We start from the raw sequence: 144,179 nt of genomic DNA, 5'->3' as shown, positions 1-144,179 counted from the left end.
CGAAGAACTTGCTAATTGGCACATATAACTGTAGCTTCTTTTCTAGTCTGTTCAATAGCCCATTAGCAACTATTGTATTCCATTAATGTCTATTTTTGTGAAGAACTAAGAAATGTTGTCCTGTAGATAGCCTACACTTCCTGAGAGCATTATTATACTTGCTCTGGAAAATTTGTGGCTGGCAGTATCTTTGAGTAGTAAATATATAGCTACCTGAATCTGGGGGAAGATTATTTTAGCACCTGCATTTTTCCTTTCTTTATTGTCACTGTGGGAAAACATATTCTTGCAATTGTACTTATTAAGTGCAATTCCATTCAGATTAAGGAATATGTGTTTAGGTTCTTTCTGTTGGATACACAATTCTGTGATAGGTAGGTATACAGTTGAGTTTTTCAAAATATTAAGCTTTGGATAAAGACAATAACAAAGACCAGACACATCCTTAAAGCTAAAGGAAAAAACTGCCAGACAATACAAGTGTATTTTTATAAAATTAATGTTGGAAAGAAAGTATTTATACCATAAATTGGTCTTTAGTTTCACCTGCACATAACATTTTTCCTGTTAAAATCTGTTAGCCACTCCATATCTACAGTATTTACCTTAACACACAGGTTATATACTCTATTCAACTGATTAGAGATTCATCATATCTCCTGAGTTTAAAGTAAGTTTTTCCTAAGTGTTATTCCTTCTTATTCATTATTTTTTTACTATGAACTTCATTTGTTTAATTGTAGTCATTTATTTTTATAAGGAAAAAGAGGGAGAATGAGAGGGAGAGAAATATCAATGTGTGGTTGCCTCTCCTGTGCCCTGCACTAGGGACCTGACCTGAAATCCAGACGTGAGACCTGACTGGGAATTGAACCAGCAAGCCCTTGCTTCGCAGACCAGCACGTAGTCTACTAAGCCACACCAGCCAGGACTGAATTTTATTTTAATAATTGTAACTGTCATGCCAAATATTTGAGTTCCAAGACCTTGAATGTTGACAATTGTCTGTTGCAAATGCTGAATACACAAAAGCTCTTCTCCTTATTAGCACTGCCAACATTTCTTTCTACCCTTACAGTCTTAAGTCTCAGTACTTCTAATGCACTCTTGAGGATTACAGATGTTCATAAAAGTGCACAATGATCATGAGCATGCTGCTGTTAATGTATTTTCTATTATAAGTTCTTTTGGAAAAAGGCGCATAGGTGCTCACTCTTTTGTGCTCCACTTAGATATTCAGAGTAGAGTCAGCTTACAAATTGGATTAATTCTCCTGTCCCTGTCATCACCATGGAAGATTTGTCTTGCCTAGAAGGATACTTTACACATTTGTGTGCCAGTTGGCCCTTTATTTTTACCTGATACAATTCCCTTTAAAGAAACAGATTTATTCCATTGACATATTTTATTTATTCACTCATCCTTTCACTTATTCAAAGAACTTTCTTTATAAAGCACCTACCACATTTCAAGGACAGACAGATGAATCGAGACAATCTATTTTCCATATAGTAATAAGAGTAATTTTTATTTCATGTAAATCAAGTCCTGCTATTACCTTGCTGAAACTTGTTATAATTGCCTTTCATCTTACTTTGATATAAAAAAAATCAAAACTTTAATCATTGTCTCCTGGGTTACAGAGCCCTACAGTTGCTGATGCCTGCTACTTCTTCAACATTATGTCCTTCACTCTTACTTCACACTCACCAAGATCCAGACCTATATCCCCTGTAGTGCTCCACTTTTTATTTGTCCTACCAGGGAGAGGGAAGCTTTGTATTTCTCTGTCTACACATTTTTGCTAGGCTGGCTTCTAAATACCAATGAGGTATCTGCTAATACGACTTTTTAAAAGAGATTTCTTCTTCACCAACAAATTTAAATTAGTTACCTCTCCCAATAAAATTTTATCACTTCATGCTTTTGCATTTTCTTCAGCACATAAATACTATTCAATGTTTTCTTCTCATTTATGTGTTCATTTTTTCATCTTGACCACTAGACAAAGAAGACATGAAAGTTTGAAATTATTTAATATCTACACAGTTGGACCTTCACCCATGAGGTCTAAATCTGAACCTTGAAGGAAGGCCTTCTCACATTTACACAATGGAATTCTATGCAGCAGAAAGAAAGAAGGAGCTCCTACCCTTTGCAACAGCTTGGATGGAGCTGGAAAGCATTATGCTAAGCAAAATAAGCCAGGCAGTGAAAGACAAATACCATATGATCTCACCTTTAACAGGGACCTAAACAACAAAACAAAGAAACAAGCAAAATATAACCAAAGACACTGAAATAGAGAATAGGCTGACCATGTTCAGAGGGGAGAGGGGAGAGAATTTCAGGGGACAATGGGAAGGGTTTGTGGGAACAAATTTAAAGGACACATGGACAAAAAGTAGGGGGAGGGTGGTAATGGGAGGGAAGTGGGGAGGGTTGGGTGGGTTGGCTGGATTGGGAGTAAAAGGGAGAAAACTGTACTTGAACAATGATTAAAATTAAAAAATAAAACAATGATTAAAATAAAAAGATGATTTAGTAAAAAAAAAAAAAAAGGCCTTCTCAAAGTATGTTCCTTCCTTGAGTACTCTGTCTTAGTTAGAGAATTAGTAGCTGCTCCCAAATTATGCTATTTTTGGATGCTTCAGAATTCTTGAGGCAGGAGAAAAATATCCCCTCAAAGATGTCTATCCCTAGTCCCTGCAACTAGTGAATTTGCCACATTTAACAGGAAAAGGAAATTTACAGATGTGATTAGGGTTATCATCTTTGAGATTGGGAGATTATCTGGATTATCTGGGTGTGCCCAATCTAATTACATGAGTCCTCAAACCAGAGAAACTTTCCCAACTGTACTCAGAGAAAGATATGATGATGAAAAAAGGGCCAGAAAAAAAATGCAACATGAGAAGGATTAAACCATGACTAGCTTTTGCAGGTAAGGAAAGGAGTCAATGAAGCAGAGCATGTGTTTCTAGAAGCTGGAGAAGTAAAGGGAATAAATTTTCAGCTAGGGAAGAAGGCCCTACTGATATCTTTATTTTAGCTCAATGAAACGTATGTCATACTTCTGACAAACAGAACTGTAACAATAAATTTTTATTGTTTTAAGTCTTTAAGTTTGTGGTGATTTGTTAGAGCAACCATAGAAAACTAATAGTTTTCTGTAATGCTAAACTGTAATTCCCCTTTTGAAGTTAATAAGTCTTTATATTAAATTGTTTTTATATTCTTTATATTAAATTGTTTCTATTCTGAATAGTGGTATTTCTGTCTTCTGAATGAACAGAATTTGTGTTGGGAGTGGTTCCAGGAGATACTCTCAAAAATGGAATTTTAGTCTTGGCTTGGTGGTAGTCTTCTTTTTAAGCTCATGATCCAGATTCTTTCCAATGAAAAATGGGATTCCCAAAATCCATGACATGCAGTGGGATCCTAATTAATGACTCTGCCCACTCTCAGTGATTGTAATGATGTTCAAACTGAAGCAAGTGTCTTGGGATACAACTGGCTGCTGCACTTGACTCTTCTGGCCATGGTAGTGATGACAAATACTCCAGTAACTTCTCTGAAACACTGACAGGAAGAAAACACCAAGGTCATATCCTATCACATTCATCTAAAGTCCTTGTCTGGGAACTGGAGAGCTTTTCAGATATCTCTTTGATATCTCATATGTTCCTCAGATAGGTATCATTATTAATATTTTATTGATACTGATGTACTTACTAGACATTCTAGATTAAAAATATTAGGTTGTGGACTTGAAGGTGGCACTACTAGCTTACTTGGTTGTTTGACTGGAATTTGAATTCATTTATGGCCTACAATAAGTGAGATTAGTATTACCAAACTCTCAGGAATAACATGATAAGAAAATTAAAAAGTCCTAAGGACAAGAGAAATAAATTTTGTAAGAGTTAAAGTCTAATTCTCCAAAGAGGACATACAGATGGCCAATAGAAATAAAAATTAAAGATGCTCAACATCACTAGTCATCAGAGAAGTGCAAATAATACAAATTAAAACCACCTGTCAGAAAGGCTACTATCAAAAAAATCAACAAACAACAAATGTTGGAGAGGATGTGGTAACAAGAGAACCCTCATGCTCTTTTGGTGCAACCATGTGGAAATCAGTAGGGAACTACCTCAAAGAATTAAGAATGGAACTACCTTATGACTCAGTAATTCCACTCTGGGCACATATCTGAAGAAACCTAAAACACTAATAAGAAAAGACATATGCATCCCTATGTTCATTGTAGCATTTTTTTTACAATAGCCAAAACATGGAAGCAACCCAAATGCCTATCAATAGAGTGGTCTATAAAAATGTGGTGGTACATATATGAGTATATACAAGGGAATATTACTCACCTATAAAAAAGAATATTATCCTACAATTGTGATAGTATGGATGGGCCTAAAGGGTATTATGCTAAGAGAAATAAGTCAGACAGAAAAAGACAAATACCATATAATTTAACTTATATGTGGATCTAAAAAACAAAATAAACAAACAAACAAAACAGAAAGAGACTCATGGAAATAGAGAACAGACTGATGATAGTTGGGGAGCCTGGTGAAAGGCAAAGGGATTAAGAAGTACTACTTGTGCCCTGACCAGTGTGGCTCATTTAATTGGGGCATCATTGTCCCATAGACCAAAACTTCCCAATTTGATTCTTGATCATAGCACATGCCCAGACTCCCACATTGTGGGTTTGATCCCTGTCAGTACATATGAGAAGACAGACAGTTGATGTTTCTCTTTCACATCAATATTTCTCTCTCTTTCTCCTCTATCTCTCTCTGTCTCTCTTTCTCTCTCTATCTCCCTCTCAAAAGCAATTAAAGCTTCAGGTGAGGAAATTAAATAAATAAATAAATAAATGAATAGTACTAATTGGTAGTCACAAAATAGTCACAGGAATGGGGAGTATGAAGAATAATATTATAATAACTATGTATTGTGCCAGGTGGTACTTGAAATATCAGAGAGAATCACTGTGTAAAGTATATGATCAGCCACTATGCTATACATCTGAAACTAATACAAAATAGTGTTGAATGCAAACTGTGATTGAAAAATAAAATTAAAGTGATTAAGATGGTAAATTTTGTATGTATTTTACCACAATTGAAATTATGTAAACACAGAAAATTATTAAAAAGGTAAAGAAAAACAATCAAAGTCTTCAGGATATAAGAATGTTGGCACAGATTTATCACAAGTGACTTGCACACTCACCCTGAATACATCTTCCAGAGAACATAGGACATACTAATTTTAAACTAAGACATGAAGAAATACATCAGTGAGTTGAGCATTTCTATTGTTGATCTCTAATTTATAAAATAAATTAGAGATGGGTATTGGAATACTGTCAGGAACTACCCTGCCTGCTTTCTGAAGCTGTAACCCCCATGGCTAAGGCTGAGTAAAGTGACCTTGGGACCATAAGCCACTAAAGACGCAAATCTTATCTCCCTGGCAGAGGCACAGCCTCTGTCCCCTTTTACTTCACTCTGCTTGACCCTGGGCAGATGACTGGTTAGCCAATGATGGGTAAGATTCCTCAAAAGGAGAACAACCTAAAACAGGCATGGTCATGAAGGGGCCCTCAGGGAAGCACTTGGGGTCTATAGAAAAAGTAGGTGATGGACCCTCACCCCTCAGCTTTGACATAGCCTGAGTCCTCATTCTGTCTGCAAGAAGTTTCCTAGTCTCCTGGCTGTCTTACTTCCCCTGCCCTACTTAAGCCTGAAACAATGCCAGAGGTGGGTACAGCATTGTGCTGGAAAGGTCGGGTTCCCCAAGTGATCAGGTCGAAGAAAGAATGCATAAAATCTTGTGAAACTTGCTTTGCTGATACTCTCAATTTAAATGATAAGGGTCCAAGCATAGAATGAGTTTGTTTCCCCAAAGTTTAATGGCCCTTTAGTTATCTGACCCTGACTCAGAATAATCCCTCATAGTTCTTTGAATGTTATCTATTGTTTGATCATTACTGCCTGACAATGATTGATGAGCTTTACCTGTATTCCTATGCAAGTTGAACCCAATAAAAGCCCATTGAGGAGCAAGTTCCTGGCCCTTCTCCTTTGAGGGATTGGCCACTTTTCCTCCCCAAGCAGATCATGTCTTGGTAGACTTATTCTCATCTGTGGCAGCTGAGGTGGCCCTGGAAGTAGAACCCCCCCCCCCCAGAATACCATCATTGAGATAATCCCTCTTATTTCAATGGATATTATAGGTTCTGGACAGCACAGGTCAAGTAGCAACATGTATCTCTCAAAATAACAAGGTTACAAATAACATGACCCATTAAGGGCAGCAATGATGTACCAATCATCAGAATAAAAGAGATGAGCATCAGCCCAAGGAAGCAGAGGTCTGCAGACTATGGTGCAGGCCAAAATCACATTCTCCTCTAACTCAACTGTTTGGTATCTGAGAAGAAAGATAGCATCTTGGAGAAAGTCTGTGGAGTATAATAAAGTTAATTAGGAGATGACTCCAGTTGAAGCCACTATTCCAAATGCACTATCTGTACGGGAGCAAATCAGCATAGACACAGGCAGATGCTATGCAGCTAGTGATTGGCTAATATATTTTCACTATACTAATCTATAAGAACTTCCAGAGGCATATGGCTTTTACTTGGTAGGTCCAATGGAATACCTTCATAGTGTAAGCTCAGAGTCACATAAATTCTGGATTCTACCACAATCTCATCCACAAAGATCTTCCTCACTTTAACATTCTGAAAATGTCATATTGCTCCACTACATTAATAATATGATGACTGGAGCTGATAAACAGGAAACTAGAAAATAGTTTGTTTGCTTTAGAAATTCTAGTGAGAGGGAGAACCTCAGGTTTGGAGCCTTCCACTTCAGTAATATTTCTGAGGGTCAGTGATCTACATTTCATGTAATTTAAAAATTAAATACTTATAATAATATGCACATGCATGTCATAAAGTAGAAATATTGGAAGAAAAACAAAAAGTTCAATTCATTACAAATAAAAAATTCATATTGAATAAAAAATAAATTAGATCTAATTCTTAGATTCTAGATTTATAGAGATTGTTTTTAAAAATGATAATTTTTGTTTCAATCAAAATGGCAACATAAGCAGGAATGGCTACTACTTCACACAACCACATTAAAATTACAACAAAAATATAGAACAACCATAATTCAGAACCATCAGAAATCGAGTTGAATGGAAGTTTGACAACTACACAATTTAAAAGATCATATCCATCCAGACTGAGACACAGAGCCAATAAACTGGTGCCATATCTGAGACTCCATCAACCTAGCTAACACCATTTGATCTGCTTGTAGATCCCCTAGAGACTCTGTCCTACCTTACTTACAGGCCCAAGTTGTCTTTCCATATGAATGGCTGGTCTTGGCTCATGCTATACAACTTCCTAAATCCTCTCAGACAAGCAACAACTGGCTTCACTGAGCCATAGCCCAGCACTAGCAGCAGCCAGTCTAGATTCATAGCTTGGGTTTGCCTGAGAACTCCCAAGCCCAGCACAAGTAGCAGGCATCCCAGATTGCTTTGTAGCTCATGCAGGGTGGCCCAGGGCAAATACAGGTGGGTGCTAACTTTGGCCTGCACAACCCAGGAAAACCCAGGGCCAGCACACCCAGTAGACAGCTACAAAACACAATGGAGCACCACCAGCCTCCCTCTGCACAGCTGATTCTCCACAGAGGAAAGAGGTTGGTGGTAAGTAGCCAAAGCCAATCCTTGAAGCAGACTAACCTAGGTAGATCCTTCCCATTGACCTGTCAACAGCAATCAAGGCTCAACTACAAGAGGAGAGGAGGGTGTACTCAGCCTAAATAAAGGGCACAATTCAAGAACCCAGCTTGGATGATAGGCAGTTTGTGCCAGTGGACCATACAGGACACCCACTACATTAGAATACACTGTAAGTGGAACCTAATCAGCAAAACAAACAAGAAAGCAAAATATAACCAGAAACAGTGAAATTAAGAACAAACTGACAATATCCAAATGGGAGGTGGGAGGGAATAATAGGGGAAAAGAGGGAAGGGTTTTTAAGAATATGTATAAAGGACACATGGACTAAACCAAAGGAGGGTAGGGTTGAGGGTAGGAGGTGGGGATGGCTGGGGTTGTGGGGGAGTAGTAGGGGGAAAATAGAGACAACTGTACTTGAACAATAAAAAAGTAAAAAAATAAAAACACACTACTAAGACACTGAGTCAAAGCAGCTCTACATAATACATAGAAACAAACACAGGGAGGATGCCAAAATGAGGAGACAAAGAAACATGATCCAAATGAAAGAATAGATCAAAACTCCTGAAAGAGAGCTAAATGAAATGGAAATAAGCAATCTGTCACATGAAGAGTTCAAAACACTGGTTATAAGGATGTTCAAGAAACTTAGTGAGGACTTCAGCAGCATGAAAAAGATCTAGTAAGAAACAAAGGATACACTAATTGAAATAAATAACAACTTACAGGGAAACAACAGAAGAGTGGATGAAACCAAGAATCAAATCAATGATTTGGAATATAAGGAAGCAAAAAAAAAAGTCAGAACAACAATAAAAAAAAATCCAAAAAAGTGATCATAGTGTAAGCAGCCTCTGGGGCAACTTCAAGAGGTTCAACATTTGCATCATAGGGACACCAGAATGGAAGAGTAAGAGCAAGAAATTGGAAATCTATTTGAAAAAAATAATAAAAGAAAACTTCCCTAATTTGGTGAAGGAAATAAACAAGCAAGTCCTAGAAACACAGAGAGTCCCAAAAAAGATGGATGCAAAGAAGCTCACTCTGAGACACATCATAATTAAAATGCCAAAGTTTAAAGAGAGAATCTTAAAAGCAGTAAGAGAAAAAAACTTAGTTATCTACAGGGGAACTCCCATAAAACTGTCAGCTGATTTCTCAAAAGAAACTTTGCAGGCCAAAAGGGATTGGAAAGACATATTCAAAGTAATGAAAAGCAAGGACCAACAGACTAGATTGCTCTACCCAGCAAAGATAGCATTTAGAATCAAAAGGCAGATAAGGAGTTTCCCAGACTAGAAAAACCTAAAGAAGTTTATCATCACCAAATCATTATTATATGAAATATTACAGGTACTTATTTAATAAAAAGAAGATCAAAGCTATGAACAATAAAATGGCAATAAATATCTATCAACAAGTGAATCTAAAAAAATAACAAACTAAACAAGAGTAGAGAAAGAATCAACAATACAGAGAGCATTTAATGGTTACCAGATGGGAGGGGGTGTGACAAAATGGGTGAAGAGGTGAAGGGATTAAAAAGAACAAATTGGTAGTTGCAGAATGGCCATGGGGTTATAAAGTATAATATAGGAAATGGAGTATCCAAAGAACTTCTGTGCATGACCCATGGATGTGGACAATGGTTAGGGGATTGCCTGAGGGAGTGTGGAGTGCTTGGTGGAGGGGGGACAAAAAGGGAAAAATCAGGTCAACTGCGATAGCATAATCAATAAAATATAATTAAAAATAAAAATGATAATTCTTATGCTTATGGAGATATGAAATGGTTATACTTTTATACAGCTTACAGAAGTATAAATTTGACTAATAGTTAAAAATATGAATCAAGAGTACTTTAAAAAGTATTATAAGTCAATATTGGCTAATTTTTATATTTTAATATTTATTCCTAGTACTATATTGACAGTAAACTCATATCCTTAAGGCATGTTGGAGCATGAGTTACATAAAACAGCCCAGAAATTCTGGTTTTAGCTTCAATATTTATCCTCTTTTTAGTATTATTTAATAAAAACAAATTGCTGACTCAACCCCATCCAGTCTGAGTAACTGAGAAATGAGCCACGATATATTAATTCCAACTTCAGACCATGCTATGCCATCATTCTTGCTGAACTTGGTCCCATTTCTTACCCTAAACCTCTTAGCAATTTTGTTTTCTAAACCTCCATGTAGCTTCTACTCATCACTTTTTACTAACAGATTGATCTTAACTCTATCCAGGAATATCCACCTGCTAACTAAAACAACTTTTTGCAATCTATGCAAAGCTTCAAGAATCAATTTGCTCCAAGTATTCACTGGCTCCAAGTATTTTTGACTTACAAATTGCCCTATTACTGTTTCTGTCTGGACCAAACTGAAAATGGAGATGGAAAATTATTGAAAGCTACACCTGGGGCCACTGATCTTAAAAAGATCATCGTTGAGAGGATCTGATAAAGACAACTCCTGTAGTATACCTATAAGAAAAAGGCATGTCTTTGTGCCAAAGGGACCCATGTCTCTGTGTGCAGACTTATAAGCAGAGCATAAATGGGTTTTCACCCCACCATCAACCCCTCCAGTCATGTGCAGAGCACAGCTTGCATGCCTATGGACTGTGCCTAGGCTGGCCATTCCCTCCCATCTATGCTTAGCCATCACTCCCTCAGCTTCAGGTACCCTTGTCTTGCTAGAGCATACTTCTACCCTCTCCCCTTTTGGCTCACCTGGCCAAAACTATGGGGTTTTGATGAGCAAAGTTCCTAAATGATTTTACCATAAGAATCCATCAAGTATGATTCATGTCTCTGTTTTCTCCTACCTACATCAAGACCACAAGGTATTAAACTTTCTGCAATTCATGCATGCCTTTGGGGGTCAATTAGAAATGACTAATTTCCAAGTTAAGGCCATGAAAAAGTGGCAGGGAAAAATATGAGCATCATTAATTTAGTGAATGAATAAAGGTGACCGTTTTGGTCACAAGTGCAAATAATCTGAATAAGCCATCCTGAAATGGAAAGATTACCTCAGTTTAATTTTAACTATGTTCATTTGAAGTAATAAAATTAGTCACCTAATGAATATCTTATATGAACACTCAGTCAATTAAAATCCTTGATGGTACATGAAAACTTTTGCTGCCTAATCAGTATTTTGATCTTTATCAATTTCTGAATGGACCTTTAATATCTTTGTACTTTCTGAGGAAGCTATCTGAATTGTTTTTACCTCTAAACCTTAAAAATTATATGCAACATTTAGCTGTAAGAATTTTATTGGCTGTGGATTGGTATTTTTTAAACAAAAAAAAAAATGAAGACTATTTTGATAATTTTATCCCATTGCCAAAATTTTACTGTTTTCTACTATGGGTTCCTAATGATAAATTATTAATTTCATTAATTGGTAATTAGACTCAAATATAACAGTTCTTTGTCTCATGCTTTATTTCCATAAAGTAGTCAAACTAAGAGAGACCTTTAGAAAGTCTTAATGTGGTCTATACTTAAAGGTAAGCAGTTGGACAAAACAAATTATACCATGAGTTATAATTATCCCATAAAGTTAGTATGTCATTTGAAAGAAACAAAATGTTATGACATAGAGATAGTGTTCTTTAGACAGTCAGTTCCAATCAATATAAATAACACACATAGCAATAAGATTTTTTTGTTATTGTTTTTAATGCTGAGTACTTTTTTCTAATTTTGCTTTTGAATGTTTCTTCTGTTGGTTTCTACCCTTAGTCTGACTGGCCATTCTTGTCTATTCCAAAACAAATATTCTTAGTTTCAGAATTTGCACAAATATTTTTTTTCCAATAAAGGCAATACATTACACTAAAGGAATCAAAGCAAATTCATGATTAGCATTTCTTGTGATTGCTTATTTCTGTGTAACAAACTGCTCCAAAACATTTTAGTGATGAAAACAACAACTTTCAAATCTCACAATGTTTTAGACCAGATAACTAAGCAAGTAAGGCTTATGAGTGGTTCTTCTTTTCCATGTGGTATTGATTCTGGTCATTAAGTGGTATTCAAATATAAGTTCCACTGGTCTGGACTGTCCAAGAGAGTTACCTTCATGTCCCTGGTGCCTTGGCAAGAGGTGGCTAGAAACATAGGCATGGAGCCCTCTTCCTCCCCATCAAGTCTCAAGGCTTCTTCATTTATTCTCTAATTTCTTTTTTTTAAGATTTTATTTAACTTCTTACATGGTAGCCCAGGACCCCAATGATTCCAGTCTCCTTAATAACCTGGACTGGACCTAGCATAACTCCACTTCCAACATACTACATTGGTCAAAACATCACATGGAAGCCCACACTTAAGGAAATGAAAAACAGAATCCATCTCTTGATAGAAGAAATGTCATCTTTAATCTGACATAGTATTTCAATATTCAATATTCTCTGACATAGTATTTCAATATTCTGCACATTGCCCACTATGTGGTGATACTTTCGCCCAAGCTTCCTTTTCCTGTAGGCTGTGCATCTAAATATATTTGAGTTACAGGAATGGCTCCTGATGGAGTACATGAATGCCAAGTCACTTTTCAGGATACATAATATGAAAAATGTTTACATTAATCTCTAGAAAATTCTTTACCTAGAAGTAAATTCAACATACTATGTTTGTACTATGATGCCCGAGGGCCATTGCTGATGTGCTTAGTGGCAGGTTGGCTCTCTGTCTTTATTCTTCTGGCTTTGCACACATCAAGGAAAAGGATCACCCTATCACTGCCTGGTCTATGGGCTCAGTCAGTCACTTTTTTCAATGTTTTTTCTTTCATTTTTGTGTGCCTATTTGCCTTCCTCAAAGAATTATAAAAGGCCACATATAAAAAGATGTCAAGGTTAAAGGTTCATCACCCTTGTAAAATTTGGATAATATGTGCTGAGAGATAAAGGCAGGATCATGCGTATAGTAAACTTTCATATTTATACCTGACTGTGGATAACAAGTTCTGAAAATAGATTTTTCTTGATTTTTACTGTGATGTGTTTTAAAAACCTTATCTATAGCCATGACCTTTTGCCCTTCATTGAGCAGATGTGTTTTCTAGAATGATTGCTAATGTTCTCTTATTCATTGTAATTGAAATGAATGCTGATAAATGATGAATGTGGGTGAACATTAAGTTTTAATGAATTTAATAGGGTAATAAGATATAATATTAATATACTATGCAAGTAGAATTGCATGATTTAAGGCAGACACAGTTAATACTTGTGACATATCAGAACTACAAGTAATGTTTCCTGAAAACTTTTCATTTTGGAGTGGTATCATTATTTAATGAATTTTAAATAAGTACACTACCACAGATTTAATTCACTTTCTAATTTTTCTTTTGTAATTACAAAATCTTTTATTAGAAAATAATAAGCATGTAATTCTGTAACATAACAATATCACACTCAAGCCATGTGACATTTTGGGCAAAATGTTCAAATTAAAACTATAAATTATACACTCATATTATTTTGCTACCAAGCACACTTAATCAGGCCCTACTACCACCAGACCTGGTATTCCTTGGTACCTTCAAATCATATGTCATGGTTATTTTCAAGAAGATTGCCTGAGTTCACATTCCTGTTCCATGACTTAACTAGCAGTATCTTCTTTAAATCAATTTTTACTGTTATATGAATACAATTATTTTCATGTTCCTACAACCACTTTCCCTTGCCCCATGCACCCCACAACCAACCCTCAATGCTACCCCTTTGGGCTTTGTCCATGGGTCATTATACAACTTCCTTGATGACTCTGTCCCTTCTTTACCCTACTATCTCCCTCCACCCTCCCTTCTGGTTACTATGAGTTCTTTTCTTTATTTCAATGCCTTTGCTTATATTTCACTTGCATGTTTGTTTTGTTGATTAGGTTCCACTAATAAGTGAGATCACATGGTATTTGTCTTTTACCACCTGACTTACTTCATTTAGCATAATGCTCTAAAGTTCCATCCTCACTGTTGTGAAGGTTTGGAGCTTCTTCTTTCTTTCTGCTGCATTATATTCCATTGTGAAAATATACTACATTTTTTTTGATCCACTCATTTATGGATGGTCAGCTAAGTTGCTTAGAACACTTGAGTATCGTAAATTGTGCTGCTATGAACATTGGGGTTCAAGATTCTTTCCAATTGGTGTTTCAGGATTTGCAGGGTATAATTCCAGCAGTGGAATTGCTGAGTCAAAAGGCAGTTCCATTTTTAGTTTTCTTAAGAAATTCCATACTGTTTTCAACACTGGCTGCACAAGTCTGCATTCCCACCATTTTCTCTACATTTTCTCTACATTTCTCTGTACATTTTCTCTACAACCTCACTAGCAGTTATTATTTGTTGATTTTTTTTATGATCTCCCTTGTGACCAGTGTGAAGTGGTATCTCACTGTGGTTTTAATTTGTATCTCTCTGATGGCTAGTGATGCTGAGCATCCTTTCATATGTCTCTGGGTCTTCTGTATGTCGTCCTTGGGGAAGTGTTTGTTCAAATATTTTGCCATTTTTTTTAAATTAAATTGTTTGTCTTCCAGGAGTGGAGTTGTGTAAGTGCTTTATATATTTTGGAGATCAAACCCTTGTCCAAGACATCACTGGTAACTATACTTCCCATATAGTTGTTTCCCTTGTTAAGTTTGCTGATACTTTCTTTAGCTGTGCAGAAGCTTTTTATTTTGATGAAGTCCCATTTGTTTATTCTTTCCTTTATGTTCTTTACCCTAGGGAACATATCTGTGAAAATATCCTTGTGTGGAATATCTGAGATTTTCCTGCCTATGTTCTAGTGTAGGACTTCTACAGTATCATGACTTATATTTAAGTCTTTTATCCATCTGGAGTTTATTTTTTTTTTGTATGGTATAAGTTGGTGGTCAAGTTTCATTCTTTTTCATATAGCTGTCCAGATCTCCCAACACCATTTGCTAAAGAGGTGATTTTAACTCTATTTTATGCTTCTGCCCCCTTTTTCAAATATTAATTGACCACAGAGATGGGTGTTTACTTTTGGGCTCCCTATTTTGTTCCATTGATCTGTTAGTTCTTCTGTAAGTACCAGACTGTTTTGATTACTGTGGCCTTGTAATATAATTTGATGTCAGGTATGGTGGTCCCTTCTATTTTGTTCTTGTTTTGTGTGTGTGTGTGTGTGTGTGTGTGTGTGTGTGTGTGTGTGAAATACAGAATAATTACTTTAATTAACCTTTTTTGAAGTAACAAATATTTGGAATTCTTTGACAAATCACTTTCTCTAGAAACCAGGGATATATCTACCTGCCACCCCCACCCCGCCTCAATGTCACTACTCTTCAGATATTTCATATGTTGATCTTCAATATTTCTTTTTTTTAATCATTGTTCAAGTACAGTTTTCTCCCTTTTACTCCCAATCCAGCCAACCCACCCATCCCTCCCCACTTCCCTCCAATTACCACCCTCCCCCTACTTTTTGTCCATGTGTCCTTTAAATTTGTTCCCACAAACCCTTCCCATTGTCCCCTGAAATTCCCTCTCCTCTCCCCTCTGAACATGGTCAGCCTGTTCTCTATTTCAGTGTCTTTGGTTATATTTTGCTTGTTTCTTTGTTTTGTTGTTTAGGTCCCTGTTAAAGGTGAGATCATATGGTATTTGTCTTTCACTGCCTGGCTTATTTTGCTTAGCATAATGCTTTCCAGCTCCATCCAAGCTGTTGCAAAGGGTAGGAGCTCCTTCTTTCTTTCTGCTGCATAGAATTCCATTGTGTAAATGTACCATAGTTTTTTGATCCATTCATTTACTGATGGGCATCTAGGTTGCTTCCAGCATCTAGCTATTGTAAATTGTGCTGCTATGAACATTGGGATGCATAGGTTCTTTTGGATTGGTGTTTCATTGTTCCTAGGTTAAAGTCCCAGCAGTGCAATTGCTGGGTCAAAAGGAAGATCCATTTTTAGTTTTCTGAGGAAGTTCCATACTGCTTTCCATAGTGGTTGTACCAGTCTGCAGTCCCACCAACAGTGCAGTAGGGACCCCTTTTCTCCACAACCTCTCCAACACTTGTTGTTTGTTGCTTTGTTTATGATGGCTATTCTGACTGGTGTGAAGTGGTATCTCATTGTGGTTTTATTTTGCATCTCTCTGATAGATAGAGATATTGAACATCGTTTCATGTGTCTTTGGATTTTCTGTATGTCCTCCTGGAGAAGAGTCTGTTGAAGTCCTTTGCCCATTTTTTAATTGGATTCCTTGTCTTCTTAGAGTGTAGTCATTTAAGTTCTTTATATATTTTGGAAATTAAACCCTTGTCTGAGGTATCATTGGCAAATATGTTTTCCCATACAGTTGGTTCTCTTTTAATTTTGATACTGTTTTCTTTAGCTGTGCAGAAGCTTTTAATTTTGATGAGGTCCCATTTGTTTATTCTCTCCTTTATGTCCCTTGCTCTAGGGGACATGTCAGTAAAAAAGTTTCTGCGTGAAATATCTGAGATTTTCCTACCTACGTTCTCCTCTAGGACTTTAATGGTGTCACATTTTATATTTAAGTCTTTTATCCACCTTGAGTTTATTTTTGTATAAGGTGTAAGTGGGTGCTCGAGTTTGATTTTTTTGCACGTGGCTGTCCAGTTTTCCCAACACCATTTGTTGAAGAGGCTATTTTTACTCCATTTTATGTTGCTGCCTCCTTTGCCAAATATTAATTTACCATAGAGACTTGGGTTTATTTCTGGGCTCTCTGTTCTGTTCTATTGGTCCATGTGCCTATTTTTATGCCATCACCAGGCTGTTTTGATTACAGTGACCTTGTAATATAGTTTAGTGTCAGGTATTGTGATCCCTCCTACTTTACTCTTCTTTCTCAAAATTGCAGCAGCTACTTGGGGTCACTTATGGTGCCACATAAATTTTTGAAGTGTTTGTTGTATGTCTGTGAAATAAGCCATTGGTACTTTAATAGGTATTGCATTGAATGTGTAAATTGCTTTGGGTAGTATGGACATTTTGATGATATTAATTCTTCCAATCCATGAACACGGTATATGTTTCCATTTGTTTGTGTCTTCCTTGATTTCTTTCCTGATTGCTATGTAGTTTTTAAAATACAGGTATTTTACCTCCTTGGTTAGATTTATTCCTAGGTATTTTATTTTTCTTTTTGCTATTTCAAATGGGATTTTTTTTCTTGATTTCTGCTTCTGTTGTTTCATTGTTGGTGTACAGAAATTCCTTTGATTTCTGTATATTGACTTTGTATCCCGCTGTTATAAATGAATAAATTCATTTATTAGGTCAAGCAGTTTTTTGTGGAGTCTATAGGATTTTGTATGTACACAATCATGTCATCTGCAAACAGTGACAGTTTTGTTTCCTCCTTTCCAATGTTGATGCCTTTTATTTCTTTTTCTTGTCTGATCATAGTGGCTAAAACTTCCAGTACTATATTGAATAGAAGTGAAAGTGGACAGTCTTGTCTTGTTCCTGATCTTAGTGGACAAGATTTTAATTTTTGCCCATTGAGAATGATGTTGGCTGTAGGTCTCTCATATATGGCCTTTATTATGTTGAGGAATGCTCCCTTTATTTCCACTTTGCTGGGTGTTTTTATCATAAATGGGTGCTGTACCTTATCAAATGCTTTTTGTGCATCTATTGATATGATCATGTGGTTTTTGTCTTTGCTTTTGTTTATGTGATGTGTTACATTTACTGATTTGTGAATATTGTACCATCCTTGCATCCCTGGAATGAATCCCACTTGGTCAAGTGTGTTATCTTTTTAATGTATTGTTGGATGCGGTCTGTCAGTATTTTGTTGAGGATTTTAGCATCAATGTTCATCAGTGATATTGGCCTGAAGTTTTCTTTCTTTGTTGTGTCTTTATCTGGTTTTGGAATTAGGATGATGTTGGCCTCATAAAAAGAGTTTGGCAGTCTTCCATCTTTTTGGATTTTTTGGAATAGTCTGTGAAGAATAAGGGTTAGCTCTTTCTAAAATGCTTTGTAGAATTCTCCTGTGAAACTATCTGGTCCAGGGCTTTTTGTGTTGGGAGTTTTTTTATTACTGCTTCAATTTCTTTTGCTGTTATTGGTTTGTTCAGGCTTTCTGCTTCTTTTCTATTGTGTTTTGGAAGATTATCTTTTTCTAGAAATTTGTCCATTTCACCTAGGTTTTCAAATTTCTTGGCATACAGTTCTTCATAGTAATTTCTTACAATCCTTTGTATTTCTATGGTATCTGTTGTAATCTCTCTTCTTGCATTTCTGATTGTATTTATTTGGGTCTTCTCTCTTTTTTCCTTGATGAGTGTGCTTAAAGGCTTGTCATTTTTTTTTTTATCTTTTCAAAGAACCAGCTCTTGGATTCATTGATTCTTAGAATTGTGCTGTTAGTCTCTATGTCATTTAACTCTGCTCTGATCTTGGTTATTTCCTTCCTTCTGCTTTCTCTGGGCTGTCTTTGTTGTTTTTCCTCGAGTTGTTGTAGATGTAGGGTTAGGTTGTTTTTTTGGAATGTTTCTAACTTTTTTAGGTGGGCCTATATCACTATGAACTTCCCTCTCAGGACTGACTTGGCTGTGTCCCATAAATTTTGGGTTGTAGTGAGTTCTTTTTCATTTTTTTCCAGAAACCTTTTGATTTTTTCCCTAATATCATTCTTGACCCATTCATTGTTTAATAGCATGCTATTTAATCTCCATGATTTTGAGTGTTTTGGGTATTTTCCTTGGGGTTGGTTTCTACCTTCAGTCCCTTGTGATCTGAGAAAATGCTTGGTATAATTTCAATTTCCTTGAAATTGTTGAGGCTTGTTTTGTGTCCTATCATGTGGTCAATCTTTGAAAATGTTCTGTGTACATTTGCAAAGAATGTATATTTAGTTTCTTTTGGATGGAGGGCTCTGTATATATCGGTAAAGTCCATTTCAAGCGTATTGTTCAATGCCACAATATCTTTGTTAATATTTTGTTTGGAAGATCTGTCCATTTTTGATAGTGGGGTGTTAAAATTCCCCACCATAATTGTATTGCTGTCCATATCTTTCTTGAAGTCCTCTAAGATGTTATTTATGTATTTGGGTGCTCCTATGTTGGGTGCATGTATATTTACAATATTTATGTCTTCTTGGTGGATTCTTCCCTTGAGTATTATGAAGTGACCTTCTGGATCTCTCTTTATGGAGCTTTTTTGGAAATCTATTTTGTCTGATATGAGTATTGCTACCCCGGCATTTTTTTCCTGTCCATTTGCTTCGGAGATTCGTTTCCAGCCCTTCACTTTCAGCCTGTGCAGGTCTTTTATCCTGAGGTGGGTCTCTTGTAGGCAGCATATGTATGGGTCATGTTTCTTTATCCATTCAGCTATTCTATGTCTTTTGATTGGAGCATTTAATCCATTTAAATTTAAGGTTATTATTGATAGGTACTTATTCATTGCCTTTTATGTACATGTGTTCCTCTCTCTCTCTGTCTTTTCCTTTCCTTCCTTAAAGCAGTCCCTTTAGAATCTCTTGTAAAGCTTGTTTGGTGGAGGTGTATTCTTTTAGACTTCTTTCATCTGGGAAGTTTCTTATTTGGCCTTCTATCTCGATTGAGAGCCTTGCTGGGTAAAGTAGCCTTGGTTGCAGACCTCTGGTTCTCATTACTTGGAATATTTCTTGCCCTTCTCTTCTGGCTTGGAGTTTTTCCATTGAGAAGTCAGCTGTTAGCCTTATTGGGTCTCCTTTGTATGTTACTTCCTGTTTCTCCCTTGCTGTTTTTAAGATTCTCTCTTTGTCTTGAAATTTGGCATTTTAATTATGATGTGTCTTGAGGTGGGCCTCTTTAGGTTCCTCTTGATTGTAACTCTCTGTGTTTCCTGGATTTGTGTGACTTTTTCTCTCATCAAATTATGGAAGTTTTCCTTCATTACTGTTTCAAACAGGTTTTTTATCCCTTGCTCTTTTTCTTCTCCTTCTGGTATCGCTATTATAAGGATATTATTACGTTTCATATTGTCTGGCATTTCTCTTAATCCCTCTTCATTCTTTCTGAGCCTCTTTTCCTTTTCTTGCTCTTTCTGGGTGTTGTTTTCTACTTTGTCCCCTAGCTCACTAATCTGATCTTCTGCTTCATCAATCCTGCTTTTCATTCCTTCTACTGTGTTCTTCAGTTCAGAAATGGCATTCTTTATTTCCTTTTGGCCCTTGTTGAGAGTTTCTATTTCCTTTTTCATGTTGATATAGTTTGCAGTGAGATCGTTGTAGCTTCCCTCTAGTTTCTGGTAGCTCATTGTGAGTTCATTGAACTTCCTGATAATCATTGTTTTGAACTCAATATCTGATAGTTGAGTTGCCTTTGTTTCATTTAGCATTTTTTTCCGAGGCTTCCTCGTTTCCCTTCAATTGGGTATTGTTTCTTTGTTTTCTCATTGTTCGTGGGATACTTCTTGTTAGCCTCTGTTTCTTAAATTGTTCTGTTCTGGTTCCCAGAAAGAAAAAGGATACCAAAATACTATTAAAATAAAAAATGTCGAAATGGTGAGAAAAAGATAATACAAATTTGCTGTAACTTGCAGGCTCAAAAAAAAGGGGGGGGGAGCAGAAGATGGAGTGCAGGAGAGATAAATTTGGAGTGGAAAGAATAATACTAGGATGAATAGAAGAGAAACATAAGGGATTGAGAGATATAAAAATAATAAGAATTGAAAAATAAAAAGTCACTTAAAACACAAGATAAAATTAATCAACCAACAACAGCCAAAAAAACAAAACAAAGCAAAACAAAACAAAACAAAACAAAACAAAACAAAACAACCTCTTGTTGGTTTCTAACTGGGCAGACCAGTTTTTCTGGTCTTGCTGGCTTCAGCAGGCTGAGGGACCTTTGAAATTCTTATCACTCTTCCCAGTCAAATCTCAGTATGTCTCTCAGGTACTATCCCCAGGGCCAGCAGGGCGCCCTTCCCAGGACCAACCTGACTTCCCCTACAGGACCCTGGGCACTCCCGAGCAAGCTCTCCAGAGTTCACTGCCAGTCTCCCAGACTCCGGCGGCCCTGGGGCCCCGCAGGGCTCCTGCATCTTTTCAGTTTCATGATGCAAGCTCCGGTGATTGCAAGGAGACATGCCCTTCCCCCAAATTCCACCTCGGCGGGCGCTATGTTCTCAGGAAGCACCCACAACTTTTTGGGATTCACAGCACAATCTCTGGGGATCATAAAAGGGCGCACCCATCCACCAAATTTTTAAGTTTCGGGCTCTAGGGACACACTAAGCACCGCATCCCTTCGGGGTTCACAGTGCAAGAGTCAGGATTCCCGAGGGAGTGCGAGCTTCCCCAGTTCAGCACCAAAGGCTCCAGAAACCTGAGAACGCCCATGCCCTTTCCTGGATCGGGGTTGCATGGTCTCCGTTTATCTCCAATCCACACTCCCACTGGGCTGGGCGTGCAGGCGCACTTCCAGGCTGGCCCTGGTCTGCCAGCTGGAGGCACTCACTTCTCCCAGGGCTATGGGTGGGTGCTCGCAGCCCCTGGGTGATTGTCTCCCAGTCTAACTGCCTTCTCTGTGCCTTCAAGCCACAAGGTCTCCCCAAGTGTTGCTCAACCCCAGTAGTCTGGGGAGGGAGCAGCAACTCCGCTCTCCCGCGTGTTTCCCTCCTCTTCACAGAAGCAGAGAATCATGCTGTCTGGATCAAAGCCGCCATCTTGATTCCTCTATTTTGTTCTTCTTTCTCAAATTTGTTGTGGCTATTTCAGTCATTTATGGGTCCATATAATTTTTTGATGTTTATTCTATATCTGTCAAATATATCATTGGTATTTTAACAGGGATTTTGTTGAATCTATAAATTGCTTTGGGTAGTATGGACATTTTGATGATGTTCATTCTCCCAATCCATGAATGTAGTATATGCTCCCATTTTTTGAGTCTTCCTTAATTTCTCTCTTCAGTGTTGTGTAGTATTCTGAATACAGGTCTTTAACCTCCTTGGTTATATTTACTCCTAGGTACTTCATTTTTCATGGTGCTATAGCAAATGGGATATTTTCCTGATTTCTGTTTCTGATATTTCATTGTTGTTTTAAAAAATGCCTTTGGTTTCTGGGTATTGACTTTGTATCCTGCTGAGCTGCCATATTCATTTATTAGGTTGAATAGTTTTTGGTTGAGTTTACAGGTTTTCTATATATGCTGTCATGTCATCTGCAAACAGTGACAATTTTACTTCCTCCTTTCCTATTTGGATGTCTCCATTTCTCTTTCTTGCCTGATCATTGTGGTTAGGACTTCCAATAGTATATTGAATAGAAGTGGTGAAAGTGAGCATCTTTGTCTTATTCCTCATCTTAGTGGGAAAGTTTTTAGCTTTTACCCATTGAGTATGATGTTGGCTGTAGGTTTCTTGTATATGGCCTTTATTATGTTGAGGAATGCTCCCTCTATTTCTTTGCATACCATCCTTGCATTCACGGGATTAATATCACTTGATCATGGTGTATAATCTTTTTAATATATTGCTGGATATGGTTTGCCAATATTTTGTTGAGCAGTTTAGTATCTATGCTCATCAGCAATATTAGTCTGTAGTTTTCTTTCTTCATTGTATCTTTCTTTGAATTAGAGATTAGGATGATTCTGGCCTCATAAAAAGAGTTTGGTAGTCTTCCTTCTTCTTGGATTTATTGGAATAGTCTGAGAAGTATATTCTCCTGTGAAACCATCCAGTCCAGGGCTTTTGTGTGTGTGTGTGATGGGAGGTTTTTTATTTCTGCTTCTATTTCACCAGCTGTTATCAGTCTATTTAGTCTCTCTGCAGCTTCTTGATTCAGTTTTGGAAGACCATATTTTTCTAGAAACTTATCCATCTCACCCTGGTTTTTAATTTTTTTGTCATATGATTTTTCATAGTAATCTCTTACAATCCTTTGTATTTCTGTGGTGTCAGTCATAATTTTTCTTCTTTCATTTTTGATTTTATTTATTTGGATCCCCCCCTCTCTCTTTTTCTGAATCTGGTTAAAGGCTTGTTGATTTTCACTATCTTTTCCAAGAACCATCTCCTGGATTTATTCATCCTTAGAATTGTTCTTTTAGTCTTTATGTCATTTAATTCTGCTCTGATCTTGATTATTTCTTTCCTTCTACTCACTCTGGGCTGTGTTTGTTGTTGTTCCTCCAGTGATTGTATATATAGGATTAGGTTGTTTATTTGAAATGTTTCTATCTTTTTTAGGTAGGTCTGTGTTGCTATGAAATGCCCTCTCAAGACTTCAAATCCCATAGATTTTGAACTGTTGTGTCTTAATTTTTATTTGTTTTTAGAAACTTTTTGGTTTCTTCCTTGATCTCATTCTTAACCCATTCGTTGTTTAATATATATAATCAGTTAAGTCCTATTTATCTAATGCATCATTAAGTTCCACAATATTTTTGTTGATATTTTTTGTGGAAGATTACCTATTACATTTTCTTAATTGATCTATATAAGTTTTTCCAGTGTTTGGAATATGTATGTTATTCATGAAAAATACAAAGCATCAGTGGTTTAAATTTTTTACATTCTCTTGGCATTTCCAATATTTATTTAAATATGTCAATATTGAAATCATAATTTCAAGTATATAAGGTGTTACTATGAATATTAATGCAATATCTGACTAGTACCATTTAACAGTCCTTAAAAACATCAGTCTCTACCCTGGCCAGTGTGGCTCAACTTGTTGGAGTGTAGTCCTATAAACCAAAAGTTGTGGGTTGATTCCAGTGAGAGCACATACCTGGATTGCAGGTTCATGGCTTGTCTGTCAGGTGGGGGGAGCAGGGGATGCATATAAGAAGCAGTCAATTCATATTCTCTTCTCACATTGATGTTTCTCTTCCTTCCTTCCCCCCTCTAAAATCAATAAGCATGTCCTCCAGTAAGGATAAAAAATGTTACTCACTGATTTAGTAGAAATAACATTGTTTACAAAATTTAAAATGCAATTTCAAAAATACCATCGAGTCCTCGTTTTATAACATTCATTAACATAATTTTGATTTTTTATGAATGCTGGATAAGACTTACAAAGAAGTAATTCATACTAATAAGCCTGCTAAAAGAGACATAAAAAACATTCATTATTAAAAGGTAAATGGCAAGGAGAAATATCAAGCCTTCTACACACCCGGCTTTTTATCTTGGCCCTGCCACCACATTTCTGGGTGATGTGGGACAAAATTCATCATTGCAATTACCTCATGCTTAAGATTCAGAACAAAGGCCTCCTCCAGTGGCAGTTTTCTGATTCTAGAAGTTTGTTATTCTAATTTTACTTTAATCTAACTTTACTTAGAGGTGATTTTACTTAGAGGCTCAAAGGTGATTATGATTAAAGTAAGCAGGAACAAATTATGAAGTGAGAAAAATGTGTCTTTCATATCTCCCACTGGTCTGTCCTGAACATTTTGGTATGCAGGGTGAGAGAGAAGCTCACACATCATATATCTAAATATCAAAGTTATAAATGAAACTATCAAAGTATCAAATAGAATATGTTCTTTAGTACCATCTTGTTAAAATAACTTCAAAATTACCTCAAGGGTCAAATCCATGCATGATGGTGGAGGCACAGCTTCCCATTCTTTTCTCACTCCAGGTCCATTCTATCCATAAGTGACCATAAAGACCGTGTATATGAAGGTCTCTGTGTGTCTTTCCAAGCTCCATTCATATCTTCCTCAAAGAATAACTCCTTGGCCACAGATTCTGTGCCTAAAGGCCACCTCTCAGGAGGACAAACACAGAAGAAAACTACTCAGCCTTAGAAAGAAGTGTTGGTGCCATGAGGCAGGTGTTTAAAAATCTCAGAACTTGAAACATGTCCTACAAAGGAAACATGAGCCCTCAGTAAAAACATTCTCTTAGCTTTGTGGACATCTTAGCCCAAGTGATAGTGCATGTGTATAGTGGCAACAAAGCAAGATCCTGGAATGCAAGTACCTAGGGCAGGGACATTTCTCTTCTGGATATAATAATGGTACTTTTCCCCCACACTTTCACTTTCTTCTACTTAAGGGTTTTTAAAGCAACCAGTATTTACATAGGTCTCATCTCTGCCACATTAACACTTTACCTGAAGCTTTCCTTTCCTATAACAGTCTTCATTTTCATAGACATGGCTGATCCTGTCTTTAGATATTTACAAGGAAGAAAATAATTTCTGAAAAATGATTTTAGATCCATGCTTCAAAATTTTCATATATAAATGTACCTTTTAAGGGGAATTAGCTCTAGTGAAAGCACTCTTAGGGATACAATATCTTGACTCAATTAAGGAATCTCTATTTTGAGATTTCATTGTAGAATATCAGACAGAAAAGTAAAGTTCCCCAAACATTGACAGATTTATATAGACTTATGGGAAATATACTATTTAATATTGAAATAATACTTTCCATAGAATGTGAAGGCTTCCTTTCATGGAAGAGTGGCCCTGCCAAAAATTGGTTATATTTAATATTTTTACAAAATGCTAAGGATAATGAAAATAATTAGAAAACTAAAAATTTAGTACAATATCTCTATGTGTCTCTTTTCCTAGTTTCAAGAACTTTACAAAACAAATATTTTCAAAGTTTTGAGAATTTCAGACTTCTTTAAATAACAGGGATTACTGTAAGTTGCATTTGACACCAATTCATCATTGTTCAAGCCATCTTTTATATGCTTTTATAATGCAAATATGACTATACATGTCCCTGCTTGAGTCACAATAATTGCTCTTAATTGCCTATGAGGTATACACATTCAGCATCTTAAGAGTTAAACACAGTCCCTTTAGATTTCTCCCTTACCTAACATCTCCTTTCATATCTTCACATCCTTTTTCACTGCTTATAACATCAGGAAGGTATTATGGTGACTTGTTCAAGACCCAGCTAAAACATTTCTGTGGGGATATTTTCATCTCTTCAGTGGCAGCTATGGAATTCCTCCTCTGTTTTCACAACACTTTATAAATATTTATGTTTTATTCCCTAACTACTGCTCTAAGTATTAATTTACAGCTCAGTCTGAGTTTGGTTAGGGTTTCATTTTATATTTGACATTTACTTGTCACCATTTATATTTGATATTTGCTAAGCACAGTGTAATTTTCAGTTTGGGTCCTATATGCATTTGCTACCTGCAAAGCTAGGAATCAATGGTTTCAAGACTACTGCATTTTGAATGAAAAGATAGGGATTTAAAAAAAAAACACCTCATTTTCTCCCCATGCAGCTCATCTTCAGTATGCCTAGTTGTGTTCTCCTTTTTTTCTCATTTCAGTTCTTTGTGCACTCAAATGTTTGTGTTATTTTTTTATTTTTATTGTATTTTTCCATTGCCATTTAGTCCCTTTATACACCTTTTCACAATCACCACACTGTTGTCCAAGTTCATGAGTCATTTTTCCTTTTTGCTCAATCCCTCCCCACTGTCATCTCCCAACCATAGCTGTCATCCTGCTCTCTGTCTATGAGTCTCTCTATTTTCTTTGTTAGTTCAGTTTGTTCATTATATTCCACATGTAAGTGAAATCATATGGCATTTGTCTTTCTCTGAAAAGCTCATTTCACTTAGCATAATGTTTCCCAGGTCCATCCATACTGTCACATTTATCCCAGAGGAATTCTGTGGTAACTAATTTACTATTTTTATGTTGTTTATAATTTCAACAATGGTGATAAATATGTGAACTGTAGTGAGTAGCAAATAAATAGTATTTTATATACTATATACATATAGTAGCAAATAAAATATTATTTTATGTACTATACATATACTGTCATAATAGTATGTGATAGAGATTTGTAAATTCTAAATATTACATTCTAGTTAATAGGGACCAGTAAGCACTATGCATCAGTCATTGTCTTAGGACAAATAAACACTTAGATTAATTCTATCCATTGTTAACAATAAAAGCTAATTTTAATTTGAGCCCTTATTTTTCCCAAGCAATACAAATCTTTACCTATAATATTAAAATACTCTAAAGAGAACCAATATGCAAATAACTAAATTTTTCAAATGAATAACCTGGCTTAGAGGAATAGCTACTTCAGGGATGGTTTGCTATGAATGTATTCTGGAATTAATACATTGAACTCAATAAGATTGCAATGTTTTGAAAGAAACTGCTTCTGGATGTCAGCCAGATGCTTTCAGCTCTTTAGAACAAATTAATTCAGAACATTTTGAAAAAGAACAAATGTTACAGATTAAGCATTTTATTTCTTTTTCTTACTGTATTAATCTTAGAATGAAAGGTGACTAGTATGTGTTGGAGAGTTATCACAGTATTCTTAGCTTATTCATTTTCTCTGTAAACAATGGAGTATCTAGAGTCCTTAAAGACTGTTTTAGGAGCCAGGGGTCTTAGATTTAGTGTGATATATAAAATCTCTGCTCTTAAGAATAGTTGTTTTATACCCAGAAGCAGAAAATAAGCAAGTATAAACAAATAAGTTTAAGGGTTTGCAAGAAAGACACCAAACTTGTAATCTACGTATACAGCTAAAAGCTTATTGTAATATTTTCACAAATCTTTTGGTATTTGACAAGACTTATTTCTTATTTTATCAATTCACATTATGACAGATTGATGTAAAGAAATAATATTTTTTAACCTTTTATTTTTTAACTTTTAATTAGTTTTCCTTCCTCTGCCCCATGTATAACATATGTAGATGTCAGGTAAAATGTCACTTCAGGAAGAAGTATGAAAAACAAACAGTAAAAGATGGGGATTACTGCTACCCAAGGGAAACCTCCAGATTGCATGGTCCTGGAGTCCAGTAGGGCCTCTGCTTGCAATACCACAGGACTATATTTTCACTTTAAAATCTCCTGCCTGAGTGTCTGGCTTCCAATCAACATGAAAATGTGCTGACTGAGATCCTCTCTTTGGGACACTGACAGGTCTCAACATACTCTCAACTACTTGGAGTCATTAGAAATAAAATAGACAGCTCACCCAACTGCAAAGATTTGAGAGATATCAAGAGTTAGAGCAGGGATGAGTAATAAGGTTTACCTCCTACATAAAGCCACTCCTTCAGGACTGGGAGAGCTGGTTGTTTCATCCAATGATAGATGCCAACAAAGAGTAAAGAAAAATAAAGAAACAAAGGAATATGTTCCAAATCAAATAGCCAGGTAAATCCTCAGGGGGTGAGGAGGAACCTTGGTAAAACTGAAGCAAGTAATTTACATGATAAATAGTTCAAAGTTATAGTCATAAAGATGCCCACCAAATATGGGAGAAGAATAAAAAAACATAATGTGAAATTCAACAAAGAGATAAAAAATACTTAAAAGTGTCAAATAGAAGTCACAGAGATGAAGAATACAATAATTGAACTGAAAACTATACTAGTGGGGTTCAATAGTAGACTAGAAGAAGCAGAAGAAAAGATCAGTAAATTCAAAGACAAGGCAGTAGAACTCACCAAATCAGAGAAGCAAAAAGAACACAACATGAGAAAAGGTGAATATAGGTTAAGAGACTTAGGAGACAACATCAAGCAGACTAACACTGGCATTATAGAGGTACTAGATGGAAAAGGAGGAAAGAAAAGGACATAAAAGTTATTTAAAGAAACCATGGCTAAAAACTTCCTTAATCTGGGAAAGGAAATAAAAATACACATCCAGGAAGCCCAGAGAGCTCCAAATAAAATGAACATAAAGGAACACATCCACATTATAACTAAAATGTTGAAAGTTAAGACAAGGAGAGAATTCTCAAAAGTGCAAGAGAATAACAACTTGTCACGTACAAAGGAACCTCTGTAAGACTATCAGCAGATTTTTCAACTAAAATTTTGCAGACCAGAATGAAGTGACATGATATATTCAAATTGCCAAAACAAAATGTCTTCCAATCATTCTGAAGTTTCCTCAAAAAAACTGAAATAGAAGTACAATATGATCTAGCAATTCCACTTCTGATTATATATCCAGAGGAAATAAAACCAGAATATTAAAGATATATCTGTATTCTCATGTTTATTGCAGTAGTATGTACAATAGCTATTATTTGGAAACAACCTTGTCTGTCTACAGTAAAATGGAAAAATAAAAATGTGATTATATATGTATATACACATACATACACACATCTATATATACAATACACATAGTTCAATATTATATAGTTATGAGGAAAAAATATTCTGCCATTTGAAATTACATGTATGGATATTGAGGGCATTATTCTAAGTGAAATAAATCAGACAGAGACAAATACTAGATTATTTCACTTGTATGTGACATCTCTCTGCTTCTCCTTTTCATCAGTTTTGTAGATGCTATCTCCTAACTCTAGTATTTATTGAAGTTATAATAATTGATACAGAGTCCCTAATACTTAGTTATTTTCATCAGTATTAGTCCTGTCAACTCATCTGGATATTTTGGTTAGCCTTGGAATAATACATAAACATCATCAGATAATACTTGTTCATTGATTGATTTCAGGTAAACTTTGATGTGATTTATCTTCAGGCATATGTGCTTCTAGTACACACTAAAGTAAAATCAAAGGGAAAGATCTATATAAAGTCAGAGCCAACTAGAAAGAGTAGGCTAATCCAGCAAGTACTGAGGTTCCCATCCCTAGAAAGGCTAAAGTGATTTTGATTGATTTCTTATAGCATACATTATTGTGTATCTTTAATTATTAACAAGGATTGGAATGGTTCGAAGTGCCATTTAATTCTTGAGATTCTTGGGGAAAGGCGAAATCACCCTTATTCTAAAAATCAAACACATTTGATTGGCTGGTAAAATAATTTAAAGAAATAAAGCCCCAACCTCCGGGCCAGGTGTGAACACTCTAGCTCATTACAGGCCCCATCATTCCCTGACATTTTATTTCCATCTTATTTACCTATTTATGTTCCTTGCCAAGGCACTCAAAATATTTACATCTTTGTTCCTTCTACAGGCTTTCATAGGCCCATAAATAATTTGCAGTAAAATTGAGAGCAGGATATTTTGTCCATTTGGTTTACTGCTGTATCACCAGCAAGTAAAAAATAATTGGGGTACAGTCAGTCTTTAAATTATTTTTTGAAAGAATCAATATAAAACTTCTTTTCTGTTATAAATCTTTGGAAGAATACTACTCCAATTTCTATTTTTAGCAAAAATCATAATGTGTTTTCTTACCGAAATGAATCCAATTAGCAATAAGAGACCATCAAAAAAATAAAAGTTGCATCTTCCTTAGTTCAGGTATTCTTTTTTAATTGTTTATTTTTATTTTTATTTTTAGAGAGAGGGGAAGGTAAGGAGAAAGAGGGGGAGGTAAATATTAATGTGAGAGAGGAACATCGATTGGTTGCCTCTAATATGCTCCCTGACTGGATACCAAACCCACAACTTGGGCTTGTGCCCACACTAGGAATTGCAGTGGCAACCTTTTGTTTTGTGGAATGATGCCCTACCAGCTGAACCACACCAGTCAGGGCTAGTTCAGATATTCTAATAGAACTTCCTCCTACCTACTTTAAATAGTTTGAACTCAAAAATTTCATTTCAATCTTGAAGCATATTAAGTCCTGAATAGTGAGAGTGAAGCTTAAATAAAGTGGTAATGCCAAAGGGGGTTAAGATAGAGGATTGGAGGTGGGGATGGCTGGGGTGGGGGGTGTGGTGGTGGAGAAAGGAGACAACTGTACTTGAACAACAATAAAAAAGGAAAAATATAAATAAAAATGGTAATGATATAATCAATTTTAAAAGACATTGCATTTAATTGAGTGGCTAAAATTACTGCACTATGACAACTTTCTGTTAACTAAGAATGTGCTCTTAGAAAGTTGTTGAAAATAGATAATGTCAGCAAAAACCCCAATCTAGCACCTTTGGGAATGTTTTCCTGAATGTTTCAATGTAAGTACTATGCAAAGGTCTAATGGTAATACAGATGGATAATATCTGTAAATATGTAAATAATTAATTAATTTTTTTTGCTAATCTGAGCTCTGGAACGTTTTAACCTCAGCTTCACTATTTAATTACATGTGTGACTTTGGCAATTACTTAACAGTTTTGTATTTGTTTTATTTTTTACAAAATAAGGTTAATGTTTGAGAATTGAATGAGTTAATTCATTGAAAGAACAAAGAATAGTGCCTAATACATAATAAATATTCAGAGAATGTTTCTATTTTTATATAATAAACTTGAGAAATGGGAACATATGGTCTCCTGACAATATCAGTTTACAGAAGTGCTTTATACATTTTAGCATGCATCAACACATCTTGTTACCAATATGAATTATTCCTACAATATGCTCCTGGGAACCTCAATCCAATAAACACTGGTGGGACACAGGAGACAGACACTTAAGACCAATTCAAATTTGCTCTTACAAATAATCAAAAGCTGTTTTATCACTCAAGTCAGAGTAGCAATCTGTCATTCAAGTTCAAATCCCAATTTTGCTTAAAAATTATTGCACAACTTGATTAATTTAAAAAATTAAAATATACTTATGCTCATTTATCATATAATTTAATTGTAATTGTTTCTTTTTTGAATTTTATTTTATTGTACTTTATTCTTTTTAAATTTTTGTATTATTATTCAAGTACAATTTTCTCCAATTTCCCCAACCATTCTGCCCCACCCCAGCCATCTCCACCTCCCACTCTCAAACCTACCCCTTTTGGCTTTGTCCATGTGTCCTTTATACATATCCCTTGATGGCCTTTCTTCTGTTTTCCTCCATTATCCCTCTCTGTTATCCCTTCTGGTTATTGTCAGTTTGTTCTTTATTTCAATGTTTCTGGTTATATTTTGCTTCCTTGTTGTTTTGTTGATTAGGTTCCACTAATAGGTGAGACTATGTAGTATTTGTCTTTCACCACCTGGCTTATTTCACTTAGTATAATGCTCTCCAGTTCCATCCATGCTGTCACAAAGTGTAGGAGCTCCTTCTTTCTCTCTGCTTCATAGTATTTCATTGTAAATATACAATTTTATTTATTTTTATTTTTAAAATGATATTACTGTTTATACCATAGTCACATTGAAAACTGGCACGTGGCAAAACTGCTCCATGACAGGCAGAACAGAGACCTGTCATGAAAAGCAACATAAGTGTGGGCTTCCAGAAAGCTTAAAGAGAGCCAGTGCCACAGTCACACAAGGAGCACTGCAACGATCACAGACTACAGTGCTGGTAAGTGGGTGGGTGGGAAGGGTTCTCCTGCAGCAGCTGGCCTGAGACCACTGATAACCACTGATAACTAAGGGGAACTTCCTAATGTGCTGGGTAAGCCGATCACATGTAATACAGATGAAGGTGGAGTGGGGTGGTCTTCTGCAGCTTAAACTCGTTTATCAAAATCTCATCTCTGATAAAGGTTGCTAAATTAGGATTCTGCAAAGGTACTCCCATAAATAGACGTTCAGGGAAATTTTACCACCAGTGAAATTCTTAGGCTGAAAAATAAACAGCTGCACAAACCAAACCTATACACCGTGAACTAAAATGGTGCCATGTTAGGATTTCTGAAAGATCCAGAGCAGGAAAGACGACTATTTGAACAGAAGGTCCTCATTCTTCTCTTTAGCCAGGAGATTGGCAGGTTCCCTCACCTCTCCAGCTGCCCTCGGTTGTTCCAAGTCCTTCTCAGATTTTTCCTTGAGAATTTTTTTCTTCTCCTGTATTTTCTTTAACCGATAGAACTCTTCTCGTTCTCTTTCACCCAGTTCTGTTATGATATAGGCGAGGGTGCATTCGATCCGGGGGGATGAAGACGTGTTCAATGGCATTTACACGCCTGTTGGTTATCTTAATGGCTTCGTCCAAAGTAACAAAGGAAGTCTGCAACGAGGCCAGTTCCACCAGTAGTTCCACTGCTTTGGCGTAATTCCTCTTTAATTTAGCCAGTTGTTCCCCACCTCGGGCTAAACCGGTCAGCTCATAACTGTCAGATCCTTCGTGGTAGTGTTCAAACACTGGCAAAGTGACACCTGCTACATTATCTTTCTCTGCTGGAATCTTCACTTGGGCTTTATTTACATTCTGGATGACCGTAGTGCTGAAGTCCCCTGCTGTGAACTTGGCCTCAGCAAGTGAAAAGGCAGCTTCTCTCATCACTTCCCCCATCAACATTTTAGTCTCTGTGAACTTCTTTAGGATCTGTCGAAATCGAAGAGTTAAGGCATCAGACTTTTTCTTCAGGAGGTTTCCACCTGTCTGTGCTCCTTTTAATTGAGCCTTCACGATGGTCTGTGCCATTCGTGAGGGAAAGATTTCAGTTCGGTCTTTGCTCAACATTCTGACAACCACTGTTCACCTCGAGTTACCAGCCGGGCAATCTGGGCTGCCACAGCCCTGGCCAGTGTCTTCCTGTACCAGAATCAGCTGGTTGTGTCACCTGACCCCCATCTCGCGTTGCTAAGAGGTTGCAGGGATACGCATCCTCCAGTTCTGCTTCCTGTTGGTACGGGGAATACACGAGTGAGGGTGGAGGAAGGGGAGGATGTAAATATACAGTTTTAAATAAATTCCAGGGGACTTTTTGGGTCTCATCTCATATAATACTGTGTAAGTTTAAGGTGTACAATGTGTTGATTTGATTACTACTATAGGATTAGCTAATACCTTTAACATGTCACATAATTACCATTATATTTTTCTAGAGAAGACATTGAAAGTCTTCTTTCTTCACAACTTTCAAGTATGTAGTTGAAAGTACATTATTATTAACTTTAGTCAAATGCTGTTCACTAGATTCCCAGAACTTATCTTCTATATATAATTGTAATCCACACAATGTGTGATTTTTTTTTGTGACTGGCTTCTTTCATTTAGCATAGTGTTTTCAAGTTTCCATCCATGTTATAGAATATCAGTATTTCATTCCTTTTTTTTATGGCTGGAAAAATATACCATTGTGTGAATATTCTATTTTTTTATCCACACATGAATTGATAAACATTTGAGCTTTTCCATTTTTTGTAGTATAAATAATGCTGCTTAAAATCTTATTTACAAGGTTTTGTGTTGATATATATTTTGAGATAACTCGGGTTTTTGTCTCAGAGGGAGTGTTGCTGTTGTATCACTTGGTAACTCTATGTCATATTTTAAGGAAATACCAAACTGTTCTTTTAAATGTCTGCACCACTTCACATTCTGGACAATAATATATAAGTGTTCCAGTCCTTCCACAGCCTCATTAGACATACAGCCAGTTTAGTGAATGTGACATGGTATCTCATTTTATTTCTGATTGCATTTTCAAATGACTAGTGACACTGAGCATCTTTCCATGTCCTCACTGGCCATTTTAATATCATGAAGGAAGGGTCCATATTCAGAAACTATGCATATTTTTCAGTTTGTGGTACAACACCCATCCCACTGAGCCATACCAGGCAGGGCTACTATGCCCATTTTTCATTAGATTATTTGCCAACTCCTTGCCATAAATATTGATAAGCCATATCTGATACAAGATTCCTCATGTCATTCTTCCTCTTTAATCTAATTTAGTCATAACTACCTTTCCAAATGTTTCTAGCCTGGTGAGGAGATTTCATATTTCTTATACCTGACATGAATTGTCATATGCTTATTTAGCTGAATAACTTATAGGAAGAATGCCAGGCATATTTGGTATATAGAGATCTGATAATTTTCCATGTATGTTTATTGGCATTCTGCCTTGCCATAAACATTTTTCTTTTAGATAGAAAAATGATCACAGCACAAAGGTGGGTAGTTTCACCTTTTTTCCATCTCAATTTATAAACAATGAGTTCAACTGTTCATATGAGAAAACACAAAAACAGTTATTCTCCCACCAAGTTATTGTCGAATTGACTTTGAAGGTCTAAATTGAATTTCTCATTTTCTTTTTATTTGGTATTGTTTTATGCCACATTCAAAAGAGTTCAAAACAGGATTATTGAGTTCCAGTTTGGTACAGAGTTTCTACAGAGCACTCTAATATACTGTGCCCACTCTGAGACACAAAAGGGGTCTAGAATTCCAGCTATATCTTTGGTCTTCTTCATCCTATATCTCAGAGATCCAAAGCAATTTAAGACCTACATTCACAGTAAAATTTTTTGTGGCTTCCAGAAATGTGAAGTATAAGAATTAATTTAATTCTGCTACATACTTGCAGTATGCTTTTGGGAAAAACAGTGTCTAAAATTCTGAGTTGTTATATAGATTGTTCTGAAAAAGAACTGAGATAATTCTAACTACTTCCCTTTTTTATTTTTAGAGAAAGGAAAGGAGGGAGAGAGGGAGAAAAACATCAATGTGTGGTTGCCTCTCAAGTACCCTCCACTGAGGACCTGGTCTGCAACCCAGGCAAGTGCTCTGACTGGGCATCAAACCAGCAACCCTTTGGTTCACAGCCCAGCACTCAATCCACTGAGCCACACCAACTAGGGAGATTCTAAGTACTTAAAATTTTGCTTACTGTTGTCTTCATTGACTTTATGCTTACTCCTTGTCAATTTAAAATCAATCTATATTATTATACTTTTATATTAATTAATTCTAAATCCTTCTTGTACAGGTGCAATGCCTATCCCTCACTTTCCCCCACACAAACACACACACATCCAGAAGCCTATTATCTGCCAAGTGTTTCAGAACCTGATTTATGCATAGTATGAGTTGAGCCTGTAAAGGATTAAACAATTTAACGACACTCAGTTTTAGTGAACATATGTCACTTCAGTATACCCTTTTCTTTTCTTTTCTTTTCTTTTCTTTTTTTCTTTTCTTTTTCTTCCTTCCTCCCTCCCTCCCTTCCTCCCTTCCTTCTAGATAACAGCCTAGAACTGCCTTTTGCCCTGAGCAAACTATAGCAAAGACCTATTTGTACTGTCTCTTGGTTCACCAAATTATATCTAGATTAGAACCTATAGTATTCAGTTATTCTTAACTCTCCAAAGAGAAGTTCCATAAACACTGATCTGTATCAGTGACTTTGCCAAATTAGGATCATAGAATATTCTGCAAATTATTTAATGATTTTCTGTTCCTATGGCATTTACAACTTCAAATCATTCTTATAATTTAATTATTTGATTCAGTCTTATAGTAATTGATATGACTACCTTATGGCTCTCTTAGTAGATCAGATGAATGACCTCAAGAGTAGGGCCCTTTGTGTGTTCCCTCAGTCATGGCAAGGCTCATTCCCTCAGAACCCACAGTAGGACATCTTCCATTTACTAGGAACAGTGATTTAAAAATGTGCAGGTGGCTGGCTGCACAATAGTTAGGCTGAGAGCTGATGAGCACAGGCTTTCTAAAAATCTTTTCAAATTACCTCCTACATACATTGGTGTTAATGGTTGTGCAAGTGTGTCTTTTACAACCACTCTGCTTAGACTAAGGGAATTTTCAATACTTTGGGGAAAACACTTTTATCTATATTAAGAATAATTACTTTCATACCTATGTTCTAGCTCTGCCTCTCAGCAAACCCTCAAAAAATGAGCTACTCTGCATTTGTTTCTTAGTGCAAAGAAACACAAATTCTCAGCAACACATGGTAACTTTGGGCAATATGTAGAATCTAAAGTGGAAAATACATAAAACTGCAAGATGAGTGCACTCTCTCATTCACATACTATAAGCCATCCCTAATGACTCATTTTTCTCCATATAAATTGAGGAATGCAACAGGGCATGGAAAACTTTTCCCTCACAAGGAAAAAAAAATACCTGCCAAAATATGCTAATCATATTAGGCTAATGCATCCATTCATAGCACATCATTTTTTTTGTCTATATTAGAAATCTGCCTCTTTATTGCTACCATGCAACTAAAATAAAAATGAAGAATTTTTAATAAAAATGTTTTATCCTTACTTTACTGGAAAAGGACTTTGCAACTATGAATTCAGAACCAAAGTATATAAATAAGAATTTAGAATTTGCTGTGTATATTAACTTTGTAATGCTTTTATTAGTCCACTAGATTATTGCTAGCCAGGATTATACTAGGAATGAAAATATTTGTTTTTTCTGGCCATAAATATTGCAGTTCCCTTATTTTGCATGAGTCAGGCTTTCATATTTTATCTGTTTTCTTAAAACACTTGCCCTGAGAACCAAGGATTAAATAGAAAATATTTTTGTCTATGTCTCTTCATTCTCTTCTACACAAAGAATCTTCTTTGATTTCAACTCTAAAGCTGATTCCTTTTATTATTTTCTTAAACTCCTAGTCTATACTCTAATCAGGTTTTATAAAACTGTACTCCTTCATTAACATTATGTATGTGTGCACCAATGCAGAGCTAATGGACTAGGCTGAGTCAGATCCCCATATATTTTTATGTTTTTTCCCTTCCATCTGTCTTCATTTCAGATTGAAACTCCCTTTACTTAGCCAATTTTTTAAGTGCACTTCATAAATTTCCTCATGTAAAGCACAAGCAGCAAAATTTATTTAAAGTGGAAAAGTTTTTCTCCCAATGCACTTCTGTAGATTTTGCTGTAAAGGGAAATGAGTTTTGAAGAGCCAGGCTGCTTTGCTCAGAAAGAAAATTAAATTCTTGAGTCACCATATGTACTGCACACTTGCCTTCCATGTGGTTTCTACCTATGTTATCATCACTCAGCCCTGGAAAAGCTTGGGGGCAAAGCAAGGTCAGGAAGGTATGAGGAGGACAACAAAAGTTGAGATGAACTGAAAATGACTTAACTTCCATACATATTTCATCCCAAGAGCAAGCACAAGGAGAAAAGAGCTCACGTATCTTCCTTTTTACCAAAGCTTTCCCTACAGTCACACTTCAGTTAGGTGAGAATAAAATAGGCTTCTGCATTGAGTTCAGTTAACTTTTTCAGATCTGTTATCACAAAGAATTTTTTAATGTCATTGGTTCATTTGTCAATTTGAGATACCAAACAATAATATCAGGGAATGAAGAACATTTTACAATTAGTTATCAGAGCTTGTGACATTTGTGTCATTTATTCCTTTGGGGAAAAACACCAAAAAAGATTCATTTCATTACAATTAATGAGTAAAAAGTTGGCTTAGAGGTTAACAATCTAGATTTGATCTGAACAAATCTAGAAACAATCAATGAGTAGTTAACATAGGTTTTCAGGTTGCAAACCCATGTTATTCCCAATAGATCAAACTGTTTTGAAAGATGCCCTTGTATTTCTTTGTATGGACAAGTATTTGTCTATGTACTAGACCATGGAAGGTCTTTCCTGAAGCCCCTCAGGGCATAAGGAGTACTCATTAGTGAGTTAACTCCTTAGGGCTCCTCTTTACTTGAGAACTTGTGGCAGAATATTGTGCATCTAGGGTTGAGACATACTTTGTTTTCAATTCTAACATTTTTAATTAAAAGTTAATATGTATATAACCATTATAAACACTACAAATAAACAAAAATAAGAAAATTAAAAATATCCATAACTCTGAATGGGTACTCTTTCAGTTAACTTTTTCAAAAAATGATTTGAGTTTTTTGAAGAGTAGCACAAATAGTAATGAGAGTTCCCATACATTCTCAGCTAATTTTCCTGAATGTTACCATCTTCTATAATCATAGTATTACTATCAAAACCAGAAAACTAACACTAGCCAATACTATTGACTAAAAATCAGATTTTTTTCAATTTTATTTTTCATTTACAGTTTGCGTGCCTCTACACTGAGTTTTCTGCTAATGACTTTTTGTTACCCCAGATTCTGATCAGGGATCTTGCATTTCATTATTTTCATGTCTCCCTAGTCTCCTCAAATCTGTGACAGTTCCTCTGTCATGAACTAGACCCTTGTAAGAACACCAATCAAGAGCCTCAGTTTTGGTTTAACAGATACTTTCTCATGACGAGGATGAGGTAATAAGATTTGGGCAATAACATGACAGAAATGAATGCCCTCCCTAGTTCATCACTGTTCATATCTTACTACTGGAAAGTTAATCTTGATTTATTGGCTAAAGTGCTATCTGTTAGGCTTCTTTAGATAGAAAGTTACTATCTTCCATTTGCAATTGATATGTATATTGGGGAACATTACTTTGAGACTACGCAAATACTAGTTTCTGTCAAAAATAGGCTCACTAACTATAGTCATCATTTGTGGATTTTTTATTGCATTTCCTTCCATTGCCATTAGGTCCTCTTATAACGCCTTCATCTCTCTCAATCAACACACTCTTGTCCATGTCCATGAGTCCTTTTTACTTTTTTTTCTTTTGTTTTCTTTAATCTTTACTTTTTGTTCAGGTATATCCGTCTCCATTTTCCTGCCAAAACTTTCCACCAACACACACCCCCGCACCACCTACCCTTAATCCTACCTCCTTTTGACTTTGTCCATAGAACATTTATACTTGTTCATTGATCACCTTCCCTTTCTATCCCCCCTTATGCCCTTCTCCCCTCATCTCTGGTAACTGTTGGTTTGTTCTTTATTTCCATGTCTCTGGTTATATTGTGCTTGCTTATTTGTTTTGATTAGTTCCACTTACAGGTGAAATCATATGGTATTTGATTTTCACTGCCCAGCTTATTGCACTTAGCATAATGCTCTCCAGATCCTTCCAGGATGTTGTGAATGGTAGGAGATCGTTCTTTGTTTCTGCTGCATAGTATTCTATTGTATAACTGTACCATGGTTTTTTGATCCGCTCATTTACTGATGGGCATTTAGGATGCTTCCAACACTTTGTTATTGTGAGTTGTGCTGCTACAGACATTGGGGTTCATAAGTTCTTTTGAATTCCTTTTTCAGGATTCTTAGTGTATAATCCCAGCAGTGGAATTGCTGGGTCAAAAGGCAATTCTATTTTTAGTTTCTTGAGAAAATTCCATATTGTTTTCACAGTGCCTGCGCCAGTTTGCATTCCTACCAACAGTGCACTATAGTTCCCTGTTCTCCACAATCTCACCAGCACTTGTTTTTTGCTAATTTGTTTATGATGGCCATTCTGACCAGTGTGAAGTAGTATCTTACTGTGGTTTTAATTTTCATCTCTCTAAGCTGGTGATGCTGAGCATCCTTTCATAGATCTCTAGTCTGTCTGTATGTCTTCCTTGAAAAAGTGTCTGTTTAGGTCCTTTCCCCATTTTTTAAATCGCTTTGTTTATCTTCCTGGAATGGAGTGGTGTAAGTTCTTTATATATTTGGAGATCAAACCCTTGTCCAAGGTATTATTCACAAACATGTATTTTCCATATAGTTGATTCCCTTTTCATTTTGCTGATGTTTTCTTCAGCCATGCAGAAGATGTTATGTTGATGAAGTCCCATTTATTTACACTTTCCTTTATGCCCCTTGTTCTAGGGGATATATTGGTGAAAATATTGCTGCATGGAATATCTGAAACTTTCCTGCTTATGTTCTCCTCTAGAACTTTTATGATGTCATGACTTATATTTAAGTCTTTTATCCATCTTGAGGTTATTTTTGGGTATGGTGTAAGTTGGTAATTGAGTTTCTTTTTTTTTTCTTTTTTTGCATGTAGTTCTCCAGATCTCCCAACACCATTTGCTGAAGAGGCTATTTTTATTCCACTATATGCTTCTACTTCCTTTGTCAAATATTAATTGACCATAGAGACATCAGTTTATTTCTATTCTGTTTATCAATTTAGCTCTCTATTCTGTTATATTCATCTATGTCTCTGTTCTTATGCCAGTGGAGATTATTTTGATTACCATGGCCTTGTAATATAGTTTGATGTCAGATATTGTGATCCATCCTACTTTGTTTTTCTTTTGCAAAAATTGCTGTGGCTATTCAGAGTTGTTTATGGTTCCATATAAATTTTTCAAATGTTTGTTCTATATCTGTGAAATATGTTATTGGCATTTTAATAGGGATAGCATTGGATCCATAAATTGCTTTGGGTAGTATGGGCATTTTGATGATGTTAATTCTTTCAATCCATTAACACAATGCATGCTTCCATTTGTTTGTGTCTTCCTTAATTTCTTTCTTCAGTGTTGTATACTTTTCTGAATAGAGGTCTTTTACCTCCTTGGTTAGATTTTTGCCTATATACTTTATTTTTCTTGTACTGATAAAAATAATATTATTTTCCTGGTTTCTGTTTCTGATATTTCATTGTTGGCATACAAAAATATCTTTGATTTCTGAAAATTTACTTTGTATCCTGCTGTTTTGCCAAATTCCCATATTAGGTTGAGTAGATTTTGGTGGAGTTTACAGGGTTTTCTATGTACACTATCATGTCATCTGCAAACAATGACAGTTTTACCCCTCTTTTCCAATTTGGATGCCTTTTATTTTTTTCTTGTTGATTGCTGTGGCTAAAACTTCCAGTACTATATTGAATAGAAGTGGTGAAAGTGGACAGACTTGTCTTGTTCTTGATCTTAGTAAGAAAGCTTTTAGTTTTTGCCCATTCAATATGATCTTGGTTGTACATTTCTTGTATATGACCTTTATTTTGTCAAAGTATGACCCCTGTAATCCCACTTTGCTGAGTGTTCTTATCATAATGGGTGCTGTACCTTATGAAATGCTTTTTCCATATCTATTGATATGATCATGTGATTTTTGTCATTGCTCTTAGTTATGTGAAGTATTATGTTTATTGATTTGCAAATATTGTACCATCCTTGCATCCCTGGGATGAATTCCACTTGATCATGGTGCATGCCTTTTTTTAATGTATTGCTGGATGTTGTTTGCCAATATTTTGTTGAGGAGTTTTGTATCTACATTCATCAGCAATATTGGCCTGTAGTTTTGTTTTGTTTTTTTTGCTTTATTGTGTCTTTATCTGGTTTTGGTACCAGGATAATGCTGGATTCTCTAGATGAGTTTGGGGTGTTCCTTTTTCTTGGATTTTTGGGAACAGTCTGTGAAGGGTAGGGGTTAGCTCTTCCTTAAATGTTTTGTGAAATTCTCCTGTGGAAACATACAATCCAGGGCTTTTGTGTGCTTGGAGTTTTTTGTTGTTATCAGTCTGTTCAAGCTTTCTACTTCTCAATTCAGTTTTGGGATATTATCTTTTTCTAAGAATTTGTCCATTTCACCCTTGTTTTCAAATTTCTTGGCAGATATTTGTTCACAGTAATCTCTTACAATCCTTTGTATTTCTGTGATATTGGTTGTAATTTCTCTTCTTTTGTTTCTCATCTTATGTTTGGGTCCTCTCTCTTTTTTTCTAAATGAATCTGCTTAAATGCTTATAAATTTTGTTTACCTTTTCAAAGAAACATCTCCTGGATTATTGTTCTTTTGAATCGTTATTTTAGTCTCTATGTCATTTAATTCTGCTCTCATCTTGATTATTTCTTTCCTTCTACTTTCTCTCAGCTGTTTGTTGTTTTTCCTCTAGATCTTGTAATGTACAGTTTAGTTGTTTGAGATTTTTCTGTCTTTTTTAGGTAGGCTTGTATTGATATGAATTTCACCCTTAGAACAGACTACTTTGTTCATAGGTCTTGGACTATTTTGTGTTCATTTTTCTTTGTTTGTAGAAACATTTTGATATCTTCCCTAATCTCATTTTTAACTCATTCATTGTTTAATAGCATGCTGTTCAATCTCCAGGAATTTGAGTGTTTTGGAATTTTTTTCCTTGGGATTAGTTTCTAGTTTCAAGCCCTTGTAGTACAAGAAAGTGCTTGATATGATTTCAAATTTCTTGAATTTGTTGAGGCTTGTTTTGGGTCCAATATGTGGTCTATCTTTGAAAATGTTTCATGTGCACTTGAGAAAAATGTCTGTTTTGCTTCTTTGGGATGAAAGATTCTATATATCAGTTTAGTCCATTTGATGTAGGGCATTGTTCAATGCCCCAATGTCCTTGATATTTTGTTTGGAAAATATATCCATTTTTGACAGTAGGGTGTTAAAATCCCCTAGTATAAGTCTGTTGTTGTCTATATCTTTCTTGAAATCTTCCAAAATTGTCTTTATATATTTAAGTGCTCCTATGTTGGGTGCATATATATTTATAATGCTTATGTCTTTTTGATATATACTCCCTTATGTATTATAAAATGTCCTTTCTTTGTCTCTTTCTATGGACTTTCTTTTGATGTCTGTTTTTTCTGGTATAAGTATTATTACCCCAGTTTTTATTTCTTGTCCACTTCCTTGGAAAATTTTTTCCTATCTCTTACTTTCCGTATGTGTACTTATTTATTTCTTAGGTGGGTCTCCTGTAGGCAGCATATGTTCTGGTTATGTTTTCTTATTCATTCATCTACCCCATGTCAGAGCATGTAACACATTAACATTTGGGGTTATTATTGATAGGTACTTGTCCATTTTTCTCCCTTTATGCCTTTGTTCCCACGCTTTTCCTTCACCTTTCTAATGCAGTCCCTTTAGCATTTCTTGCAGTGCTGGTTTGGTGGAGGCATATTCTTTCAGCTGACTTTTTTCTTGGTAACTCTTTATTTCATCTTTCATTTTAATTGAGAGCTTTGCTGGGTAGAGTATTCTTGATTGCTGGCTTTTGCTTTCCATTAGTTGAAATATTTCTTGCCATTCCCTTCAGGCTTGTAGTGTTTCTGTTGAGAAATAAGTTGCTAGCTTTATCAGGACTCCCTTATATATTACCTCCTGTTTTCTCTTGCTGTTTTTAAGATTATCTCTTTGTCTTTAAAGCTTGGCATTTTAATTATGATGTGTCTTGGGGTAGGCCTCTTTGGGTTAATCCTGATTGAGACCCTCTGTGCTTCCTGAACTTGTGAGATTTCCTCCTCTCCAGGTTGGGGAAGTTTCCTGTCATTATTTTTTCAAACATGGCTTCTATACCTTGCTCTTTTTTCTTCTCCTGGCATTCTTGATTCAAATGTTGTTGTGTTCATGTTGTCTTGCAGTTCCCTTAAGCTATCTCCATATTTTTCATATACTTCTCCTCCTGGGTACTTCTTTCTACCTTGTCTTTCAGCTCACTAATTTGGTCCTTTGTTTTATCCATCCAGCTTGTAATTCCTTCTAGTGTATTTTTTATTCCAGAAATTGTATTCTTAAAATCTTCCTGGTTCTTGCTTATAGTTTCTATTTCCTTTTATGTATTGTTGTAGTTCCCACTCTGTTCCCCCGGTTGTCTGTGAGTTCCTTTAAGCATCCTTACCACCATTCTTTTGAATTCTATACCTGATAGTTTGCTTGCCTCCATTTTATTTAGCTCTTTTACTAGGGAGTCTTCTATTCCTTTCAATTGCAGGTTCTTTCATTGTCTCCCCATTTTAGGTGTCTCTTTTTGTTTGTTTCTGTGATTCCAGATGCTCTGCTTTGTCAGCTGTCTTTGTAGAGGGAACTGCTATGGAAAGAGTTCTGTGGGACTCAGTGGTGTGATCTCTTCCATCTCCTTGTCTCGATGCTCTAGGGTTGCCATTTCTTCTGGTTGTGTGGGCTTTTCTGTTGTAGTTGGGCTTTACCTGTTGGTAGCTCTTTTGTTGGTGGGCCCTCCCTTCTATCAGGTTTACTGGTATTCCAATTCCTACCTTATCTTGTATGCTGTTGTAAAGGTGTTGATTAAAAAAGCAGTATTACCAGACCACCATACCTACACCAGACAAAAGGACCCCTCTACCACATCAGCACTCTCAACTGCAGTAGCACTGAAATTAATAAATATGAAGAGGGATTGTGGATATCATATGATATGACAAAGGGAACATCAGGTGACTAGAAGAGAGGAAAATATTGTGTGGTTATGTGGAGAAGGATTGATAAGAGCTATGATGGAACCAAGGGGAAAAAAGGAGAAAGCAAAATTTACAACATGAGTAAAACACAAAAAGGTGATGGGAACAATGGGGTTAGAAGAGGGAAAAATATACCATGAAGTAAAATTGAAAAGGTCCTGGACCAATGGGAGCAAAATTGAAGGAAACCTACAGCAGGATTAATGGCAATGCCAGGTGAATGAAATTTAGTAAAAGTGAAATGGGAATAGGAATATTGAAGAAAAGAGAAAAGTAAATATGAAATGTCCACAGTAAAGAAAAATGATTTTGAAAGGATGAGGGAAGCAAACTAATTAGAGGAAGGAGTAAAGCTGAGGTTGATAGAGGGGAACAAAGAAAGGGAGAGAAAATTAAAAAAAGAAGAAGAAAAAAAGGGGGGAGAGAAAATGATGAGATAAAATTCCTTACTCACCTGATCAGATGCAGGGCAAAGGTGAAATGGAGTAAGAGAGCAGGAGATTATTCTATGGGGTTTAAAGTACTAACAAGTAGTGAACAAATAGGAAATCCTTGGGAGAAGTACAGCAATAACCATGCTATTTCACCCAACCAGTCACTTTTTATAAGAGGTGTAAAGGAGATAAGATTCTTGTTAAAAGGAAAAAGAATGTGACCTGACTTTAGAAAGCGGAGCATTTATGAGAAGTTAGATGGTGAAATATAGTGAGAGTAAAGGATAATAACTTGGAGTAGTGTGTGAAAGAATACAGTTAGCCACAACAGTAATAAAGCTCAGGAAGATATGAAGTGGGTTAATATCAGGGAAGGGTGCTGTGTGGAATTTAGAATAATAGTAGTATGATAATATATATATATATATATATATATATATATATATATATATATATATAATCTGAATAAAAAGAATAAAAAGCAAAAGACCAAGATTACTGTTTTATTGGAATATGAGTAAAATGAAAGAAGAAAAATTAAAATGTAATATGAAAGACATAATAAAGAAAATGAACCAAACAATGAAATCAAACAAACAAAACCACAAAATTAATTAAACAGAAAAAAGAGAAATTTAAAAAAATCAAGTTCTGAAGGACAGCGAAGTGATATTTGTCTCAGCTGTTGGTGCTCACCTTCTGACTTCTTTCCAGATCTGTCTTTGATCTTTCCACAGTGCCAGGTCTTATTATCTTACTCTTGAAAAAGAAAAAAAAAACCCTGCTGACTTTAAACCTGCCAAGTGGGTTTTGTTAGTCTTCCCCAGTGCTCCAGGTAAAGTGGGGCTGGGCTTCATTTTTTTTTTCTTTCCTATGGTCGCACAAGGATGGGAGTTCAGCCTGGACTACAATATTCATGGGTGTCCAGTTCTCAGTCCTTGCCCTCAGAACACTTTGGAGCCCACACTGTCCATTCTGCATATATGTGCCAGGCCAGCAGTTATAATCCACCTCATGGAACACTTTCATTAGTCCATAGGTGCCATGAGTGGGAGCAAATCACATCTCCACCCCCCACTCTTTGCTGGCCTGGCTGCTGTGTATGAGAGGTTGTTGAACAGTGGCTGACATCCTCTTTGGAGCTAAATATCCTTGGGTGTGGCCAGCCATTCCTAACAAGTGTCTGGTTCTCCACAGAGACCAACTCTCTGGCCAGTCCAGAGACTATCTGAGTCATGGCCAGTTACTGCCCATCTCCTCTCCTATCCAGGTTTCTCCAGGCTCCCCATTTTCTCTGGTACTGTTCCAGCTGGTAACCGTCACCCCAGCCCCATCTAGGGTACTCTGCTGGCTGTGTGTCTCTTATTCTGTCTTTATTTCCCCAGTGACTTTAAGAGTCCAGATATCCACTGGTATGAGTCTGTGACTTCCCCACTCTGGGAGGAGAGGGAGCCAGTAAGCTGCAATCACTGATGCAGTTGTCCTCCATGCTCCTGGCATCCATGGTCTCCAGTGCAGGGCCCGTGGACCATCCAATTGGCTGACAAAATCTCCTTACCATCCATTTTTAAGCATCCTCTGAAATCTTAGGCTTCCAAATTTCATATTAGCTGGGATAGGGTTGGCTGTTCACTCTGTTCTTTGGAAGATCAGCTAGGTGTCCCAGTTGGGTGCACGAGCAAGTGTGTTCAGCTCCAACCTAGCTCACAATCATCTTCCCATGCCAAAATCTATTTTTAATTTTTTGAGGTATCTCCATACTGTTTTCCACAATGGCTATACCAATCTGCATTCTCACCAACAGTGCAGAAAAGTTTCTTTTTTCCATATCCTTGTCAGCACTTGTTGTTTATTGATTTATTGATAATAGCCATTGTGACAGATGTGAAATGGCATCTCGTTGTGGTTTTAATTTGCTTTTCTCTGATGATTAGTGATGTTGTGAATCTTTTCATGTCAATTGGCCATCTGTATGTCCTCTTGGGAGAAGTCTCTATACAGTTCCTTTGACTATTTTTTAATTGAGTTGTTCACTTTTTGGTGTTGAATTTTGTAAGTTCTTTACAAACTTAGGTATTATTTATTAGATGTATTAGCAAATGTGTTCTCCCTTAAGATTAGAAACAAACAGGGATGTCTAATTTCACCTTTCTTATTCAACACAGTACTGGAACTCCTAATCACAGCAATCAGACAAAAAGAAATAAAAGCTATCTAAATTGCAAAAGAAGTAAAACTTTTTATTTGCAGATGACATGATACTGTACATAGAGAACCCCAAAGATTCCACCAAGAAACTACTAGAATTGAAAAGTGAATTAAACAAACTAGCAGGATAATAAATTATGTCCAGAAATCAATTGCATTTTCATGTGCCAGTAATGAACTAACAGAAAGGGAAATTAAGAAAATAATCCCATTTACAACTGCTTCAAAAGTAATGAAATACCTAGGAATAAACCTAACCAAGGATGTAAAAAACCTGTACTCACCTGTACTCAAAAAATTATGACACTGTACAACGAAATTGAAGATGGTACAAATAAGTGGAAGCACTTACTGTGTTAATGGGTAGGAAGAATTAACATCATTAAAATGTCCATACTACCCAAAGCAATCTATACATTCAACACAATTCCTATCAAGAGTTCAATGACATATTTCTCATGAACTAGAACAAATATTTCAAAAATTTATATGGAACCATAAAAAGTCCTGCATAGCAGCAGCAATCTTGAGAAAGAAGAACATTGGAGAAATTATTCTACCTATATGAACCTACACTATAAGGCCATAGTAATCAAAAGATCATGGTACTGCCCCAGCTGGTATAGTTCAGTTGATTGAGTGCAGGCCTGTGAACCAAAAGGTCACAGGTTCGATTCCAGGTCAGGGCACATGCCTGGGTTGCAGGCCACCTCCCTGGTAGGGAGTGCATGACAGGCAACCACATACTGATGTTTCTCTCCTTCTCTTTCTCCCTCCCTACCCCTCTCTCTAAAAATAAATAAATAAAATGTTTTAATTAAAAAAAATCATGATACTGGTATAAAAACAGACACATAGATCAATGGAACAGAAAAGACAGCCCAGAAATAAACCCACTCCTTTGTAGTCAATTAATATTCTATAGAGGAAACAAGCACATACAATGGGCTAATATAGTTTATTCAATAAATGGTGTTGGGGAAATTGGACAGATAAATGCAGAAAAATGAAACTAGCCCTCCTTCTTATGCCACACACAAAAATAAATTCAAACTTTATTAATTCAAAATGTTAGACCTGAAATGATAAAAATCCTAAAAGGAAACATAGCAAAATGTGGGACTTAACTCATAGAAATATTTTATCGAGTATATCTCTACAGGCAAGGTAAACAAAAGAAAAAAATAACAAATGAGACTACATCAAACTAAAAAGTTTTTACACAATAAGGGAAAACATCAACAAAATGAAAAGACAATCCATTGCTTGATCTTACTTGCAACAATTATTACTATGGTGTTTGTGTTTCCCCCATCACTTCTATATTTATCAATTCAAATTCTTCTGCAAGGAACATTTACAGAGTTACCCCTTTCCCTCACTTATGGACCTATTAAAGTATTTACATACAAATATATCAGTCTGGATTAATGGATAATTACTTTATTCAATAATATTATAATAGAATAATACACCCCTGAGATATTTCCAGAAGCTATGAACATGTTCCCTTACATGGAAAAATAACTTTGCAGATGAAATTCAGGTAAGGTCAGACCTTGAGTTGTTGAGGCTTTCCTCCATTATCCACTAGATACAACCTAATAACATGAGACTTCATACATAAAAAACAGGAAGAATGGGTCAGAGGGATGGAAATAGACAAGGAATTGACCTGTTCTTGCTGGTGTTGAAGATTGAGGAAGCCACAAGCCAAAGTATGAAGTGTCCTGCAGAAGCTATTGTTGGGGACTACCCTGCCTGGTCTCAGGAAGCTGTAACCCCCCATGACTTAAGCTGAGTGAAAGACCTCCAGACCAGGAGCCACTAAGGAGACAAAACTTATTTCCCTGGCATGAATGGCAGTCAATGATGGGTAACAATTCTCTTGGATAGAGAATGAATCTAAGACAGACACATTTATGAAGGAATGACAGGAACAAGACTTAAGGGGCTGTGGAAATGAAGGGGTGATCAACATCAACCCCTGCCCCCTTTGGCTTTGTCAAAGCCTGAGTCCTTGTTCTTGGATGTGAGAACTCCAAGTCTCCTGGCTGCCTTTGTCTTCTGAGACCTGCAGGGGCAAAACAGCCCAGACCAGAAATGGTGGACCGCTGGGGTAATCAGGCCTGGGACATAGAATATGCAAGATCCTGTGAGATCTGTTTGCTGAGGATATTACTGTCTTGGAATTTAAAAACACAGACAGGAAACTTTTGGAACCTGTACCTCTTTCATATGTTAAAGACCCCAAACCTTTCCCAGATTCTCAGCAGAAGTGCTGCCCCTACCTTTGTAAATTGTTTACATCCTTTGATCTTTTCTGCCAGACTGGGAATCCACAAACTAAGTCTGTTTTCTCAATAAAAATCTGCTTGGGTATGGACACGGCGCGCTCCCCACGTGAGGAGTGGCCATGGCGCCCTCCAGGAGAGAGGGTGGCCAAGCAGCACCCTCCAGGAGGGAAGGTGGGCATAGGCACTCCCCACGTGAGGAGTGGCCATTCTGTCCTGATTCTCCCACAGGACTTGTCTCTATGTATGTTTTTAGCATGTTTTGACGAACATCCGCAGCCGAGATGGATACTGCTGGCCAGTATCCTCCACAAGCTATAATAGCCTCAGACTGGCCATCAAGAACATGAGCATCCTAGCTCTGTAACAGCAAGGGACTAAATTCTACTAGCAATACAAAAGAGCATGGAAATGGATTCTCCCCTAAAGCCATCAAAAAGGCATGTAGTGATATGGACACCTTGATTACCAGAGAGAAGTCTGTCAGACATCTGATCTACAATGTTATAAGATTTAAAAAAGTGCTAAAACACTAGGTATGTGGTAATTTGTAGCAGCAGAAATAAAAAAAATCAATAAAACCATCTTTTCTTCTCTTCATCAAATTGTCCCACCTTTGGTACCGGGAGAGGCTTTTATGTGAGCAAGGATTTTTGATCATTTTAATGATTGATAGCATTTTCCTCAGTTAAATATGCTATGCAGTCAACCTCATTAGCAGGAAGGTGACATAAAAAGTCTGATAATTCCATACAAATACAATCCATCTTAGATTACTTCAACATGTTCAGATGAAAGCCATAAAAGGCTGTAATTTAGACAGCCATTATAATTCTTTTTTTTCAGAAGTTGAAATTTTATTTATTTTGGGGTAGATACTTTTTATTGTTGCTCTATTACAATTACCTCCATTTTCCCCACACCATGCCTGCCTACTTCACCCAAACCTTACCTCCTGCCCTCGATCCTATCTTCCTTTGGCTTTCTTCATGTGTCCTTTATACATGTTCCTTGACAACTCTTCCCCATCTTTCTCAGTTATCCTCTCCTCCCTCCCCTCTGGTTACTGTCACTTTGTTATTTATTTCAATGTATCTGGTTATATTTTGCTTCCTTGTTTGTTTTGAAGATTAGGTTACAACTATAGGTGAGATCATATGGTATTTGTCCTTACAATTGTTTTTTGTTAAATTGATATTTGAATACAGTTGCCTCCATTTTCCCACCATCATTTTCCCCTGCCCTGACCACCCACACTTCCCACATTCAATCCTACCTACCTTTGGTGGTGTCCAACGGTCCCTTATACATGTTCATTTATGACCTTTTCCCTTCTTTCCCATATTATTTCCCTATCTCATCTCTTCTGGTTACTGTCAGTTTGTACTTAATTTCAATGTGTCTGATTATATTTCTTGTTTGTTTTGTTAATTAGATTCTTCTTAAAGGTGATATCATATGCTATTTGTCTTTCACCACCTGGCTTATTTCACTTAGTATAATGCTCTCCAGTTCCATCCATGCTGTCTTGAAGGGCACAAATTCCTTTTTCTCTCTGCTGCATGGTATTCCATTGTATAAATGTACTATAGTTTTTTGATCCATTCATTTACTGATGGACACCTAGGTTGTTTCCAGCACTTGGCTATTGTAAATTGTGCTGCTATGAACATTGGGGTGCATAGGTTCTTTTGGACTGGTGTTTCAGGGTTCTTAGGGTATAATCCCAGCAGTGAAATTGCTGGGTCAAATGGCAATTCTATTTTTAGTTTCTTCAGGAAATTCCATACTATTTCCTACAGTGGATGCACCAGTTTGCATTACCACAAATAGTGTACTTGGGCTCCTGTTTCTCCACCACCTCCCCAGCACTTGTTGTTTCTTAACTTGCTTATGATGGCTATTCTGATGAGTGTGAAGTAGTATCTCATGGTGGTTTTAATTTGCATCTGTCTGATGGTTAGATCCTTTCATATGTCTCTCGGCTCTCTGTATGGCCTCCTTGAAGAAGTGTCTGTTCAGGTCCTTTGCCCATTTTGTAATAGGATTGTTTGTCTTCCTGCTGTGAAGTTGTTTGAGTTCTTTATATATTTTGGAGATCAAACCCTTGTCCAAGATATTATTGGCAAATATATTTTCCCACACAGTCAGTTACCTTTTCATTTTGCTAATGTTTTCTTTAGCAATGAAGAAGTTTGGGGTTTTTTTTTATTCTGATGAAGTCCCATTTGTTTATCCTTTTCTCTATGTCCCTTGCTCTAGGGGACATGTCTGTGAAAATATTGCTGCATGGAATATCTGAGATTTTCCTGCCTATCTTCTCCTCTAGGGCTTTTATGGTACCACAACTTATATTTAAGACTTTTATCCATCTTGAGTTTATTTTTGTGCATGGTGTAATTTGGTGATTGAGTTTCATTTTTTTTATATGTAGCTGTCCAGATCTCCCAACACAATTTGTTGAAGAGGATACTTTTATTCCATTTTATGCCCCTGTCCCCTTTGTCAAATATTAATTGACCATAGAGAGTTGGGTTTATTTCTGGGTTCTCTATTCTGTTCCATTGATCTATGTGTCTGTTCTTATGCCAGTACTAGACTGTATTGATTGCCATGGCCTTGTGATATGGTTTGATGGCAGGTATGGTGATCCCACCTATTTTGTTCTTCTTTCTCAAAAATGCTGCAGATATTCTGGGTCATTAATGGTTCATGTAAATTTTTAAAATGTTTGTTCTATATCTATGAAATATGTCATTGGCACTATGTCATCTATTTAATATGGATTGTGTTGAATCTGTAAATTGCTTTAGGTAGTATGGACATTTTGATGATGTTTATTCTTCCAATCCATGAACATGTTATATGCTTCCATTTATCTGTGTCTCCCTTACTTTCTTCAGTGTTGCATAGTTTCCTGAATACAGGTCTTTTACCTCCTCGATTAGGTTTACTCCTAGGTACTTTTTTCCTGTTGTTATAGGAAATGGAATTATTTCTTTGATTTCTGCTAATGATATTTCATTGTTGATGTACAAAAATGCCTTTGATTTCTGAAAATTGATTTTGTATCCTGCTGTTTTTTCAAATTCACTTATTTGGTTGAGTAGATTTTTGGTGGAGACTGTAGGGTTTTCTGAGCACACTATCATGTTATCTGTAAACAATGACAGTTTTACTTGCTCCTTTCCAATTTGGATACATTTTATTTCTTCTTCTTCTTGTCTGATTACTATGGCTAGGACTTCCAATACTATGTTGAATAGAAGTGCTGAAACCAGATATCCCTGACTTGTTCTTCATCTTAGAGGGAAAGCTTAGTTTTTGCCCACTGAGAATGACGTTGGCTGTAGGTCTCTCATGTATGATCTTTGTTGTGTTAAGGAATGCTCCCTCTATTACCACTTTGCTGAGTGTTTTTATCATAAATGGGTACTGTATCTTATCAAATGCTTTTTCCACATCTATTGATATAATTATGTGATTTTTGCCTTTCCTTTTGTACATGTCATGCCTTATGTTTATTAATTTGTGAAGTTTTTACCATCCTTGAATCCCTGGGATTAATCCCACTTGACCATGTTGTATGATCTGTTTCATGTCTTGCTAGATGCAGTTTGCCGATATTTTCTTGAGGATTTTAGCAACTATGTTCATCAGTGATATTGGCCTGTTGTTTTCTTTCTTTGTTGTGTCTTTATCTGGTTTGGAGATTAGGATGACACCAGCTTCATAAAAAGCGTTTGAAAGACTCCCATCTTCTTGAGATTTGTTGGAACAGTCTGTGAAAGTTAGGGGTTAGATCTTCCTTAAATGTTTTATAAAATTCTGTGAAACCATCAGGTCCAGGGCTTTTGTGTGCTGAAAGTTTTTAGATTAGTGATTCAATTTCATCAGCTGTTATTGGTATGTTCAGTCTTTCTGCTTCTTCTCATTCTGTTTTGGAAGACTATACTTTTGTAGAAATTTGTCCATTTCACCCAGGTTTTCAAACTTCTTGTCATATACTTCTTCATAGCAATGTCTTACAATCCTTTGTATTTCTGTGATGTCAGTTGTAATCTCCCCTCTTTCATTTCTGATTGTGTTTATTTGGGACCTCTCTCTTCTTTCTTGATGAGTCTGCTTAAAGGCTTATCAATTTTGTTTATGTTTTCAAAGAACCAGCTCCTGGATTTATTGATCCTTTGAATTGTTTCTTTAGATTCTGTGTTGTTCAATGGTGCTCTCATCTTGGTTATTTCCATCCTTCTACTTTCTTTGGGCTTTCCTTGTTTTTTTCCTCCTGTATTTGTAGGTATAGGTTTAGGTTGTTTATTTGAAATATTTCTGTCTTTTTTAGGTAGTCTTCTATCACTATGAACTTCCCTCTCAGGCCTGCCTTTGCAGTGCCCCATAGCTTTTAGACTGTTGAAAGTTCATTTTCATTTTTTTCCAGGAACTTTTTGATTTATTCCTTGATCTCATTCTTAACCCATTCATTATTTAATTGAATGCTATTCAATCACCATGATTTTGAGTATTTTTGAGTTTTTTTCCCTTAGGTTGGTTTCTATTTTCAGGCCCTTGTGATATGAGAAGATGTTTGATATGATTTCAATGTTCTTGAATTTTTAAGGCTTGTTTTGTGTCCTATCATGTGGTCTTTCTTTCAAAATATTCAATGTGAATTTGTAAAGAATGTGTATTTTGTTTCTTTGGCATTAAAGGTTCTCTACATATCAGTTAAGTGCATTTGATCTAAGGCATTGTTCAATGCTGCAATATTCTTGTTGATATTTTTGGGGGGGGGGAAGATCCGTCTATTTTTGACAGTGCAGTGTCAAAATGCCCTAGTATAAGTGTGTTGCCATCTATATCTTTCTTGAAGTCCTCCAAAATTTCTATATATTTGGGTAATCCTATGTTGTGTGTATATATGTTTATAATGTTTATGACTTCTTGATGGATTCTTCCCTTGAGTGTGATGAAGTATCCTTATGGGTCTCATTTTATGGCCTTTGTTTGAAGTCTATTTTGTCAAATATAAGTATTGCTACTCAGCAATTTTTTCCTGTGAGTTTGCAGGGAATGTTTTTTGCATCCCTTCACTTTCAGTCTGTATAGGTATTTCATTCTGTGGTGGTCTGTTGTATACACCATATGTATGGGTCATGTTTCCTTATCCATTCAGCTACCCTATATTTTCTTGATTGGAACATTTAATGAATTTATATTTAAGCTTATTATTCATTGACATTTTATACCCTTTGTACCTTTCTTCCTTTATCTCTTAATGTTTTTCTTCTTCTTCTTAAAGCAGTCCCTTTAGCATATCTTGCAGCACTGGTTTGGTGAAGGTGTATGCTCTTCACCTTCTTTTGGCTGGGAAACTCCTTATTTTGCCTTCCATATTAATTCAGAGCTTTGCTCAATAGAGTAGTCTCAGTTGCAGGCTTTGTTTTTCATTACCTGGAATATTTCTAAATGTTCCCTTCTGGCTTGTCATATTTCTGTTGAGAAGTCAGGTGCTAACCTTATCTAGAATCCCTTGTATGTTATTTCCTGTTCCTCCCTTGCTACCTTTAAGATTGTCTCTTTGTCTTTAAATTTTGCCATTTTAATTAAGATGTGTCTTGCTGGGGGCCTCTTTGGGTTCCTCTTGATTGGGGCAGTCTCTGCTTCCTGGGCTTGTGTGGCTTTTTCTTTCATCAAATTAGGGAAGTTTTCCATCATAACTTTTTTTGCAGTATTTTTATTGATTATGCTATTACAGTTATCCCAGTTTTCCCCCTTTATCTCCTCACCAACCTGCCCCTCCAACCCTCCAGCATCCCCCTCCTTAGTTTATGTCCATGGGTTATACATATAAGTTCTCTGAGTTCTATGTTTCCTATACAATTTTTTATTTTCCCTGTCTACTTTATGACTACTAATTATGCTCCTTCTTCCCTGTACCTTTCCTCCCATCTCTTCCTTCCCCCTCCCCACTGACATCCCTCTGTGTGGTGTCCATTTCTCTGATTCTATTCCTCCTCTGGTTGTTTGCTTAGTTTTTGTTTTCATTGTTTTTCTTTTCTTTTAGATTCATTTGTGGGTAGTCGTAGGTTTGTTGTCATTTTATTGTTCATATTTTTTATTCTCTTTTTCATAGGTAAGTCCCTTTAACTTTTCATATAATAAGGGCTTGGTGATGATGAACTCCTTTAACTTGATTTTATCTGGGAAGCACTTTATCCACCCTTTCATTATAAATGAAAGCTTTGCTGAACAGAGTAATCTTGGATGTAGTTCTTTGCCTTCCATGACTTCAAATACGTCTTTCCAACCCCTTCTTGCCTATAAGGTTTCTTTTGAGAAATCAGCTGATAGACTTATGGGAACTCCTTTGTAGGTAACTGTCTCCTTTTCTCTTGCTGCTTTTAGAATTCTCTCTTTATATTTAATCTTTGGTAACTTAATGATAATGTGCCTTGCTGTGTTCCTCCTTGGGCCCAAATTCTTTGGGACTATCTGAACTCCCTGAACTTCCTGGAAGTCAATTTACTTCACCAGATTAGGGAAGTGTTTGTTCATTATTTGTTCAAATAAGTTTTCAATTTCTTGCTCTTGTTCTTCTCCTTCTAGTACCCCTATAATTTGGATATTGGAACAGTTCAGGTTGTCCCAGAGATCCTCAGCCTGTCTTCATTTGTTTGGATTCTTGTTTCTTCATTCTGATCCAGTTGGATGCTTATTTCTTCCTTTTGTTCCAAATTGTTGCTTTGAATTCTGGTTTCCTTCTTGTCACTGTTGGCACCATGAATATTTTGCTTTATTTCATTTTGCGTATCTTTCCTTTGTTCTTTTGTTTTTTGACCAAGCTCAATCAGTTCTGTAAGTATTTTGATCACCAGGACTTTAAATTCTCCATCAGATAGGTTGGCAATCTCCTCGTGGCTTAATTCTGAGATTTTGCTGTGTTCTTTCATTTGGGCCACACTTCTTTGCCTTGGTATGCATGCCAAGTTGTAAGGGGCAGGGCCTTAAGTATTCACCACAGTGAGGCAACCCTCTTTGCTGCAATACCTGTGGAGGAGAGTCCAGAGAGGGAACAATGCAGCTTGCCTGCTCCTCTCCAGTGCACTTTCCAACAGACTTTTGTGTCAGACTGGAAGTGTCTCCCACTGCGGAAACCCCAGCCTTAGCACACAGTCAACTCTGAGTCTCAGTTTTTCCCTTAAGTCAGCCCCTCCTGTCCAGCTCTGGCAAGCTTGGCAGTCAGCCCCACCCCTCAGCCACCTCTCCTTGGCTTTTCTGAATCATCTAATGCAGTACACCTTACCAGTCTGGTTGTTCTGCTTGATTTTTTCTTAATTCCTAGTTTGTCAGAGTTCTATGCAGTTTGATTTTCTGGCAGTTTTGGTTGTTTATTGATTTTAGTCTGGTTGTTATCTTCCTTTTGGTTGTACTAGGAAGCAAAGGGTTTCTACCTACGCCTCCATCTTGGCCAGAACTTCCTATATAATCCCATCATTACTTTCTCAAACATGTTTTCTACTTCCAACCAAAATGGAAGCATAGGTCAACACATTGTGCCTCCTCACACAACCAAAAGAAAGACAACAACAAATTAAAAACAAAAATCTACCAGAACTGACAGAAAATTGAACTGTATGGAAGTTTGAAAACCAAGGAGTTAAAGAAGAAGTATTCATCCAGACCAGTAGGAGGGACAGAATTGGGCAGCTGGAGGGAGAGGACTCATGGTAAGGCAGCTGCTGGCACACCCAGTGAGGCAGTGGATTGTGGAGTGGGGTGCACAAGGCTGCAGCTGGCTGGCAAGACAGCAGTGGTCAGACCCAGCAAGGTGGCAGGTTGAAGATTGGGCAGTCCCACATTCATGCACAGATAAACTGGGAGAAAAAGCAGGGGAGTGGGAAGGACTGAGCAACCCAATGTTCCAATGCAGGGAAATAAATCCTCAAACCACTGATTGAAAACACCTGTGGAGGTTGAGGCAGCGGAATAAACTCCCAGCCTGACAGGAGAGTTCATTGGAGAGACCCACAGGGTCCTAGAATGTACACAAACACACACACCTGGGAATCAGCATCAGAAGGGTCCAGTTTGCTTGTGGGTAACAGGAGCAGTGACTGAAAGCCAGATGAGAGCCCAGCAAGGGCCATTTTCCCCTCTCTGACCATTCTCCCACATACAGCACCACAGCACAGTGACCTGATTTGCTCTGTCCTGGAGAATACCTAAGGCTCTGCCCCTTCCTGTGTAAGAGGCTCACAAAGACAGAAAACTATGGGCCAAGTGAAAGAACAGATCAAAGCTCTAGAAAAAATACAACTAAGTGACAAAGAGATAGCCAATCTATTAGACAGAGTTCAAAACACAGGTAATCAGGATGCTCACAGAATTTGTTAAATGTGGTCACAAATTAAGCAAACAATGACCGCTATGAAAAGTGAAATAAAGGAAAATGTACAGGAACCAACAGTGATGGGAAGGAAATCAGGACTCAACGGTCTGGAGCAGAAGAAAGAAACATTTGACAGAACAGAATGAAGAAACAAGAATTCAAAAAACTGAGGAGAGGCTTAGGAACCTCCAGGACATCTTTAAATGTTCCAACATCTGAATCACAGGGGTGCCAGAAGGAGAAGAGGAAGAGCAAAAAATTGAGAACTTATTTGAACAAATAATGAAAGAGAACTTCCCCAATCTGGCAAAGTAAATAGACTTTCAAGAAGTCCAGGAAGTTCTGAGAGTCTGAAAGAAGTTGGACCCAAGGAAGCACACAACAAGGCACATCATAATTACACTCCCCAAGATTAAACTGAAGGAGAGAATCCTAGAAGCAGCAAGAGAAATGGAGATACTTAACCTACAAAGGAGTTCCCATAAGACTGTCAGGGAATTTCTCAAAAGAGACCTTACAGGCAAGAAGGGGCTGGAAGTAAATATTCCAAGTCATGAAAGGCAAGGACCTAAATCCAAGATTGCTCTATCCAGCAAAGCTTTCATCTAGAATGAAAGGGCAGATAAAGTGCTTCTCAGATAAGGTCAAGTTAAAGGAGTTCATCAACACCAAGCCCTTGTTATATGAAGTGTTAAAGGGATTTGTCTAAGAAAAAGAAGATAAAAAGTATGAACAGTAAAATTACAGGAAACTCACAATTATTAACAACCACACCTAAAAGAAAAACAAAAGCAAACTAAGAAAAAAACTAGAACAGGAACAGAACCCCAGAAATGGAGATCACATGGGGGGTTATCAACAGGGGATTGGGAGAGGGATAGAAGGGGGAAAGGTACAGGGAATAAGTGGAATAGATGGTAGGTAGAAAATAGAAAGGTGGATGGTAAGAATAGTATAGGAAATGTAGAAGCCAAAGAACTTATATGTACAACCCATGGACATGAACTAAAGGGCGGGTGGGGGGATGTGGGTGGGAGGGGGTGTGCAGGCCAGAGGGGAGTGAAAGGGGGAAAATGGGACAACCGTAATAACATCATCAATAAGATATATTAAAAATAAAAATTAATAAAAAGAGGTAAAAAAAAACATGTTTTCTATCCCTTGCTCCTCTTTTTCTCCTTCTGGTATCCCTATTATGCAGATGTTATTTCTGTTCATGTTGTCCTGCTTTTCCCTCAACCTCTCTTCATTCTTTTTCATTGTTTTTTTTTTCTTTTCTTTCTCTTCCTAGGAGTTTTTTTCTACTTTGTCCTTTCACTCACTGATTTAATCCTCTGCTTCTTTGAGCCTCTTTTTGAATCCTTCTACCATGTTCTGTAATTCAGAAATTATATTCTTCATTTCTTCTTAGCCCTTGTTGACTGTTTCTATGTTGTTTTTAATGCTGATATAGTTTTCAGTAAGTTCCTCATAGTTTCTCTGTAGTTTTGGTAATTCATGGTGAGTTCATTGAGCTTTCTTATAACCATTGATTTAAACTCAATATCTGATAGTTGACTTACCTCAATTTCTTTTAGCATTTTTTCTTAGGATTCCTCCTTTCCTTTTGATTGGGGATGTTTTCTTTATCTTTCCATTGTTTGTGGGACTCTTCTCATTTGCTTTTGCTTCTTAAAGTGACCTGCTTTGACTTTCTGACTTTGTGGTGTGATCTATGGTTGAAGGCCTATGGGATTCAGCAGTGTAGTCTTTTTGATCACCTGAACTTGATGTTTTTGGGATGTCCTTTATGCCTTTTATGACATTTTCTGGATGTAATTGGGTTTTGATTGTTGTTGGGTTGCTTTCTTTTGGTCCTTCCATACTCCTGGTTGACTGAGGGTCACTTTGCCCACCACCTCTTATGCTATTGTGCAGGTGCTGCCTGAACAAAAACACAGAGCCCAAGAAACAGACCCACACCCACAAATATAGCTCCCCCCGACAATCCCACTATCAATAGCAAATTAGTCAGTATTAATAATGGTGTAATGAGATTAAGACTATTATAAGAAAGGAGAGTGGATATGAGATGACCTACTGAAAAAGAAATGATTTTAAAGGGGTAGAGGGCAGAGCACTAATAAGAGTTGGGAGTTGGAGCAATGAAAAGAGATAAGGTAAAGTTTACCTCATGAATAAAAAAGGGAATGAAGAGTGTGGAATGGAGTATGACAAGAGAAGCATATAACATGGGGTTTAAATAGGAATTAAAATAATATAAAATAAAATAAAATGAGAGAAGGAAAGAAAAAGGAAGGGAAATATTAAATAATTAATAAAAATATAGGAGCTAAAGATACACCAGAGTACTATAAACAACAAATGAGCTAACATTAGTATAGGCAGTAAGGAAATGAGAGAGAAAAAAGAAACGAAGAAAAGTCTAAGAGGGAGAGAGAGCTATGAGGGTGTCGGAGTAGGAAGAGGCAGATTCAGCTTCCCACTGCACACAGGAGAAAATCCTAGTCGATATACAGAGTAGAGGAGAAAGCAACCAACATACCTCAGCATATGTGAAAATAGGGGACCAAGGATTGTGGCGGAACCAAAAAACCAGTCGGTAAGAAGAGTGCTGCAATATAGTATGGTCCCAGTGACAAGCACAGGTCGGGGAGCTGCAGCCCCAGGCCCAGCACCCACTGCTGGGTTTGCCACAGACTCCTTGGAAGACAGCCAAGACAACTGTTCCCTCTCTAGTCAAACAAGGTCTGAGCAGCACTGGGAGGAACCCAGTTGCTAGTAAACACATAAGGGCTGTGAGCACCCTCGGAGGCTGTGGACACTGGCAGGGCTGGGTCGTGCAATGGGCCCTGACCCCCATGGTCACCAGTCTGGCTGGAGAGTTGGGCTTCGGGAGAAGCCAGACCACGGTATGGAGCAACAGGCTTGAATAGGAGGAATTTCTCAAGAGGAAGGAGTGAAAAGACAGACACTGTTTGGGGAATTCTCCTAAAGTAATCAATCACTCCAGCCTCCCTGCCACCCAGTGCCCCACTTCCCCACCCTCCCGTCACACTGAAAGTGTGCTTCTGTGGAGGACCCTGCGCATCACCATAGGACTCAGAAGGGTGAGGCAGTCTGGCCGAGGTGGCACAGGACCACACTCGGGAGAGCATCCAGGCACCCCAGTCCACAGCAGTAACACTGGGGAAAAGCCTGATTCCCACACCCAGGGTGCAGGGCCCAGGAGCCACCATAGCTTCCCAGACAGTGCACACCACTGAAGGAGGAAGAAAAGCCATACTAAGCACCCCTCAGACTGCCACAGCCAGCAAGACCAGAAAAACCGATTTGGTCACTTTGAAACCAAGAGACTTTTAAATTTTATTCCATCTTTTTTTAACAATTCTTAATTTTTAAATTTTTATTATTTTATTCTCTTTTAATTTCTTTTTCCTCTCTTTCCTGTTTTCTTGTTTTATTCCATCATCCTTTCTTTCCTCGAATTTTATCTCCTCTTCCTTCCTTGGCTTGCCTTTTTTATTCTTTTTTAAATACCTACAAGTGAGACAAAATCCTGGACCTGTGCAAACCCCAGAGTTGAACCCAAAGAAGGGGCATCACAACAGCTATGACAATGAGACGAATTTCACTCTGCTATCACAGAGAACCTGCAAGTTATTACATATTTGTATTATTATTATTTTTCCAGTATTCTTATATTTTTTAATAGTATTTTTGTAACCCTCTTCTTTTTGTATAGTCTGCTTTGCAAGGCTGGTTATATTGCATGACCTGACAGCTTTCCCCTGATATCTCTTTCATAGTGTATTGCTAATCTACTGTCCTTTAACTCACCTGTGTCCCATTAGCACATTACTCAAGATTCTGTACTCCCTATTCTTGTTACCTAGATCTCATAGATTCTGTCATATGATTGTTGCCCTAATATTATTGTAAATAATTGCTGTTCCATGCAATTGTAAATACTTCACAACACTGCCCCCCACCTGGAGATCTTAGCCCACTTCAAAGTTTCCTGAACTCTATTACTGTAGTGGTTAACTCTATTTTCTCACACACTAAACCTATTTACTATCCCTTACTCTCACCTTACCTCAGAGTCTTACCTCCCACAACCTTACTGCTTTCTAGATCCAACTCACAATCCTTACTTCCCCAACAGGAGTCTTATCTTCTTTCCATCCTTTCTAAAAATCAGCTAGCTGGGTGGAAGATCACAGTTAACTCTACACATAGTCAAAGGATCTCCTATCTCTTCTCTGCTGGATGCTACAGTAAATATCATAGAATACTCTCTTGCTGTCTTAAAACACTTTGCCTTCTCCCTCAAACTGATCACAAGAAAGAGTAGGTGGAAGTGGTGAACACCAGGATACCCACTGGAAGAGGAAACCCAACAACAAAGGAACCACTAACAGATAACAACAGAAGAAGGTGAAGGAGGCAGTGGAAACCACACAAACCTCAATCCAGGACCTATCTATAAATACAACTAAACAGTAGAGACAGTACCCAATACAAACAACTGAGCAAGAGCAAGAGAGAATCCTTAAAAACTTATACACATGGAAGAACCAGCTTCAACACAACCTGCCCTCCCCAGCACAACAAAATACAAAAAGCAGTGGACAGAGTGACTGTCATTTAACCACTGGGTGGGAAAAAACAGCCAAAGAAAGACCCAACAACAATCAAAACCCAAGGACAAACACAAAGTCAACTTAAATGACAGCCTAAGACCAATAAGCTCGGGAGATCAAGGAACCTGCACCACTGAAACTTACTGATATTCTACCACAGAAGTTCACACCACAAACCTAGGGAGCCAGAACAGATCAAATTAAGAAGCTGAGACTAACAAGAAGAGTCTCACAAACAATGGGAAGACAAAGAAACAATCCCCAAATGAAAGGAAAGAAGGAAGCCTCAGAGAGAATGCTAAATTAAATAGAGTCAATTAAACTATCAGATATTGAGCTCAAAGCCTTGATTGTCAGGAAGCTCAGTGAGCTCACAATGAGCTACCAGAAACTATAGGGAAACTACAATGAACTCATTACAAACTATATCAACATGAAAAAGAAAATATAAACTATCCACAAGGGCCAAGAGGAAATGAAGACTACAATTTCTGAACTGAAAAACACAGTAGAAGGAATGAAAAGCAGGATCAATAAAGCAGAAGATCAGATCAATGAGCTAAAGGACAAAGTAGAAGAAAACACCCAGAAAGGGCAAGAATAGGAAAAGAGGATCAGAAAGAATGAAGAGGGATTAAGAGAAATGCAAGACAATATGAAACATAATAATATCCATATAATAGGGATACCAGAAGGAGAAGAAGAAGAGCAAGGGATAGAAAACCTATTTGACAAACTAATGATGGAAAACTTTCCTAATTTCATGAAAGAAAAAGTCACACAAATCCCAGAAACATGGAGAGTTCCAATCAAGGGGAATCCAAAGAGGCCCACCTCAAGACACATCATAATGAAAATGGCAAAATTTCAAGACAAAGAGAGAATGTTAAAGGCAGCAAGGGAAAAACAGGAAGTAACATACAAAGGAGCCTCAATAAGGTTAGCAGCTGACTTCTCAATGGAAACACTTGAAGCCAGAAGAGAATGGCAAGAAATATTCCAAGTAATGAGAACCAGAGGTCTGCAACCAAGGCTACTTTACCCAATAAGGCATTCAATCAAGATAGAAGGCCAAATAAGAAGGTTCCCAGACAAAAGAAGTCTAAGAGAATACACCTCCACCAAACCAGCTCTGCAAGAGATGCTAAAGGGATGGTTTTAAGGAAAAGATAGAAAAGAGAGGGAGAGAAAGAGGATCACAGGTGCAAAAATGGCAATGAATAAGTACCTATCAGTAATAACCTTAAATGTAAATGGATTAAATGCTCCAATCAAAAGACATGGAATAGCTGAATGGATAAGAAAGCGTGACCCACACATATACGGCCTACAAGAGACCCACCTGAGTACAAAAGATCTACACAGACTGAAAATGAAGGGCTGGAAACGAATTTTCAAGCAAACGGGCAGGAAAAAAAATTTCAGGTAGCAATACTCGTAACAGACAAAAAAGGGCCATAAGGAGAGACCCAGAAGGTGACTTCATAATACTCAAGGGAGGAATCCACCAAGAAGACATAAAGATTGTAAATATACATGGACCCAACATAGGAGCACTCAATTACATAAAGAAAATCTTAGAGGAATTTTAGAAAAATATTGACAGCCACACAATTATACTGGGGGATTTCAAAACCCCATGTCAAAAATGGACAGATCTTCCAAACAAAATATCAACAAACAGATTGTGGCATTGAACAATGCCCTAGATCAAATGGACTTAACTGATATATATAGAGCCCTTCATCAGAAAGAAGCAAACTGCACATTCTTTTCAATCGCACATGGAACATTTTCAAAGATACACCACATGATATGACACGAAGCAAGCCTCAACAAATTTTTAAAAAATTGAAATTATATCAAGCATTTTTTCTGACCATAAGAGACAGAAACTAGAAAGCAACCCCAAAGGAAGAAACCCAAAACACTCAAAATCTTGGAGATTGAATAGCATGCTATTAAACCATGAATGGGTCAAGAAAGAAATAAGGGAAGAAATCACAAAGTTTCTGGAAACAAACAAAAATTAACTCACAAAAACCCAAAATTTATGGGACACAGCCAAGACAGTCCTGAGAGGGAAGTTCATAGCAATACTGGCCTACCTAAAAAAGATAGAAACATTTCAAAGAAACCACCTAACGCTACGTCTACAAGAACTCGAGGAAAAACAACAAAGACAGCCCAGAGCAAGCAGAAGGAAGGACATAACCAAGATCAGAGAAGAATTAAATGACATAGGGACTAAAAGCACAATTCTAAGGATCAGTGAATCCAGGAGCTCGTTCTTTGAAAGAATAAACAAAAGCGACAAGCCTTTAAGCAGATTCGTCAAGAAAAAGTGAGAAAGGATCCAAAAAAACACAATCAGAAATGAAAGAGGAGAGATTACATCTGACACCACAGAAAGACAAAGGATTGTAAGAAATTACTATGAAAAATTGCATGCCAAAAAATTTGAAAACCTAGGCGAAATGGACAAATTTCTAGAAAAATATAATCTTCCAAAACTTAATAAAAAGAAGCAGAAAGCCTGAACAGACCAATAACTGCAGATGAAATTGAAGCAGTAATCAAATAATTCCCGACACACAAAAGCCCTGGACCAGATGGTTTCACAGGAGAATTCTACAAAGCATTTAAGGGAAAGCTAATTCCTGTCTTTCACAGAATATTCCCAAAAATCCAGAATGATGGAAGACTCCCAAACTCTTTTTATGAAACCAGCATCATCCTAATCCCAAAACCAGATAAAGACACAACAAAGAAAGAAAACTTCAGGCCAATATCACTGATGAACATAAACGCTAAAATCCTCCACAAAATATTGGCAAACTGCATCCAACAATACATTAGAAAGATCATACACCATGAGCAAGTGGAATTCATCCCAGAGATGCAAGGATGGTACAATATTTGCAAATCAGTAAATGTAATACATCACATAAATAAAAGCAAAGACAAAAATCACATGATCATATCAATAGATGCACAAAAAGCATTTGATAAGGTACAGCACCTATTTATGATAAAAACACTCAGCAAAGTGGGAATAGAGGGAGCATTCCTCAACATAATGAAGGCCATATATGAGAGACCTAGAGCCCACATCATACTCAATGGGAAAAAACTATAATCTTTTCCACTAAGATCAGGAAGAAGACAAGGCTGTCCTCTTTTACCACTTCTATTCAATATAGTATTGGAAGTTTTAGCCACAGTGATCAGAAAAGAAAAAGAAATAAAAGGAATCCAAATCAGAAAGGAGGAAACAAAATTGTCATTGTTTGCAGTACACAAGATAGTGTACATAGAAAATCCTATAGACTCTGCTAAAAAACTGCTTGACCTAATAAGCAAATTTGGCAAAACTGTGGGATACAAAGTCAATATCCAGAAATCAAAGGCATTTTTGTATACAAACAAAGAAAAAGCAGAAACAGAAATCAGCAAAAAAATCCCATTTAACATAGCAAAAAGAAAAATAAAATACTTAGGAATAAATCTAAACAAGGAAGGAAAAGACCTGTATAAAGAAAACTACACAACAATGAGGAAAGAAATTAGGTAAGAGACAAACAAATGGAAACATATACCATGTTCATAGATTGAAAGAATTAACATCATCAAAATGTCCATACTACCCAAAGCAATTTACAGATTCATTGCAGTAACTATTAAAGTAGCAATGGCATATTTCACAGACATGGAACAAAAGCTTCAAAAATTTATATGGAACCATAAACAGCCCCGAATAGCTGCTCCAATCTCCAATTCTGAGAAAGAAAAGCAAAGTAAGAGGGATCACAATACCTCATACCAAACGGTAGTACAAGGCCACTTTAATCAAAACAGCCTGGTCCTAGCATAAAAACAGGCACATGAACCAATGGAACAGAACAGAGAGCCCAGAAATAACTCCAAATTTCTACAGTCAATTAATAGTTGACAAAGGAGGCAACAACATAAAATGGAGTAAAAAAAAGTCTCTTCAACAAATGGTGTTGGGAAAACTGGAGAGCTACATGCAAAAAAATGAAACTCAAGCACCACCTTTCACCATACACAAAAATAAATTCAAGGTGGATAAAACACTTAAATATAAGCCATGTCACCATTAAAGTCCTAGAGGAGAACATAGGCAGGAAAATCTCACATATTTCACGCAATAGCATTTTTACTGATATATCCCCCACAGCAAGGGACATAAATGAAAGAATAAACAAATGGGATCTCATCAAAATAAAAAGCTTCTACACAGCTAAAGAAAACAGTATTAAAATAAAAGGAGAACCAACTGTATGGGAAAACATATTTGCCAATGTTACCTCAGACAAGCGTTTAATCTCCATAATATATAAAGAACTTTCACGACTCCACTCTAAGAAGACAAGCAACCTAATTAAAAAATGGGCAAAGGACTTGAACAGATACTTCTCCAAGGAGGACACACAGAGGATCCAGAGACACATGAAAAGATGCTCAATATCAGTAGCTATCAGAGAGATGCAAATTAAAACCACAATGAGATACCACTTTACACCAGTCAGAATGGTCATCATAAACAAAGCAACAAACAACAAGTGTTGGAGTTTGTGGAGAAAAGGGGACCCTAGTGCACTCTTGGTAGGATTGCACAGTGGTGCAACCACTATGGAAAACAGTATGGAATTTTCTCAGAACACTGAAAACGGATCTGCCTTTTGACCCAGCAATTCCACTGCTAGGATTATATCCTAAGAACCCTGAAACACAAATCCAAAAGAACCTATGCATCCCAATGTTCATAGCAGCACAATTTACAATAGCCAAGTGTTGGAAGCAACCTAGGTGCCCATCAGTAAATGAATGGATCAAAAAACTATGGTGCATTTACACAATGGAATTCTATGCAACAGAAAGAAAGAAGGAGCTCCTACCCTTTGCAACAGCATGGATGCAGCTGGAAAGCAGAATGCTAAGTGAAATGAGCCAGGTGGAGAAAGATAAATACCATATGATCTCACCTTTAACAGGAACCTAAACAACAAAAAAAACACACACAAGCAAAATATAACCAAAAACACTGAAATAGAGAAGAGACTGACAGTATTCAGAGGGGAGAGGAGAGGGAATTTCAGGGGAATTTCAGGGGAAAAGGGGAGGGGTTTACAGGAACAAGTATAAAGGACACATGGATAAAAACTAGGGGCAGGTAGAAATGGGAGGGAGGAGGGGAAAGCTGGTGGGTGGGTTGGAATGGGAGTAAAAGATAAAAAATTGTACTGCAACAATTAAATTAAACAATTAATTTTTAATTAAAATAAATTAAAAAATAGACAACAATAAAAAATTTAAAAAAGAAAAGTCTAAGAGATGTTTAGAGGAATGGGAAGTGATTTTGAAATGATAAAGGGAGAGGGAATATTAAGAGTGAGGAACAAAAACCAGACTAAGTGAGGGAAAAATTAAAATTTAGGATGTAAAGGAAAAGAAAAAATAGGGAATAAAGAACAATAAAAGGGCAGGATGAAAGAGAAATAGAAGAAAGACAAAAGAGAAAAAGATAAAAAACAGGCTAAGATGGCAAAGTTAAAATCTGAGATGAAAAAAGAGTAGGGAAGGGGTTCAGTACAATTTGATACTTGAAATACAGAATTAGTGAAGCTCTAGAGATAAACTTGAGGAAAAGATGCAACAACTGCCCTATCTACAACCAACTAGCAAAGTTTGTTAGAGGTGTAGAGAGAATACAGGTATTTTAAGAGCTGGGCAAAAGGTTGTGAAATGACCCTTGACAAGAAAATTCTTTTTGGGTGTCTGGACAGGGGAGAAATGGCGAGTGTGGAATGGAAACAAGTTGTAGCTAGAGAGAAAACCAAATTTGAAATGAAAATATTGTGAGGAAAGAGGAAGGTAAAATGAGCTAAGAGAAGGGAGAGGCAAAATACGTGAACTGAAATACACTGTAGTATAAAATCTAGTGACTTAATATATACAAACTCATTGGGCAAGAAATGAATGTTATAAAGCTATGCAGGAAAGAAAATATCTCAAATCAGGAAGGAGACCGCAGTGGCTTTCATCTCAGTAGCCTCTTGTATTTTCCACTGTTTTTTTTCTTTCTGGATCTGCCTCTGGAGATGTCAGATGTTGACCCCATCTGACCTTAGGCAGCCTGCTTGATACTTCCAGTAATCTGCTGTCACTGGTTGTCTCCTTCAATTGTTAATCTGGTCACTCTGCACTCAGCAGTCAAGTTTAAGCACTGTGAGGCAGGGACAAATCCCTCCTTGGGTGGGGGCTATTGTTTTCCCTTAGGCTGTTGCTGGTGGGAGGAGAGTGGTCTTCCTGAGCAGGATGGTTGCCACATGTTGGGGGTTGGCTCAGCACTGGATCCTGGTGGCTATTCTCTGTTTTCTTCCCCAAGCCTCCATCCCCAGTCTCTCCTCAAGTCTCTCTAGTCCACTCTTTCCTCCCTTTTCCAGTGATGTACTGCCTCTGGCTCTCTCCTTCAGTTGTTCACCTGGTCACTAGGACTCATCAATCAGGCTTAGGCATCAAAGGGCCAAGACAGAGAGCCTCCTGGGGTCAAGGCTATTGTTTCCCTTCAGGCTACTGCTGCTTGGAAGGGAATAGTCTGCCTGAGTACAAGGTCCATTGCCATCTGGGGCATGACTCAGCACTAGCATCCATGCGGCTACTCTCTCAGTCCTTTTCCCAAGGATTCTGTCCCCCATCTCTCCTCAGGTATCTCCAGCTCATTCTTCCCTCACCTTTGCCAAAGACCAAGGTAAGAGACTGCAAATGAAAATTTGTGTGTTGGCCCTTTAAACAGTCCTTGCATCCTCAGCCATCCATCTCTGGCAGAAAGTGACCCTTTGGTATTTTGCCACTGGTTGTTGTCTGTGTACTTTTGGTCTCTGGTGCTCTAGGTTGGGGATCCTAGCTTAGGGTTTCTCTGGGGAATCCAACTGGCTGCTTAATTATCCCACCAGCACTGTCACCTGTGGGTGCCCAGCCAGCCCTCTCTAGTCTCAACTGTAGTTCTCACCAGACAGGTTGTTCCAAATCTGGTTCTTCTGTCTGCCCAAAGTTAAATGCTTCTTTCTGGCTATTGTTCAGTTGTTTGTTCTGGGTTATTTCTCCACAATTATGTTGTAATTCCATATTGGTCTTGGGAGTTAGTCAATGTGACTTCCATTCACTCCTCTGCCATCTTCCCTTGCCTTGTCTTTATAATTCTTAAAAAATTAGTCTGAATTCCTGAAGTATGGAGTCACTGGGCTTAGGACCCATTTTACTATTTTATTAAAACCACATTTTGTGTGTGTTTCTTCTTTTACTAGGTCAGAAACTAATTGGAAACCTAGCAATAAGCCAGAATTTGAGATAGAAAATGGTTTAAGAACTAGGTAAGAAATAGGGGATAAGACACTTGACAGCCCCTATCTGGCTCAGTTGACAGAAGCTACACTACAGCTGCCTCAACCTTCCCTATCTGTTCTGAATGACAAGCATATGTCCAATGGTGATGAATTATTAAATTTCTACAATTAGAGATTTGGCTTGAAAAGTAGTATTCTCAAAGAAAGAAACATTGATATCAATTGTATTAAGTAATTTATGAACAATATCTAGTCCTTATCAAAAAATGAAGTTTTACCTAGGAGAGTGAAGATAGTGCACTGGACATTTAAATAAGGAGGGAAAAGATTACCTGCAAAAGTATTATACTAGACATATCAACCAGAGGTGGTATACACCACAATTTGTCTGACCCTGGCATCATAAGGATCTCCTATGGCTCCAGACTTCTCTTGCAAAACTTCACTATTCTGACAAACTGCATTCCTTAACTTTTCTGAGGACAGGGAACTCTGTATTATTTAATTTTGATTTCTCAGCTCAGTTCCTCACACATAGCACATTCTCTGTATATGTTTGTGGAATAAATAAATGGATATAGGGATAAATAATGATTTTAAACTGTGGATGCATGCAGCAAATCTACCATAGGAAATATTCTCCACAACAACTACAGTATCTGAGGAAAAAGGACTCAAATTTTACAAATGCCAATTACCAGTATAGGGCAACACATCATATGCAAAACTGTTGGGAACCGCCCTGACTGGTATCAGAGGCTGAAACCCCCGCCTAGCTAAGGCTAAGGGAACGCCCTTGGAACCGTAAGCCGGCAAGGAGACAAAAGCTTATCTTCCTGGCAGGAATGCTGCTTCTGCTGCTTTATTCATAACTGAACTCCCCAAAGCTTGGTCGGTTAGCCAAAGACGGGTAAGATTCCCCACAGGGGGAATGACCTAAGCCAGGCACGATCACTTTGGGAGGCCCCCCAAAAGAAGGACTTGGGGGCTGCAGCAAAAGGGGGTGATGGACCCTCGCTCCTCGGCTCTGACATAGCCTGAGTTCTCAGCGTCTGGAAGAAAATCTCCTTATCTCTCGGTTGCCTTAGTTCCCTTGCTCCACCTAAGCCTGAAACAATGACAGGGTGGTGCAGCTCGGTACTGAGAAGTGCGGATTCCCCAGGGTGATCAGGCCTAAGAAAGAACATGTAAATTACTGTGAAACCTTCTTTGTTTAGAATGCTCTCAGTTGAATGAGAAGGGTCTTAGGAGGAAGTTAGTTTGTTCCTCAGTCTTACAGCTCTTTGACCCCCAACTCAATAGACCGGCAGAGTTCTTTGTTTTCTATAGTTCCTTACTTCCCCTAATGAGTACTGTACTTTACCTGAATTATTATGCAAAATGAGCCCAATAAAAGCAGGTATGGACGGTAAATCAGCGCGCTCCCCACTAGGGGGGTGGCCATTCCGTCCCTACTTCCCCACAGAAACTAGTCTGTCTCTGTGCATGTGTTGTTTTTTCTCGCGTATTGTCGAGCCATCCACAGCGTTCCGTGGTCACTGCTGGCCGGTGACCCACACGCAACACAAAACTTTGTATTTTATTTTGTGTTTCCTGTCATAATGTGCTAGTACAATAATTTAAATATTTTAAATGTACATATAACAGAGTAAACCATCTCCACTGATATTAAAATATAAGAAAGTACAAGGAATAAAAATAAAATTAAACAATGAAAGATACAACTTTTGAAGACCTTTCCATGCTGAGAAAATAAAATTAGATGTAAGATGATTAATAAAATCTGATACCATAAGCACCACATAAAAAAAGAGTTTATGCCAATTATATGTTAAAGCAATATGCTATTGAATAGATGGTCACTTCTGTTTGGCAATGGCTTAAAGTCTAATTTGAAAGGTGCAATTAAATCTGTGGACTCAATACTTTATTAATCTTTTAGAGTTTCTTTTTACATCATATCTTTCTTCCTTAATCTTTTTCTTCTTTTCTTCTTTTCATTAAGCTATTTTTCTTGACAATAAATTCCACAAAGGGTGCTTGAAAGAGCCATCCATAAATACATTTGCTGCTTTCAGTCCTCCATATTGTTAGGGATTTGAGTGAGGACAAATAAGCAATGTAAGGAAAATGGTCAGACTGGACATTACTTTATCACCATCAATGTTGTTTTCAGGATTATTGGGCCTGGTAAATTGCCCAAACAGTTTTCTCATTCCGATAGTTTGTTCCAAAAACAAGTACCAATATTTAATGTTTAGTCAGCTATCTGTGTTTGGCTCAGAAACAAGTGTGTGCATTTAATATTAGCATTAAGGAGTTCATAAGAGGTGCTAATATCCATCCCCTGAAAAAGTATTTTCCCTTTCTCAGTATCTGTCTCCTTGTTTCTTCATTTCTATCTTGTGGGTTCCACTCTTTTTTATTTACATAATAGCAGCTAACATGCAGATATACCAACTCATTTTTCTGTAAGCATATTATATAGTGATTTCTAAATCTTTCCCCCCATATTAATATTTAGGTCTGTTGCTAACCTGAGCAACTACATTAACTTAAAATTTCTCATCTCCATTTCCTAAAATATCATAACTTTCCAGAGTTTGTGGGCCTCTAAATTACCTAAGAAATGTCATTTCCAACACCAATTACTCAGTGCATAAAATAAAGCACAACTTTAGGAAAGATAGCCCTCAAGTTCTCTCTGCCTTTGTAGATTCACTAAAATTTATGTTACTGCCATTTTCATGGTATCTCAAGAAGAATGTAGATAAACAAGTATATTTGGTCTGCCCTTTTTAATTTAAGTTCTGCCATGAGTCTCAAAATTATCTGTATTTTCAGTTTAGAGGTTGTCTCTGACACAAAATATAATCACACTCGTTCCTTAATTTCCTTTCCCTCCAACTTTGAATATTGGATCCACCATTTCAGCCATTGTCTTATCAAAACTGCAACTCCCATATACTCTGGTTTCTCTTCAGATCGTATAAATCTTTCACCTTTTACAAAACTGCAATTCCCCTTCTCCTTTACTCTCTTAGTATCTTCCCAGATAAACACCAACATTGTCTGTTTTCCAACACCCAAGTAATATAGGTAATAAAAATAAATGAATAAATAAACAAATAAATAATACAACTACCTCAATAGTATAATAATTTCATCATCAGAAACACAGCTAGTTCCACAACACTGACCAGCAAGTGGAATGGGTCTTTTTAATATTTTTTCTCATTCTATCTCCAAAAGTAACATTTCAAACATTTGTTAGTATCTTCTAACTTCAAAATATGCTATCTCTTTTCATTTCCTTAGCAGACTTAGTTAAGACTTATTTTCACAGAGAAAATAAAATTCAGGAAAAGATGTTCATTTATCAAGACTGAACACTTAAAAACACCTTTCTCAGATGTACTTCCTATTCTAGTGCCAAATGTTGTAGTTACTCCTCAGGCCTAATTTTACTTCATCTTTCATCAGCACTTAAAAAGCCTCCTCTTCTTTACTTCTAGATAAGAAAGCCTCTCTGCTCTTGCTTCCTTATTTCTTCTCCACCTTGCTAATTGTTCTCTAATTTGCCAGTCCCCCTTTCTCTTGTTGATCAATAAATATTGGAATACTTCTGGTTTCTTTCCCAGGATCTGTACATTTCTATCACCCCCTACCTCCCACCATGATCTCATTCATTTCTCAGACATGACTGAAGAAACTTAATGTCTACAAAAGTGCTCGAGTCCAGACCCATAGACATAGGGGTCTTATTTATCTCCATAACAACATTTAACTTCCAGGTTACCATTTTCTCCCACCTAGACTGACTACTTACTATTTTTAAAATTAACTGTTGTTTTAGTAAGACCTGTTGTAAGTATTACCGTGGTAATATGCCCAGTTTTTCTATTGCTTTATATTTTTTGGTTATAGTCATTGCTTATTAATACTTAACTAGACTATTCTACCCTGGTTGGTATAGTTCAGTGGATTGAGCACCGACTTTTGAAACAAAGAGTCACCAGTTTCTGGTCAGGGCACATTCTTGGGGTGAGGACCAGGTCCTCAGTAGGGGGTACATGAGAGGCAACCACACATTGATATTTCTCTCCCTCACTTTCTCCCTCCTTTCCCCTTTCTCTAAAAATATATAAATCAAATCCTAAAAAATACTTATTAGACAATTTAAATATTCTAATTTAATCATGTCATGATATTAAGGGGGCAAACTTACATATATATGACCATGTTTTCTGAGTCTATTATTATGAAACTCAAACTTCAATCTTCTTTAGTTGAGAATGCTGTTACATGCAACTATAAAGTTCTCCTTCCATTTAAGAATAATTTCTTGAACATTGAATTTTAAATATTAATCTTTAAAATCCTTTCAAAGCTTTTAACATAATACATAATTTTAAATGTTTGAATATATTTTCCAGTGTGATACAAAGGGTTAAACTGATGAAACATTCAAACACAAGCTCAGTTTACAGTCAGTGAAGAAAACAGTAGGTTGAGTGCCCAGAGTTAAAAGCTGTATTCAGGAAGCTATATTGCACACAAGTGTCTTTAAAGTGATGAAGCTATGTCAGTGTCATTTCTGCACAGGAAAAATAATCTTCAAACTGCACAACATCTATTAAATGTGCATCATCATTAATATATTTTTGATAAATAAAAATAAATACACTACTATTTTTCATCTATGTTTTAAGCCAGTATCTAACCAATCTCAAATAATTTTCAAATATCCTGCTACTGACTGCCAGTAGTCCCCAAGGACTGATGCACACACTATTGTACTTCAGGAGGTGATGGAATAGAAGATCTTTATTATTTCCAAATAAGTGGTGGATGCCAGACAACCTCTTAAAAATTGCATATTTGAAATACTGGTTGCATATTGCTTCCAGGAGGCAAACTTTGAAACAGATAAAGTAAAAATCCCTTAAAATAGAAAAATATACTTCTTGAACTCCTCCCTTTCAGCCATCACACATGATTATTATGATTTAGCAATTACAGAACTTTTCAAATGGATTGTGTTTAATTTAAAAACTATAATTACCACCATATTCTGAATTAAGAATCAAAAGCAAAGATTTCTTCAGTGAGGTCTCTCAACCACTCTACCTTCTATTAATTTGAACACTAGAAGATGAAAAGGTCAAGCCCAACAACCGTGCATACTGAGTAGTGCATACTGAGTAGTTGTTTCACACAGCATGAGGCATTGGTACAGGCTGGAGACCCAGATGGCCTCTGGAAAAGGCTGAGCCACTGGCAGTTGTAGGAGCGAATCTTTCCAGGTGTCATTAAAACTGTACATGATGTTTCTATGAACAATGAATCAGATGCCATGACAACTATCACCAGCCTCAGTACTTAGAGGAAAGTTCTCATTCAGGAAAGGATATTAAATTCTGAAGATAGTACCATAGAGTTTTTATTGACTGGCCTTTTGCCATTTGCTGAATACCTTTTTCCAGAATAGGAATAGGCTGTGGTTTAAGTGGCATTTTTCCACTGAAGTTTTTATTTTCCAAATACTTGGTATGGCATTTAACAGCAGATGTATATATTCTAGGGCATTTGATAATAATGAAATTTTAATGCATATCTAACTTCTTTCTCTGAGTTTTTGCAATAAACAAGCCTCCTAAATTACTATTATTATATTTATGGAAGTACTTTACAAAGCCTGATTTTTAAATATCCACCAAGAGCTGCCTGGTTACAATTAGTTTCCAGTCTGAAAATGCAATAAAGTGTAATTTCTTATACTAGTATGTGTTTTTCAAGAGTTATAAGTGATGCTAAGACAGTTTTCTAAAATTTAGTCTCCTGATGAGTTATTCTTTTTCTATCATTTTAATATATTTAAATTACAAGAAGTAGAGAAGAAAAGCAAACAAAGTATAATAGAATCCCTATCTTCTTAGTTCCATCTAAGTCATTTTAACAAACTGATATGAAAAAAGAAAGTGAAAGAAACTTGTTCCAGAGAAAGTACAAAAGATCAACATTATATTGACTGTAGTATTATTTTTCCCTAAAAGAAAAAAATATTTAATGTTTTATAGTTAAGCAATGTAATAAACAAAGTAAAAATCACAGGCACCACATTAAATTCAAATTTTGTTAGAATTATTTTTAATATAAAAAATCTTGAGGAGTGAATTGCACAGATTTATGTATATGCAAACAAATTATTCCCTTTTAAATGTGACATAATCTGTGACAAAAACATAATCAAGCTCCTTTCTGCAATATAAGAAGTTAGAGCAGTAAATAAGAGTGAGAATGAAAATACTGGAATATTCACTGATTTAGATATTTTTGGTTTATTTCCATTTTACAACAGCAGCATTCTTTTGCAAAATGTGTGTGTTACATACCATTGAGTTGGCCTCAATTTCTGGGGCCCCCCATGAATGAGTGATGTCCACAATGTCCTGTCCTCACAGCGCTGCTCAGCTCCCACAGCCATTTTCATGCTCACACAGTGTTCTTCATATATGCATGTCTGTCTCCAAATCTCCTCTTTTTATAAGGACACCAGTCACAATGGATTAGGAACCACCTTAATGATTTCACTTTAACTTGAATAATTCGAGAAAGACCCTATCTCCAAAAGTATCACATCCTGATGCACTGTGGGTTAGACTTGAATTAGGGTTAAATTCATGGGTCAACACATGTATTTTCAAGAGACACAATCCAATCTATAATAATAAAGGTTTACCTTTTCATTTTAAATACCCTTAAGATCATAATAGGGAATCTGAGGATTTCTTTTTTGTTAAGATTTTATTCATTTTTATTTTTAATGAGGGAAGGGAGGGAGAGAGAGAGACATCAATGTGCAGTTGCTGGGGGCCATGGCCTGCAACCCAGGCATGTACCCTGGCTTGGAATTGAACCTGCAATACTGGAATCTGAGGATTTCTTTAAGTGGATGGTTAAATCCATATTACTAGACTCCTGGTTTTAAAATGTGACAATAATATGTAGCATTTATATACTTCTATTAATCATTTTTTCTCTTTGGAGTCCCTCTCACATACCATTTAGAATATAATATAATTTTTTTTTATATTTTTATCTTCTTTTTAAGTCTTTCCAATACATTTCAATACTAGGTGTGTACTTCCAAACACCAGGAAATGTTTAATTTAAAAAAGTGTAAATAACATTAATAATAAAAAAGTGGTATATTAACTCACAGAGTTATAGAAATTTCTACAAACCAAAGATCATTTTATATAACCAGAAAATGTATTCTTCACACATTATATCCACAAGAAAGCTAAAAAATTGTCAACCACATACTTACCTTTAAAAAAGTCACCACATAATAACACAGTTTCCAAAACTTTTATAAAATGGTTGAGTAAAGTAGACTGGTACAAGGTTACTTACATGCTATTAACATTCTTTTGAATTTCATGCAAATTATATCTTTAATTTTTAAAGGAAGAGGCAAGATGTCAGAGGAGTAGATGGAACTCACACTAGCCTCCTCCCAGGACCAATCTGAAATTACAACTAAATTGTAGACAAATTATCCAGAACAAACAACTGGACAATAGCAAGAGAGAAGCCTTGGAAGCTTGGGCAGACAAAAGAACTAGCTTCAGCACAGTCTGTTTGGTAAGGAGTGCAGTGGAGGCTCCAGAGGACTGGGTTGGCGCCCATAGGCAGCAGTGCCAGCAGGATAATTAATCTGCAGGTTAGATCTGCCTGAGAAGAATGTGGTCTAAACCTTAAGCTGGGATCACTAACCTAAAGCACCAGAACCCCAAAAGTACATAGATAACAACCAGAGGCAAAAAGTGGCAGGGTTGCTCTCTGCTAGACATGGACATCTAGAAACACCAGAGCCATTTAAAGGGACAATGCACAAATTTCCATTTTCTGTCATTTACCCTGGGCTCTGGCAAATGTGAGAGCACAGTGGGCTGAGATGCTTGAGGAGAGATGGTGGACAGAATCCTTGGGGAGAGAACTGAGAGAGTGGCCTCTGGGATCCCAGTGCTGAGTCATCCCCCAAAAGGTGACAGCCATCTACTGAGGCACACAACTTTCCTCTCAGTGGCAGTAGCCTGAGAGGAAACAACAGCCCCAACTCCAGGAGGAATTCTGCCCCGTCTCTATGGTGCTTAAGCCTGACTGCTGAGTGCAGAGTGACTAGATTGATAACTGAAGGAGACAGCCACAGACATAAATCCCTGGCAAAGGGTGGGGAAGCAGAGTAGACTAGAGACACTTGGGGAGAGAGTGGGGATAGAGGCTTGTGGGAGAGAACTGAGAGACTGGCCACCCAGATCCTGGTGCTGAGTCATCCCCCATACTGCAGCAGCGGGAGGGGAAACAACAGCCCCAACTCCAGGAGTAATTTTGCTCCACTATATGGGGCTTAAGCCTGACTGCTGAGTGCAAAGTGACTAAATTAACAACTGAAGGAGACACCATAGACAGTAGATCTCTTGGAGTCTCAGAGTAGGCTGCCTAAGGTCAGACAGGGTCAACATCTGACACCAATAGAGGTATATCTAGAAAGAAAAAAATAGTGGTAAATACTAGAGGCTACCATCATGAAATCCACTGTGGTCTTTTCCAGAATTAGCGATATTTTCTTTCCTACATAGTTTTTTAACATTCATTTCTTATCCAGCAAGTTTGTGCATATTAAGTAACTAGAATTTATACTATAGTTTATTTCTCTCCTTTTTTATAACAGCCTTAATCTCTTTACACCCTTCTTAATACCAGTTCATTTGCTGTTGATACTGAGATTGAGCAGGGGAGATATTTTTGTGGATGTGGGCTTTTTCCTGGGCTTTGTGGCAGTCAATTTCTGATAGTCAATTTCTTTTACTTGTATATAAACTCATTATATTCTTATCCACATTGAAAATCATAACAACAGAATTTTATTGAGTAAAACTAAAAAAAGTGTTAATTTTGTGTATGTAAATCAGAGTGGTTCATTGTGATATTTGTCCTTAATAAATAAATAAAAATAACAACAAAACATAAAAGCTTCCACTAAAAATAAAAAACAAATTGCTAATAAAGAGATTAAAATGAACCATATTCTCTAATGTTTCCCACTCTGCTTAGTCCACTTATGTTCCCAGTAACAAACAATATGTTTCTCCACACATTGTTTCCCTTAACACATGAGCTACATTCAACTTAGATGCATGTGTTCTTGGTAATGTAAAAGTCTATAATCGGCATTTTTAATTCCTTTTTTATTGCATATTTTCTACTACAATTTATCCCCCTTATTACCCTCCCAACTCACAATCATCACACTGTTGTCCATATCCATGAGTCCTTTTTCCTTTGTGCTTGATCCCTCCACCTTCTAATCATCACCTCTCCCCTCAGAGCAGTCAGCCTGTTCTCTATCAGTCATCTGTTTTTGCTTGTTAGTTGTTTGTTCATTAAATTCCACATCAGTGAAATAGTATGGTATATGTCTTTCTTTGACTGGCTTATTTCACTTAGCATAATGTTCTCCAGGTCCATCCATACTGTCATAAAGGGTAAAATTTTCTTCTTTTTTACAGCCAAGTAGTATTCTATTGAGTGAATGTCCTATAGTTGTTTTATCTACTCATTTATTGATGGAAACTGGGCTACTTCTATATCTTAGTGATAGTAAATAATTCTGCAATGGAACACAGGGATGCTTATGTTCTTTTGAGTTAGTGTTTTGGGTTTCTTCAGATAAATTCCCAGAAGTGGAATTGCTGGGTCATAAGGCAGTTCCATATTTAATTTTTTGAGGTATCTCATACTGCTTTCCATAGTGGCTGCATTAATCTGCATCCCTACCTACAGTGCAAAACAGTTCCCCTTTCTTCACATCCTTAGCAGCATTTGTTGTTTGTTGATTTATTAATGATAGCAATTCTGACTCATGTGAGATGATATCTCATTGTGATTTTAATTTGCATTTCTCTGAGGATTAGTATGTTAAGCATCTTTTCACATGCTTACCAGGCTGATAGAAAAAGGAAAGACACACAAATAAATAAAATAAGAAATGAAAGAGGAGAAATAACAACTGACACCAAGAAAATACAAAATATTATAATAAAAATATTATGAACAACTACATGCCAACAAATTGGACAACCTGGGCAAAGTGAATAAATTCCTAGAATTATGAAATCTTCCAAAACTAAATCAGGAAAAATCAGAGAGTCTGAATAGACAGATAACTCCTAGTGATATTAAAGCAGTGATCAAAAAACTCCCAACAAATCAAAGCTCTGGTCTGTATGGCTTCACAGATGAATTGTACCAATCATTCTCAGAACTAACATCTCTCTTTCCCAAACTATTCCAAAAAGCTCAAGAGGAGGGAAAACACCCAAGCTCATTTTACAAGATCAGCATTATCCTAATTCAAAAACCAAATAAAGACGCTACAAACAAAAAAGAGAGAGAAAATTATAGGCCATATCCAATAAAACAGGTGTTAAAATATTTAATAAAATATTAGCAAACTGAATACAGCAATGCATCAAAAAGTTCATACACCATGATCAAGTAGAATTTATTCTGGGAATGCAAGGTGGTTACAACATTTGCAAATCAAAAATGTGATACACCACATAAACAAAATGAAGGATAAAAGTCACATGATCATATCAATAGATGCAAAAAAAGCATTTGATAAAATCCAGCTCCCATTTATGATCAAAACTCTCAGCAAGGTAAAATAGAGGGAACATATCTAAACATAATAAAGGCCATATATGGCAAATGCACTGCAGCATCGTACTCAATCAAGAAAACTACAAGCATTCCCCTTAAGACTGAGCACAAGAGAGTGTTTCTGCTTTCACCTCTCTTATTCAACACAATAATGGAAGTCATAGCTATAGAAATTAGAGAAAAAGAAGAAATAAAAGGCATCCAAATTGGAAAGGGAGGAGTATTGTAAAACCATCTTTATTTGCAGATCACATGGTACTGTACATAAGGAACCTTAAAGATTCCACCAAGAAACTACTTGAACTGATTAATGAATTCAGCCAAATAGCAGGATACAAAATTAATATCCAGAAATCAGTTGTATTTTGGTATACCAATAATGAACTATCAGAAAAGGAAATTGAGAAAATAATCCTATTCACAATTGCTTCAAAAGGAATGAAATATCTAGGAATAAAATTAACCAAAGATGTAAAAGACCTGTACTTGAAAAATTATAACCTGTACTTGAAGAAATAAATTAAAGAAGATACAAATAAGTAGAAGCACATACCATGTTCATGGATAAAAAGAATTAACATCATTAAAATATACATACTACCCAATGTAATCTATAGATTTAACACAATTCCTATCAATATATCAAGACAGCAGTGATGTATTTCACAGAACTAGGACAAATAGTTCAAAAATGTATATGGAACCACAAAAGGCCCCAAATAGTGACAGCATTTCTGAGAAAGAAAAAACAAAGTTGGAAGAATCACTCTACCTAGTATCAAACTATAGTGTAAGGCTGTAGTTATCAAAACTGCATGATACTGGCATGAAAACAGACACATTGATCAATGGAACAGAATAGACAGCCCAGAAACAAACCCACCCCTTTATAATAGATTAATATTTGACACAGGAAGCAAGTTCATACAATAGGCTAAATATAGTTTATTCAATAAATAGTGCTGGGAAAATTGGACAGATAAGTGCATAAAAATAAAACTAGACCACTTTCTTATATCACACACAATTAAAAATGAATCAAAGACTTACTTAATCATTAGACCCAAAACCATAAAAATCCTAGAAAAATACATTGGCAGTAAAATATCAGATATTGCTTATAGCAATATTTTATCTTCTATATCTCCTCAGGCAAAGGAAACAAAAGAAAGGAGTAATAAATGGGACTATATCAAACTAAAACCGTTTCGTACAGCAAAGGAAAATAGCAAAAAAATAACAGACAATCTACTAAATAGGAGAGCATATTTGCTGATACATCTGATAAGGAGTTAATACCCAAGATTTATGAAGAACTTGTAAAACAACACTGAAAAAAAGAAACCAACTAAAAAATGGGCAAAGGACCTCAATAGACACTTCTCCATAATGGACATTTTCTTTAAATTACCCAAACTTTACTCATGCTGTCACCCCAAATCAACTTTAAACTGTTTAAAGAAACACTTTTCTGAATAGTAAAGCTTCTTCTCCCCTCAGCTTTCTCTGAGTTCTGTATTCAATTACCATGTGATTTATTATTCTATTGCATCATTCTCTAGTTACTTTTCATGCATTATTTTCCCAAATAGAAGATGAGAAGACAAATCTACATAGCACCCAACTCATAGAGCACAAAGCTCCTAGTTTAATGTAAGGTGCACTGCATGTAATCTAGTTATTATTTACAATTTCTTTAATTTTTAAACAATTTTTGATAATTAACACTTGATATGTTACTGACAATAATAACGTATTACTCATATATAATTCATTTTTCAGAAAGAAAGAAAGTAAATAGTATAACACTACTTTTGTAATAGCTAAAGACCTGGAAATAAGTCTATAATGTTGATTCTCAGTTGTTCATAACTACTGAAGTATAATTCAGATCAAAACTCCCTCAACACTTAATAGCCCAGAATAGTTCATGACTTTATACATAGCAAGCTAAACTATGCTTAGTTCATTTTACAAAGGACATGCAAATTATTCAGACATAACGATTCATAGAGTTTACTTAATTAAAACCTATTTTCTTGTTGTCTATAATTAACCCTAATGTGTTCACAAACAGAAATAAATCTATATAGTTCAAACCACAAAAAGTAATTCTTGAACAACAGCCTGTTACCCCATAAGTCAAAATAGTAATTGTAAGAATATGAGTATACTGTGTGCATAATCATGTAGCATCATTTCAAATGAATTACAGTGTTTTCTCTTAAGAATTTTCATGACATTCAATAATAAGTAATAATCTGTAGGACAAGTATAAGTGGAGGTGAAATGTAGAGCAGTGATTTACCAGAAATTCAACTCTACTGGCTAAATTTATCTATGCTGATTACTTTTGCCTGTGCAATTTGCTTATGCAGATAATAATAGCCTAAACTCCAATCCTACTTCCCCACCTACCAACCTCAACTGACTTCCATGTTTACACTGCTGATTATTAGACACTACAAAGAGGAGCTCTATATTCAAACAACACTTCAATCTGTAGTATAAGTACCTTCCAGAAGAAAAAAAAAAACATGACTACTTCATGTAATTAAAGACACTGTGATAGTAGATAAGAGTTTAGTCTTGTAGCACTTAAATGTTTTCATAACTGTATTATTAAGTGGTATAATCAACAGTACTGAATATTTATACTTAACAGAAAAATTTTCATGGAAAAGTAAGAATTTTAGTTTTCTAATATGGTCTAACATAAATCTTTCAGAATTTATATAATTTCTGGTCATTAATAAATTAAGACATAATTTCATAGAAATGTTACATTACAGGTGAGTCTTTTATGATTTGTTTCAGTTCTTGGAAGAAACTTAAGGAGAAGGGGAAGAAAAATGGTAAAAAATTATTTAATTTTAAAAAGTACATTTCCCCAAAACTAAACTATTATTTGTGACTAGTACAAAATACTTTCAAAGTAGCCATTGTTCGTAACTAAAAATGCAATCCTATAATATGCTTAATTTTTGTTTTTCTTTGGTGTGCACAAAGTTAAAATACCTCCACATCACATATATAAATGCGTGTGTGTATAACAACTTCTAAAGCATACTTTCCCCATTTCAATATTTAATTATTTCAAATTACTCTGTTCATGTCTGAACTGGAACTGAACATCAGGGGAAAATATCCAAGAGTAGATGAAACTTCCAACCTGATGTCCCAGTTAATAACTTTTTCATTAAGGCATATTACAGTTTAATTTGCTTTATCTTTTTAATATTTCTCCCCATCTCTTACTGTCAAAACTATTCATAAATCTTAACTGAAGGCATCTTATTTATTATAACTACAACAAACTGTAAAGTGTGGGTTTTTATTTAGAAATGAGCCACTGCATTCCAAATGGTGAAGGAATGATTTGCAGTTCAACAGAGGGGGGTCCTCTCCATTCACTGAATGTGACAGCAAACAGCTTGCTGCTGTAACCAACCAGCCTCAAGCTTCATGGGTTTGACAGAATGAGTGTTTATTTCCCAGCACAGAGCAATCCGTGGTGTTCCTGGTGCAGCTGGGATGAGAAACACCTCTAACTTTGCACTGGTTCATGGATTCAGACTGATGCAAAATCTTATAATGCTCCATTCCTGCTGCAACATCCTTCAGTGTTGCCTTTGCTTTTAGTGAGTTTGGTCCCCTTAATGTCTGTCAGGAAGATCTCTATGACCTGCCTTTTGATGATGTTTTTTTGCTCCAGTCCTGTGACTCTTCTCATATTCTTTGCACTGGCAACTCTGACATTTTTCTCTCCAGGGTTCTCACTTCCTCCATCAGACTTTCCTTCTGTGCCTGATGTTTCTTGAGATGGAATCTGCTTTCTTTACTTTTATGTGGATAAATTCTAGAAATCTTATATGTTTCAGCCTAGATGGCACTTCTGGAAATTCAGAAGTGATGCTTCTATTTCTCAACTGCACTCTCCTTAACATACTGTATTTAGTACCATAATGGCACTTATATTTTACTGCACTATCTTTTTTGCTTCTTGGTTACATTTGAGAGAATAAAATGTTGGAAAGTATGGACTACGTTTTCTACTCCATTTTATCTCCAGGATATAGCACACAACTAGCCAACAATAACCATCAGTGTAAAAATATTAAATAAATAAATGGGGAAATTATTTTGTACTGGAATTGACTATATAAGTCCCACATTAATTAGTGTTAGAAATAAAAACAGAAAAAGAAAAAATATAACAAAATATATGTAACTTTTAAAAATTAATTTAAAGTGAAAATAGATAGGCATTTCATTAATTTTTAAAAATACAAAGAAAACAAAAGATAAAATAATGTACATTAACATTTAATGCTAATGTACATTTTAAAAAGTACACTAAAAACAGTTTTGCAGTTTTGTAACTTTGTAGTTACACATAAAACTACAAAGTATAAGGTAAACGAGGAACATTTTTGTAATTTGATGGATGAATAATATTTTTAAAGTATACAAATTTTTACAAAGTATTAAAACACTTAAACATATCAGAAAATGGACAGTTTAAAAGTTATTATAAATCTAAAGAAAAAATTGTTAAGAAGGTAAGTCCTCTCTGGTAGTAAAAATAAAAATACTTTTGTTTTTCCCCATTAAAGTGGCAAAAAAGGGCAAATATAATGGTGGTAGAAGTAAATATGCCATGTGCATTACAAGACTGAAAAATATGTGTATCATTTTACTCCAGACTTCCAAATAGAGAAATTTATTCTAGCTAAACAATTGAGGTTATCTTGCAAAATAAATATATCATGTTTTTAAAGTAGCACATGTTATAATTCATATTCAGAAGCTAAATTTTCAAAAGTAGGTATATTATTACTTAAATAAAATTTAGTGTAAATATGAAAAAATGTTGTTCGGTGACCTAACTTTTTTTATACTTAGGCAGGAGAATATGGCTCTTTTTTTTCTTTGTGGAATCTACCTTTCTTTCAGTTGCTTGAGTTGCCTGGAAACTCAACTCTGCTGTAGAGTTTTGCCAGGTCTTCCAAGTGCTGCCCAGGTCCTCGCTGCATCCAGAGCTATAATCGCAGATTTTGAAGTTGAATATGGCCCTGACTTTCCTTTCCCCTTTTCCATAAGCTGTCTACCCTCAGTCTTAAACTTTGGCCTTTTGAAAGACTGAAAAAAAGAAACTCAGAAATCAATGTAGTCTCTTTCCATGTTTTGGGGTGCTACAATTTTTCTCAAAAGATTGCAGTAAGTAAAGAGTCAACTACCTGTTCAGTACAGTTGATAGAAAAAATCAAATGTAGAGAGGGAGAGAGAGAAAGGATTATATCCAAAAATATTATCACCCACGTATTAAAAGGATTTCCCACAACCAGGATCAAATAAACATTATTTTTTATTTTTAATATTTTTGTGACACCATTAATGTTAACTTGTATGAGACCTTTGTGATAGAGCTTGAGAAAGGATCTGACTTTATTCTGAGAAAATGAGCTTTCCAACACCATCTAATAAAGAGTCACCTTTTTCATTCATTTAAAATGTCAAATCTATCAGATACAAAATAATGCCAAGTACAAGTCACTGTACTTACCTTTATGTTTTAATTTTGTTCCATTGATCTAGTTTTGTTATATTCAAATAATTTTCATTAGTTATTCTTTATGGTAAGTTTTTCTATTCATTATTATAAATCAACATAATTATACCATTTGGTATAGTGCAAATGCTTTGTAAATGCTGACAAGTTATAATTTTTGCTCATCAAATTAAAACTAAGAGATGTTCTGAGAAAAGATTTTTAATTGCAGTTTTATCTTTATAGTGAGTACCATGGATATGTTTTGGCTTATTATTAATCTTTAATTTTCATATGCCCTGTGATTGATATGACATTATTGAAGCCTCAAGGATTGTTTTCTTCTTCCTTCTTTTCTGACTACAGATTTTATGCAGCCCTCTCTGATAAGTTACACTCTCATTTTAAGTCTATAGAGTTTGTTCATTTTAATACAGGGCTTGTGTGACAGCTTGTTCTGAAACCCTAACAAGGGATTTCTGCATTAGATAATGCTTTTTGTGAATAACATCAGTTGCCTGAGGTTGCCAGTGGTCTGAAGTTGGACTCTTACCCCCTTGGATTGGCCTGAAACTTTCACCATTAAACTAAGCTTGAGAACTTCCAGAAATCAGAGCTCAATGGTCAAGTACTATGAAATAATCCATTTGGGGAGGCAGCTCCCTGGGTTAAGGGTAATTTCGTAAGAACACTTGCTTTATCAGGCAGCATTTCCTAGTGTACTTGTGCCACACTGGAAATCATTTCCTTGCTGTCAACATATTCTTTTTAAAAGGTGTTAGGTCCTGGCTGGTGTGGCTCAATGGATTGAGCACCGGACTGTGAAGCAGAGTTCCAGTTCATTTCCCATTCAGGGCACATGCCTGGGTTGCAGGCCAGGTCCCCAGTAGCGGGTGCGAGAGACACAATCACACACTGATGCTTCTCTCCCTCTCTTTCTCTCTCCCTTCCCCTCTCTCTACAAATAAATAAATATGATATTGAAAAAACAAAAGATGTTACAACTGTTTTAAAATGAGCACCATGCATTTCCCAGTGATAACATGATTATATTCTAATTTTAATACACTTAATGAAAAATCCAGTCACTTTCTTCCAAATCCACTTCTTTCTTCCAAACTCCAGTTCATGACACTCATCTAAAAAATAAATTATGCCTGGAAAAGCAGCATAACTGAGTCCATCAGCCACAATAACAAGTGAATAGAGGTGATAGCATTGAGCATGGCACTGAACACTTGAGTTGCATTTATTTCAAGAATCCTAACAAGTAGACAATGCAGCACCCACCCTCATTTTAGAGATGAGGCAATGGAGGTTTAACAGGTATAATATTTGGTCATTATCACATTGCTAATATGTTGTATACTGAGCACTAAAACACTGGGTTACCTGACTTTAAATATCAAGCACTGTATAAATACTTAACAAAATATTTTAAAAGGATAGATATTAAGTACCTAGTCTCTGAAATTAATTTGAATTTAACCATCTCAGAAAAAAAATTTCTCTTGTTTTAATCATCACCCAAGGATCCGTTTTTTTTCTTTTAATTCTATTTTATTGATTAAGCTACTAGAGTTGTCCCAATGTTCTCCCTTTGACCCCTTCACCCAGCATCCTCCATTCCCTCAGGCAATATCCACACCATTGTTCACATCCATGGATCATGCATATAAGTTTTTTGGCTACTCCATTTCCTATACTGTACTTTACACCCCCATGTCTATTCTGTAACTACCAATTTGTACTTCTTAATCCCCTCACCTCTTTACCCTCTTACCCCACAATCCCCTACCATGTAGCAACCATCAAAATGTTTTCTGTACCTATAATTCTGTCTCTGTTCTTGTTTGCTTCATTCAGGGGTGTCAAACTAATTTTCACCAGGGGCCACATCAGCCTCACAGCTGCCTTCAAAGAGCCAAATGCAGTATTAGGACTGTATAAATGTAATGACTCCTTAACAGTTAAGCAAGAGCTTGGCACTGCCACCGGGTAGAAACAAGGTGCCAGGCTGGATAAAACAAGGTGGAGGGCCAGATTCGACCCATGGGCCTTGTGTTTGCCAGCTGTGGCTTAGTTTGCTTTTTTTAAATATATATATATTCAATTGTTGATAGAGTTATATTTATTGTCATTTTATTTTTCTTAGTTTTGATCTTTTTTTTAGATAACTCCCTTTAATATTTCATACAATAATGGTTTGGTGATGATGAACTCCTTTAGTTTTTTCTTCCCTGGGAAACTCTTTATTTGCCCTTCAATTCTAAATGGTACCTATGCTGAGTAGAGAAATCTAGGCTCTAGGTCCCTGCTTTTTGTGACTTTGAATATATATTGCCAATCCCTTCTACGCTGCAAAATTTCTTTGGAGAAATAAGCTGAAAGTCTTCAGGAGCTCTCCTGTAGGAAACTAACTTTTTTTCTCTTGCTGCTTTTGAGATTTTCTCTTTATCTTTAAACTTTGGCATTTTAGTTATGATGTATCTTGGAGTGGGCCTCTTTGTATCCATCTTGTTTGGGACACTTCATTTCCTGGATTTGTATGCCTATTTTCTTCACCGTATTAGGGAATATTTCATTTTTTTTCAAATAGATTTCCAGTTTCTTACTCTTTTTCCTCTCTTTCTGGCACCCCTATGATGTGAATGTTGAACCTCTTGAAGTTGTTCCAGAGGCTCCTTATACTATCCTCATTTTTTGGATTTTTTTATTCTTATTGTTCTGATTGGTTATTTTTTATTTTTTGTTTTGTTTTTTTGTTTGTTTGTTTTTGTTTTTTGCTTCCTATGTTCTAAATCATTGATTTGATTCTTAGCTTCATCCATTCTACTGTTGTTTCCCTGTAAATTATTCTTTAATTGGTGAATCCTTCATTTATGACTGTATCCTTTTTATGCTATCGAGGTCCTCACTAAGTTTGGTGAGCATCCTTGTAACCAGTGTTTTGAACTCTGCATCTGATAGATTAATTATCTCTATTTTGTGTAGTTCTTTTTCAGGAGATTTGATCTGTCCTTTCATTTGGACCATATTTCTTTGTTTCCTCATTTGGAAGCCTCCTTGTGTTTGTTTCTATGTGTTAGGTAGAAGTGCTATGAGTCCCTATCTTGGCAATGTGACCTAATGTAATAGGTGTCCTATAGGGTCCAGTGGCATAGCCTACCCTGTCACTTAAGCTGGGTACTTTGCATGTGCCTTTCATGTGGGCTGGTACACATTTCTGTTGTAGTTGAGCCTTGATTACTGTTGGCAGGTTAATAGGAGGGATTTACCCAGGCCAGTCAACTACAAGGATTGGCTTTGATCACTTAACACCAATCTCCTCCCTCCGTGGAGGATCAACTATGCAGGGGCAGGGTGGTGGTGCTCCAACATGGTCTATAGCTGCCCAATGGGTACACAGCCTCTGAGTGGTGCAGGCCAAAGCCAGATCCGACCTGTATTCTGCCAAGGGCCGCGCTGCATGAGCTGTAAAGCAATCTTAAATGGCTACACTTGTGCCAAGCTTGGAGATTTCCAGGTGAGGCCAAGCTGTGAAACTAGGCTAGCTGCTGCTAGTGTGGGGCCTGAGCCATTTAGCAAGAAGTACAGAGATTGGGGTTCACTGAGGCCAGCTGGTACTTCTTTGAAAGTATTTAGGAAGTTGTGAGGCATGATCCAAGACCAGCCATTCATATGGAAAAGTCATGGTTAACAGTTTCAGTGGGCCTGTAAGGTGGGCAGGACAGAGATTCAGGGGATCTCCAAGGTGGGGACAACAGTGTTAGGTTGATGGAGTCTCAGATCTGCCTGCCATGCCTGTGGCTCTGTCCTCGGAGGGCTCAGGAAAGGGACAGTGGCCTTTTCCACCTTTCTGTTTGAGAGAAAACTGTCCCCCAGCTTCCATCTTGATGCTAGACACTTCAGTTCCTCCCTGTATGTCAATGGTACCTTTCAAGCTACTACCCTGGTGCTGGAGCTCAGAGCAAGTGAGTCTGAGTAAGTCCATGTGTGGATTCTTTAAGGTAAACTTCTTGGAACTCCAGAAGTTTCTTCCACCAACTCAATCCTCACTGGTTCTTGCAGACACAAGTTATAGGGACTTATCTTCCTGGCACTGGAACCCTGGGCTTAGGGGGCCAAGTGTGGGGCTGGGACTTCCTCACTCCTGAAATATCACTCCCAAAGTTTAATCCACCACATGTGGTCGTGGGACCAGCCTGTTCCATGTGTCCATCCCTCCTGCCAGTCTGGATGGATGTCATTTCTTTAATTCCATAGTTGTCAGATTTCCATTTCATTAGATTTCTAATAGTTCTGAGTGATGGTTATTCTATATTTTAGTTGTAATTTTGATGTGGTTGCACAAAGAGATAAGCTGTGTTTACCTATGCTGCCATCTTGACCAGAAGACCTCCAAGGATATGCTTTTCATGATTTTAGAGACAGAGGAAGGGAGAGATAGAGAGAAACATCAATGTCAGAGATCAGCATCAATTGGTTGCCTCCCATATGCATCCCAACTGAGGATGAAACATGCAACCTAGGTATGTGCCCTGATTGAGTACTGAACCTGCAATACTTTAGTGTATGGGATGATGCTCTAACCAACTGAGCTACCCAACCAGGGAAAAAAATTAAGTTTTATTACCTTTTCTTAAATGCCCCTTTCTTTCTCAATAGCATTGACTAATGTTTTGTAATTTTAATATTCTTTTTTTTTTGCTATCTAATTTCAAAGCTCTTATTGAATTTTAGGCCTATTCCCTTTTTAAGAAGTGCCAATTTGATCCTTGACATAAAATGTATACCAGTTACAAGTAGCTATTACACACCATAACCCTATCCCAACTGAAAAAATATTCTGAGTCCCCTGGAAAAGTATGTGTTGATATTGACACTGTACTCTTTCCTTGTATGTGCCACTAATAAAAAATAAAGTTTTAGGGACAAAACCTAAAGTCACACACACAGAAGATGATGCCACAGAGGTCTGATCTTCCTGGCTTGTCAAAAGCTGAAAGTTCAAGGAAACTTAATCCTCAATGCTAGGCAGACCTACTTTTATTTACAGTAAAACTGAACCATACTATCTCAAACCAGGGACATATACTAAGGGCACTCACTGTCTTAATCAGTATAGTATTACAAAATAGATCACTGTTACAGAAAAAAATGTAGAAAAAAGAAAATAAAAATTAGATCAAAATAAAGCACTACATTTATTGCCCAATAGTATAATATGTTTACAATTTGTTTGCAGGCATAAGAACTTAGAATATTTGAGTCATGGCTCATAATTGCTCTGTTAAGAGTCACAAAGATGTATGTCTTTGTGTGCATTTGGTCTCACCGGTCAAATACTTTGTTATCCTGGGAGTGTCACAACTTCATTTCCTTCTATTCTTACAGCAATTCTCCTGGTAATATGATATTTTTTCTTTTTTAATGTCAACTTCCTCTATTCCACTTTTTTCATTCTCAACATTGTCTTAATTAAGCCATATGTTGTTCCATTCAGGACATATGGCTATGGCATCCTAATCTCAGTTCCTTCAATATGACCTTGACTTGGGACCTTTAAGCCAACTTGAACCTTCCTAGAACCATCTTGGCACTAGCTCCTTCCACTTTGTCTCCACATAACTCTGAAACCACTTCCACAAAGACCCCAACTATAGGTGCATTTGGACTTGTGTCTTCAGCATATTCTTAACCATCAGATTTTTTTCAACAGACTTTAACCTTCAGTTGTGACCCTGATTCTTGTTTCCTCATTTCTCTCAGCAGACTTCTTGTCCAGTTCTATAAAACTGACACTCAAACTTCTCATTCAAATTAACTTAACATTCCAGTTAGGTTGCCTCCAACACACATTTTCCCCACAATCTCCCCTGTGTACTAACACTAAATTTCATCATTTTTCATGAAAGCCCCACTTTTCATATACCATCTTCCTGCTAAAATATTAAGGTGTTTTCCCATCACACCTCTGTCTTCAAATCTGTTAAGACATTTTTATGTCAATCAGGGTTCCAATACAGAAACAGAACAAGATGACATACATATGAACAAATTTATTGCGTGGGACACTTTAATGATTCTGAGGCTGGGTACATCAATCAGAATTCTGAAATCTACCATTAAGTAGGGCAGGCTGAATTTATCAGGCAGGAGCTGAAGCTGCTACCGGGAGGCAGGATTTCTTCTTCCTCTGGGAAGCAATAGTTATGCTTTTGTATCCCCTCAATGAATTGAATCAGATAAGTCCAAGTTATTTAGGAAAATATTTTTTATTTATAGTAAACTAATTATAAACTTTAAATATGTCTACAAAACCCCTGCACAGCAACACTAACATTAGTGTTTGAAAAATTGGAGACTGTAGCCTAGCCAAGTTGACAAAAACTGACCATTATAATAGTCCAAATTGAATGAATGAATGAATGAATGAATGAAAACCCATTTACCTGCTAGTTTCCCTTTATGGTTGTAGAGGATTAGCTATTATGAGTGGGAGGAGAATGGAATTTAAAGGTGCTAAAAATGACCAACTCTAGCCCAGCACAAAATGTACTGGTTTCTTGCCCAGAGAAATTCCTCTGCTGTACCAAAATGCCTAGCTCATTAGCTCCCTGACTTGACCTACGTATTATTCTTTGATATCTTTACTCAGTATTACATCTCCACTGGAATTGTCTGTACTACTCTGCAGTCTAAACAATAGCCTTCCTTCAGGATTCAACCAAGTACCTCTTGCAAGGTGCAACTGGCTTAGATGGCAGTTTGCTCTGGACTCCCATATCAGGTAAGGGTTAAGGTACTAGTTTAGTAGTTACAGTAGTAATTTACTATCCATACTTTATATTATTATTCATCTTGAGAACTATCCCCATAATTAGACTCTCATAATGAGTCCATATATAATTTTGTGTTCCTTAGATGCATAATAGGTCAACAATAATTATGACCACACTAGCCCATGTAAAACTAAGAGGAAGTTTTCATAAGCTACTCTTTTATTAAAAGACCATTCTGATAGCTAAGAGAGCAGAAACAGGTTGAGAGATCAATGCACACTCCACAGCCCAGTGTGTGTGGTGGAATCTGCTTTGGCTGCATCTCCTCTCTCAGTTCTTATCTCCTTTTCTCCCCTTCTCACTGCACATGACCACTCCTTTGAGAATCCATATTAATATCTCTCGGTAGAGGCCTGGTCTACAGTTCTCACCCAGGCTCTTAGTTCTGCCTCACTGCCTGACATTATATTTTAGGGTGACTCTTTTTTTATAAAGAGAGGGGAAGGAAGGGAGAAAGAATAGGAATGAAATGTCAATGTGTGGTTGCCTCTACTATACCCCCTACTGGGGACATGACCTATAACCCAGGCTTGTGCCCTGACTGGGAATCAAACCAACAATGCTTTGGTTCCCCGGTCCATACTAAATCCAGTGAGGCACACCAGCTAGGGCTATTTTAGCATGAATCTCAATGGCAAGACCCAACTAGAGTCCTGTCACCCTACATCGCTAATGTGCTTCTCCACACATAGGCTTAATTCCTGCTGATGTTGCTGGGAGTTATTTACAAGTGTGGGATTGCAGAAAACTGCCTACAAGCATGAAAAATGACACTTTCTTTTCAAAATTTTGTTTGTATAGTGATTTAATGAAATACAGCTTTCAAGTATCATGCTTTCTAGGATAGTAGTGCAGGAAAATGCTACTTACATCTTTTTATTATGTCTGCCACAACATGATAACCCTTGTGATTTCTTAGAATAGCCAGGCCTTAACTTACACCTGAGTTGCATTACAAAATTAAACCCTCAGTCATTTTTCTGGAACCTAGAATGTTTTTTTCCATTGAAAGCTATTACTAAAGATGTTAATTTACTGAAATAAACTAAAAAATAATCTCAAGGTAGACTGAATTCAGCACATTAGGCTCAGTATATTATAAATTTTTTGATAAATTCTATTGAAAATGCTGTCATCATTCATAGCCCAAGTTTCAGTTTGGGACACCTAAACTTACCTTTTTTCCAGGGAAAGGACTGCATAGCCACATGGACATTTTGTAGTTGTAGAATCACCCAGTGGATATTTCTGAGAAGCATGGATACAACCCATATATTTTCTAAATGAATAAATTAATTGTCACTTCTCCTATTACCAAAACGGAGACAAAAAGGTAAGTCACTGCTTTAGGTATCAAGCAGCAAGAGCCACAGGGAGTGTTTGGTTTACATCCTCACACACAATACTTCCCTTTTGCTAAAATTAATTTTTAAGTCTAATTTTCCTTGACGTTATATGGATAAACTTATCCAAAAATCTGGTAACGAAAGATTAAGTGTTGGTGTGATAGACGTTATATATGTTTAAATAATTTGTTCAAATGAAGACAAGTGTTAAAGATTCTATCAGGAGAGTTGATCCTGTCTGTCCTTTCAAAAATCTCTGATCTCTCCCTGGTTGGTGTGGCTCAGTGGATTGAGTGCAGACTGCAAACCAAAGGGTCACCAGTTTGATTCCCAGTCAGGGCACATGCCTGGGTTGCAGGCCAGGTTCGCAGTGCAGGCCATGTGACAGGCAACCACACATTGATGTAACTCTCCCTCTCTTTCTCCCTCCCTTCCCCTCTCTCTAAAAATAAATGAATAAATTACATTATATTACATTACATTAAAAAGGACAAAAATCTCCAATCTCTTTCTGTTATATTTTAGAAGACTTGACTTAAAAATTCAGGGCACTTAAAAATATACACTCTGCTTAAGAAAGAAGATAAAGAAAACAAAAGAAAGCCTCCTTGCCTGGTGCAAAGGGAGCAAAAGCCTGCCTTTTACACAGGAAGCCCTGAGACTAATTACATTAAAGGCATATTTAGTAATATTATTTAATAATTTCTAGGATACTTATGAGTAATTTTAATATATACCATTTAACCTACACCTCATGTTCCATTATGCATAATTACTCTGCTTGCTTATTATACCTTTTAAATTACAATAATTAATCATACACATTATTTAATTGAATTGTGAAAATGATTAATCATCATTGTATTATTGTTTAATTATACCACATATTTCAGTTTAACTAGAACATGCAAAGTGCTTTAACTCATGAATGGGCTAACTGGATTGTCATATGTGTAATTAACCTGGATTTTATTACAGGTAGAGAAATTAAGGACCGGGTTAATCAACTTACCCAAAGTGAAATAAGAATATTACATGAGCTCAGTCTGAACATGAGCTCAGTCAGAATAGCTTAAAATGAAGAACCAAACTAAAGAAAAATAGAGGTTTTTTTCCTCCAATGAATAATATGACTACTTTTACAGAATATGTGCTTTTCTTTTCCAAAATCATATATATGGTTTATATAGGGTTTCAGAGAATGTGGCCCATGAGGGTGTCGGGTAAGCACCTATTGACAGAAGCTGGTTTGCCACAGCTGTCACAGTCCCAGCCTCTGAGCCTACACAGTTCCCCACAACCTGAAACAGCTCCAGGGGTTTTACTTCACAGATGGCCTCCAGACAGAGATTGTGGCAGTTCCAGAGACCTGTGACCTAGAACATAATTATACTATCTTTTCTTTTTATTATAATACATATCTATAATGTGAGATGGGAAGCTAAAGTAATGGTAAAAATTATTTTAAAATGAAAAGACAGCTTTATCTGCTCCATATGAAAGTAGTTAAATCTACTTTTGAGTAAATTGCAGCCAGCTTAGTTGAGTCCATGATGGATCTTTTGTTTACTACATAAGTTAAGACCCAACCCTTAACTAGGAAAAGATAGAAAACAAGAAGGAACAACAATATCGGTCTCTGTTTTAATTTCTTGTACAAAGCAATATTCATAATTCCTGAGAGATAATGTCTTAGTGCTCAAAATTAGAACACAGTATGCCCCGCCCTACAAGTTTAATTGTGAGGAAGGTAGAGCAGTTGATATATTTAGCCAAAGGACTTTGCATCGACCCTTCCAGATTCTTCAGATTGTAGGTAGAACATAAATTATTTTTGCTGCCAAAACACCAAATGAGTGGAAAACATTCCTAAGTGTTGATTTTTGGAAAGTTGTTATGAAGGGAAAATAGATGCTGAGAAGCAAAAATTTAAAATAGGAATAGATGTCCACCATTGAGTCTAATCAACCTCCTAGGATTTTTATGCTTTAGTCTAGGAAAGGTATTTATTATTTCAAAAATTTTAGATTTATATGTTTGTGTGTATGTGATTATATAAAAATCTACCAACTAGAAAGATACAGTTTAGTTATTCCTCACAGTACCTCTTAATAAAGACACATGAGGAGCTCTAGCTAATGTATTTTTATTTGTAAAGATATTATAAAAAATCAAAGATCATATACAGTATATAAACTTGTTTGTAACTATTTTTGTAGCACTTCAAATAACAAATTCCCTAAGGTGAACATTTTTTTAAACATAATAAATATCCTTTTTGCATTCACTCTTTTTACATACTCTTCCATTTTCTCCCCTTTAGATTACTTGACTGTATACAAGAGACCTAAGAAATAATCCTTCTATTTTATGTTTCTGGATTCAGCATCTAACTGCAGATACTAGGGTTATAATGCCAAAAGTTAGGCATGAAATTGTAGGCTGCAAAATGCATCAAAATTGATATACTAGCCTTTTAGGACCCTCAGCCACATCTGCACAAAATCACATTTTTGTTTATGAAGAAATGCTTATCTGTGCCCTGGCTGGCATAGCTCAGTGGATTGAGAGCAGGCTGAAAACCAAAGTGTTGCAGGTTCGATTCCCAGTCAGGTCACATGCCTGAGTTGCAGGCCATGACCCCCAGCAACCGCACATTGATGTTTCTCTCTCTCTCTCTCTATCTATCTCTCTCCCTTCCTTCTCTAAAAATAAATAAATAAAATCTTTAAAAAACAAAAAAGAAATGCTTGTCTGCATAGGATGATGTAGACCATTAGTTATAGATGGAAGCCAGGAGATAAGGAAAAGATGATTATTTTTTATAACCAGTCCCCACCAGAATGCTGCACTGTACAAGAGCTAATAAAATGGCTCTAATAACTTTGAACCCAAGATGTAATTTACATTTTATTAGGAAAGATTTGAAATTATTTGTTGCAGAAGATTAAAAAAAGAAGAAATAAAGAGAGAGAGACTGAAGTTTCAGTTAGACATGAGACTTGTGATTTTCCTTTTGATCCACAAAATAACAACTGTTGGTACTGCATTATAACTTCTTATGAATGCCCATCAGGTTGTCTGAAAATTGACTCTTTAAATGTGATGGTATTTTTTTAAATATGTTTTATTAATTATGCTATTACAGTTGTCCCATTTCTCCCCTTTATTCCCCTCTGCCCTGCACACCCCCTCCCACCCACATTCCCCCCTTTAGTTAATGTCCATGGATTGTACATATAAGTTCTTTGCTTCAACATTTTCTATACTATTCTTGACCTTACCCTGTCTATTTTCTACCTACCATGTATGCTACTTATTCTCTATACCTTTTCTCCCTCTCTCTTCCTCTCACTCTCCCACTGATAACCCTCCATGTAATCTCCATTTCTGTGATTCTGTTCCTGTTCTAGTTGTTCGTTTAGTTTTCTTTTTAGGTTCAGTTGTTAACAGCTGTGAGTCTGTTTGCATTTTACTGTTCATATTTTTTATCTTCTTTTTCTTAGATAAGTCCCTTTAACATTTCATATAGTAAGGGCTGTGTGATGATGAACACCCTTAACTTGACCTTATCTGGGAAGCACTTTATCTTCCCTTCTATTATAAATTATAGCTTTGCTGGAGAGAGTAATCTTAAATGTAAGCCCTTGCCTTTCGTTTTGGAATACTTCGTTCCAGACCTTTCTTGCCTGTATGATTTCTTTTGAGAAATCAGCTGATAGTCTTATGGGAACTCCTTTGTAGGTAAGTGTCTCCTTTTCTCTTGCTGCTTTTAAGATTCTCTCCTTATCTTCAATCCTGGCTAATGAAATTAGCCTTGGTGTGTTTCTCCTTGGGTCCAACTTCTTTGTGACTCTCAGAACTTCCTGGACTTCCTGAATGTCTTTTTCCTTTGCTAGATTGGGGAAGTTCTCTTTCATTATTTGTTCAAATAAGTTTTCAATTTTTTGCTCTTCCTCTTCTCCTTCTGGCACCCCTATGATCAGATGTTGGAACATTTAAAGATGTCTTGGAGGTTCCTAAGCCTCTCCTCAGTTTTTTGAATTCTTGTTTCTTCATTCTGTTCTGTCAAATGTTTCTTTCTTCCTTCTGCTCCAGACCATTGATTTGAGTCCTGGTTTCCTTCCCATCACTCTTGGTTCTTTTAGATTTTTCTTTATTTCACATAATGCAACCTTCATTGCTGCCTGGGTCTTTTTTATGTTGCTGAAGTATCATCCAGTAAGTTCCTGGAGCATCTAGACAACCAGTGTTTTGAACTGTGTATTTGATAGATTGGCCATCTCTTCATTGCTTAGTTGTATTTTTTCTGGAACTTTTAACTGCTCTTCCATTTGGGCCTTTTTTTTTCTGTCTCAGTTCACCTGTTATGTAGTAAGGGGCGGAGCCTTAGGTATTCACCAGGGTGGGGCAAACCATGTGACTGCATTGTGATGCTGTACGTAGGAGAAGGGCTGGAGAGGGGACAGTGTTGCTCACTCTGTTCTCTTCAGGTTTTCAGTCACTTCCTCTGCTACCCACAATCAAATTGAGCCCTTCTGGTGCTGATTTCCAGGTAGGTGGGTTTGCATACATTCTAGGACCCTGTGGATCGCTCCAACAAACTCTCCTGTGAGGCTGGGAGTTTCTCCCACTGCAGCCTCAACCCCCACATGTGTATTCACACATGAGGTTTTGAGGCTTTATATCCCGATACTGGAACCCTGGGTTGTGTGGTCTGTCTGGCTCCCTAGTTATTCCTCCCAGTTTATCCACATGGAAATGTGGGACCACCCAATCTGCAAACCCCAGTTCACCCAGTCCACCAGCTGCTGCCTTGCCATGAGTTCTCTCCACCAGTCTGCCTGTCTCCGCCCCTTGATGGGGGGAGTCTTGATGAATGTTTCTTCTTTAACTCCTTAGTTGTTGGACTTCCATGCAGTTTGATTTTCTGCCAGTTCTGGTTGTGTTTTGTTTTTACATTTGTTTTTGTCCTTCTTTTGGTTGTGCGAGAAGGCACAGTGTGTCTACCTATGCCTCCATCTTGGCCAGAAGTGAGGTATTGGAGAAAAGAAAAATTTCTTTATTTTTTAACATTACTGTCTCCTGGAGCATTTTATTAATGAGATGCACAAGAAAATTATCTCAATCATGCATAATTTACCATCACACACCCTGGATTTCCATCTCTTGATTTTAGATGACTCACATGCCTGAAATCAGAGTAGCCATAGGCATTTTAGATTGAATATAAATCACCAATGTATCCTAAGAACATTATATTAAATAAAATATCCAATGCCCTGGTCTCAATAATATTTGAAAAAATATGTATTTTGCATAATAATAACTTTATGTACATATTGCTATATTTTATATTTCATTGGACAAATTTTTATTGGCACCCATTGGTACAAGGTGCATGAAAGGGATGTATGAGGTTGTTTAATTAATTAAGAAATCATTACTGCTAGCATGTTCCACACCTCCCATGCAAGCAATTGACAGAAATAGTTTGATAATTCCCTAGCATATAAAATTAAAACATTTACTGAAATAAGATGTCCATTCCATAGTCAGAATTACCCATAAGTTTAAAATCTGAGTTGCAGAGGGAAATAAACATTTGTGTGCCCAAACCATACAATTAAATAGGCAGATTTACACAGTGGTGTGCTGGAGTTAGCTTATTCTGGCTCAAGGGAACTGTGGTGGTAAACATTTATTTTCAAATCTACATTCAATAATGTCAAGTTTCTGACTTGAAATTGGCCTCGGTGAAAGTATTTACAACAGAGATATTGTAAATGCAGCAAACTATTAGTTTTTGTTTTTTGTTGTCTTCAGAGAGCCAGTTGTTAAACATCATTGGCACACCACTAGATTTATGACATGTTCTTTACAGAATCACACACACATGAGGTACAGTCTTGAAAGAGAAACAATATTTTTATCTATTTTTTATCTTTATTTTTATCGAGATCTGATAGATATACAACATTATATTAGTTTCAGGAAATTTGATATTTGTATATACTGCAAAATGATCACCATATAAGTCTAGTTAATATCTGTCACCATATGTAGTTGAAGAATTTTTTCTTGTGATGAGATAAATTCTATTTTATCATGCTGTGTGATCCTTTAAATATATTTTTGAATTCATTTTGGTAATATTTTGTTTAGTATTATGGAATCTATGTTCATCAGGGATGCTAGTTTATAATTTTTTATTTTGTCTTTGAGTGGTCTTGATATCAAGGTAATGCTAGCCTTGTAAAATCAGTTTGGAAGTAGTCCATCCACTTATTTTTTTAGCAGAGGTGTTTTCTGTAAGATTTATTTATTTATTTATTTATTTATTTATTATTTATTTATAGAGAGAGAGGGATGGAGAGAGAAAGAGAGGGAGAGAAACATCAATGTGTAACAGAAACATAAATTGGTGGCCTCTTGTGAGAAACAATATTTTTTTAAATTTTCTAATATGATAAATTGTATTCTATTCGGCCTTCAGTTTAAAATAATCCAACCATCCTAAAGATGGATTGGTAGAAGAAGAAAGAATATATAAAACCAAATTGGTAAAAATATTTATATTTTTAAAGTTGGGTGATTGATATATGTAAGTTCAATTTGCACTTTTATATTTATGAAGGTTTCTATTAAAAGATGTTAAAATAGGGGGGAGAAAGATGGCAGCATGGTAGGAGAGAGTGGATTTCCCTTCCCCCTACTCACAGGAGAGAAACTGGCAGATCTGCGGAGGAACAGAGCAAGGGGCCAACAATATCGCAATATTTATGAAAATAGGACATCAGAAATCATAGCGGACATTAAAAAGCCAGACAGTAGGAGACTGCTTCAGGATAAGAAGGGCTCAGGGATCCCTTGAGCCCTTCAGCGTGGGGAGTAGGGAGGTTGCAGGCCCCAGGCTCCGTGCTCCATGGTTTACCTCAGGGAACTAGAAAGAGAGCTGGGTCAACTGCTCCCGCCTCTGCCAAACAAGGATTGAGCAGCACCGGCAGAGGACTTGTTGCTTGAAGACATAGAGAAGGGAGCGAGGACTGAGACACAATCACACAGGGACTGCAAGCACCCACGAATAGCCCTGGGAAGAGTGAGTGCCCCTGCCTGCATGACCAAGGGCAGCCTGGCCAGGCACTCATGCCCCCAACCCAGAGATAGTGTGGTTTTGTGGAAAACCAAGACCTTGTGGCCCTGAATAAGGAAAGGGCAGGGACATTCCTGGGATTCTGGACCTGCGGAGGTGAACTTGGAGGGAGTGAGGCCCCCTCAGGATCCCCAGAGCTTGCACTGTGAGGTACGCATTCCCCCGGGTTCCCTGGGGCTTACACGGTGAAGTGTGTGTTCCCTCAAGTTCCACGGGGCCTACACCGTGAAGTGCATGCCCCCTGGGGACCCCTGGGACTTACACCGTGAACCCGAAAAAGACTTGGGCACTCTGCAGGACCCCAGAACCCAAAAACCCGCTGCAGTAAGCTCCAGTGAACGGTTGGGAGTGCTCAAACCCACACTCAGGGCCCTGGGAGAGGCACCGGATTGGCTATGGGGAGAGGCCACGCAAGAGACTGCCTGGATTCTGATTTGGAAGGGTGAAAAGAATTCCAAAACCCCCTCAGCCTGCTAAAGCCAACAAGACCAGAAAAACTGGTTTGGCCATTTAAAAACCAACAAGAGGTTTTTTGTTGTGGTGGTGGTGGTTTCTTTTGTTTTGTTTATTGTTGTTGTTTAATTGTTTGATTTTATCTTTTTTCAAGTACCTTTTTATTTTTTAATCCTTATTATTTTTATATCTCTCAATTCCTTATGTTTCTCTTCCTTTCATCCTAGTGTTATTCCTTCCACTCCAAATTTCTCTCTCCCTCATTCCATGTTCTGCTTTTTTCCCTTTTTTTGTGAACCTGCAAGTTACTGCAAATTTGTATTATCTTTTTTCATTATTATTATATTTTTATTTTAATAGAATTTTGGTATTACTCTTCTTTCTGTATAGTCTTCTTTGCTTGGCTGGTTATACTTTATTGTTTGATAGGTTTCCCCCGTTACCTAATTCATAGTGTATTGCTAATTTACTGTGCTTCACTTGTGTTCCATTAGTACACTACTCAAGGTTCTATACTCCCTATTCTTGTTATCTAGATCCCATAGATTTTGCCATATGAATGTTGCTCTAATATTACTATAAATAAGATCTACTCCATACAATGGTAAATATTACCCAACACCCTTCCCATATCTCAGCCCACTTCAAGCTTTCCCAAACTCTATTATTCTAGAAGTTAACTCTATTCTCTTACACACTCCTCCTATTTACAATTCTTTACTCCCACCCTACCTCAGAATCTGACCTCCCACAGCCTCACTGCTTTCTAGATCCAACTCACAATCCATTCCTCCCCAATAAGAGTATCATCTCCTTTCCTTTCTAAAACATGGCTAGTGGCGTGGATGATCATGGTTAACATTATAACTAGCCAAAGGATCTCCTATCTCTTTCCTGTGGCTGCTACTCTGAATATCATAGAATACTCTCTTGCTGTCTTAAACCATTTTTCCTTACTCCTCCAACTGATCACAAAAAAGAGTAGGTGGAACCTGTGACCACCAGAATACTCAAAGGACACTGAACCACTGAATCTCACAGGTATTCCACCACAGAAGTTCACACCATGAACCCAGGGAACCAAAACAGATCAATTTAAGAAACAGAGGCTAACAAGAGAAGTCTCATGAAAAATAAGAAGACAAAGAAACAATCCCCAAATGAAGGGAAAGGAGGAAGCCTCAGAAAGAATGCTGAATGAAATAGACTCAACTCAACTATCAGATACTGAGTTCAAAGAAATGACTATCAGGAAGCTCAATGAGCTCACAATGAGCTAGCAGAAACTACAGAGAAGCTACAGTGAACTCACTGCAAACTATATCAACATGAAAAAGGAAATAGAAACTATCAACAAGGGCCAAGAGGAAATGAAGAATACAATTTCTGAACTGAATAACACAGTAGAAGGAATGAAGATAGGGACGATGAAGCAGAAGATCAGATCAGTGAATTGGAGGACAAAGTAGAAAAAAACACCCAGAAAGAGCAAGAAAAGGAAAAGGGGCTCAGAAAGAATGAAGAGGTATTAAGAGAAATGCAAGACAATATGAAATGTAATAATATCCATATAATAGGGATACCAGAAGGGGAAGAAGAAGAGTAAGGGATAGAAAAACTATTTGAAAAACTAATGATGGAAAACTTTCCTAATTTGATGAGAGAAAACATCACACATATCCAGAAAACACAGAGAGTCCCAATCAAGAGGAATCCAAAGAGGCCCACCTCAAGACACATCATAATTAAAATGGCAAAATTTCAAGACAAAGAGAGAATCTGAAAGGCAGCTAGGGAGAAACAGGAATAACATACTGGAAGGAAGTAATATATTGGAAGGGAGCCCCAATAAGACTAGCAGCTGACTTCTCAATGGAAACGCTCCAAGCCAGAAGAGAATGGCAAGAAATATTCCAAGTAATGAGAACCAGAGGCCTGCAACCAAGGCTACTTTACCCAGCAAGGCTCTCAATCAAGATAGAAGGCCAAATAAGAAGCTTCCCAGACAAAAGAAGTCTAAGAGAATACACCTCCACCAAACCAGCTCTGCAAGAGATTCTAAAGGGACTGCTTTAAGGAAAGGAAGGAAGGGAGAGAGAGAGAGAGAGAGAGAGAGAGAGAGAGAGAGAGAGAGAGAGAGAGAGAGAAACACAGGTACGTAAATGGCAATGAATAAGTACCTATCAGTAATGACCTTAAATGTAAATGGATTAAATGCTCCAATTAAAAGACTCACATATGCTGCCTACAAGAGACCCACCTCAGGTTAAAAGACCTACACAGACTGAAAGTGAAGGGCAGGACACCAGTTTCCCAAGCAAATGGACAGGAAAAAAAAGCTGGGGTAGCAATACTCATATAAGACAAAATAGACTTCCAAAACAGGGCCATAAAGAGAGACCCAGAAGGTCACTTCATAATACTAAAGGGAAGAATTCAAAAAGAAGACTTAAACATTGTAAATATATATGCATCAAACATAGGAGCACACCAATAGGTAAAGAAAATCCTTAGAGGACTTCAAGAAAGATATTGACAGTAACACAATTATAGTGGGAAATTTTAACTCCCCACTGTCAAAAATGGACAGATTTTCCAAACAAAATATCAACAAAGATATTGTGGCATTGAACAATGCCCTAGATCAAATGGACTTAACTGATATATATAGAGCCCTTCATCCCAAAGAAGCTAAATACACATTCTTTTCAAATGTACATGGAACATTTTCAAAGAGAGACCACATGATAGGACACAAAACAAGCTTCAACAAATTCAAGAAAATTGAAATCATACCAAGCATTTCCTCTGACCACAAGGGACTGAAACTAGAAACCAACCCCAAGGAAAAAAACCCAAAACACTCAAAATCATGGAGAGTAAATAACATGCTATTAAACAATGAATGGGCCAAAATGATATTAAGGAAGAAATCAAAAGGTTTCTGGAAACAAATGAAAATGAACTCACAACAACCCCAAACCTATGGGACACAGCAAAGGCAGTACTGAGAGGGAAGTTCATAGCAATACAGGCATACCTAAAAAAGATAGAAATATTTCAAATAAACAACCTAATCCTACATCTACAAGAACTTGAGAAACAACAACAAAGACAGCCCAGAGCAAGTAGAAGAAAGGAAATAACCAAGATCAGAGCAGAATTAAATGACATAGAGACTAAAAGCACAATTCTAAGGATCAATGAATCCAAGAGCTGGTTCTTTGAAAAGATAAACAAAATTGACAAGCCTTTATGCAGACTCATCAAGAAAAAAAGAGAGAAGATGCAAATAAACACAATCAGAAATGAAAGAGGAGAGATCACAACCAGAGAAATACAAAGGATTGTAAGAAATTCCTATGAAGAACTGTGTGCCAAGAAATTTGAAAACCTAGGTGAAATGGACAAATTTCAAGAAAAATATAATCTTCCAAAACTCAATGAAGAAGCAGAAAGCCTGAACAGGCAAATAACACCAAAGGAAATTGAATCAGGAATCAAAAAATTCCTGACACACAAAAGCCCCAGGCCAGATGGTTTCACAGAATTCTACAGCATTTAGAGAAGAACTAACTCCTATCCTTCCCAAACTATTCCAAAAAATCTGAAAAAGATGGAAGACTCCCAAACTCTTTTTATGAAGCCAGCATCATCCTAATCCCAAAACCAGATAAAGACACAACAAAGAAAGAAAACTTCAGGCCAATATCACTGATGAACATAGATGCTAAAATCCTCCACAAAATATTGGCAAACCCCATCCAACAACACATTAAAAAGATCATACAACATGACCAAGTGGGATTCATTCCAGGGATGCAAGGATCATACAATATTTGCAAATCAGTAAGTGTAATACATCACATAAACAAAAGCAAAGACAAAAAATTACATGATCATATCAACAGATACAGAAAAAGCATTTGACAAGGTACAGCACCCATTTATGATAAAAACACTCAGCAGTGGTAATAAAGGGAGCATTCCTCAACATAATAAAGGCCATATATGAGAGACCAGAGCCAACATTATATTCAATCGGCAAAAACTAAAATCTTTTCCACTAAGATCAGAAACAAGACAAGGTTGTCCACTTTCACCACTTCTATTTGACATAGTACTGCAAGTTTAAGCCACAGTGATCAGAGAAGAAAAAGAAATAAAAGGCATCCAAATTGGAAGGGAGGAAACAAAACTGTCACTGTTTGCAGATGACATGATAGTGTACATAGAAAATCCTATATTTTCATAAAAAAACTGCTTGACCTAATAAATGAATTTGGCAAAACAGTGAGATACAAAGTCAATATCCAGAAATCAAAGGAATTTTTGTATACCAACAATGAAACAGCAGAAGCAAAAATTTTTAAAAAATCCCATTTGATATAGCAAAAAGAAAAATAAAATACCTAGGAATAAACCTAACCAAAGAAGTAAAAGACCTATATTCAGAAAACTACATAACACTGAGGAAAGAAATCAAGGAAGACACAAACAAATGGAAACATACACCGTGTTCATGGATTGGAATAATTACCATAATCAAAATGTCTATACTACCCAAAGCAATTTACAGATTCAGTGCAATACCTATTAAAGTGCCAATAGCATATTTCACAAACACAGGACAAACGCATAAAAATTTATACAGAACCATAAGAACTCTGAATAGCTGCTGCAATTTTGAGAAAGAAGAGTAAAGTAGGAGGGGTCACAATACCTGATAGTAAACTGTATTACAAGGCTACTGATATCCAAACAGCCTGGTACTGGCATAAAAACAGGCACATGGACCAATGGAACAGAACAGAGAGCCCAGAAATAAACCCAAGTGTCTATGGTCAATTAATATTTGACAAAAGGGGCAGCAACAAAAAATGGAGTAAAAATAGCCTCTTCAACAAATGTTGTTGGGAGAACTGGACAGCTACATGCAAAAAAATGAAACTTGAGCACCAACTTACACCTTACACAAAAATAAATTTAAGGTGGATAAAAGACTTAAATATAAACCATGACACCATTAAAGTCCTAGAGGAGAATGTAGGTAGGAAAATCTCAGATATTTTATGCAGAAAAAATTTTACTTACATGTTTCGTAGAGCAAAGGACATAAAGAAAATAATAAACAAATGGGGCCTCATTAATATAAAAAGCTTCTGCATGGCTAAAAAAAAACAGTATTAAAATAAAAAGAGAACCAACTGTATGGGGAAATATATTTGCCAATGTTACCTCAGACAAGCGTTTAATTTCCAAAATATATAAAGAACTTACACGACTCCACTCTAAGAACACAAGCAACTCAATTAAAAAATGGACAAAGGACTTTAACAGACACTTCTCCAAGGAGGATATACAGAGGATGCAGAGACACATGAAAAGATGTTCAATATTGCTAGCTATCAGAGAGATGCAAATTAAAACCACAATGAGATACCACTTTACACCAGTGAGAATGGCCATCATAAACAAAGCAACAAACAACAAGTGTTAGAGAGGTTGTGGAGAAAAGGGGACCCTGGTTTACTGTTGGTGGGACTGCAGACTGGTACAACCACTATGGAAAACAGTATGGAACTTCCTGAGAAAAATTAAAATGGATCTGCCTTTTGACCCAGCAATTCCATTGCTGGGACTTTACCTAAGAACCCTGAAACACCAATCCAAAAGAACTTTTGCACCCCAGTGTTCATAGCAGCACAATTTACAATAGCTAAGTGCTGGAAGCAACCTAGGTGCCTATCAGTGAGTGGATCAAAAAACTGTGGTACATTTACACAATGGAATTCTATACAACAGAAAGAAAGAAGGAGCTCCAACCCTTTGCAGCAGCATGGATGCAGCTGGAAAGCAGAATGCGAAGCGAAATAAGCCAGGCAGTAAAAGACAAATATCACATGATCTCACCTTTAACAGGAACCTAAACAACAAAACAAACAAACAAGCAAAATATAGTCAAAGACACTGAAATAGAGGACAGGCTGACAGTGACCAGAGGGGAGAGGGGAGGGAATTTCAGGGGGAAAGGGGAGGGGTTTACAAGAACATGTATAAAGGACACATGGACAAAACCTAGGGGTGGTGGAAATGGGAGGCAGGTGGGGAGGGATGGGTGGGTGGGCTGGAATGGGAATAAAAGGCTGAAAACTGTACTTGAATGACTAAAATTAAAAAAATAAAAATAAATAAATAAATAAGATGTTAAAATGAATAACAAAAGGAAATATACATACACTAATATACTCTTAGATATGCATGTGTAAATACATATTTACCTTTTTATTATATATGTGTTCATAGATAAGTACTATAATTTTAAAATAAAGACTATATGTACAAAGTACTTGCTATATAAACATTCTATTACTTTCTTAGTATGTTTCTATCAGAAAGTTATGCATATAGTTTTATTATGAAAAAAATTTTCATGAATTTCAAATATTTCTTTAACTGTGACTTAAACTTCATCTGGGGCATGAAAAGAAGATATCAAATTTTATTTTTAAATAAATTAATGACAAAATTATCAGAGGATATACTTTTATATATCTTAAGAAAGGTATTGAGGGTTCATGCAATTGAAAATAGTGTAAGATTGACGAGGTTCTTTGCATACTATTGAGGCCAACCATTTTATTTTATGAATCAAAAAGAAAAAAGCAACCAAAACCCCAAATAAACAAGATTCTTCTTCAAGAATTGGTCATTATTTGAACAATTCTTGCTATCAGAGTGTGAACCAGCACTCACATTGCCTAGGAATATATAGAAAAATTTGAATCTTAGCCCACAGCCCAGAACAACTGAAAGGGAATCTGTAATTAAACAAGAATTCCAGGTGATTTATAATGCACTTTAAAAAGTGAGAAAGACTAAATTAGGCAGCAACAAGTCTGGGCTACAAGCAGGTCTCCAGATAGTTGTCTGTTTCTCCCATCCTCATTGCACATGCTGTACTATTCTGTGGAAATTACAGCAGAAGGAGGGTTTCTCCTCTTCTCTCTAGATTCTAGGGTGTACACATATGCACAACTGCAGAGAACCCAACTGACTTTGGCCAGGTTTGCCTCCTTCCTTCAATCTTGGAGTGGTCATTATATAAAAGAACTATGTTTAACTCTGACATTCTATCAAAGTTATCAGACACAAGAAGAATCAGAGATACTCTAGTGATCTGTGAGTATGGTAAGAGAGGTAATAAAGATATCTGTATTTGTAGGATAGAGAGTCCCATAAATTCACAAAGATCCATATAGTAATGAATCTAAAAAGAACTGAAATGCGCCCTGGCTGGCGTAGCTCAGTGGATTGAGTGTGGTCTGTGAACCAAAGCATCACAGGTCCAATTCCCAGTCAGGGCACATGCCTGGGTCGCAGGCCACAGCCCCCAGCAACCACACATTGATGTTTCTCTCTCTCTCTCTTTCTCCCTCCCTTCCCTCTCTAAAAATAAATAAATAAAATCTTTAAAAAAAAAAAAAGAACTGAAATGCTATGCCAATGGCCACATACTGCCCTCAACTTAAAGTCTAACTGTTCCTCTGACCTCAATAGCACTTGGTCTGAAGAACACATGCATGTGGAATGTATACAAGATGGAGGAGAACAGAGCTCCTGGGACATAGAGCCTCTGCAGTAATGCAGAGGGGAGGAGGCTGCCATGGGTTAAACCACTTACCCCCACACCAATCTCAATTGAGGGGTAATTTATAGAAGGTAAGAAATCTTAATAGAATAATAAATCACTTAGACTGAAGGATAAAACACATGTAGATTGATTACTAAAAAGCAAACAAAAGATTGAAAAGAACTAAGGAGGACTTAGGTACCTTGAAATTTAAAGTCGCTAAAGAACAAACTTCATGACAGTAGGGCTGCAAAACATTGATGGAAGAAGTGGAAAGAGGTTGTCAAATTCCAGAGCCTGGCCTAGGGCTAATAGCTATTTTTATTTATGTTCATTTTTTTCACAGAAGTAGGGTATTGGACCAGGAGATATCTGGTTATATAAATTTTTAAGAATTTTCCTTCAATACCATTTCCCCCCACTTAGGCACACTACCCCCAATAAATTAAGATACCTGTCATGTCAATATTTGGAACACAGTGATGTAGTGAACATTAATTTCCTGCAAGGCTCAAGAAGCTAGTCGGCTACATTGAGGGGATAGCTGATGAGAGACAGGAGTCATGCCTGGTCATCAGGCCAGTCGAGATTAACACAAAGTTAAACATAAATCTGAGTGCAATAATGGGAAGGAAGTCTTGTCAAATAATGTTAGTGCAACTGTGCCAGACTAACTATATGACAGCATTAGGAGAAGAGTGAATAGCAAAACACTCAATTGAACTGGATCTGCCATCATACATGTATTTCATTGAAAATACAATCGTATTTATATTTCCTGAAGCAAAGAATTCAATAGAAATTTTGATAAAGTTTTGTTCACTTTTTAAAATAATGCAGCATGACTTAGTCACCATTTTCTAGTTCTCTCTCTCCAAATTCTATGGTTTCTGGTAAAGGGAATCTGACAGCCTACTTCATTCTTCAGTTGAAATCAGAATGGAATAGTTCCTAACCTTCATTTTCCCTGCAGACAGCATGAAGATGGCATGGGAAGAGCTCAGCAGTTAAGCAAAATGCAGGCTACACCACTTCTTAGCTACTATTCACAAGCAATCACTCCTCTCATTTTCAAATCACTTAGCCTCTCTGCATCTCAAAGTACCTTTCATCTATTTGCTGTGTAGATTTAGCACAGTGCCTGGCACATAAAAGGAAAAAAACCTTTTCCTTTTATAGAAAGGAAACTCTTTTCTCACTTCTCTGCATTTGTGATGAAAGATTTCTTCAAACACAAATCACCCAGCACTGCCTTAACAGGTAATTTATGGGAACACAATCACTTCCTCCACTGTGAGTAATTCTCTACTCCGAATTATGGATTATTGAGAGTGTGTAATGCTTACCATCTAACTCATATTCTCAATTAGAAGGGAGTCTATGTACTCCCACTAAAAAATAATTTAAAAAGTCAAAAGAGAAAATCCACATAAAAGAAACTTTTTTAAAAAAGCTAAAATCATAGAATATGTAATTGTTAATCATGTGGTTTTCTTAAATGTTCAGAGTTGGTGTGTCCCCCTCCCTCCCCTCCTGTTTCTGTCAGTAAAGTTGGCCTCAGTTTAGTGATCATTTTTACTCTGGGATGTGATGACTTTATTTCTATGAAAAATTGCTTTGAATTTTCTTAAGGTAATAGACATTCTAACGTAAACATACATAGCAATTTGTTTCTGGCTTTTGTTTTGCCAAAAGAGATTGAGTGTGCTTTCAGAAAGCATCTTTCCCTTTTACCACCTGTTTTTTTTTTCTTAAGAAATCAGACTGGTAGTGTTATTTTATGTGTGGCTTTATGCTTTGTGGTTTTTCTGTGATTGACTCCTTGCACTTAAACTAAAGGGATTTACTGATGTTATCTGAGGTTGTTTCATTCCTATGAAATCTCAGGCACTAACTAGGCAAATCTCAGATTGATAAAGATGGCTCACATTTTAAAGCACATCAGGATATGCACAGGATTTACAGCAAGGGATTTGGAAAACATGAAGGGAAAGTTAAACAGATACACATTTGTTAACATCATTCTTCAGTTTGCTGTATAAAGGGTGACACAAAAGTAGGTTTATAGTTGTGAGTATGTGAAACAGTTTATTCTTGTGTCACTTTTTATTAATTATTGCATTATTTGCATGTAAACAACTGTAAACCTACTTTTGTCCCACCCTGTATTTTGACTTTTTTAGAATATACTTCTTGACTCCTAAAGCTGATAGTAAATTGATTAACCTTTGTGCTACAGTTGCCTTGTTTTAACACGAGAGATCTAAACTAGATGAGAAAATGACAAGAAATGTGAAAACTTGTTGAATATAAAATGTCTGTAAATGTGTATTAGCCAGCCTCAATGATGGCCCCAATAATCCTCATCTTCTAGCTTAATGCCCCTGTGTGGTGCCTCCTATATTACATAGGACTGACCTGTTTAACCTACAGAATATGGTGGAAATAAAGGTGTGATTTTCAACATTAGATCATGAAGATATCACCACTTATGCTTTGATGTCTTTGGGGTCATTTGCTCAAGAGGAAGCCAGCTTCTAAGACATGAGTATATACAAGTCCTAAAGAGATATCTGGACATCTTGATTGTAACCTCATAAGACTTTGAGTCACACCCACCCAGCTAAGCTAATTCTAAACCATGACCCACCAAAACCATCCAAGATATAAATCTCTATTGTTGACTTATGCCAATAAGTTTGGGAGCAATTTGTTATGTGACTGTAGTTAACAAATAGTAAGGGGTGGTTCATTCATTCATTCATTTACCCAATGTTTATAGACTGCCTTGAATCTGGCACTGAACTAGAAGTTTGGACACAAAGATAAAGAAGCAGATAAATCATGGAGAAAGGAATAAAAATGAAGAAAAAAATGCTTTCTTGGCATACAGTTTTAAAATGACTTTGGTTGTAAAAGGCACATTGCTGTTATTCTGTAATCTGTGATTAAGGAGCATTCATAAAATTTTTGGGCAAACACAAAGTACAAGGAAAGAAATTTCCCTCAGTAACATGGATGTGTGCATGGGAAAATGAAAACAATCATTTTACCATGGATGGAGAATACTTATTATAACATTCATTTTCTTTCTAAATGTCTGCAGGCTAAAAGATTAATTTGATCAAAATCATGTCTCATGAACCAGAGTCAAATGTCCAATCCTTGGCAGTGAGTTTTCCATTCTATTGTCAAAATCAAAATTCCTCACTTGGGCTTCCCTCTTCACAGAGAGACAGGCCAAGAGGAGGCATCACAATCAGCAAGAACAGGAAAACTAAATGCAAACAAAAGAAAGCAGAGAACAAACCAATCATTATGTACACAATGAACATCTTACTAAATTTTGAAACCATAGATAGCAAATTAAAGTAGTTACATAAACCCCTCTGAGTTACAGGAATTGCAAATGGTTGTGTTCAGAGACACCATGTTGAATATATATCTAAATGATGCATTTTGCATATATAGCAAAATTTACAGATAAAGTAGCTTATCATCATTTAAAAAACTCATTCATTCAAGAAGCAGAAATGTAACAGAATTCTAATGCTGATTATTTTCCAAATTTCTTAAGTTTAAGAACCACAAGTAACAGAAATGTGACTCAACTCACTTCTTCCAATTTCTAATTATTATTGATGCCACAGACTGCCTCTTATTCTCATGGTAGGAGAGTCAAATGTCTATTTCATACACAATATACCAAAGAGTAAAACAATTTCTTTCTTATCCCGCAAAAAAGATAATCTTATTTGACAATATCACTTCCAAAAGTTGTATAGTATTTCCTCAAAAAGACTTTTTAGAGCATAAAGAATAGAGATCTTGCCAGAGGACAGTAAGACCACAACATAAAACTTTTCAAACAGTAGTAGTCCCCACAGTTGAGTCAAAACCCAAGATCTGTAAAACTCCTAAAAATGAAGTTCTCAGACAAGGCGTGCTTTGGTATTCTAAACTTTTTCACAGGAAGACACTGACAGAGTCTGACCGAAGCATCTGTCAGAGTTGTTTAGTATTTGACATTGCCAGGAAGGTAAGAATGAAAGCCTGGGACAACCAGGTTTTGCATATGCATTTCCTAATAAAACTTAGGTTACAGCTCAGTGTCAAATACATTTCATGGTTCTTATGATGGTTTTATTCTTATAGTACTATTTACAGTATCTTACATTGAAAATTAATAGTCAATATGTTTAAAAAACATGGGAATATTACTACTCATATACTTTTAATCTACAAATAGAATTATTCTATTTGTTAGTCTAATTAAAAAGATAATAACCTCAACTTTTTCTTTGTTTGATTAACTAAAAGAAGTTAAATCCCCTCAGAAATGTTTTTACAACCCAATTATTATTCACATTTAAATCCACTTAAAATGTAATAGCTGTTTTTATGGACTTCAAATGTAAGATATAACAAGCCACACCTTCCTGGGTGCCTCAAATTAACTTTAGAGAAACAGGTAAATTAAACTTATAAATATAGTTAGTCAAATTATTTTAATTACTCCAAAATAGTTTAGAGTGTTGGAAAATTCCTCTATGTTTTTCCCCTTGAAATCACATCTAAAATCAATTACTCATTTTAAATTGTAAATGTGAATCTAACAAAATCTATTTTGATAGTCTAGTATGCTAAATTCTCTGAAATATTACAAATATTACAAACATTTAAAATATATGCTTTATAATATATGCTAGTTGCATATATTATACCTAACTCTAACACCAAAGTGTGAATACATTAGGTTTGATTTATTTCTCATTTTTCTTTTCAATTCTGACCTTTCCACATCAGAAACATGCTTCTCCAATAAGGAAACACTTTGATCAGTTCAGACATGCTGACTGCTATCTCAGTAAGCTGGGAGTACTTAACAGCCAGTGAGGAGGCAGGAATGACTTCTCTCCTGCCAAGAAGGTTATACAGACCCATTTTTTATATTTACTTTGCTACCTGAAGATTCAAAGGCTATACATATTTAGATGGGATATTAACTTTTACAAGTTAAGAGTAAAATTTTATAATTCAATGTTTGATTTTACTATATAAATACATAATTCATAATTTCTTATTTTCTCTTCATTTTCATATTCACAATTCTTTAACATTCAACTATATTATTTATGTTACCATAACATGGTGATGCACAAGAGCAATGTCTTTAAATAAGATGTGGAAGAGAGGTTTTTAAAATCATCTGTACAGAAGTACAGAGAACAATGATACCTACAATTGCTGGCATCATTGGGCCCCACCTCCTGAAATGATTGAGCAGAGCTCCTGCCTATGGATGCTAATAATACATTTTGCCATAATTGGGCACATCAGTGATGACTATTGTTTCACCCACTCTTCACATCATATCCTTTAACCAGTTAGGATGTACCTCTTTATTTGATTTTTAATATTCATTATTAAAAACAGTATTAATTAAGTTTGTGAATTTAACCTCAAAAGGAATCTTGATAGAGTTAAATACTGTCTCAGTGGTAAGAAGGGATCAAATGGAAACTAAATTAGAAAATGAATATTTCTGGTTCATTTCAAGGAACAATTTCTTAAAAGAGATAGTCCTGATAAGAATGTTGTCCTGAGAAATAAGGCACTTGAACTATGTACAGTGCATTCTGCAGTTATGTGCTTCCCTCTCTTTTCAGTTTGTTAAGGCTGCTATGACAGAATACCACCCACTGAGGGACTTACGCAACAACAGAAACAGCAGAAACATACTTTGTCACAGTTCTGGAGACTAGAAATCTGAGACCGAGGTGTCAGCAACACTATGCTCCCACTACAGGCACTAAGGCAGGATCCATCCCAAGCCTCTGTCCACACCAAGCCTCTAGGTGTGCCTTATCTGTGCAGCAGCTCTGATGCTTCCAATGGAATTCTCCCTGTGCAGGTCTGCCTCTGTATCCAAAACTCCCCTTGTCTAACAACTCACATGGGATCAGGGCCTTTCATCATGACCTCCACCTCATTAATTACATCTCCAATGACGTTTTTCCAATAAGGGCACTTACTCCGAAGTACAGGAAGTTAGGACTTCAACATATGAAATTCCAGAGAGGACATAATTCAAGCCATAGCACCTCTCTGGTGCTAAGGGCAAAAGGACTATTATAGCTTACATGGAAGCAAGTGACCAGTCCTGATCACTCTGGACATGCAAGGCTTGAGACCTGAGCTGTAAACATCTTTCCTGGAGGCAAAAGAGCTAGTACAGGTACTGGAGATGCTCTTGAGAAATAAGCCGTGGTCTTGAAAATGAGAGGATATTTATGAAAGCAGTAACTCAAAGTATTTTTCCATAAATGATGAAAATGTCTTCATATTTTAGAGTGGGTTGAGATAAAAAACTTCTGAAGATAATCTTACTCAGCCCTGTTCCAAAGCAGCCTATGCCTTGACAGAAGAGGTGTGTCTACCCCTTATCTTATGTAATTCTAGAAGTAGGTAAATGTGGTCACACACACAAAAAAACACCTCTTAGTATCTACCATGTGAGTTAATAAAACAGTTTACCAAGTAATAGAAATTAAACAAAGATCCCTCTTATTTCCAGAAGAGGATGTGTCTCCAAAGTATAAATACCATGACTGGGTAAAAGCTGAATTCTCCCATTATATTTTTCATGTATGTTTATTCCATGACCTATTTTGCTCTGCTAAATCAAGGGAAATGAAAATCATTCACTTTGACTCACTGGAATCAGAACATCTCACTGTACCCTCAAACCCCTACAGCTCCTTGCTCTACCCAGCATTCCCCAAATAAGTGTTGTGCAACATTATCATAGCTCAAGTTGACATCTTTACCATTACTTTATTCAGAAGCACTGTGTGTATTTCCTGTCGAGGTCTCCATTGTGTCAATAAAGGACCAGTTCTGGGAACTCATGAAGGAAGTGATTAAAACTGTTATAACATTAGACTCTCTTCTCCAGCAGTAAAGCTGCATTTTGCCACAATAAGACTAATTATGACTGCATTTTTGCCCACTTCAAGGTATATAAACTTCAAACTCAGAAGAAATTAAATAATCTTTGAAATCTATATTGAGGTAAACAAAAAAGACATCTTAGAAATAAATGAAATAAATATGGACATGACAGAGTTCCAAACAATTGAAGAACCAAGTTATGGGGGAGGAGGACTTAATTAAATTAAAGAATATAGTATTTATTTTTTGTTAAGAATTTAAAGTTATTGATATTTCTAGGTTTTAAAACATCATGCTGTCTTTAATTGACAGGGATAACTTTATGTTTGGGATAATTTATTTTCCTTTATTTTCTTTAGACAAACTAAAGATAATTCTCTTTTCCAATTACTATACCCAAGTCTTTGATATAGTGATAATATATTTCATTTAATTCAGGGTGTAGCAAAAGATTTATGTTTTTCATATGAATAACAATAATTAATAAATAATAATACAAGAATAAACTCATTTTGTGTATTCACAACTTTAAACCTACTTTTGCCCCACTCTGTATATTCTCCTTTATGTACAAATGAAATTAGTTTATATTGCTTCCATTTCTCACACTATTCAAACTAACTTAAAGAATATCAAAAAGCAGATACTAATTCTGGAAAGGAGAACTTGGCTTTATCCTTTTAAGAAAGAAGTATAAATTAAGAGATAACAATAAAGTGAAAGTACAGAACAAGAGTTTGAGCTAATAGGAGTCATGTGTGCATGTGTGCATACATGAGTGTGTAAGCATGTGTGTGTATAACCCAGGAGAGAAAAATCAGAAATCCTTGGAACATGGTCACTGTGAAATTGAACAAATGAGCTAATTTCTTGTTCAGAAAGTGAACAAGAATGCCCAATAAGAGGGCCGGATGTTGTTGTGACCTTGAGCAGGTAGGTCACTAGGAATTAGTAAGAAAGAATGGAATTTCAAAAAAAAGAAAAAGAAAAAAATCAGTCACCAGTGAGTAGAACCTGAGAGAGCAATTGAGTAGCCAGAAAATGCAGAAGTCTGACTAGCAGCAAAACAAAGATGAGCAACCTCTGAGCAACAAATGAGGAAATGGAAGAGCCAGAAAGAAGACAGACCACACACTAGTAAAACTTCCATGGTACTGGTTGTCCATTGCATGTCTCCCTCTGTCCGACTTGGACTCCCTAAGCTTATTTCACTTTAAATCCTTTTTTTATAGATTAAATAATATATTCACTTGTAAATACAATGTATTTCATTTTTTTTCTTTTTTAATTGTTGTTCAGTTAGTTATCCCACCTTTTTCCCATTGCTTACTCCTACCCCATCCCCTCTACTTCCATAGTCAATCCCCTACCATTGTCCATGCCCAAGAGTCTATTTGTGTTCTTTTTATTTTCCCTTCTCCCTCTTTTCCTTTTTATCCCCTTCCTGCCTCCCCTTTGGTCACTGTTAGTTTGTTCTTTATTTCCAAGTCTCCAGTTCTGTTTTGCTCATTTAATTTATTTGATTAGGTTCCACAATTTTGGCAATTGGCCAATAAAAGTAATCCTAAACACAGGTGATTTAAGTATTTAAAAGGTGAATTATTATTTTTAAATCACCATAATCCTTGTCATATTTTGCAATAAGCAAAGTTGTTTGCTAAATACTGTCAGACCTTGGAACTATGATTTCATAGATGGCAATATCTAAAATTTATGTTAATTTGTATTTATATGAGTTTATTAGTGCTGTGAAGTAACAGTCCCTTTTTATCAGACTCCTTTATTCATATATCCCAGGTGAAATTTCCTGGAAATTCATATATGGAGATGCTCCAATGAACACAAAAACAGGCTGCTGCTATGTGCTGGGGAGTAAAATTCATTAATTTTAGCACATGACACTTTTGGAAGAAGAAAAATTTGAAAATGTATGAAGAGATATTTCTCTGTAGTTTTACAATAGATCCTTTACAATAAAAAATAAAAATAAAAATTACAGTGACCTCCTCCCAGGACCAATCTGGAATTACAAATCAATTGTAGAGAAACCACCCAGAACAAACAACTGAACGATAACCAGAGAGAACCATATAACTTCAGAAAGACAGAAGAACAAGCCTCAGCACAACTTGTCTGGTTAGGAGTGTAGTAGAGACTGGAGTAGGCTTGCAAGGCTCCCACTGGTGGCAGCAGTGGTGGGATAATTAAGCAGCTGGTTGGATACCCCAGAGAACATTGGGGTCTAAATTCTAAGCTGGTATCCCCAGCTTAGAGCACCAGAAAACAAAAGTACACAGATAACAACTAACAGTGAAAAAGAGTAACTTTCTGTCAGAGATAGATGGCTGGAGACACAAGGGCCATTTAAGGGGCCAACACACAAATTTTCATTTGCAGCCACTTACCTTGGGCTCTGGCAAAGGTGAGGGTGGAGTGGGATGGAGAGATGTGAGGAGAAAGGGGGGATGTGGTCTTTGGGTAGAGAACTAAGAGAGTAGCCGCATGGATGCTGGTGCTGAGTCATGCCCCAGATGGCAATGGACCTTGTACTCAGGCAGACTATTCCCTTCCAAGCAGCAGTAGCCTGAAGGGAAACAATAGCCTTGACCCCAGGAGGCTCTCTGTCTTGGCCCTTTGATGCCTAAGCCTGATTGATGAGTCCTAGTGACCAGGTGAACAACTGAAGGAGAGAGCCAGAGGCAGTACATCACTGGAAAAGGGAGGAAAGAGTGGACTAGAGAGACTTGAGGAGAGACTGGGGATGGAGGCTTGGGGAAGAAAACAGAGAATAGCCACCAGGATCCAGTGCTGAGCCAACCCCAACATGTGGCAACCATCCTGCTCAGGAAGACCACTCCCCTCCCACCAGCAACAGCCTAAGGGAAAACAATAGCCCCCACCCAAGGAGGGATTTGTCCCTGCCTCACAGTGCTTAAACTTGACTGCTGAGTGCAGAGTGACCAGATTAACAATTGAAGGAGACAACCAGTGACAGCAGATTACTGGAAGTATCAAGCAGGCTGCCTAAGGTCAGATGGGGGTCAACATCTGACATCTCCAGAGGCAGATCCAGAAAGAAAAAAAACAGTGGAAAATACAAGAGGCTACTGAGATGAAAGCCACTGCGGTCTCCTTCCTGATATGAGATATTTTCTTTCCTGCATAGCTTTATAACATTCATTTCTTGCCCAATGAGTTTGTATATATTAAGTCACTAGATTTTATACTACAGTGTATTTCAGTTCACGTATTTTGCCTCTCCCTTCTCTTAGCTCATTTTACCTTCCTCTTTCCTCACAATATTTTCATTTCAAATTTGGTTTTCTCTCTAGCTACAACTTGTTTCCATTCCACACTCGCCATTTCTCCCCTGTCCAGACACCCAAAAAGAATTTTCTTGTCAAGGGTCATTTCACAACCTTTTGCCCAGCTCTTAAAACACCTGTATTCTCTCTACACCTCTAACAAACTTTGCTAGTTGGTTGTAGATAGGGCAGTTGTTGCATCTTTTCCTCAAGTTTATCTCTAGAGCTTCACTAATTCTGTATTTCAAGTATCAAATTGTACTGAACCCCTTCCCTACTCTTTTTTCATCTCAGATTTTAACTTTGCCATCTTAGCCTGTTTTTTATCTTTTTCTCTTTTGTCTTTCTTCTATTTCTCTTTCATCCTGCCCTTTTATTGTTCTTTATTCCCTATTTTTTCTTTTCCTTTACATCCTAAATTTTAATTTTTCCCTCACTTAGTCTGGTTTTTGTTCCTCACTCTTAGTATTCCCTCTCCCTCTATCATTTCAAAATCACTTCCTATTCCTCTAAACATCTCTTAGACTTTTCTTTATTGCTTTTTTCTTTCTCATTCCCTTGCTACCTATATTAATGTTAGCTCATTTGTTGTTTATAGTATTCTGGTGGATCTTTAGCTCCTATACTTTTATTAATTATATATTTTTCCCTTCCTTTTACTTTCCATTTCTCACTTTATTTTATTTTATATTATTTTAATATCTATTTAAATCCAATATTATATGCTTCCCTTGTCATACACCGGTCCACTCTTCATTCCCTTTTTCATTCATGAGGTAAACTTTACCTTCTCTCCATTGCTACAACTCCCACTCTTATCAGTACTCCACTCTCTACCCCTCAAAATCACTTATCTTTCAGTAGGTCATCCCTTATCCACTTTCCTTTCTTATAATAATCTTTTTTTTAAGATTTTATTTATTTTTAGAGTGGGAAGGGAGGGAGATAGAGAGAGAGAGAGAGAAACATCAGTGTGCAGTTGCTGGGGGTTATAGCCTGCAACCCAGGCATGTACCCTGGCTGGGAATCGAACCTGCGACACTTTGGTTCACAGCCCGCCCTCAATCCACTGAGCTATGCCAGCCAGGTCCTTTCTTAAAATAATCTTAATCGCATTACACCCTTATTAATATTGACTCATTTGCTATTAATAGTGGGATTGTCAAGGGGAGTTATATTTGTGGGTGTGGGTTTGTTCTTTGGGCTCTGTGTTTTTGTTCAGGCAGTAAGTGCACAACAGCACAAAATTTATAGCTTTAACACAATCTCTATTAAAATACCAATGACATATTCCACAGATATAAAACAAACATTTTAAACATCTATATGATACCATAAATGACCCCGAAAAGCTGCAGCAATTTTGAGAAAGAAGAACAAAGTATGTGGGATCACCATACCTGAAATCAAACTATATTACAAGGCCACAGTAATCAAAACAGTCTAGTACTGGCATAAGAGCAGACATATAGATCAATGGAACAGAATAGAGAGCCCAGAAATAAACCTAAGTCTCTATGGTCAATTAATATTAGACAAAGGTAGACGAAGCATAAAATGGAGTAAAAATAGCCTCTTCAACAAATGGTGTTGGGAGGGATGAACAGCTACATGCAAAAAAATGAAACTTGACCACTAATTTACATCATACACAAAAAAATAAACTCAAGATGGAGAAAAGACTTAAATATAAGATGTGATACCAAAAAAGACCTAGAGGAGAATATAGGCAGGAAAATCTCAGATATTCCACACAGCAATATTTTCACCGATATGTCCCCAAGTGCAAGGGACTTAAAAGAATAAACAAATGGGATATGATAAAAATAAATATCTTATGCATGGCTAAAGAAAACATTAGCAAAATTTAAAGGAAACCAAATGTATGGGAAAATATATTTGCCAATGATATCTTAGACAAAGATTTGATCTCCAAAATATATAAAGAAATCACATGGTTCCACACCAGGAAGACAAACAATCAAATTAAAAAATGGTCAAAGGACCAGAACAGATACTTCTCCAAGGAGGATATACAGAGGGCCAAGAGACATATGAATGGATCCTCAGCATCACTAGCCATCAGATGGCAAATTAAAAACCACAATGAGTTACCACTTCAGACCTGTCAGAATGGCCATCATAAACCAACAAACAAAGTGCTGGAGAGGTTGTGGAGAAAAAGAAACCCTGGTGTACTGATAGTGGGAATGCAGACTGGTGCAGCCACTGTGGAAAACAGTATGGAAATTCTTTAAGAAACTACAAATGGAATTGCCTATTGACCCACAATTCCACTACTGATATTATACCCTAAGAATCCTGAAACACTAATTCAAAAGAACTTATGTACCCAATGTTCCTAGCAGCACAATTTACAACAGCCAAGTGCTGAAAGCAGCTTAGGTGCCCACCAGTAAATGAGTGGATCAAAAAACTGTGGTATATTTACACAATGGAATACTATGCAGCAGAAAGAAAGAAGGAGCTTCTACCCTTCAAGACAGTGTGGATGGATCTAGAGAGCATTATGCTAAGTGAAGTTAGCCAGGTGGTGAAAGACAAATACCATGTGATCTCACCTATAAGTGGAACATAATTAACAAAATAAAGAAGCAAAATGTAACCAGAGACATTGAAATTAAAAACAAACTGACAGTTACCTGAGGGGAGGGGGCAGGTAAATAACATAGGAAACAAGGGAAAGGGTCAGAAATGAACATGTATAAACGACCCATGGACAAAACCAAAGGGGGGTTGGATTGAGGGTGAGTAGTGGGGGTGGGTAGGACATTGGATAATGGCAATGGGAAAGTGGAGAAAACTATATTTAAATATCAATATAAATAAATTAATTAATTGATTAATTAAATGGTTGGGGAAATTTTCATATACTCTATAATGGATGAAAAGCCATTATCATTTCAATTAAAGAATTTATATAAACCTATAATAAATAAATAAATGCAGTATAAGAAAATGTATAAATACATATAAAAGATAATATTTGATAATTTTGAAATATTGATATACTGTTTTTAAATGTTTATATATTAAGGAATATAATTATATTTATATAGTTATGTGAAATATAATATAATAAATGTTTATTTTCTTGTTTACTTAAACCAATGCTAATTAACATAATTTTGAAAACATTGTCATTTCTAATATCAAACTTTGGTAAATCTTCATGGAAAAGGACAATTACATTTACTTCTGGTAAGAATGCAGTTTGGTCTGAAAACAAGTTGGAAATATGTATCATTTGATGTGTTTGGCAATAGATGACAACATGTATCATAAAAGGTTAAAAATGTCCAGCTTTATGATCTACACTTTACTACTAGAAATTAGTCCCAGGAAAATAATTCCAGATATATCTAAAGTGTTGGCTAAAAGGATATGCATTGATGCACTATCGACAATTGTAGTATACTGAAAACAACAATCTGACAGTAGTGTAGGATTCTAAAGAGAATGTTGTAGGTAACATGTCCCTCTCTCCCTCTTCTTCTGCCTCTCTGTCTGCTTCCCTCTATATACCTAGATCCAGATCTGGATTTGACAAATCTACATGCTTTCCAATTGATTGCTCAAGAATTGCAACAGTCACTTAAGTTGCTTCCAGCACTTGGCTATTGTAAATTGTGCTGCTATGAACATTGCAGTGCATAGGTTCTTTTGAACTGGTGTTTCAGGATCCTTAGGGTTTAATTCTGGCAGTGGTATTACTGGGTCAAAAGGCAGTTCCATTTTTAGTTTTCTGAGGAAATTCCATACTGTTTCAATGGAATACTACACAGCAGGAAGAAAGAAGGAGCTCTTACCCTTTGCAACAGCATGGATGGAACTGGAAAGCATTATACTAAGTGAAATAAGCCAAGCAGTAAAAGAGAAATACCATATGACCTCACCTATAAGTGGAACCTAATAAAAAAAAACAAACAAGCAAGCAAAACACAAACAGAGGCATTAAAATAAAGAAGAAATTGACAGTTACCATAGAGGAATGGGGAGAGAGGTAATAGGGGAAGGGCCATCAAGGAGCATGTGTGAAGGACACATGGACAAAACCACTGGAGGTAGGTTCAAGGGTGGGAAGTGGGGGAGGGGGTGTGGTGGAGCAAAATTGGAGACAACTGTACTTGAACAATAATATAAAATTAAAACATAAATTAAATAAAAATTTTAAAAATTGTAAGTCATTGCTGGGAACCTTTCTGATTTATGAATCACATGTAAATTGTACATGTAAATTGTATTTATAAACTTTGAGAGTAAAATGATTCTTCCTTATGACACACTAAATAATAAAGGACAATGTATGTTTCTTAAGTACAATGCAGTTTTACTTTTTGGTAAAATGCTTGATTTCTGTTCACCCATATATCTGTTTGCATATAGTCATACATTTTTTTATTAACAAAGACACTGAGTATAAAAAGAAAAAACATTGAAATGCCTATAGTATCATTTCTCCCTTTCAAGAGATCAAAAAGAGAATTATTATAAATTTCCAAAGATATCTTAGAGAATAAAATATGATATAAAGGGATGTGCAGTTTATACTTGAAAATATACTCATTCCCATGGTAAAACCTGCTTATTTTTTATTTAATAATTTTATTGTATATTTATTACCATTTAGCCCCCTTATAACTGCCTTTCCTCAGTGTCACCACACTATTGTCCATGCCCATGAGTCCATTTACCTTTTTGCTCAATCCCTCCACCCCCTAACCTCCACCCCTTAGTTGTCATCCTGCAATCTGTAAGTCTGTATCTATTTTGCTTGTTAGTTCAGTTGGTTCATCAGATTCCACATATGAGTGAAATCATATGGTATTTGTTTTTTCTTTGCCTGGCATATATCACTTAGCACAATGTTCTCCAGGTTCATTCATACTATCCCAAATGGTAAGACTTTCTTCTTTTTTACAACTGAGTTAATATTCCATTGTGTAAATGTTCCATAGTTGTTTTATCCACTCATCGACTGATGAACACTTGGGCTACTTTCATATCTTGGGAATTATAAATAAAGCTGCAATGAACATAGTGGTGTTTATATTCTTGTACATTAATGTTTTGGTTTCCTTCACATATATTCCCAGACATAGAATCAGTGGGTCAAAAGGAAGATCTGTTTTTAACTTTTTCAGGTAACACCATACTGCATTCCACAGTGGCTGCACCAGTCTGCATTCCCACTAACAGTGTAGAAGGGATCCTCTTTCTCCACATTCTCACCAGAAGTTGTTGCTTATTGATTTATTGATGATAGCCAGCCTGACAAGTGTGAGATGATATCTCATTGTGGTTTTAATTTGCATTTCTCTGATGATTAGTGATGTTGAGCATCCTTTCATATGCCTACTAGCCATCTGTATGTCCTCTCTGGAGAAGTGTCTATACAGATCCTTTGTCCCTTCTTCAATTGGGTTGTTTCTGTTTTTCGGTGTTGATTTTTGTAAGTTCTTTATAAATTTTGGATATTAAACTTGCTTCAAATGTGTCAGCAAATATGTTCTCTAATAATATTATTTAAAGGTAATTTTCCTTTTATTTTTTAGACAGAGGGGAAGGGACAGAGATAGAGAAACATCAGTGTGTGAGAGAAATATTAATCAGCTTCCTCTTGAATATGCCCCCACCAGGGACCAAAGCTGCAACCCAGGCACGTGCCCTGACTGGGAACTGAACCAGCAAAACTTTAGCTTGTGGAAAGACACTGAACCAACTGAGCCACACTGGTCAGGGTAATTTAAAGGTAGTTTTGAGTCACAAAAAGATTTATTAAAAGAATGAGATAGAAGAAGTAGTTATATATATATATATATATATATATATATATATATATATATATATATATATATATATATATATATATATGACTACTGGTGACTTGCTGGTGACCTCTTTGAGTTGTTTTGTACACAGTTAATAACCAGAAGTGGAGGACTGACAAGAATTGTTTAAAGTCTCTTTTAGGGTTTTCTCTGTTTAGCCATAAGTAAGATTAAAATAAGTGATCTTGCAGGAATTAGTGGTAGTATTTGAACAATGACAGGATTAATTCTGTAACTCAGTAGAATTAAAATATATGCAATAAGCCTTAGAAGGAGATCAAGTACTGAGGTTTTTCTCACCTCTTCAGAAAAGAAATTTGTAAAAACATTTGCATAGCATAAGCAAATGAGATAAATAAAAAGTAAATAAAATATTAATTTGTTAAAAGAAGCAACAATTTAAAAATAAAAACACAACTCAAAGTAATCCATCATTACAATACAAATATTTTGAAATATTAAAACTGATCCTTATCTAAAAAAGCATGACATTTGGAATAAGTGCTATTTCTCTTCTGTTTCCATAATCATTAAGTGATTTGTAATTTATGGTTAAAATAATCTGACTTCAGGTTCATTCTTATTCCAATGAGGTATGGAAAAGTCATATATTGGAGGTTGAGCTGAATCAAAATAATAATAATAATAAATAACAATAAAATTATTATTATTTAAAACAGCCTGAGCCTTAAAGAAGACTTGTAAAATTTTGGGCAGTGGGGAGGAGCTGAACTCTGTTGGAGTAGGTTAAAATTTGTCCTAGGATTGCTTTTACCCACTGTTCTCATACTAAAAGCCACTTCAAAGATGCAGGCTTTTGAGAGTAATATATTGTATTATTTATTGAAACCATCTGGACTGATATGGACTGAATGAACCCCACTAAGCCTCTGTATAAACTCTTAAGATTCTAGCAGCTGTGTATGGATAACTATTCATCTTTCATCTGCTCAAGACAAACCTCAAACATAAGTTTCCTGGCTTATTAAGGCTGCCACCTACAAAAAACAAAACAACAACAACAAAAAAAAACACAGAGTTTTTATTGTGTTTTTTTTCTAAGCAACTACAAATAAGGTAGAAAGAAACTTAAATTACTTAGGTATCTGTTCCCTTGTTCAGACTTGAGAAACACTGCATTCCTAAGTGTAGCCAATGATGTTACCTCTGTTGGTCATATATAGAGCAGTATTTAAGAATTCATACCGAACTGGCTTTGAATTTAAGCAACTAAGTTTAAGTTGGACATTTTATACTTAGCCTCACTAAGCTTTAGTTTCTTTACCTGCAAAATGTTCTATGGTTGCTGTGAGAATCATAAAGAATGTAAAAAAAAAAAACCTACCACAGTATCCACATATGGTATGCATACTGCCTATTATTTTATAATTATTATGGCTAATTTTATTAATAGGACTAAAATATTTATATGGCAGGTGTTAAGCATCTTTACAGCTCTAGAGTCCCCTACAAAGCTCTCAAACTCAGACATCCAACTGATCCAACATGAATAACCCAATCACCATTTATGCTTATAATATTTTATAAGAATATATTAATAATTACAAATACTTATAGAACTTTTAATTTTTATGTTAGATTTAAAAAATAGAATATGCCCCAGATACTACACAACTGCCTTTTTTTTCAGTTATCATGAATGTCTTTCCAGTTCAATACTGAATTACTCAAAATTATCCTTTGTCTCTTTGCCTCTGCTCCGAGGTTTGATTTAATCTCCAGATTTTAACTTCTAAATATTTATCAGATCAAATCTTCTATGGCCTTATTATAACCAGTTTATTTCACTCATTCAAAGTTTATTTTTGTAACCATTGGATTATCTCCCTAATTGTGTTCCTTTCATTCAGGCAATTTGTACCAAATAAGAACACACAACTACATTCTTACTAAATTGCATTTTCAACTTTATTACCACTTGGCCTAATTTTCTTCAAATCTCCTGAGTAGATAAACCATGGCCTATTTCTATGTTATTCAAACCTTTTCATAGTGAAATTTCTGTTTCTACAACTATCTACCACATTTTCTACCTTATATTTGATCCTCTAGCAACCCCAGCTACTTATAAATTTTCCCACATCTACTTGCCCTTCTATCTCTAGGGTTATCCTTTTACACAGAATTCCAATCTCCTGAATTGACCACTGCCTAACTCAACTGAAGTATCATTAAGTTGAAACACACCATCACTTCCCACACTAGTCTCTCTCAGTATGGCCTTGGTGGCATTCTTCTGAGTCCTGAGACATCCTTATATAAGTACACCATTTTCCATGTCACATTAAATTGCAATTTTCTATTCATAGGTCTAATTAACATTTGGAAGTTAGGAGAATTTTCTTATTTTAAATGTTCATTTTATATTGCTAATACATGCATAGGTAGTAAGTGTTTTTTTATGTCAAAATTGTATATTTCAGAGGTGAAATAAACATAACTTGGTTATTTCTTTTTAGGTCTTAGGAATTGAGAAAAAGAGTGAGAGAGACAGAAATTTTCAATATTTTTATGTTTTGGTAACCAGAGAATGATACCACATTCTGAATTTAGGACTAAAGAAAAAGATCAAATCTTGGTAACAGTGTTGAAAATATCAGTAATAAGAGATATCTACATTACAACAAATGGAGATGTGCAATAAGAAGTGAGACAAAGAAGCCTAAATATCAAAGAAAAGGAAAGAGAATGATAAGCCAGATATATAGCTATAAGATTTTTCACTGTAAAGTTGATATTAGAACCATCCTAGAAAGACTTCGTAGAATGTGAAAGTCTGTCATAAGACAATCCTATCTGTTTTTCTAGGTTGAAAAATTATCATTTAAGCAATGTATTGATAATGAGAAGTCTAAAGAAGAACTTAATATAAACAAGCCAGAAGTAAGATTAAGTGACTCAATCAGAAGTCACCAATCAATTGCCAAACCTTAGTCAGGCTTAAACACAAAAAAGGAAAGTGGGACTCATGTAACATAGTGTCATCATATTTACTTCTAGTTCTGCAGCTGGCATTGTCTCAGTGTCAGGAAGACACATAGGATGGATCACTGAAAATAGAGTTTCTTCTATCAAGGACACAGAAACTCTTCAGCAGTTATTTGGTGATTTCCAAGTAGACATATAGAATCTTTGTGATCCAATATTCTCACTTTTTAAGAGAAGCTGGGAATATGTTTTTATGCTAACTCCCTACCTTTAACTATTAAACAGTGCATGAAACAAACAGAATATATCTGCAGGCTAGGTTGTGGCTACTGATCAAAATTTCAGAAGTTTTGTACTACTTGGATAAATGTTTTGTTATCATATGTGTGAAACAATAAAATTTATGTAACAGCAATGTAGTTGATAGATGACCAGACTGGGTTTCAACAACTGTTCTTTAATACTGATTTTATGACTTAATAACTGCATGTGAATATCATGTACTTATCATCTATTGATGAGAATGAAATGAGAAAAATAAAATGTTCAAAAGTCAAAGATATTTTAAAAATTCATAACATTAAAATTAAATTGTGTTTGTACTTATGGTTAATTTCAAATCAGTAGCTTTAATGCAGTTCTTTTAAATTCATGTTAATGTATCAATATAGTGTGTGTAGGATATACAGAATTATACAGTAGAAGTCCATCTCTTCCACCTTCCCTCCGCAATAAGCTACAGACCTAACATGATGCTGCTCAATCCACCTCACCACTTAATGATGATAGATAACATTTTGGGGACAGTGTGGTTATGATAAGTATTAAATATTTATGATATATATTTAATACCATATTACTCTCCAGTATAAGGTCATTTATATTAATACACTTAATTGTGTATAATTCACACTACTATTAATCAGTTAGGAAAATGAAGATAACTTACATTTGACCATTTCTAGTAGATGTATAGAAGTACAATACAGTCCTTGAACTATAATCACCTACCAACAAAAATCCCAAAATCACAGAAGAAATGATTTCTGTATTGCAAAGGGACTCCACCCACAGGGCCCCCCTGTCTGCCATGGGCGAGAATAAGTCTAACAAGATATCATCTGCTTGGGGAGGAAAGGTGGCCAGTCTCTCAAAGGAGAAGGACAGGAGCTTGTTCCTCAATGGGCTTTTATTGGGTTTAATTTGCACAGGAATACAGGGCATATATTGTCAGGCAGTAATGATCAAACAATAGATAACATTCAAAGAACTCTGAGGGCTTATTCTGAGTCAGGGTCAGATAGCTAAAGGGCCATAAAAATTTGGGGAAACAAACTCATTCTATGTTTGGACACTTATCATTTTAATTGAGGGTATTAGCAAAGTACATTTCACAGGACTTTATACATTCTTTCTTAGGTCCAATCACCCCAGGGAACTCACCCTTTCCAGAACAGAGCTGCACCCACCTCTGGCATTGTTTCAGGTTTAAGGCATTGTTTCAGGTTTAAGGCATTGTTTCAGGCTTAAGACAGGCAGGGGAAGTGAGGCATCCAAGAGATTAGGAGACTTCTTGCAGACAGAATGAGGACTCAGTCTATGTCAAAGCTGAGAGGCAAGGGGCAAGGGATCATCATCCCCTTTTTCTATAGCCCCCAAGGCCATCCCTGAGGGCCCCTTTGTGATCATGCCTATCTTAGATCATCCGTCCCTTGAGGAATCTTACCCATCATGGGCTAACCAGTCATCCACTTGGGGCCAAGCAAGATGAACTGAAAGAGGGCAGAGGCAGGACCCCTATGAGGAAGATAAGCTTTGTCTCTTAATGGCTTATGGTCCCAAGGTCTCTTAACTCAGTCTTATCCATGGGGCATTACACTTTCTGAAACCAGGCAGAATGGTTCCCAACACTATGTGACTTCGATGTCATGTTTAGTAAGTTAGAACTAGATGGGAAATATTCTCAAGCTTTAGACAAATTAATAATAAAGAATTCAAAGAGAAAATGTAATCATCTAAAAAATATGGTAAGACATGCTCACTGAAATTGAAATGATCCTTAGTTAAAAAATTTAGGAAAGTAAATTAAATGCCTAGAAAAATGGATAACTTTAGCAATAAAGAATGTGCTTCACTCTCACTCACACTATAAAAGGAAAAGACTTCAGTCTTTAAATGAAATATTCATGAAACAAAAGATGAAGACTTTAAGTATTAGATCATGCTCAAGACTGGGCATGAACTCATGATCCAACAGTTCATGAGCATATTAAACATTTAGCACAGGAATCTGTTCTTTGTAATGAATTCCATTTTAACTTAATTGACTGACAGTTAATTTTAACAATTCTGGGAAAGAAACTGATTGGCAATATAATTGAATTCAAGAACATATACTGAGAATTAGCCAATGGATGAGTTTCTCTGAGTTTCAGTAGCAGGTGCATTATGTAATTGTATTATATTGTGGTAATAGTTTTTCTTTCCCCAAATCTTTTACCTTCTCATACATTTAAGAATTAAATATGAGCTGATAGGCAAAGGAACATATGCAAATTTAGTTGTTATTATTATTGTTTAGCCCCAAAATTTGCTGAAAACTTAGTTTAAAGGGCTATTTCTGTTTATTTTCAGCATTAGTTGCTTGTGTGGAAGACACTGCATTTGAAATGTAAACTCCCTCATGAAATCTCCCTAGAAGCAGGTATAAATACTTAATTTTCAAAAGACTGATAGAATAGAAATACACCCACAGAAGCTTTGGCCAATTTGACATCCTCTTTTTAAAGATCGAGGGAAAAAAGCAAGGTTAAGGCAGCCACAGAATGCCTCCTCTAAGTGTGTGTAAACCCGTGACATGTGCAGAAGACCTGAAAAGCAGCCGAAAAGTTCAGTGAAAGTAATCATCTGCTCTTCACACAGAGTCAACAAGGTCCTCAGGTGAGATAACATCTTGACTTTCAGTCTATCCCCAGTACAACTGGCCTGAGGCCACACTTCCCTGGAGAAGGACCTTGTCCATCACTACTATCAGTTCAACCAAAGCATCTTATCCATTTATGTATTTTCAGTTGTCAACAATGTATTAGAAAGAGAGAAACAGACAAAGCTTCTTCTAAAAGCCTAAGGAATCTGTATTCCTTTTCAGCAAAGTAACATGCAGACATTTTTGCAAAACTACTAATAAAAAAATTTCTGAGCCTGGCTGGCATATCTCAGTGGATTGAGCTTGGGCTGTGAACCAAAGTGTCACAGGTTTGATTCCCAGTCAGGCCACATACCTGGGTTGCAGGCCACGGCCCCCAGCAACCGCACATTGATGTTTCTCTCTCTCTTCCTCCCTCCCTTCCCTTTCTAAAAACAAATAAATAAAATCTTAAAAAAAAATCTCTGAGTACCAATATGTTGGCTGAATCAAAATAAAGCCTTTCAAGTACATACTAATGTTATAAAATATGGTGAAATTTAGAAAAGAAAGAAAAACTAATATGATTAGAAAGGATAGATAGAATGTATTAATTTATTATTACATGAACTCAATCTCATTTGCCTGGCTCAGTATTTATCCTTAAAATTAGGAACCTTTACATAATAACAAAATGGTGTTTAAAACTTGAACATTCACTTCCACAAAAACACACAAAGAAAGAAGTCTTGAAGATAAAAATTCATATGTCCTCATTAAAGACCTTAGTTTGTGTTTTACATTGTGAGCATCTCATGTGCATGGGTTTCAATGTGCTCTTCTCTGTGTACACAGTACATTTCAGTCAATGTCATATAACAAGTACTCAATAAATGTTTGTTGAATGTTTTAATAAAACTTACAAATCAAAAGGTCTTAATTTTGAGGCAATAGAAGATATTTAACAAATCCATAAGCCCCTAAAATTATAAACAAAGTGCCTCTCTTAATCTACAAAAGTCCATTTTATTCCTGTAGAGAAATTCCATACATTTCATCATATTTCCAAAGGATATCATGATTTCCCCCCTATAAATGACATTCTTTTAATTAAAAAAATATATCTAAAGACAATCTTTTAAGTCAGTATAGTATAATAGAAAGGTCTAGGACTTAGCAAAACCCTGTGAGCTTCAGACTTAAAAGTGATTTGTGAGAAACATTTCTGTTACTTTAAAAAGAAGATAAGGATGTTGATTAGGACCATTTGTTTTCAACATTATAACACAATTTATTCAATGGAGTAACAAGAAGTTAAAAATAAACGGCAGTAATAATGGGTATAAAGATAAAACATTGTAAGTAACAGTGTTGTTGTATATAATTGATATGATCATCTACTAACAGAAATAGGATAATGTATAAGATAATTAAATATAAGAATTCAACAAGATTGCCAGATACTAAGATCAATATTTTAAAACAAAAACATTTCAATAAATTAGGCAGAAAAAAGTGAAGAACACTTCTGGCCATCTGCATTTGCAGGGCTGAGGGGAATAAAGGGGGGGAAAGAAATGGGACAACTGTAATAACATAACCAATAAAATATATTTAAAAAGGAAAGAAAAATACAAATACTAGTGTTTGAAAATCTTGAGGCATGTCTTAAAGGTAAATTTTGTGTGCATGTTCAAAAACCAATGATTATTCTTTAACAACTATTTTTTAAATATTTTGTTTACTTTTAGAGAGAGAGAAATGGATGGAGAAAGAGAGGGAGAGAAACCTCAATGTGTAGTTGCCTCTCATGTGTCTCCTACTGGGGACCTGGTCCACAACCAAGGCATGTGCCCTGACTGGGAATCAAACCAGCAACCCTTTTGGTTCACAGGCTGGCTCTCAATCCATTGAGCCACACCAATCAGGGCTGATGATTATTTTTTTAATTTGTTTGTTTCTTTAAAAAATTTACTTATATAAAGCCAAAGAATTACCTCAATCCTTAAAAATAGACAGCCCAAACTATTAATGAAAGGTTTTTCATTATGTCCCCAAAATAAAACATTTGTGTATTTTTATTTTTACTTTTTTAACTTTTAATAATTACCTCTTTTAACTGGTAATTGTGCCTGATACCTATATAATTTGGAGATACTGACTTTTAGCCTCTATGTAGACAATTTGAGTCTAACATGATACAATCATTTGAATTGCTGTATTGGAGTAAAGATTCAGTGTAAGTGTTTTCTTTGTTCTACCCAATAAAAATCTGGGTGCATTAAAAATGTTAAAGTCTTAAGGGCTGTGGCATGCCATGAATAAGTGGAGAGACTTAATAGAATTTATGACTATCACCCAGCAACTCTTATGCAGGCCATGCTTTCTTCTTATATGCTAAAGAGGAACAAAGAAGAAGGGAGCAGGGTCATACATTTGTCCTTGTTCACCTAGTGTCAAAACAAGCAGGCAGTTAAATTAGCTATACATAGGAATGAAGTGAGAGTGGAAGAATCCATCTCTGTCTCATAATTTAATGTGAAAGAAAAAGGACCTCCTGATGTTTGTCTTACCTTATCACATTCCAACCAGTTTTTTATTTATATTCACAGTTTATACTTTGCTATGTACTTATAAGGCTCACAGTGGTTTTCAGAAATACAAATAGCACACAATACCAACTGAATTTAAAACAGTTGGAAATTTGAGGCAAAGGAAAATGTGGTTGTGCAAGTAGAATAAAAAAATGTTTACTGAGATTTCAGAGAGGACTTTGTACTATATATTAAATTTCAAGGAGTCAAAATAAGTACAAAACTGACTTTCCCAGAGAAGTTTCTTCTAATATCTCTCAATCTAAAATGATGACACTTCACCAATCAATTTGTTAAAGGACTTGGGTCAGAAACCAGCATGATACAGATACACACAACTCTGAAGCTTTTGTCAGGTATTTAGACTGTCTAGAGAAATGGGTGGATCAGCTCTACATAGACAAGTAAAGTTGCTTTTGAAGTGAGTTTTATAGTTATTGAACAGCTCTCTGGTCCACATTTTACTCTTATTATGGACACTGCCATGTGCATTAACCATCTGAAAGCACATTTTCTTGGGGAAAGTGAGAAGTTTGACAAGCATGTGCCCCCACTACTTCCAGAGTACCCCTAAGAAATATACATGTTGCTTTAGCACTGACAAAAAAAGGCATCAGAACTTTTACTTATTTGTAGAATATAAGTATTGTGTTCTGCCTTGAGAATCCTAAAGCTCCATATAAGAATGAAGGTGTACACAGAACCTCTTATCCAAATTCTTTTCAGGAAAGTATAGGCCTAGGACTCTTCCATAAATAGCGGTCAGTAGAGACAGAACTCATGTAATTTACTTTACTATTCTATGCAGTAAACTATGTTATTTTTAATTTTTCACCCCTGTAAAAATAAAATAACTAAGCCTGGAATTTATATAGAAAAATACAATAAACAATTAAAGTAAGAATAAACTATTAGGATTAATGCTTTCAGAATGGTGTCATGCTTCGATAAATTTCCAAATATAGAAACTATAAATGGAGACACATACTCAAACTCTATTTTATCATTAAATATATATCCATAATATTAATAAAGAATGAAATTTATGATGCACTGAATTAGGGAAACAGTTATTGTCTCTCAACAATTCTAATTCTAGTAATATATTCTTCATGTAGACATGTATGTTGTAACTATTACTGCAAAAATACTCTGCATAAACCATCCTAAAATTCAGTCACTTGAAACAATAATATTCCCTCATCCATCTGTTGGTTAGCTGAGGGAAGACTGGTCTAGGCTGAATTTATCTGGGCAGCTCTACTGATGGAGACTAGACTTTCCCATGCAGCTGAAGGTCTGTCTGCTTGTCTGATGTGGTTGGATTTAACCAGAGAGATTTAGCCCTGTTCCACATGGCTTATCCTTTTCCTGGATCCATAGTGCTAACCTGTATATGCTCCCCTCAGGTTGATAGAAGAAGCTCCAGGGAGCAGGAAGAAACATGCAAGGCCACTTAGGGTCTAGGCTGGGAATTGGGACAGTCAATTCTGCCCATTCTATGGGACAAAACAAGTCATATGACTAAACCAAAAACCAAAAAGAAGGAGGCATGCTGACCCCATGAAGATAAAAGGGAGAGAATAAATGTGTTTTCATGATGAGTTAATCAAATACAGTTAAATGTATAAACAAATTGCCAGAGTTTCTGTAAACAAATACTTGAGATGTCCATCAATAGGGAACACCTTCTGTAAAATGGAATGTTTTCATGTAATGGGAAAAATTCATAACCATTTAAAAAAGTATTATTCCTGTAGGTTCTGAAAACAAACATATTACAGACATATCTTAAACTGAATTAAAAAGTGATGTGAAATAAGAGCTATAGTAACAAATCTTCAATCCACTGATATACTGTACCTGTGGGGGGGCACTGTTGGGAGGTAATCCTAGAAAAGAAAGAAAGCACATAATCCAGTTTAATCTCCTTGTAAGTATGCTAAATGTTTGTTTGTTTGTTTGTTTGTCTAGCAACAAATTCCTTTTGTCCAGTATTCTTTTAGCAGAATGCACTTGGTTTTCAAAGATCAATATGGAAAACAAACCTGTAATCTCTAAGTTTATTGGGCATAGCTCCCTGGAAAATGTCACATAAGACTATAACTATTTGAACATGCATTAATCTTCTAGGACTCAATAACAAAATGTTAGAGACTGAGGGCTTAAACAACAAAAATGCATTTCTCCTGAGATCAAAGTGCCAATATTTAGATTTTCTGATAACAAACCTCTTCCTAGTTTGCAGTGGCCACTGTCCTGCTGGGTCTTAAAATTTTTCCTTGGTGTGTAGGCAGAGGAAGAGAGTTCTCCAGTATCACTTCTCATAACATCTTATAAGGACACTAATACTTATGGATCAGGGCTCCACCCTTATGATTTTATTTAATCTTAATTACTCAATTATTTCCTTAGAGGTCCCATCTCCAAATATCAAATATAACTACACCGAAGGTTAAGGCCTCAATATATAATTTTGGAGGAACATTCAGTCTGTAACAGAGCATAAAATTAAGATCTTTCCTAATTTACATGTTCTTTCTTTTTAAGTAAGGCATTTTTTATTGTTGTTCAAGTACAGTTGTCTCCATTTTCCCTCCATAACTCCCCACCTCCCCAGCCATCCCCACATCCCACCCTGGATCTTACCCCACTTTGGTTTTGTCCATGAGTCCTTTATACATTTTCCTTGACAACCCTTCCCCCCAATCATTCCAGTATCTCCTCCTACCTCCCCTCTAGTTACTGTCAGTTTGTTCTTTAATTCAAGGTTTCTGTTTAAATTTTGATCACTTGTTTGTTTTGTTGATTGGGTTCCACTTATAGGTGAGATCATATGGAATTTGTCTTTCATTGCCTGGCTTATTTCACTTAGCATAATGCTCTCCAGATCCATCCAAGCTGTTGGAAAGGGTAGGAGCTCCTTCTTTCTTTCTTCTGCATAGCATTCCATCATCTGTTAACTGAGTTGAAGTCACCAAGTGAGCAAAGGACTGGGGAGTCACACTGGAGAATCTGAACATCTTCTTGCTTTACCTGTGCCTTTCAACTATTGAATAATTATTAATAAAGCAAATCCTAAGTAAGATCTTTGTTTTGTGTACATTTGACTTCACAATCTAATCCTTTGTTATCTCCAGCATGTATACAGTGTCTTAGCATTTATGAAAAAAATTTAAACAAAATTGTAAACTGAAGGATGAATAAGAACATAAACCAATTACTGTATTTAGTCAGCTGCTTAAAGATATTCAAATGTATTCATGAATAAATTATAACATTAAAATTTAAGTTCTCACAGAATACTTGTACATAAAGGACTTAAACATAAAACATAATTAAGTTTATAACAGTATACAATGTCTATCACATAAAAATTAAAAAGAAATGAAAATTAAAACCCACATAATAGGAAAAATGAAAAATAGGTTAAGTAAGAAAGAATCACAATGGTAATATGATCTTAGTTTTATTGGATTGGATTGGATTGTACAATGGCTAACAGGATATAAGCCAAAAATATATATATGACAGGGTTGAATTATATTTATTATATTAATTTTCACCTACTGTGATATATTGGGAAGTGCTAGGATCATAATCAAGTGTTAATTAATCATTTCTCACTGTGAGATGTATTTCTTGACACATATACTCATTTCTCATGAAAATATTTTAAAAATATAGAATCTTTTCAAACTTGTTAGTCAGAAACTTTATTTAAAAGTTCTGCTATTTGTTCCGTATGTAGAGGTCTCCAAAATATTAAGAAGGATGCAAAGTTCTTGTTGGTGAGAAATTATGACCTTTACCACAAGTGGAGTTTATGTACAATAAATCAGTAGATCAAACTGAAAATAGTAGCTTGTCTTGTAAGTTGTCAAAATAGAATGTCACCCCTCCCTTATTTCAATAATTTAAGCATATGTCCCTTGCAACTAAGACTTTTTTTCTTATGTTTTAAATATTCACTGGACTATTCAGCTCTAGGATATTTGTAATCCAGCTCCTGTAAGGTCTTATTGGATTGTATTAGCATATAGTAATTTTTATTTTGTCATTGTACTCCAAGTAATGTATGAAAATAAAAGAAAAATAAAAAATATCTTCATCTTAGAGAATCTTTTTCTTATTGAAATATTTTCTCAAAGCATCATTCACTGCAAGCCAATTGCCCTAACATAAATCCCTTTTCATGAATTGCTTGAGCTGGGAGTTCTCTTCACACATTTCCCCCATCCACTTCATTTGTTAGGACATAAGTTATTGAAATCAATAGATAAATCAACCAAACATTGCATAACATTTTTTACCAAAACTAATGATGTATTGTGCAATTAATTAGTTCACCATGCATGCCTATTAAATGATCTAGAGACAACTTTTGCTATTTTTTATTTTGTTTATTAAAATTAGGTTGTGTAAGTGCTACTTAAAGTCTTTTTAAGGCAAGTGAAGGCAAGAGAAGATGGTGGTGAGGTAGGCGGGAGTGGAGCCCAGTTCTTTCTGTGTCCAGTTGATCATCTGAGGAACAGAGTGAACAGCCAGTGGAATCCCAGCTTATATGAAGTTTAGAGGCAAAAAATTACAGAGGACATTGAAAAACAGATGTTGAGGAGATTGCACTGGGATGGTAAGGTCCCTGGGTTCTGTGCAGGGACCAAGGCTGCTGCTGTCCCTGGCCCAGTTTCTGCCTCAGGATACAGGAAGGAGACTTAGATCACCAGCTCTCTCCCCTACCAGAGCAGGTAGGGCAGCCAGCACCAGGAAGGACCTGGATGCTGGAAGTTTCTGGAGGGAATAGAGATGAAATGGAAGACACACAGAGGCAGTACAAATCCACTAGGACTGTGAACACAGGCACAAGTGAAACTGAGGTGCTCAGCAACACTTGGAGAAGGGAGGAATTGAGCTGTGTTGACCCTGACTAGGATAGTCTCCAGACTGGCTAGAAAGTTGGGCCATGTGAAAAGCCGGGCTCTTGTTAAGAATGGCAGGCAGCTGCTTTGTAAGGAACTCTCAGCAGTGACTGGCATGCCCTGAGGGAGATTTCAGCTGGTAAGTGCCTGGAGACTGAATAGGTGATCAGAACTACATGCACCTGGCTTGTCTCTGGCTCTGTGCCCAAGATTGACTCCCATTGAGTGCCCAGAGACTGAATAGCTAAGCAGAACCCTGTGTACCTGGTTTGCCTCAGGCTTCATGCCTGAGATAGGCCCATGCTGAGCGCCCAGAGACTGACTGGATGATTTGAGACTGGTTGCTCACGGAGGACCTGGGCCAGTAGAGGCCAGGAAATTGTGACCCAGACCTGGTCCCCATCCTCTCAAAACATTAAGAAGGAAAAAGGTGAAGCCCAGCCACCCTCCTCCTGTGGCATATAGGAAGACCAGCAGAACTCACTGAACAAGTTTAAAGTCAGTGGGAGGCTTATTTTTTTTTTCTTTTTGGATCCTCTCTCCTTGTTTTTTCTCTTTTTTTTCCTTCCCCCTAGTGAGACAATAAAACTGGAGTTACAAAGGGTCCAGAGACAGATCAAAAGGGGGAGGACAAGGCTAACCCCCCAAAACTGAGAAACTAAGACAAATTTCACTTTGCTATCCCATACAACTGGCATTTTATTGTTTATGTGTATTATTACTATCTTCTCATTATTTTTACTACTTCTATTTTATTAGTATTTTCTATTTCTCTTCATTTTGTTCAGTATTCATCATTTTATTTCTCTGCTTAATTGCATTGTTGGACTGGTTTTCCTTATTCTCTCTTTATTGAATGTTAATTTTTCTTCTTTCATTTCACCTGTGTTCCAATAGCACACAACTCTTGATTGGGTACTTCCTGTTCTGGTTATTCAAATCATATATTTCTTGTCATATTATTGTTGTTCCGGTACTATTGTAAATAATTGTTGTTCCACACAATTGTACATACTACACAGCAACCCTTCTGATCTGAGTCCAATTTACTTCAATCATGAGCATTATTATTATTGTGGTTAACTCTATTCTCTTTCATACTACACCTAATTCCTTTCCATTAATCCCACTATATCTCATCATCTAACCTTGAACAAGTACTCTGTTTCTGGATTCAGCTCACAATCATCCTCCCCTCTAACAAGACTCTTACCTCTCTTTCACCTTTTATAAAAAGTGGCTAGTTGGGTGAAATATCACAGTTAACCCTATACTTACAGAAAGAATCTCCTATCTCTTCTCTACTTGCCAGTATTTTAAATCTCATAGAATACTCTCCCACTATCTTAATCCATTTTGCCTATCCCCTGACACTGATCATATGCAAGAATAGGTGGAAGCTGCATACATCATTATACCTGTTGAAGGAGAGAAACCACAAACAAAAGAACCATCAAAAGGTAAAAACCCAAGTAAAACAAGAAAGCCCACACAAACAGAAGAAAGGAAAAACCTAGAATGACCAGACAAGAAGATCAAAGAGACCACACCATTGAACCTCCTAGAATTCCTAACATAGAATTTCACCCTACAAGAACAGCTAGCAAATTAAAACATGAGGAACTGCAGAAACAAAAAAAAAAGAGTCACCTAAAATGGGGAGACAAAAAAAGAACATGCAACCAAAAGCAATGGAAGAAACCCCACTAAAAGAGCTAAATGAAATGAAGGTAACCAAACTATCATAAATATAATAAAAAATAATGGTTATAAAGATATTCAAGGAACTCACAGACAACTACAAGGAACTGAGTGAGAACTACATCAGCATTAAAAAGGAAGTAAAAACTATAATCAAAAGCCAGGAAGGAATGATAAATAAAATCTCAGAAATAAAAAACACATTGGAAGGAATTGTAAACAGGTAGGATGAAGCAGAGGACTGAATGAGTGGGGTGGAGGCAAAGGTGAAAAAAACACCCAGAGGGATCAAGTAAAGGAAAAGCAACTCAGAAAGAATGAAGAGGTTGTAAGGGATCTGCAAGACAACATGAAACAGAACAATATCCATATAATAAGGATACTAGAAGGAGAAGACCAAAGGACAGAAAAACTCTGAAAAAGTAATGATGGAAAATGTCCTTCATTTGATGAGAGAAAAAGTCACACAAATCCAGGAAGCACAGAGAGTCCCAATCAAAAGGAACCCAAGACGCCCACTTCAAGACATATCATAATTAAAATGACAAGATTACAAGAGAAAGAGAGTATGTTAAAGGAAGCAAGGGAGAAAGAAGAAGTAACATACAATGGAGCCCTGATGAGGCTAGCAGCTGAGTTATGAATGGAAATGCTCTGAGCCAGAAGAGAATGGCAAGAAATATTCCAAGTAATGAGAACCAGAGGCCTGCAACTAAGGCTACTTTACCCAGCAAGGCTCTCAATCAAGATAGAAGGCCAAATAAGGAGCTTCCTAGACAAATGGAGTCTAAAAGAATACACCTCCACCAAACCAGCTAAAGGGACTGCTTTAAGAAAAGGAAGGAAAAGAGTGAGAGAGAGGGGAGCACAGGTACATAAAATGGCAATGAATCAGTGTCTATCAATAACAACCTTAAATATAAACCGATTAAATGCTCCAATCAAAAGACATAGAATAGCTGAATGGAAAAGAAACCATGACCCACACATATGCTGCCTACAAGAAACCCACCTCAGGACAAAAGACATACACAGGCTGAAAGTGATGGGATGGAAACAAATTTTCCAAGCAAGTGGACAGGAAAAAAACACAGGGTATCAATACTCATATCAAACAAAATAGACTTCAAAAAAGGGCCATAAAAAGAGACTCAGAAAGTCGCTTCATAATACTCAAGAGAAGAATCCATCAGGAAGATGTAAACATTCTAAATATATATGCACCAACATAGGAACACCCACATACATACATAAAATCTTGTAGGATTTCAAAAAAAGTATTGACAGTAACACAGTTATAGTAGGGGATTTAAAAGCCCCACTGTCAAAAATGGACAGATCTTCCAAACAAAATATCAATAAACACATTGTGGCATTGAACAATGCCCTAGATCAAATGGGCTTAATTGATATATAGAAAACCTTTCATCCCAAACAGCACAAAATACACATTATTTTCAAATAAACATGGAACATCTTCAAAGATAGACCACATGATAGGACACAAAACAGGCATCAACAAATTCAAGAAAATTGAAATTTTATCGGTATTTTCTCTGACCACAAGTAACTGAAACTAGAAACCAACCTCAAGGAAAAAACTCAAAAACACTCAAACTAATGGAGATTGAATAGCATGCTATTAAAAAATGAATGGGTCAAGAATGGAATTATGGAAGAAATCAAAAAGTTTCTGGAAACAAATGAAAATGAACTCACAATAACCCAAAACTTATGGGACACAGCAAAGGCAGTCCTGAGAGGGAAATTCATAGAGATACAGCCTACCTAAAAAAAAAAAAAATAGAAACATTTCAAACAAACAACCTCACCCTACACCTACAAGAACTCCAGGAACAACAACAAAGACAGCCCAGAGCAAGTGGACGGAAGGAAATAACCAATATCAGAGCAGAATGAAATGACATATAAGACTAAAAGCGCAATTCAAAGCACCAATAAATCTAAGAGCTGGTTCTTTGAAACTATAAACAAAATTGACAAGCCTTTAAGCAGACTCATCAAGAAAAAAAGAGAGAGGACCCAAGTAAACACAATCAGAAATGAAAGAGGAGAGATTACAACAGATACCAAAGAAATACAAAGGATGATAAGAAATTACTATGAAGAACTATATGCCAAGAAATTTCAAAACCTAGGTGAAATGGACAAATTTCTAGAACATATAATCTTCCAAAACTCAATGAAGAAGAAGAAGAAAGCCTGAACAGACCAATCACAGCAGATGAAATTGAAGCAGTAATAAAAAATCTCCTGACACACAAAAGCCCTGGACCAGATGGTTTCACAGGAGAATTCTACAAAGCATTTGAAGAGGTAACCCCTATCCTTCACAGACTATTCCAAAAAATTCAACACAAAAGACTCCCCAACTCTCTTTATGAAGCCAGCAACATCCTAAACCCAAAACCAGATAAAGACACAACAAAGAAAGAAAACTTCAGACCAATATCACTGATGAACATAGATGCTAAAATCCTGAACAAAATATTGGCAAACCACATCCAGCAATACATTAAAAAAATTGTACCACCCTGGCTGGCATAGCTCAGTGGATTGAGTGCAGGATGCGAACCAAAGCATTGCAGGTTCAATTCCCAGTCAGGGCACATGCCTGGGTTGCAGGCCACAGCCCCCAGCAACTGCACATTGATGTTTCTCTCTCTCTCTCTCTTTCTCCCTCCCTTCCCTCTCTAAAAATTAATAAATAAAAACTTTAAAAAAAAGATATTAAAAAATTGTACCCCATGATCAAGTGGGATTAATCCCAGGGATGCAAGGATGGTACAATATTCTCAAATCAATAAACATAATACACCACATAAACAAAAGGAAAGACAGAAATCACATGAGCATATCAATATATGTAGAAGAAACATTTGATAAGGTACAGCACCCATTTATGATAAAAACACTCAGCAAAGTGGGAATAGAGGTAGCATTTCTCAACATAATAAAGGCCATATATAATAGACCTACAGGCAAAATCATACTCAATCAGCAAAAACTAAAATCTTTCCCACTAAAATCAGGAACAAGACAAGGACTCCCATTTTCACCATTTCTATTCAGCATAGCATTGGAAGTCCTAGTCACAGCAATCAGACAAGAAGAAGAAATTAAAAACATCCGAATTGGAAAACAGGTAACAACAAAACTGTCATTGTTTGTAGGTGACATGATAGTGTACATAGAAAATCCTAGAGTCCAACAAAAAAACTACTTGACCTAATAAATGAATTTGGCAAAACAGTGGAAAAAAAAGTCAATATTCAGAAATGAAAGACATTTTTGTACACCAACAATGAAATAGCAGAACCAGAAAGTAGGGAAAAAATCACATTTCATATAGGAACAACAAAAATAAAATACCTAGGAATAAACTTAACCAAGGAGTTAAAAGACCTGTCCTCAGAAAACTACACAACAC

General features: G+C 36.4%; 1 protein-coding gene across 1 annotated transcript; it reads right to left on the bottom strand.

Moving 5' to 3' along the window:
- Positions 1–32,378: 32,378 nt before the first annotated feature.
- LOC123825835 (V-type proton ATPase subunit D-like) lies at positions 32,379–33,123 on the bottom strand. Its single transcript, XM_045849482.1, is given in 2 exon segments — positions 32,379–32,591; positions 32,593–33,123. Coding segments are annotated over 2 exon segments (744 nt in total).
- Positions 33,124–144,179: the final 111,056 nt, after the last annotated feature.

The sequence above is a fragment of the Phyllostomus hastatus genome, unplaced genomic scaffold (assembly GCF_019186645.2).
Source record: "Phyllostomus hastatus isolate PE091 unplaced genomic scaffold, TTU_PhHast_1.1 phas_contig_65, whole genome shotgun sequence".
Classification (NCBI taxonomy): Eukaryota; Metazoa; Chordata; class Mammalia; order Chiroptera; family Phyllostomidae; genus Phyllostomus; species Phyllostomus hastatus.
This window is presented reverse-complemented; position numbering and strand designations above follow the sequence as displayed.